The 144,179-nt window shown below is 39.7% G+C and overlaps 1 protein-coding gene, 1 non-coding gene and 1 pseudogene across 5 annotated transcripts; all 3 read left to right on the forward strand.

Moving 5' to 3' along the window:
- The first annotated feature begins 24,049 nt into the window (after nt 1-24,049).
- On the forward strand, nt 24,050-87,348 carry LOC149162339 (uncharacterized). Of its 4 annotated transcripts, none has more exons than XM_089437220.1 (6): nt 24,050-24,177; nt 84,258-84,529; nt 84,659-85,313; nt 85,421-85,620; nt 85,708-85,952; nt 86,046-87,348. In XM_089437220.1, exons 1-6 carry the CDS (start codon nt 24,121-24,123, stop codon nt 86,801-86,803), a joined length of 2,187 nt encoding a protein of 728 aa, XP_089293346.1. In that variant the 5' UTR covers nt 24,050-24,120; the 3' UTR covers nt 86,804-87,348. The 4 variants fall into 4 exon arrangements, with proteins under 4 accessions (XP_089293346.1, XP_089293349.1, XP_089293347.1 ...); XM_089437223.1 differs by lacking the exon at nt 24,050-24,177 and adding an exon at nt 75,740-76,275; XM_089437221.1 differs by lacking the exon at nt 24,050-24,177 and adding an exon at nt 75,743-76,466 and having other exon boundaries at nt 86,046-87,347.
- LOC149162340 (small nucleolar RNA snoR137) lies at nt 24,533-24,664 on the forward strand. Its single transcript, XR_016262171.1, has one exon. It is a non-coding gene; the product is annotated as a small nucleolar RNA snoR137 (small nucleolar RNA).
- Nucleotides 37,106-37,525, forward strand: LOC149162341 (large ribosomal subunit protein eL14y pseudogene; annotated as a pseudogene).
- Nucleotides 87,349-144,179: the final 56,831 nt, after the last annotated feature.

The raw sequence follows: 144,179 nt of genomic DNA on the forward strand, positions 1-144,179 counted from the left end.
GAGAAAGCACACATCCCATATCACTATCAACTGTGCTAAACAGACTCTAGATGGAAGAAGCAAACTCTATTTTCTCTCCATTCCTTCTTTTGTTTGAAATCTTCAACTGTAATGTTCACAACTATTTGGTTGATTCTGGTGCAACAACCAACATTATGCCGCTCTCCATTGCTAGAAAGATCAATGCGTAGTGGAGAAAGACATTTGCTCAGATCATCCAACTTGATTGAACATCTGCACCAACCATTAGTGAACTTCGCGACGTGATCATCATACTATCTCATGACGGTCGAGTTCACCAGTGCATAAACATTATTGTTGTGGACATACCGGAAGCGTATGGCTTACTACTCAGCAGATACTGGTCCAGCAAGTTGAACGGATACTTTGCTACAGACTGGTTGCACATGTGGCTTCCGTACAAGGGAAAAAATAATCAAATCCGAGTGTTATCCGAGAGATATATGAGGCACAATGTCACTCCCATCAATGGTGAAAATAAACAGTTTGCCTTTGTATAGCTCATGTTCGATAACTACCTCTTGGAAACAACATTGGGGTGTTATCCTACATGGCCAGCCCCACCCCACCAGACACGCAGTTGGGTCTCCTTCCTTGCCCAACTGATGGAAATGAAACATGTACAGTACATTGTAACCTTAGTAGCAGTAGCAGTAGAATTAGTGTAAGTGCGTCGAACGATCCGTGTACATACGAGTTGTGGACAATGTACTTTGACGTATCAAAGACACATGATGGCGTAGGGGCTAGATGTGTCTTGATCAACCCAAATAACAGGAAGCATCTGATCTCGATTTGCTTGAAGTTCGAGTGCACGAACAATGTTGGTGAATACGAAGCACTCGTGTTGGGCTTGCAAAAATCCAATAGCCTCAATGTGGTCGCACTCAAAGTGGTAGGTGATTCAGAAATAGTGGTATGGAAGGTATGTAACACCATTCACTGTTTATCACCACATCTCAAAAGTTACCAACAAGAGATATGGTGATTGATCTCTAACTTCCAAGCATTCAATATCATTGTTGTACCAAGAACGCATAATACAACTACCAATGCTTTCGCAAACGCAACTTCTCGAGTGTCACCGCTTAGGGATAGATTTATTGTTGAAATTTTGTATAGACCATCTATACTGGATAACATAACTAATTTACACGTGTTTGATGATGATCAATAGATACTGCATTTCATGGCGAACATCGATACCTTCAAGGATGCGGAGATAGACGAAGACGAGCATGAGCAAACTTTGAAAGTTGGGGCAGATATCAAGAAAGGCGACCTCATTCCCAAAGGTGTGGCATCTTTAGAAAAACTCTATGATCTGTAAGAATGTTTTCAGGGGCCGAAGAACAAAAAATCCATAGCTCTACCATGATGCACCAACTAATCAACTTGGGAACATAACAAGATCCAAAGTTCGTCAATCTCGGTACGTGTTGAACGTAGCAGGAGCGACAAGCCTTTGTCTACTTGTTCAAACAATATTGGGATGTGTTCGCATGGACATATGATGATATGAAAACTTATTACACACGAATAATCCAACACATCATTCCAATCAAAGAAGGGGTCAAGCCATATCATCAGAAGTTGAGGAAAGTACACCCATCACTTGAATCCCTCATACAGAAAGAGCTCACCAAGTTGTTGGATGCGCGGATCATATACAGAGTCGTCATTGTAATTGGGTTTCAAACCTTGTTCCTGTACATAAGAAGTTTGGGGAAATCCACTTGTGTGTTGATTTCCGGAACTTGAACTGTGTCTCGGACAAAGACAATTACCCCATGCTGTCTATGGAGCAATTTCTGCAAACACTATCTGGGGCATAAATGTTTTCCTTACTTGACAGGTTCTCACGATATAATCAGGTTCTGGTAGCTGAACTTGATAGACTCAAAACTACCTTATGGACCAAGTGGGGTATGTTCGCATACAGACGAATTTCATTCGAACTCGTGAATGCAGGGGCAACCTTTCAACACGCCATGGACATCGCCTTCCACGGACTCATCGGACAGAGCATAGTGGTGTACCTCGATGATGTGACTGTGTTTTCAAGAAAACGAGAAGACCACATACGCCATCTGAAGAAAATTTTTGAGTGATGCCAGAAATACGGGATTTCCTTGAATCCCAAAAAGAGCATATTTGCAGTGTCTGAGGGGAACCTCCTTGGACACATCATTTCCAAGAGTGGGATCAAGGTTGATCCGGATCAGGTCCGAACTATCACACAGATCCCTCACCCAGCCAACAAGAAAGCAATGCAGTCCTTCTTGGGAAAGATAAACTTCCTCTGGAAGTTCATCTCAGATTATGTGTAGATAGTCAAACCAATGCAAGCCATGATCAAGAAGGATGCAGTTTACAACTGGGGCAAGAGGGAAAAGTACGCATTCACATGTATCAAGCAGGTTATTGTAGAAGCGCCTGCACTCTACAACCCATATTTCAACAAAGACTTCCCATTATACGCCTTCACCTCCGACAACTCACTCGTTGTATTACTCACTCAGAAGGATGAGATGAACGACAAACATCCCATCTCCTTTATGAGCGCAAACATGCAGGGACTTGAACTCAACTATCTCGTCATTGACAAACAAGCATATGCGGTATACAAGGCGGTGAAACACTTCAGACCCTACTTGTTAAAAAACCATTGCATAGTCTATGTGCCTCACCCAGCAATGCGCTCACTGCTTGTACAACAAGAGTTGGGTGAACGGTGTGCGAACTGGATAATAAGCTTGCAAGAATATGATCTTGACATCAGGCCAGTTCACACTGTCAAGGGTCATGGTCTCTAAGACTCGCAGCTGAGGCAGTACACGCATAGGAGGAAGAAGAAGAGCTCGCGGGTTGGGAGCAGGAAATTGAGATGTATGATGTAGTGTGAACACCACCCACTATAAATGGAAACTCTTGGTACGTAGATGTGTGCCAGTACCTTGAGCAGGGCACCATGCCCTTTCACTTTTCCATCAGACAGAAGAGGGCATTGCGTCTAAAAGCTTTATCTTATCAGTTGGTGCATGGAGTGCTTTACAGAAAGCACAACAACGAAATCTTGCTCAGGTGGCTAGAGGCACATGCATCAGAGAAGGTCTTGCAAGATCTGCATGACAAACCAACCGGGGGTCACTTCGCAAGAAATACCACTGCGCACAAATTTATGTGAGCCGGTTTCTATTGGCCCACATTATTCAAGGATGCACACTTTTACGCCCACAAGTGCCTGGTCTGTCATCAATGCGTCGACAGAACGTGAAGGTCAGCAGCCCCACTGCACCCTGTTGCAATGACTAAATCGTTCCAACAATGGGGCCTAGACATCATCGGGGAAATTTTCCGACATTCGTCGAAACAACACTGCTACATTCTTACAACAACTAATTACTTCACGCGGTGTACATAAGCAGTTCCACTCAAGCAAGTGAATGAGCAGGCAATCATCAGCTTCCTCTAGTAAAACGTCATCTCACACTTTGGTATTCCAGTATCACTTGTGTTTGATAATGCAACGTAATTTTCATCTTTAAAGCTTTATGATTTTTCATTACAAAATGGTATTGTGCTGAAAGACTCATCTAACTACTACCCACAAGGAAACAGTTTTGTAAAATCCATGAATAAAAATCTTATCCATATAATAAAAAAGACCGTTTACTCTAAGCAGCATAAATGGCACTCTACTTTGACGAATGCTTTATGGGCTGACTACATAACACCCAAACCCTCTATCAATACCTCACCGTACTTCTTGGTCTATGGTAAAGAGGAGATTCTACCACACAATATCTACTTGCCTGCGCTTCAGTTGTCTCAAGAATCCCAAGGCAAGCCTTGCATGCTAGTTCAAAGTAAGATGGATACACTTCACAAACCGCAGGAAGAAAGGATGAAAGCAAAAGAAAAGTTTACACTCCACTAGAACCGTATCAAGAAATGGTTTGACAAGAAGTTTGCAGGGAAAACTAACTTCGATGTTGGTGACTTAGTCTTCAAATGGGATAAACCCCATGAAGACAAAGGCAATCATACGAAGTTCCAATCCCTGAGGATTGGTCCGTACACAATCCATGAGAAGCTTACACACATTCCATTTTCAATCACTAGATGGGATGATTGGCAACTGATCCAGGTGGATATTGGTGGCCACCTGCCAAGTCCACCTGGAGCCCCACCATTGTCTTTCTCAGCATTTTCAGTTTCCTTAATTGTAGCACAACTTACTATTTTTAGCAGTTTTTCGGGTCCTGAACTTCCGGAGCCGTTTTGAGGCCCTAAACGACGTTTTTTGGGGAATCCGGGGGCAACACCAGTCCACTGTTCCAACAATGATAGTGCTCGGATAGATCTTTCTAATGGGCTATTGTACGCGTCAAACGAAGATCATATGCCAAAGTTACGACCCCGGGAAGTTGATGTACCAACTTACCCCCAAACGGGGCCCACAGTTTGGCGTTTCATCTCCTAGGGTTAGGTTTTGGAATGTTAAGGGTTTTTCCATTGTTTTTCAACAATAAATAGGCCTTCGAGCCTCATTGTAACACAGTTCAGAGGCATGTAGCCATCACATCTCTTCTCAGAGATAAGCTACCATCGCCCTAGCTAGTTTATTGACATTTCTGTTTGTAAGCATATTTCAGTATTTTCCATTAATGAAATGAAGTATTATTTCCGCTGCATCTTTGTGTATATGGTTATCTCTGTAATTTGTTGCGTTCCTGTTTAAATCCGGATCAGTGGTATCAGAGCGGTCTGCTTTTTCTTTGTTTTTCTTTGCATGTCCCCAACAAGGTCGGGATATAAGGAGTTAGGGCTTGAACTGGTTGAACCTTTGCAAGACCAGCCTCGCAAATCCCGACGGCCTCCCATGGCGGACGAGAAGAAAGACGAGGGGGCAGGAGATCCCATCAAAATCTTGCTCGAAGAAGCGCTCGAGCGACAACGGAACGCGATGATGGACAGCTTTGCGCAGATCCTTCAGCGGCTACCCAGAAGCGACGCATCGGCTTCCAGCAGCTCCTCTGGAAACGCCACACCCTTTAAGGTACAAGTTAATTTTGAAATCCCCATATTCGAGGGTCAGATAGACGCCGATGCCGTAGATAAATGGTTAAATCTGCTAGAGGGTTATTTTTCTGTTCATGAATTTTCGAGTCGGGAAAATATTGTTTTTGCTCTTCTCAAAGCAGCCCCCCACGTCAAGGACTGGTGGGAAACCTACTGCGAGCAGAAGGATGAAAGTACTGGCTCACTATTTTCAGCCGCACCCACCTGGGATTCGTTCCGGGATGCCATCAAGGAGCAGTACTACCCTGTCGGAAGCTATGAGGATGAATACATAAAGTGGACCACGCTGCGGCAGGGAAGGGACCAAGACGTGCCGGAGTTCACCAATCTTTTCCATACCCTTCGCACAAAGTTGGGTATCAAGGATTCGGAGCAACATTTGATACTCAAATACCGTGGCTGCCTGCACAAGTACATCCAGGAAGAAATACAGTTCCTAAACATCCCCTCGCTCGGCGCAGCATACCGGTATGCCGTCAAGGTCGAGCAGAAGTTTAAACAAAAGAAGCGAGACTTTGGATCTGCGAATCCAAAGCAGGGGAAAGGTGCCCCTAAACCACAGAACAAAGGACAAAGCCAAGGCGGGACAGCCCAAGACAACCAGCCGAAGCTGCAAGCAAAGAGCAACGCCGCGAAGCCGAGAAAGGACACTGGAAAATGGTGCGAGTTCCATAAGAGCTCCACTCACAACACAAGTGAGTGTCGGGCCAAGCAGTCACTGGTGGCTGAGCTAAAGGTTTCAGAATCAGATGCATGTTCCGACTCTGAGTCAGAACCCGATAAGGGGTATGAAAAAGGGAAGCAGATCATTGATGCGGATCCCAGCGCCACTGTTGCTACCGCAAAGATCCAAAAAATGAACCCGAAGATCCAGAGGAGGAGGAGCGTCTCTTCCACTCCCAGATGTGGGTAAAGGGCTCCCCGATACAGTTCATTGTTGATAGCGGGAGTCAAAAGAACCTCATTTCGGCAGAGGTCGTGAAGCGGTTGGGCTTACCGACCACAGCACATCCACAACCATACACCATTGGGTGGCTTCACCAAGGGCGAGATCTTCGCGTGAGCCAGCAGTGTCGCCTTCCATACAACATCAAGCCCTTCACGGATGAGGTATTGTGTGACATTGCTCCCCTTGAAGTTTGTGATGTATTACTAGGACAACCATACTTGTGGAAGCGACATGCTGTGTATGAATCAAGGCCCCGTGCTGTTATTATTACATTGGGAAATAAGTTGTTCAGGATACCAGAGGTAGCACCACCTGCCGCCATCTCTTTGATTACTGCAAAACAATGCAGTAAGATCATTTCCAAAACCAGGAAATTTGTTTTCCTGATGATACGCCCTCAAGGGAAGAAGAAGACAGTGGCCGCGGCCTCCAAACGGGGTCCCTCTGCACGGCAGCTACAGATGGACAAGATTGTGGAGGAGTACGAAGACATCTTCACCTCCCCGGCAGGGGTTCCTCTGCACTGTCAAGTCAAGCACTCCATCGATCTGACCCCAGGTGCGCTGCTACCCAATGGACCAATTTATCGGCGCTCCGTTCTGGAGAACAATGAAATCAAGAGGCAGATTCAGGAGCTCCTGCAGAAAGGTCACATCCGTCCGAGTTCTTCACCCTGTGGGAGCCCGATAGTGTTGGTACAGAAGAAGGATGGGACGTGGAGACTCTGTATTGACTATCGGGCGCTGAACAAGATCACTGTCCGTAATAGGTACCCGATCCCGCGGATTGATGACCTCCTAGACCAACTAAAGGGGGCGAAATATTTCAGCAAGATCGATCTGAAGTCAGGATATCACCAGGTACCAATTGAACCCTCAGATGTGTGGAAGACTGCCTTCAAATCCAAGGAGGGCCTCTTCGAATGGTTGGTCATGCCTTTCGGATTGACGAATGCTCCTGCAACCTTTATGAGGCTAATGGATGACATCTTGCGGCCATTCACCAACTCCTTTGTAGTAGTATACTTGGATGACATTCTGATCTTCAGCCAGAGTTGGGAAGAGCACCTCCACCACATCCGACAGGTTCTCCAAACACTGCGGCAACACAAGCTATGTGCCAATTTGGAGAAATGCACTTTTGGCATGACCGAGGTTCAGTATCTGGGATACATCATTGATGAACAGGGGGTCATGTCGATCCAGCCAAGGTCCAAGTCATTCGGGATTGGCCCTCTCCAACCACTCTAACAGAGCTCCGCAGCTTTCTAGGTCTTGCCAACTTCTACCGTAGGTTTGTGTTGGGATTTTCTCATATTTCTTGGCCCTTGAGTCAAGTCACCAAGGGCGGGGCGAAAGCAAAATTCTTTTGGTCTGAATCTCAACAGAAGGCATTCAGGGAGTTGAAGGATCGCCTCTGCACGGCACCAGTGCTCGCGTTACCAGATTTACAACAACCATTTGAGGTCGAGACAGATGCCTCTGACTATGCTATTGGGGCAGTCCTTACTCAACATGGACATCCAGTGGCATATCACAGTGAAACACTTTCAGACACAGTCCGGAAGTACCCCACTTATGATAAAGAGATGTATTCCATTGTACAGGCCTGCCGACAATGGAAGCATTACATTTTGGGGAAGGAAACGGTCATCCACACAGACCACCGACCTCTGCAGTTCATACAGACCCAAGGGAAATTGCAGAATGATCGCCATCAGAAGTGGTCTACATACCTGCAACAGTTTCACTTGAATATCAAGTATAAAAAGGGCAGCACCAATAATGTTGCAGATTGCCTCAGTCGACCACCGATCATGGCGCTAACCACCGTGCTCAACTCTTGCGGGCACGAGACTTCTGATTGGCCACTTCTCTACAAAAGCGACCCAGAATTCGGCCACACATACCAGACACTCTTGGAGGGTCGGCAGGTTGCAGATTTTCACCTCCAGGATGCCCTATTATGCCACCTCGGTCACCTCTGTGTTCCTTCAAGCGAGCGTGCCAAGATGATTTGGGAAGCACACTACAGTCGGGCTGCTGGGCATTTCGGGGTCGAGAAAACAGTGGCAGTACTGCAAAACTATTTCTTTTGGCCGAATCTTCGACAGGATGTTGGGAAGTACATCCGATCATGTACTGCCTGTGCCATTGCCAAACCGACCATTAAGAAGCAAGGCCTCTATACCCCGTTGCCTACCCCTAGTCGACCTTGGGAATCCATCTCCATGGATTACATGTCAGGCCTTCCTTCCACTAAGCATGGAAATGACTGTGTTTTTGTGGTCGTCGACAGGTTCTCAAAGATGGCCATTATGATGGCCTGCAAGAAGAATATCACAGCAGAAGCCACTGCTAAACTCTTCTTTGAACGAGTGTGGGTGCACTTTGGGATCCCACAGTCTATCATCTCAGATCGGGACAGTCGGTTTCTCAGCACCTTTTGGTCCAGTCTCTGGTCAATGCTGGACACCAAACTCACGAAGTCCACAGCCTTCCATCCTCAAACTGATGGCCAGACAGAGGTTGTCAATAGGATGATTGTTCACATTCTGCGCATGTATAACTCAGAGCATCCACGCACATGGGACGAGAGCCTCCCCTACGTTCAGCACAGCTACAACCGAGCTCTTCACAGCTCCACTGGCCATAGCCCTTTTCAGGTGGGTTTGGGATTCCAGCCACTATGCCCCATTGATGTGGCCATGCCACTTGCAGCTACTCACATGAATTCAGCTCATGTCCAGTCCGAAACAGATAAGGCCACCAGCTTCATTGAGCGCATCCAACATATTCGCCAGCAGGTCCATGACATTCTTGAGAAATCAAATGCCAAGTACAAGCAGCGACATGATCAACATCGGGTGCCACACAAGTTTCAGGTGTGCGACAAAGTCTGGTTGCATTTGCAAAAGGAACGCCTTACTGGAGCCTATCGGAAATTGAGACCACTCCGATATGGTCCTTACACCATTACTAAGGCTATGGGAGACAATGCATTTGAGCTCAGCATTCCCCCATTCCTTGGCCTGCACCCAGTATTTAATGTGGACCGCCTTCGGCCATACTTTCCACCATTGCTAGACACATCTGACATTGCAGAACAGCTCAAACCCACAGAATTAAATCCAGATTGCATGGAACAAGCTGCAACTGATCGGATCATGGACACACAGATCAAGAACACTCGCCAACAGAATATCCAACTGTATCGAGTTGTCAAAGCGGGCCAACTCCTTCAGCAGGGCAAGTGGCTCACCAGGGAACAAGTTCAGCAGAAGTTTCCTCATCTCATGGAGGAGCTCAACGCAATGGGGACCATTGCTTCCTAAGGGGGGAGGAATGATCCAGGTGGATATTGGTGGCCACCTGCCAAGTCCACCTGGACCCCCACCATTGTCTTTCTCAGCATTTTCAGTTTCCTTAATTGTAGCACAACTTACTATTTTTAGCAGTTTTTCGGGTCCTGAACTTCTGGAGCCGTTTTGAGGCCCTAAACGACGTTTTTTGGGGAATCCGGGGGCAACACGAGTCCATGGAATGGACTGGTGTTGCCCGTTCCAACAATGATAGTGCTCGGATAGATCTTTCTAATGAGCTATTGTACGCGTCAAACGGAGATCATATGCCAAATTTACGACCCCGGGAAGTTGATGTACCAACTTACCCCCAAATGGGGCCCACAGTTTGGCGTTTCATCTCCTAGGGTTAGGTTTTGGAATGTTAAGGGTTTTTCCATTGTTTTTCAACAATAAATAGGCCTTCGAGCCTCATTGTAACACAGTTCAGAGGCATGTAGCCATCACATCTCTTCTCAGAGATAAGCTACCATCGCCCTAGCTAGTTTATTGACATTTCTGTTTGTAAGCATATTTCAGTATTTTCCATTAATGAAATGAAGTATTATTTCCGCTACATCTTTGTGTATATGGTTATCTCTGTAATTTGTTGCGTTCCTGTTTAAATCCGGATCAGCAACCTTCCCGTCAACAACCAAGATCTCAAACATTATTTTCAGTGGGTTGGGCCGTGCCCCGCGCCATGTACATAGTCTGCTTACTGCTTGTGGTTTTTGTTTAGTTTGCTTTGCTTACTATTTTTGTTTCATTTTGTTTTGTTTGCTTGGTACCTTGCTATTTTTGTTTTCCGGAAATAAGTGTTGCCCTCTACTGAGTTCTGTGTTTTCAATGAGTATGTGGCTGAGATATGAAGAGACTTGCGACATTGCAACACTTGGCCAGTCTTGTGTTTGTCTCCTCTGTGCTTGGTTGTAACCTTCGGTTAATGAAGTCTTGACGAAGAATACGAACCATCTGCAAGGAAAGCTTGGGTCCAACAATGAACCTGTGTCCACACTGGGAAACCCCATGCTTGCACTCAGTGTTTTGCTTTGTGTGATCAAGCTCATCCAAATAGTAGAAACGGAGAAGGGGAAAATCTAAATGAACAAACCTATGTCAGAGGTCTTACATTCTTCTTTGAAGGAACAACCTCTTCTGCTCTCAATAAGTTGGGATCCCTCTTCTTCCCCAAAAACAAATAAGTGCCTATGCACACTCCTCTTTAAAAAATACAAAGGTGAAAGAAGAGAAAGGCTTCCTGCGCAGAGAGGTGAAGCATGCAACTCCACCGTGGTAATGACCAGGCTTGCTGGTAGTGGAGAAATGTGTGTTCCTACGTGACTCCATTGAGGTACTATCCAGGCCTGCTGGCAATGGAGCAACACCAGAGATGAAAACTTATAATTTGAATTTTGTTAACTCGCGAGCCGAACTACCCTTCCCGATTTCAAAACATTGTGATCAAGCTGAAACTTTTGTTGTGTTCGACTAAGTTGGCAAAAGGTGAACCATGTCTGCCCATCGGGTAGGTGGGAAATCCAAAGTAACCCGCACAACGATTCAATACTCCCTAAAAGACCAAGGCCCTGTGTTGTTAATGAACCAAAACAGAGAAGTTGGAATTCTACTTGTGTCTTTCCAAGTGTTGTGGCGACTGCGACACTCTCCAAAATTTTGGCTTACATCCAATTTCGAAACCTCCCTTAAGTTTTTACTTAATGTTTGCAAGCACTTAGGCTCATCCCGTGGGCTCATGTGAGTCTTTGCACCCTCTTTGCTTGACCGTTCAACGGACAAATTTTTGCATGTTGGTCACAATGTCATGCTTGCAACCATGTTCTTGTCGTGCACAAATTCTATGCTTCATGTGTGCATGTTGTGTTTGTTATGTAAACATCCATCGCACTCACACATGAAGTTGTATGCACTGTCGCACAAGCGTTGTCGTGGTAGTTCAACGATCTATCACAAACGTCGCACTTATCACTCGCACCGTTGGTCAATCATGTAGAACATATGTTGTCTTGATGGTCTGAGACGTCTTGTCGTCAAGTTATGTTGAGTGTGTGTTCGCAAGGTTGCATATGCACAAATTCACTCGCTCACACACTTAGTCATTTTTGTTGAAGTTCCGACGACCAGACCACCCTCTAACAACCGAACCTCCACCTTGCAATCGACTCGACCGAAGGTCACAAGAACATCGCAGAAGTGTCTAAGAAGCCATTTCAATCTGCGATGCCCACAAGTTGATCAACCAGCCCTCCTACTAGTCAACTAGAGAGTTTGACCGGTCAGTGACCCTGAGACTCACTCCCCTAAAAGATTGCGCAGGAGTTGTAGACCTTGCTTGTTCCACTAACTGAGAAAACTGCGCAAACAGGCCGGACGGATACTAATTGTCCATCCATGTCTCCCCTCAAGAATTGCAAAGTTTTTCCCACAAGTCACCCAGACAACTAACCGGCTGCTCACCCAGAAAATTGCGTAGATTTCTGAGCCAACCCATCAACAGCCCAATGCCCCAATCAGCTTAGAAACTGCGTAGAGGTGTCTAGCAAGTCAGCCTCCTAGCAATTGCGAAATTTTTGCTGCCAGCTCCCTCTAGGAATTGCGCAGTTTTTGCTACCAATCCATCGTGTAGCCCGTTGCCATCTCCCCCCAGGAATTGTGCAGTTTTTTTTGTCAAGCCTCCTGAAGCTCGTAGCCAGCGCCCTCTAGGAATTGCACAGTTTTTGCTGCAAAGGTCCTCTACTGCCTAAATTGCTTTCCTCCAGAAATTACATAGATCTTCCCTCCAACTGACTCAGATCCCGCGAACAATCACTGCTTATCTAGATTGTCTTTCTTAGTCTCCGAGTGACCTCTACGCAATTTTCACCAGCAATGCCCAAAGCTCGCATCCTAGCTTGAAACTTGCCTTGCGCATTTTCGTAGCCTTTTCCTCTCTCCTGGTCACCTGCATCCGAAAGCGAACGAACATACATCATGGTAGACTAGGAGGTTTATGGATTTGATGTCATCTCGTCACGAGTGATTGTAGATACAGGTACATGAATAGACATGACGTGACGACAAATGGGATGAATAAGGAGAGTACATGCAAAAGGATGTGTTCGCGAACGGACGAACAAACGATGCATGCAAGGATATGTGTTCGTGAATATACGACCATGCGAAGATGTGTTCGCGAACATACGAACAAATGAACATGCAAGGATGTGTTCACTAATGGACGAATGAACAAACATGCGAGGAGATATTTTTGTGAATGGACAAACATGTCAAGCATGCCAAAGTACAAGTGAGGAGCAACACGCACATGCAACATCAAGCGAACCTAATGATCATCGAGGACTCCGCACACCTTACCATGCAGAGTGAAGTTGTGATACACCAAGAGGACATCCATCACTCAGCAACACTACAACTCGACATGCACACCAACAACACCATGAACATACCAGCACTATCATGTCGAGTCGTGTCATGAGTCAGGTCAGCCACATCACTACTGTGGGCCATACTGCTGTCAGTCAATGTAATGTAACGTGGAAGTCCAAGAGACCCATTTGTAATATGAAGAGTCATGTAATCTGAAAAGTCATGAAAGTCAAATAGTCACGAGGGAAGTCGAACAATCACAAGGGCCAGTTTCACCCTTGGCTATAAATACCCCCTCATTTGTACATGCAAAGGACTTTTTCACCTTGGCTCCTCCCACATAGCCTTAAGAACATATAATCTTTTCTTTGAGGAGCGAGTAGTGGCTCCAACGCCTCGCCCACACGGTTAGTGATGTATGGTGTATCAATGTGTCTTGGAACTTTTGCTTAATTCAGAAGCCTGCTCATAGGCCAGCACGTTTTGACACGTGTTGTAAATGTTTGTAAGAAATAATCTTAAACACTTGTAATATATGTTGCCTTAACCTGTGTTAAACAATTAAACTCATTCAATTGTTCTAATACATATATTTATGAAAATGTGTTGTATAAGTTGTTAATGTTGTCCTGCCCATGTTGGTTACCTCCCTAGACATCAGACAAAACCTTTCACGTAAACTTGCTATAACAACTATCGCACTCGCGCAGACTGCCCCGCTGGGTGTTGTATGTGCTATCTTCCTTTGTGTGTTGTGACTGTCGCATCCATGTGGATTACTCTTCCGAATGTTGTGCATGTCCTGTTGTGTTGTGTGTCTCGGACAGAGTTAACACTTCCCCCTTCCGATTGGAGACTCACTCCCACCCTCTCTCTCTGTTGTGAAAGAACCTTGACACAAGTAACACTAGAACTCACTAGGCACGTGAACCTCATTGTTCGAATACAAAGCAGACCACTTTCTCACGCTGACAAGCAAGAGCTAAGGCAAACATTTAAGATAATGGCAACCATGCCATCATACCAGATGGGACTCCTACACGAAAAGGTGTGAGGTCTAGTTGGGACTTCATACTGGAGAGATCCCCTGAATGTTGGCAGGTCCAACACCGTCAACACAAACATATTGTATATATCCAGATTCTTTGATTAATGCAATACCGATAGGAGGGGGTTTTGAGCAGTGCTTTTCCCCTAGATAAATATTTGTGTATGTGCGTTGAGTTTTGATTCATGTTTATGATTTATGTTCTTGATCATGAATTGCTTTTTGAAGATGCGTATAGTAGATCTGAATCTCAGTTTTCAATCTACATAAAAATTTCTATTAAAATAATGAAAAATATGGCATTCCCAATGTCTAGAACCCCAATAAAATGCACATGCATTGTATTTAGTGTCGAGTACGACACCCTCTCATTAGTTTTATTAACTAGGTTTAAATGCGATGATACTGAGCATTTTTTCTTCCTAGAAAAAATATTGTATTTGCATTCATGAAATGAAAAAATAAATACATTATGCACCTGCACTATGCACTTGCACTAGTCATGCATTCCTTGGGATATACCTTGTTCCCACATGAGACAGAAATCTATCCAAATAATAAGGTCGAAAGGTCAAATATGAAACAAGGCATGTAAGCCCGCCAACAAACCCCATAAGGGTTAAGCAGAAACCAGGAAAAACACTCCACGAGGTGCAAAATTCACATATGAAATCTGGGCACAGGCCACCCATAAGCCTAAACAAAAACATGCCTGGAGTGGACCTCCAAAAAAGACTAGTAGCCAAACAAAAAACCCCAAATAAACCAAGCAAGGAGCAACACGCGAGTATTCGATGACGAGTGCAGCACCACGACATGAAAGAGGCATGAAACAGGACGCCAAGGAGGTTACTCGGCCCCTAAACTCTCCATACGCAACCGAGCACCACCAACCGCCACCAAAACCCTTCAACAAATCCACACTTGAGAGAAATAGGGTAACGTTGAGCAACGAATCATCAATGAAAACAATAAGCAAGGAGAAACGATAGCCTTGAACCAAGCGATGCTGCAAAGAGGAAGAGGGTTTTGCGGCAGCTAGGGTTCCATCCATCAGATCCCCTCAAAGATGAACCCTAAGAAAAAACCAGGCAACGAAAGGAGCAGGAAAACACCATAGCGAAAAAAAGGCGGGCCACAGAAAAACCAACACTGAACATTTTAATGGATCGCATGACTAATTACAAGGCAAATTGTATGGAGTATCGAGTGGAAGGGTTATTGTTAAAGTGAGCGCTAGTTGTGGCCCAAAAGGAACACGAGTCGTTAATCTAGTGAATCTTCGATCATCAGATCATTTCGAGTGGAAAAAGGGATGTTAATGTCCACGCTTGTTCAAACCCAAATAAATCCTCGCCATTAGATTCATAGCTCGATGACCATGCGCTAATTGCGACCTGACTTAATATTTTTTATCGGATTAATGTTGGAAAAAATGTTAGATGGCTTCAGGCATAGAAGGAGGGGTTGATGAAAGATTTTCCATGTTATTCGAAAACACATAAAGTTGCCACTTAACACAACTTAATAACCCCAATTAAGCAAATAACAAAGGGTTACACGTATGGTTACTTCAATTTAGGCTATTAATTCTACATAGTCCACTGATTAATTTGTGATTTAATAATTAGATCAAAGGCATGGGATTTCCTAACATAAGCTAAAATTTAGTCCTTAGGACAAATTTATCCCAAAGGGAATATAAATTAAAAAAATTTAAGACTTCATAATAGCAAAGTAGTATCACACACGCACCTCGTAATAGTTTTTGGGTTGGAAGCTAAATGTTGTAAGCATGGGTATAATGAAGCATCAATGTAGCTATAACATGCGACTAATAAGTAGGATGTTGATGAATTAATAATTATGGAAAACAAACCCCCAACTTTTGTTTTTTTCTGAGAGAGAGTTTACCACAAGAGTAACAAGAAAAGAAGAAAAAGGAGAAATCAAAGACGTATCAATACCTTCCTTTATTACCTATGTCAAGCCCACTTCTGCCACTTCGAGAACCACCATCTCGTGATTAATAGAATCCATTATTTACAATGATGATGCCCCAACTAGTCCTTCGCTCTAAGCATGTTCATGATCTTCAGTTGGTTGTACTTGTCCCCTTGAGTCTGATAAATTTAAGAAAGATTATTTGATTTATTCATCCTAAAATCATGCACATTCTTATACAAAGGGAGCTCATAATATTTGACTAGATGACCATATTTGTGACATCTCATACACCTGAAAGGGACCCCTTTGTAGTCAAGAATCTTCCATCTTTCCTCACCTTCTCCAATGTCCATCATTTCTGCTAGCCCTTCATGAAGATATTCACAGTAATTATAGCCATAGACCTATCCCTAAAATGTTCATAAGAAGAGTTATGATTCAAATATGTACCAAGAGAAATAACTAGATCTTTGAAAATCAATTTGTCCTAGTAATTTGATGGAAGGCTAGGCAAATGGACCCAAAAAGGGACTACATCCATCCTTTCCCTAGTCACATAAAAAATAAGGGTCCAGAATTTAAAGAGAACCGAGGTAGATTTAATTTTCCAAACCTTTTGAGATGTCCACAAAGCTTCAACATGATCCTACAAATTGAGTTGAATCCAACCTTTGGAAAGCATTATAATATCGAGGGGTGATTTTATATTAGGATTCAATTCTTTTTTCATCCAAGCTCAAATATTGCTGGTATTGAACTTCTATCCTCGAGCTCGACCCACTAGGGAATTTCCCACCAACTCTACAACATTTTTCATCATAATGTCTTCCCCCAACACCAACTTCAGCTTCATCCTATTAGTTTTTTTCTTCATGCAACCTCGTTGAGAAAACTACTAGAGGTTGGTTGAAGGACCTCTACAAGAGAGTACACTCATTCGTAAGTCAAAAAAAGAACTAGTTGAGTGAGGAAGACCTTGAGCCATAAAACCCCCAAATTGAAATAGAAGACTTGGGGTTGGAGAACCCTTTGAAAAAATATTGGCTCCAATGTACGTTTTTTTGTTGATGATTATGAGTGGGATTAAACTCTTCAATATAATACTTCTTCTTTTTCCCTAGGTCCTTCTCCCAAGTACGTTTGTGGAACTTATCCATAACAAAAGTTTTTATCTCTTTACTATTTGTGAGACAGATGCTCAAGCAAATACCCCATATACTAAACCATTTGTTATTTTGTTGCACCCAACATTAAACACAACGTTTGGCCATTTTCCCTCTTCCATTTGCTCATTTTTTTAAAATACCTTATGGCTCACACCATAGCAATTGTTTCAATAGGAACAACCCTTGTTTCACTTAACAAGATAACATAAGGAACTACACTTTTAATCTTAAAATTGTTTGTAAACAAACACTTCTGAATTTTCTCAATTTGTTTCCATTGCATCTTAGATGTACCGCTGACCCACAGTTCATAACTGTAGAGAGTCACCATAATCACTAAAAGCCCAAAAAGAGTTAGAGTGGTTTTCGAGTCCTATAACTTCGCCTCTCTACACCTTTTTTGAAAAGCATAAAATGCTTTCCAACCTCCCAAAGTTCTTTTCTTTCTACAACCATCCCAACTTAGATTTATGTTGAAGTCAATTTCGAGGTATTTGTAATCTGCAACTTCTTCTAGAATGTTGCCTTCAAAGTAGAACTTATGCTAGTTATGCTTTCTTTTGTTAGAGAAAACCACTACTTTCATTTTGCTAATATTGACTTGCATCCCCACCCTTCTACAAAAATGCTCAAGGGAAAGTAAGTGCTCTTGCAAACCAAGAGTAGATTTAGCAACGAATAAGGTCCTTTGCCTACAAAAGAAGCCTTATAACGAACTTGCCCAAATGGATATTGTCACCCCCTTGTGAATTTAACCACTCTTCAAGCTTGTCGATATATAAACAAAATAGGGTAGGAGACACCGATATCGGTTCTAAAACTTTTAGAAATGCCTACTGAAGTTCTAATTTTGACTCTTCTCCTCTTCATACAACCTATGCACAACTACTCTCAAAAGCTTGGGAACCCCGAGTTCCTCCATTATGTGCCAAAACTTATCCCTAGGAACCATGTCAAACACTTGTTTGAAATCAACAAAGCAACAAAAGGCTTCTTCCTTTTTCGCCCAAATTTTTTCAATGACATGCCTTAAAGTTTTACCATGATCAACTCTGGGATGTTTAAGTCTAAAACGTGCTTGCCCTTTAGAATGTTTATCTCTTTCTTCTGCCCACTTGCTGATTTTATTTTCTAACATGCTTCCAAATAACTTTGCAAAGAAGGGGTTTATCAATATGGTCCTATAATTGGAGGGATTATTTACGTTACCACTCTTGAAAATTGCTAGACTAGTTGTCCAATCTGTGGGGAACCCTTGTTGTATGATGTTGTTGAAAAATTTTGTGATGTGAGGTGCATGAAGTTTTTAAAGCCCCACTTTAGATACTATGCTTGGAGTTCAACTAAGTCTTTTGCTTTTCCAACACCCAACTTCCATCTCTACCTCTTTCACCATGAAAAGTTTTGTATCAATATTGACCATGTAAAATATATTAAAAAAATTGTTTTGATGTTTATCAATATTTATTAACCATTTAGTTTAAATAATTATACTATTACTAATATTATTAATAGTTTAAAAATCATAACCTATACATAATATTTAATTTATAATTAGTATTTATAAAATTATAATAATATTTATGTAGTAGCTTAGATTCATCTTAACTTTAGATCTACCAAGTCAAAGAGAGACCAAATCTCTCAGGTGCAAACCTTTTTTAGATTGAAAAAAAAGATATGATCTCTCCCACACATATCTTGAAATTAAAATAAATCTAAGTTAATTTAATTATTAACCTTTAGAGTTTAAAAATACCATAAATTTTTGTATTTTTTTTTCTTACCCATCAAAATATTATTATTTTCATTTTAATTTTATTTTAACTAAATTAACCCATTAAATATTACAACATCTATCTCTATCATAATGGAGAGGGCTTCTCAAGGCAATTAAATTAAAGATTTATTTCCACATAAATCCAGTCCAACCCACCCCACTACATTAACATACCCAAACCACTCTCCCTCCCTACCTCATCATTCTTCGTAAACCCTAAAGCTCCAAACCCCAAGCAAGCATTACGAACCTCCTTTCTCCAACCCTACTTTTGAAACCCTAATTTCAACAATGATTTAATCTATTTGCGAGTAAAGGTCTCTATTTGATCGAAGGAGAGTTCTGTTGTCAAACTAAATCGTTTCATACGGAAAGAGATCAGTGTTAATGTTCAACTAAATCCCCACATAGGGAGACATGAAAACTAAGTGGCCACTCATTTTTCTCAATCTGAGTATTTACCGCCTCTGAGATAATTAAAATGTAGTTGAAATTTTCAGGGCATTTATGAGTAGAGCAGTGTAGTGAGCAATATGAGCAGAGTAGTGCGGGCAACAGTGAGAGCAGCGAGCAGTGAATAGTGAGCAGGGAGTTTTTATGTAGCAGAAGTATCGAGTAGCGAGCAAGCGACAACAAATACATTCAAACATGACAAAGTAACCAGAAATTTCAGAACATGTGGAGACAAATGATTTAGGACAAGTGAAAATTGCCTCGTCCGCCAAAGCTGGGAAGTGGGTTTGGGTCAATGCCAAACAATATCGAGGCATTTTAAAATGAAGAATAGCCCGTCTAAAATGGGAGCAAACAAGGAAGAAACAGAGTAAAAAGAAAAGTAATCGAGCCCTTCACAAAAAGCACTCAAACAAGTCTCCTCCACAAGCATGTGGCAACAAGAAATCCAAGGGAAAAGTCATTGATGATTCTGCCTTATATAGTCCCACATCCACACCTCTCACCTGGTCATCTGATCTTTATGTGAAAGAATTTTTAAATGCAAAACAAAGGTTGGAGGTTTTAGAAGCTAAAGGGCAGGAAAGAGATCATAAAATTCATATAGTAACGGCTGAGAACAAGGCGTTAGCAGAAAGCAATAAAATTTTAAAAGAATAAGTGACATTGCTACAGGAAGCTCTCCTGATAGGGAAGACAGAATGGCAACACATGAAGGCGGATGTGCAAAACATAAATAAATATGTAGTGGAAAGTATAGAGGTGGTGAATGTGAAATCATCCCAGGATAACGGGAAAATGATTGCCCAAATAAACAACCATGAAGAGAACGCAAGAGCAGAAACGAAAGAAGATTCCACCAAAGTTTCCAAAACTTGGGCTCCATTTATTAGCAATTTTGCTAATAAGGAAAGAGAAACAAATATTCAGGTTGACAACATGCAAGATAGTGAAGGCAAGGAAAGACAAAATATGGCAACAAACATAGTTATTAAAGGGGTGAAAGACTATGGGAAAAATGAATGTACTCTTGACCTTGCAAGAGACTTCTTGAAAGATAAGTTGTTATGGCAAGGAAAAATATGCCAAGCATGGAGGGTTTGTAAGTTTAACGGGGAGAGAGTTAGGCCCATAAAATTCATTATGCCTAGCTTGTGTGATAAATATATTATTTTAAGCAAGAAACATTTCTTGAGGGGTTCTCAGTTTTTTCCTAGAATAAGATTTAACAGTGAAACAACAAGAGGAAAGAAGGGAGGAAATTTTAAAGGTTAGAGAAGCAAGAGATGAAGGAAAGAGAGCATGGATTTATAAAGACAAAGTTGTGATAGCGCAATTTAGACCTTCTTTTAGAACAGAGCAGCAAGATGTTAATAAAGAAGAGGCAACAAACTCTTCAACAATAAATCAGAAAGCAAGGTCGGTATAGGAAAACAGGGACAAAGACTCAAATGTGAGTCTTGCATGTCAAAATAAATGGCAATCAAGTCATACCCAGGTTTCCTTAAGATTAGTTTGTTGGAATTGCAGAGGTTACCCATGGAGACGAGGACCTGGGTTAGGGCCTATTGCAGAAAATAGAGACATAATTTGCCTCATAGAAACACATGAGCATGAAAGGTGCAAGACACCTTTGTTTGAAGGATACTGGGAGATGGCAGTGTGGAACAAGGCAACAGATAATAGCAAAGGGCACGAGGGTATCATGGTTTTAGTAAGGGAGAAAGAAGGTCGTCTCATTCAGTTAGAAAAAGAAGACTCAAATAAGCAATTCATTTGGTTTAAAATATCAGAAAACGGAAACCACATCAGAATTGCAGCATGATATTTTGCGCCACAGGTTTAAAAAATCTACAAAGGTAGAGGGTTTGACCACAAAGATTCATTTGCAACTTTAAAAGTGGATATTGCAACATATTCGCAACTAGGTGAAGTCCTTATAGTGGGGGATTTCAATGCTAGGACTGCAAGTGAACAAGCTAGCATTCTTTGTTGTAAAGATGATTGTGACCCTATTTGGCTTACAAAAGAAAGTAATCATCAGTGGGAAAGAATTTTAGGGGACAGGGGCTGCAATATCTTTGGTGAACAATTGCTTACTCTATGTGGGGCCTTTGATTTAGTCATTTGTAATGGTTTGACTAGATGGGCAAAGTTCGGTAATTTCACTTGCAATACTTACAATGGAGCAAGTGTGGTAGATTATGTAATTTGCTCGCATGGTTTGTGTGAGAAAATGGAAGAAGTTTTGGTTGGAGATCAGCTGTGGGATTTGAAATTAGATCACAAGCCAAATTATTTATGTTTCTCTTGGATTGGAAAGAAACAATTACAGTAAAAATTTCAGCATGTCCAACAAAATCTCCCACTGGGCAGAATTCTTTCGACCCTAGAAAATTGTAATACCTTCAAAATGATGCTAGAGAGGCTCTTTGAGAAGGAGAAAATTACAATTCATAGCCTTGATAGTCATGAATTAACACATTTAATTCAATGCGCACTTGCAAAATGCAAAAGAACAAAAATTAAGAAGTCTGAAACAAATTGCTTTCCAGTTAATGTTTGGTTTGACGAGGAATGCAAAAAGGCAAGGAAAATGTGAAAAGAGTTAAACAAGGATAACATAAAACTCAAATCTTACAAGCATTTATTAAGCAAGAAAAAAGCTGATTTCATGGTTTCAAGGGGGAAAGAACTAATCTTCCTTGGGAAAAATAATCCCAAGTTATTTTGGAAGGAGCTCCAACCGAAAAAGATACAAATTGGAAATAATATTACAACTTCTAAATGGTTTGACTATGCAAGACAACTCTATGAGCAGGTTCCCAAGGTTGACCCTCCCCCCTTCGTCAACACTGATACTGAACTTTTCATGGTACAAGAGGTAGAGATGGGTATCAAGAAGTTGGGTGTTGGAAAAGCAAAAGACTTAGCTGAACTCGAAGCAGAATATCTAAAGTGGGGCTCAAAGATTCTTGCATCTCACATTACAAAAATCTTCAACAACAACATACAACAAGAGCTCCCCACAGATTGGACAACTAGCTTGGCAATACCTCTTTTCAAGAGCGGTGACGTCAATAATCCCTCCGATTATGGGACCATCATGATAAACCCTTTGTTTGCAAAGCTATTTGGAAGCATGCTAGAAAACAAAATTAGCAAGTGGGCAAAAGAAAGAGATAAGCGTGCTAAACGACAAGCAGGTTTTAGATCTAAGCATCCCATAGTTGATCATTGCATAACTTTAAGGCGCACCATTGAAAAAGTTGGAGAGAAAAAGAAAGAAGTCTTTTGTTGCTTTGTTGATTTCATAAAAGCGTTTGACTTGGTTCCTAAGGATAAACTTTGGCAGAGAATGGAGGAACTTGGGGTTCCTAAACATTTGCAAGCAGCAGTGCATAGGCTGTATGAAGGGGTGAAAGTCAAAATTAGAACTTCAGCAGACATTTTTGAAAGTTTTAGAAGCGATATCGGGGTCAAGCAAGGTTGTCCACTGTCTCCTACCCTTTTTGGTTTATATATCGACAAGCTTCAAGAGTGGTTAAATTCGCAAGGGGGTGATGGTATCTATTTGTGCAAGTTTGCTATAAGGCTTCTTTTATATGTAGATGATCTTATTCTGATTGTTAAATCGACTCTAGGTTTGCAAGAGCACTTAGTATCCCTTGAGCATTTTTGTAAAAGTTTGAGGATGCAAGTCAGTGTCAGCAAAACGAAAGTAGTGGTCTTATCTAACAAAAGAAAACATAACCAACATAAGTTCTACTTTGAAGGCAACATTTTGGAATAAGTTGTGGATTACAAATCCCTCAGAATTGACTTCAACAAAAATCTAAGCTGGAATGGTTGTAGAAAGAAAAGAACTTTGGGGGGTTGGAAAGCATTTTATGCTTTTCAAAATAAACGTAGAGAGACAAAGTTATGGCACTAGAAGACCACTCAAACTCTTTTTGGGCTTCTTGTGATTCCGATGATTCTCTATGGTTGTGAATTGTGGGCTAGCAGTGCCTCTGACATGCAGTGGAGACAAATTGAGAAAATTCAAAAGCGTTTGATTACAAACAAATTTAAAATTGAAAGTGCAGTTCCTTATGATATCTTGTTAAGTGAAACATGCACTGCTCCTATTGAAGCAATTGCTATGGTGCGAGTCATAAGGTATTTAAAAAAAATTGAGCAAATGGAAGATGGTAGATGGCCTAAGGTTGTATTTAATGATAGATTGTGCAAGAGCAAAAAAACATGGATGCAACAAAATAATGAAAGGTTTAGTAAATGGGGTATTTGCTTGAACGCGTGTCCCATAAACAACAAAGAGATAAAAACTTTTGTTATGGAAAAGTTCCACAAACGTACTTGGGATAAGGAGCTAGGAAGAAAGAAAAAATTACTATATTGAAGTGTTTAATCCCACTCATAATTATCAACCAAAAGCATACTTAGAGGCCAATATCTCTTGGAGAGCCAAAATTCTTATTGCCCAGTTAAAGACTAATTCTCATCAACTCCGTTGTGAAAAAAGGCCAAAGAAAGTGTGGGAAGAAAGGGTATGCATTTTTTGTTCTTACAGAAAAGTGGGAACAGAAAAACATTTCATTTTAAATTGTGAAGCCTTCAAAGACAACAGGGAAAGTTATGCAGATATCCTGACAGCTAGCTCTTGGGATAATCTATTTAGCGAAGGGTTTGTCGAGAAGCTTGGAGCATTCATTTTAAAGCTTCATAGAAAAAAGCAAAATACATCACGGAGATGAAGAAGCAATCTGTCCCATAAGCTATCTTTAACTTAAAATAAATTCTTTCTTTCTTCAAGCATTTCAAGCCTTTTACTCTAACCCTACTTCCAGCCTTTTACTCTAACCCTACTTCCGAAACCCTAAATTCAACCGCGTTTTAATCTGCTCGTTGCTATTTTATAGCAAAATTGGAAGCGTGGTTATTATGTGGGCTCGGTCTCTGGAGGCATTCTTGTGCGGAGTATATTTTTGTGGACTGAAGGTTCGATCTTCTTTACTACAAACTATTATAGTTCTTGTTCGTTTACTGCAGGTTGTCAACGATTAATAAATTACTGCACTGTTTAAGCTCTTCGGAAAATATCGGTATATTTTTCTGGCAACCTTGTAAGTAGGGTTTGAAGTTGCTTTTCATAGGCGTTGCATTCCTGACTTTCATTTGAAGGGATGTGTCAAGAAAAGCATAAATGGAGTTTGCAGGCATCGATAAATTTTAACTGAGTGCATTCATTAAGCGGAGCATTCAGTAAACGTTTTCTTGCTTACATTCACAGAGGATTCTTTGGGTTACTTGGTTTCCTGTTGGTTTACTTGGTTAGTCTATATGTTATACTGTTGTTGCTTCTCAGTTGTGTGCTTCCTAATACATGGAAGACGTACTCAGTAAGAAGCATAAATTAAATGTCCAGTCTGATAACAGCCCGGTGTGGTATATTATGCATCGGGTTCACCTGTCTCCTGGTAAATTTATATCAGCGGAATCATCTGTCTCCCGGGGAATTTCATGACATTGTCTTCTTGTTGGTTTTCAGCTTAAGGTTGTGAAGGTTTGGGTTTTATGTAGTTGATTTTAGTGCTATGATTTTTATGTTAGGGTTATGGTCAAACGAGGATTATATATACCAAAAATTTTCTTTCATCCCTCTTCTCAGGGAAACCAGATCCCTATGAATATAGTTGGTGATACCTAATTCATAGTCGGTGAGAACTCGTTTAAGGTACCAAAATGTCTCGGGGAAACCACATCCCTATGAATATAGCTGGTGAGACCTGGTTCATAGTCGGTGAGACCTCGTTTAAGAGTGTACCAAAATGGTTGGCTTGTCGTCTATATTGTGATTGTCAATTTTTTCTGCCAAATCTGTCTTTCTGATTGATTGATAGTCCAGTTGATTGATAGTCCAGGATAACCCTCCTGTACTGTAATATTCAAATTACAAATGATCTTGGCTTGTAATATTCAAATGAATCTGGCCTATAATATTCAAATGATACATTATGTTGGTTTTGTGTCATGATTGATGATTGGTGAAGTGATGGGCTGCTTGTTCTTGGTCACGGTCACTTCACTGGGGGATAAGGTCCTTCATAGCCAGATCTTGCCAATGAGTTTGAATGAATTCTCGAATGTCTCACTCGAATCAAAGTCAAGTCAAGGGAATGTGCCATTATGCCAGCCCAAAATTGGCTACCTTGTCAGCGCCAATTTGTTGCCATTGTTCCCAAAAATGTTGCCATTTGCCCCAAAAATGGGAGAAGAGGGAGCTGTGTTTTTTGTAAGGAGTTTTGCATTGCTACTTTGGAGATTTGCGTTAGATTTTGTGGAAGATATTGATAATGGCCATGAAATCTCTTTCATTAACATGTTTGGGTAATTATTTGTAGTTTCAACTAAAAGACCCTGCCCTAGTGCTCAGATTCCTTTAAGATTTTAAGATTATTAATGGAGGTATATGGCACTCACATAAGCATGTAAAATCCAATGTAAAATCCACTCATTGGCTTGGCTAGGTTTTCCTTTAGAGGTCTCACTGAAGCGAAGTTCTCTGAAGTCCTTCAAAGGGGGACCAGAAGATAGGGCTGGAAGGGAAGAAATTGGGGATAGAGGGAGGACCAGCGGACAGGGCCGGAAGGGAAGAAATTGGGTATAGAGGGAGTTTACCGAAGGAAGGGTTAGGGTTAGGGTTAATGCTTGTATTCTTTTCTTTGATATTTTATTGTATTTTTTTTTGACATTTTAAGATTACAAAAGGGCGTTTTGATTTTGAAAGTATAATTGTAGTTATGGCATGATTTTTTTATTCACTCCTATCCTCTTAGGAGTTAAGGGTAGGGTTTCTAATATTTAAATTGGACTTATTTACTCTCATTGGAATTGGTTTTCAGCTTATTAAATTTTAAAGATCTTTTACAGAGAGATTCTTGTAAATCGTGTTGCCCCATTTCATTCATATGGATCTTCACACATTAAAATTCTATATATTTAGAGTTTTTTTTGGGTTCTTTTTTCTTATTTTTAATATTCCTAATAACAGTAGAATTTGGTCTTCACAAAATTATTTTACCAATTTTTTTTTAGGTTTTTTTCAACAATGATGGCCTATTTCAAAATTCCTTCAATTTTACAGGATGAATTTCTAACAATTTAGAATACTATATGAAATCCTTAAAAATTGGAATTCTTTTTTAAAAAATATTGTCGTAATTTGATAGTTAGCATTATGAATTTCTAAAAATTTGGAATACTATATGAAATCTTTAAAAATTTGAATTCCTTTTTATAAAATATTGTCATAATTTGATAGTTAGCATTTAGAATTTTGATGATTAGTAAAATTTGCTCAGGTTTTTACGATACGTCATAGTTCATATTTTCCTTGTAATTATTAATTTTATATTAATAATCTCTGTAACACGGACTAAATCTACTGCTCAAGTTTTAAGTTTTTTAATACTTTCACTGTGTCACTTTTAAATTTATTCCTCAGTTTAAGTTTTACAGATCTCTTGTACCAATATAAATTAACTTGGTCAAACTCGTGTAAATGTGTTACATTGATTATAGTTTTACATATTGTTTACAGGGAGTGGTGTAAACTGGTCGATGGTATCTAGTTTTACAGATCTCTTGTACCAATATAAATGAACTTGGTCAAACTCATGTAAATGTGTTACATTGATCATAGTTTTACATATTGTTCACAGGGATTGGTGTAAACTGGTCTACAGATGGTATTTTATCTTTTTTTTCAGAGGAAAAAAATCTGTATAGATTATATTGAGATCATATAAAACTTTTGATAGATACATGGATCGAAAATTCAGTCGATCAAAAAGACTCATCGAATAGGTTCTTCCACCGAGGAGCCATAAAATAGTATAATTGTTCAACAAAAAGCAAGCGGCGATGGATCATCAGAAATGAACATATAGCCGGCATGAACAAAAAGAAAAGGGGCAGAGAGGAGCTGCCCGAATCAAAATAGAGAAGAAAGATACGCATGAGCATAAATAGTGACCATCACCAGATGAAGAAAACCTTAGACAGGAGGCATGGAACCTGTGATCAATTGAAGCGAACAAAGTTCCTTCTAAGAATTAATTATTCCAGAAAACTAGGAATATAAAGATATCCATGAGGGATATAAATATTATATTAAATAAAATGAATAAGAATGAGTATGATAATGAACTACAATGAGAACTAGAGGCTTGCTTATATACCAAGCAAGTGTCTCTTCATGAAGAGTCATGTCCTATTAGACATGCCTCTTCAACTTAATTACTAGCTTAATTAACTATTATTTATGATTATTGTCTTTTACATTATATTTATATATTTTATTTGTTACATTGCCTTCTTCCTCAAAAAGCTTTGTCCTCAAAGCTTGTCGATGAAAAAGGCTTGATCTCTTTTTCTGCTTCGAAAGTCTTTCTGTCTTGGAACAGTCAACTTCGTCGATACAAGCTGATATGATCTTCTTAGTGACAAACAAAATTGTCGCACTGAGAAGGGATCAACCCATCCCAGATTAATCTTCTGTATAGTATTCTGATCACTGGAATTTTGTAACGACTTGTTAGTGTAAGACTGGATGGATGTTACGTAATTATTCTCTGAAACATTAATTTGTTGTCTTTGGTTTGAATGGTCCTGATACGTAGCTTGGTTGATTTGTCTACTCTCGTGATTCGGATGCCGATATAAAGTTTTTAGATTTTCTTTTGGTGAAGATGTTGTTGAATTGGTTATGGAACATTCACTTGGGATGTCCATTGTCTGAACTGCAACATCTAAGCGTGTCGTTTCTTCAACTGATTTGTCTTCTTGAGTTGTCATATTCACTGGATCGGTATTCGTTCCCTTATTTTCAACTTGAATTGTTGCAACTGGAGATTTTGATACTTCTTCTTGAGTGACTTGTTCCAACTTATCTTTTAATGCTTTCTTATCCTCCTTAAGTTTCTTAATTTGATTGAGCAGACTTTGATTATGGTTTCTCAGACGTAAAAGTTCTTTGGTTTTTGATTCATCAACTTTATTTTCAGTGTTTTGAATTTTAAAATTTTTATCTTTTAGATCTCTGATTTGTTCTAATAAATTTTTATTGAGGTTCTTTAAACGCAAAGTTTCCTCTTCTTGTTCTGATAAGTGCTCCTTGAGTTCCTTCTTTGATGCTTTAGCTTTCTTGACTTGTTCGAGTAGCTTTTCTTGGTGATCTCTTAGGCGCGAAATTTCTGTCTCAGCTGCAAATGACTTCTTCAAGCTCTTTTTGCTTCTTTGATATAGTTTTTTCGTTATCTTGAAATATCAAATCTGAGATATCCTTAAAGTCTTCTAATGAATATTTTACTGATTTTGATTTACTTGTTATGTCTCGAAACATGACCATCTTCCCTTTATAAGGAAACGTCAAAACTTGTTTCTTTATGTTTAACATGAATGTACCCAAATCCTTAAACCAGGGTTGACTAAGTATGATGTCAGTGTTTCTATCCATCCTTGCAACATGAAATTGAGATATGTAGTCATAATGACCTATTGTCACTTGTAGATCACTAATTTTATACTTGTTTTGGTCAAAAATATTTTTCTTTACACTAATGCTTAGCTCTGGAATTAATAGTTGATTTGCCAAGTTGATGTTGATATAATTTTTATCATTGCTTGGGTTGATGGCGACATTAACTTCTCTTCCTTGGATATTTCCTTTTAATGTAATTACTCTATGATCTAAACTGAAAGACCATTATAGGAAAACCTTTCTTCCTTCATCATTTTAACTTTGTATGGAAATTTTTTTATTTTTATTTTTTTAATAACTTATTTATCTCCCTTTATATATATATATATATATATATATTTCAAATATTCTCTTTTTCTTCTTTTTTTGTTCACTCTATTAATGAAATTTTATATAACAATAATTTGTTTTTTAATATATATAATTATAAATTATATATATTATATAATTTTAATTTATATATATTATAAAATTATAATTATATAAAACTATATATACTTTTTTGAGACCCACTTTTCCTTTTATATGTAACTATATAAGGCTTATATAGTATTTTTTTTATAATTATAATAATTTTTTTTTTTTCGAAAATTTTGATGAGTCGTGACTAATTTGGATGAGACGTGACTGTGACTTTTAGTACGGTCACAATCTTTAGATTTGAACGATTAAAATTATTTAGATCACACATTTTTTCTCCAATGGTTATCAAAATATCTTTCACTTTTAAAATACCATGGGCAATTACCATGGGTTTTTTTCTAAAACCTCGGTTAATGTTCTCCACGTAAAATGTAAAACTTACTTACTGGTTTCTAAAACCACGGGCAATTACCATTGGTTTCTAAAATACCATGGGCAATTGTTTCTAAAACCTCGGTTAATGTTCTCCATGTAAAATGTAAAACTTACCACTGGTTTCTAAAACCACAGGCAATTACCATTGGTTTCTAAAACCACAGGAAATTACCATTGGTTTCTAAAACCACGGGCTTCTCCACGTAATTTTTTTTTAAATATACTTGAAAAGATTCTCGCTTATCTTTATTATGCACTTTTATCAATAATGTAAAACCCTTTATATATAGGAGTAGTCTTTAACGCGACTTTTTGAAAGCTTTTTCGGCGATTTTTTTCGGTGAAAATCCGGCAGTAATTTATTGGAATCCAAGTTTGATAGCTAATTTCTGCACAATGAAACCGTCCCAGGGGTTTTTCAGGGTGCTGAATCCGAATATGCAGTTAAAAAACCATTTTAACTGCAACAAATCATGATTTCATCTCAATTTCTTCCGCCAGATTCCGTCACCGGAATCTCAAAAAGTCGCATTATAGACAACTCCTTATATATATGTGTGTATTTTTTTTTCAATTTTTTTGTTTGTTTGTTCAGAGTATATTATTTCCTTTCCTCTTTTCTTTTTATATACCCTTCTTATTTATTCTTTATTATTATTTTTTAAATAATGGCCAAAGACCTAAAAAATGGAGAATCTCCCAATATGTAGCGAAACACTTCAATTATGACAGCAACGAAGTTGATGATAGGGTTGATAGCCAAAGGCCTGGTGATCAGCCAACGTGGCTCTGATACCACATGAAGCGAACAAAGTTCCTTCTAAGAATTAATTATTCCAGAAAACTAGGAATATAAAGATATCCATAAGGGATATAAATATTATATTAAATAAAATGAATAAGAATGAGTATGATAATGAACTACAATGAGAACGAGAGGCTTGCTTATATACCAAGCAAGTGTCTCTTCATGAAGAGTCATGTCCTATTAGACATGCCTCTTCAACTTAATTACTAGCTTAATTAACTATTATTTATGATTATTGTCTTTTACATTATATTTATATTATTTATATATTTTATTTGTTACATCAGTGAGATGATGGACTCCAGCGGAAGATGGGAGTCCCGAAAAACTCGGCAGCAACGCCACTTCCAGATATGCCAGACGGTAAGGAGGAATAAGGCGTGCCACGATGGTCGTTGAGAGGACCACCAGTTGAAAGCTTCCTGAATCGAGGAGAAAAAAAGGATGGGAAATCCATAGATGGAGGACAGCTCGATCCAGATAGCAGAGGAGACTGCGCAGTGGAAGAACATGTGGATGTTCGTTTCCAGCTCAGAACGGCAGAAGTTGCATCGACTCGGACCGTGCCACCCTTTCGCTTGTAGAACGTCCCAGGCAAGGTTCCTGTTGTAGAATAGGAGCCAACCAAAAAGGATGGATTTTAGAGGGCAAATGGCTTTCCAGAATTTGAGAGGAAATAGTGAAGGGGATGGCGGGATGTGAGATGAAAGGGCGGAGTAAAGTCGTCGGACAGTGATGGGGTGGATGGAAGAGTCCGGGGACCAGATGAGATCGTCTTTGGTTCCAAGTTGAAGGATGTTCTGGCGAGAAAAAGAGAGGGTGGCGGAAGACCAAAGGGGACGGAGGGGAGGAGGGATATGAAGTTGAAGGTCCGATTTCCAGATGGGCTTCAGTGAGGACCATGAATCAATGAGCTTGGACCAGGTGAAAATACCCCTAGAGTGAAAGAAGGTGAGGAGAGCCGGGGGGATCTGAGATTCTAAGTCATGTAAGGTAGGGTCAAGAGCAATAAAAACAGATGAACCAGTAAAAAAAGTCCATTTTAGATTACTCATGAAGAACCGTTGATTCTTACGGAAGCAGCACCAGATGGGAGATCCGTGACGGATCCCGAGAGATGACCTTCTGAGCCAGTGTTCTAAGTTCCGTCCTTTTAAATACTTCTGTTTGATTAGAGCAGACCATGGGCTGTTCCCGAAAAAACCCCTGTGCATGGATTTGCAGATGAGCGCGTTGCCAAATCGCCTCATATTTATGAGACCCCAGCCCCCATTCTTCTTGGAGATAGTGATAATGTCCATTCTTGCAAGATGTATTTTCGATTGAAAAGAATGGCCGCCCCAAAGGAAATTAGCAGCAATTGACTGCATGATTTTGATGACTTTGGCAGGGAGGACGAAAAGATGACCCCAATATATTGCTAGTTGGGAGAGAACCGCTTGAACGAGAACGAATCTGCCTGCAAGGGATAAAAGCCTCAGTTCCCATTTGGAGATTTTGTTGTAGAACCTGTCAATGAGCCACAACCAATCTGCGAATTTGTTATTTTTGACTTTGAGGCGGAATCCGAGATATGTAAGGCCGTCTGAAAGGAGAGCGAGGTTGATGCCGAAACGACCCGCTATCCAGAGAGCTGTAGCTAGGTTGGAATTATTATGGTAAAGCTTTGTTTTCTCATTATTGATCAAGAGGCCTGTAGCTGCTCGAAACTTCTGAAAGATGATATATAAGCATGCCCAAGAAGACTTACAAAGCATTGCAAAGATTAGAATGTCATCAACAAAAAAGTTGTGAGAGAGAGAGATATCCTTACAGATCTTAACTGGCTTACATCTTCCTTGGGCGACAGCAAGATTGATATGCGAACTAAGAGAGTTCATTACCAAAATAAAGAGGAGAGGGGACAGTGGGCATCCCTGTCGGAGCCCTCTTTCGGCTTGGAAGAAAGTCGATGGGATTCCGTTGATAATGACAGAGTAATGAACAGATTCAACGCATGCCATGATCCAGCTGCATGCACGCGGCGAGAGGCCAATTTTTGCAAGTAGAACTCTGATGAAGCTCCAACTAACGCAGTCAAAAGCCTTTGTAAGATCAATTTTGAGGGCGGCCGCATCGATGTTCCTCGAAGAGATGGCGAAAAGGCCTTCTTGAGGAAGGGCGACAGCATCGAGGATAAGCCTGTCTTTTAGGAAAGCATGTTGCTGTTGAGTAATAAAGGAGCTGAGAGTTTTTTTCATGCGCTCAACAATAATCTTGGAAATGATTTTGTAAAGAGCATTGCACAAGGCAATGGGCCTGTAATCCCCGAATGATGTGGGATTTTCTTTTTTTGGAATTAATGCAATGTAGGTGGCCGATAGAGCGTTGTTGATGCTCCCAGCTTGGCAAGTGGCATTGACCATATTGAGGAGGTCATTTTTGAGGAGATCATAAAAATGAGAGTAGAATTCCACCGGAATACCATCAGGCCCCGGACTCTTGTCTTTCTTAAAGCCTTTTATAATGCTGGAAAGTTCCCCGTCAGTTATAGGCCTAAGGAAGACTTCATTTGCGGCATCGTCAAACATGGTCGGTAGGTGGTTGACCGCCCACATCATGTCATAGATGTCGTTTTGTTGACGCTTGTATTGGGCACTGAAGAAGGAAGTGGCCGCAGCGGAGATATCAGCCTGTGTGAAGAGGGGGTTGCCATTGTTATCATCCATACTCCATATCGAGTTCCTTGTTCTGCGAGCACTGGCAAAGTTGTGGAAAAACTTTGTGTTTCTGTCGCCCTGTTTGAGCCAAAGAGCTCGACTTTTCAACCTCCATGTTGCCTCCTCTTTTAGGAGCAAAGCTTGTTTCCTTTTTTCCAGGGACCAAAGGAGAACCTTTTTGTCAATGGTGAGGCCATGCAGATGGATGGTTGACGAGATCAAATTTATTTCGTGGGTGATGTTGCTGAGTTCCCGAGAGTCTGATTGCTTCTTCTTGATCTGCCAAGACTTTACTCCCTCCCTGAGCTTGTTGATTTTTTCGCGAAAAGTGAGGAAGGGTGCCTCTTCTGAGAGTGATATGTCCCCAGGTGGAATTGACGAAGGCCTCAAAGGATTCATCCTGTAGATATACAGAGTTAAACTTGAACGAGTAGCCCATTCTTCGTTGATCGCTGACCCAAGCCAGAAAGATGGGCTTGTGATCAGATGTGTTGGCGTCTCCTGTTTTGGCAATGGGCATCCCCCATTCTTCAATGATGGTTGACGACAGCAGGAAGCGATCAATTCGCTTTGCAATGAAGGCGCGACCCAGTCTGCCATTGTCCCATGTGGGGGTCAAGGGAACTGGAATGATGTCGACCAGATCTCTATTTAGGAGCTCTCCACGCATTTTGACAGCCAGACTGTCCATGGAAGAGCATTGACCCCAGCATTCTTGTGAGCTGAGCGTGAAGTTCAAATCTCCTGCAATGATCAGAGAGTTTATATCAAGGATACCTGAGAGGAGAAGAGAATCCCAGAAGGGAAGTCTGTTCTTATATGGCGCATATACATTGAGCAGGTTGATAGGGCGGGGCCTTCCACGAATGGTCGCCGAGATAAGAATGCCAGCTTGACACTTATATGCTTTAGCTTTGACCATAAGAGGGTTCCATAGAGATACGAGGCCCCTCGACAGTCCATCAGCGCTGATCGCAGACATGTGCCAGGAGGGGAACATTCTTCTGAAGAAGGCCAGGGCAGTCGAGCTGGAATGCATGGTTTCCTGAACAAAAATGATATGAGGACTAGCCGATAGGAATGTCGCTTTCAGAGCCAAGAATTTGGGGGCCGTTCCTAAACCCCGAATGTTATATGAAACAAGGAAGGTCATTTGGAAGGCTGACCAGCCTGGCTTGCTCTAAGGGGCTGTGGGAAAGGAGATTCGAGGACCGGGACGTCAATGAGAGGGAAGTTTATGACACCCAAGTCGGTGGCAATCGACCGGCCTCTGAAGTGCCTGCTACCTCCTCTAGTCTTTTTCCTGACAGTGATATTCTTGGCGGAATCGGGGCTGATGGAGGGGAAGGAGGGTTTATGGATGGTGAGCGGTTCAAGAATGGAAGGCTGACGGTTTAGAAGAAGATCGATATCGCTGTCAGGTTCATTGAGCGGGGAGGAGGCAGGGGAGTTGAAAGGGGTCGGAGAAGGATGTTGTTCTTTGCTTTTGGGAGATGGAGAGGATGAGGAGATTTGAATGGGATGAGAGCCAACAACGAAATCTGCTGCATTCATAGGAGGCGGGGAAGGAACCGTGTTCTCTTCTGGCTGTTCCGGAATGGGGGGGCATGTAAAGTCCGCCATATTCATAAGGGGGGGGGACAGCGGGGGACTTTTGAACTCAGCGAGGTTGGGCGAATCAACGCTGTTGGGCAAGAGTTGATCGCCAAGATGATCAGAGGACTTGAAAGAGAAATGCCGCCCCGAGAGACTGTCGCTATCGGAGATAGATTGTGGTTCCTTTGCCTTTGTGGATCGGAGGGCCTCTGTCGCCTATATTTGCAATCATTAAGAAGATGTCCTGTGCGGTGGCAAGATGAGCATCTGAAGGGGATGCCCCAAAAGTCGATTCTTTGACAAATACGGGAGCCCTCCCATATGATCTCCAATTGCTCGGGATAGCCACCCTTGTAAGGCCTCTCAATGAGGATCCAGGCAATTCGCTTGTCTTTCTCCCCGCGAATCCATGGGTCAACATAGATGAATTTTCCAATCGCGTTGCCAATTGATGCGAGAGTATCCTGCGTCCATAGCTCGAGCGGAACGTTAGGGAGCTTTAACCATATCAAGCTATGAGATGGTGTATTTTTAAGAGGGTCAAAGCCCAAGTACCACCGAGAAAGCGAGAGGAAGCTCCTCCCCGATACCCAAGGCTTGTCTAAGACCATTTCCAAGTCAGCCTGCTTTTGAAAATGGAAAGAATACCATTCTTTCATCATGCGGGAGATGATGGGAGTATAGCCGATGATAGGAGTCCATGTTTTAGAGATCCATGCTCTCATATCCGCCTCGTCCAATTCTGGGAAGTACCATTTCCCGACAAGTGCATACTTATGTAAACTGTCAATGTGCTCGGCCAGTGAAGGCCCAGAGACCGTAACTGCCTTAGGGGGAGGAACCGTCTTAACTGGAGCTTTGTTTTTGTTCCGGCGGGACAATTGACTATGAGACGCGAAGAGAGGAGGGTCCCTGTGCCGAGAAGGGAGGGAAACCGACAACGTGTCATGCCAACTAGGATTCCCGCTGGCAGCAAAGATGGCCTCTTCTGTTTCAATGGCCGCAGCCAGGAGAGCCCTTGTACCCGGGGAGTCACTGTCCACAGCCATCCCGAGACAGATGTGAAATCCCAAAAGAGGGTCCCCGTACGACCCAGACTTAATTAGGAACCGTCGAAAATGTTACCGACGGAGAAAGATGCCTGGATAGAAGGCAGAAAGTAGAAGGAAAGAGCTGAAAGAAGTACGACGTCCCAGTTGTTGACCAGATCCCAACAAAAGAGAAGGACAGGATGCTGACAAAGAAGAGTCTAGAGAAAGGATATGGAGGCGAGGGTGACGATGAGAGGCCGCCAAAACCCCAATTCCCATGCAAGGTGGTGAGCAGTGGAGGCTGTTGTTGTAGAGAGGAAGGTGAGTAGTAATTAAGGATAGCCGGAAAGTTGGGAATTTGAAAAAGAGACCGGAATAGCAACCGGAAAGATCATGGCCTTCCCAGAGAGAGCCTTATGCTTCCGAACGACTGTTACAGTCGATACAGCAGCAGCAGCACTGAAAAACAAACCACCATTTCCCAATTCGGAGTCTGAAATCTTGACAGGGACGATAAATGTAGAAAGAGGCTCTAATTCTCTTGATTAGAGCGCATAGCATATTGTCTATTGTCCCGACTGAAGAAGAGCAGGGATAGACAATAAACTTAAAAACCCCGGGGAATAACCCCCCCCCCCCCCCCCCCCCCCCAGAGCAGTGAAAGAATTCTAAGACCCACAAAACCACAATGAGACCCAGGAAAGATTAAGGAACCATGACGGGCCAGGCAGGAAGCCCGACTTGTAAAAACTATTGCAGAAACAACTATAAACATGAAAGAAGCCAGGACCCAGATAAAATTAAGCAACCCTTCCGAGAGAGACCAAAAGAGCCTTTGCCCGTCATTTAAAACAATTACAGAGACGACAAACAATCAGACCGAAACTAGAAACGATGAAAGGCAAGCAGAAAGAGACATACCTGGAGCCGCGCAAAAGACGCCGGAAGCAGGAAGTCGAGCCATGAGCGAACCGAGAGCGAAACAAGAGGCGTGAGCCTCCAGCCCGCAGGACCGGAGGAGAGAAAACCGAAATGAGAGAGCCGAGTCTGTGTTAAATAGAGGACGAAAAGAACGTGCTTGAGCCACGTCTCGCCGGGAGGAGGAGAAAACGTGTCGCAGTTCAGGTAGGGTAGGGACTAGGGAGTCGAGTGTCTTGCCATGCATGGGTCGGCAAGGAGCGCCAATGCATGGGCTGGCATTTGTAACGTGGAAAAATAAGGTTGCTGGGGCGGCTGTCGAAGATTATTGGCTGCTGGTCGGTGAACGCTGGCCACTGCTCGAAGTTAATGGCAGCTGGTAGATGATCGTTGGTCGATGGTCGCCATGGCTAATGGTAGCTTCCCGCCCGGCGCGCGCGCTCCCTCCCATCTTGGCTGGGTATTTTAACCAACTATCTGTTTATATTATTACATATTCTGATTACCCTATCTGTTTTTATGCAAATCGGGTATCATGCCTTTCAGGCGGGAGCTATGTCGAAATTGGACGTGTTGCTCTCGTAAACTATGGCCCCGACTATGGGAAGCTTGTGGTGATTGTGGATGTTGTAGACCAGAACCGGGCCTTGTTTGATGGACCCAAGATGGTGAGAACTCGGATGGACTTTAAGAGGCTTTCACTAACTGATAGATTGATAATCCCAGAGTGCCAAAGAAAAAAGTTTTGAATGAGGCAATGGAGGTTGCAGATGTCCAAAAGAGGTGGCTAAATGATTTTGAGAGATTCAAAGTGATTCTGGCTATAAGATCAAGAGAGGAGCAGTAATCAAGCGTGAACTCTCCAAGTTGAAAAATCAAAACACTGCCTGAGAATGAGAAAGCTGTATTGAATACATTGCTTCGAGACTGTTGCGTAGAAGGGAAGGATAGCTGATGTGACCTTTCTTGGAAATTTCATTTTTGTCTATTCATATAATTTACTGAACACATTGCTTCGAGACTGTTGCGTAGAAGGGAAGGATAGCTGATGTGACCTTTCTTGGAAATTTCATTTTTGTCTATTCATATAATTTACTGAACACATTGCTACGAGACTGTTGCGTAAAAGGGAAGGATAGCTGATGTGACCTGTTTTGGAAATTTCATTTTTGTCTATCCATATATATTTTTTAGTCTAGGAGATTTAATTATATTTGCTCTTTCGGTCAAATATAATGATTCTTCCTGGTCATTGGAAATTGCTTCTTCCTTTAAATTACGGTTGGCAAATTCAAAATATTTGAGTCTTATTAGTCCCTCCTTACGGCAGCGAAGGGACTATTAGCGTTCGATCCATAGTTGACTCGCTATTAATTTACGCATTGACCGTCAATTTGTACAGGTTAATTACTCTCTAACCAAAGTTTATGCTAGGCACTTTCTCTGCAAGAAAATTTTAACCAAAGTTTTCAATTTACCCTCTTATTGCCTGCATCACTTGCCATGATGTTATTTTAGTGTGGGCAACTTAATTTATCCAAAGTTTTCTCAAAACAAAGTTATTCATACCAAGTTTCAAAATTAGCGTGTGGACGTTGTATAAACCCAGCGCCGACAACTTAATTTATCCTAAGTTTTTGCAAAACAAAGTTATTCATACCAAGTTTCAAAATTGGCGTGTGGACGTTGCATAAACCCAACGCCCTTACACTTGTCACCGTTCGCTGACATGATTGTCCACAACTGTCAACATCTCTTCATTCGCGCATGTTAGCAAAAGTTTCAAGTGTTTCAGGAAAGACCATAGTTATTGCAGAAGCTCTAATAGAAAGAAAATCGTGTAGCACAAGCAGTGGCAATAGGAGTTCCAACACTTGGGAGGGTGCAAGTAGTATCTGGTAACCTGTCGTGTTGGTATAACTTAGGCTTTTGGAAACTGAATTCTCATCTGCTCGTGTTTTGAATTGGAAGTGTTTCTTACCTCTGTTTTCAATTCATATATGTTTAGACCATACACATATCACCATCTAAGTTACAAAAAGAAAGATTAGCTTAGAATTTACCTGGCTGCACTCTATGCCCAGTTTCTGTGACTTCTATATGTTTGTTTTTTTTGTTTTTTTTTTTTAATTAATTTATTTATTTTTAATTTATTTTCGGATTCAGGCATAAATATGAATTCCTCATGGCTCGTATTTGCTCTATTTCATTCATTTATGACTGTTATTTAGGAATTCTTGATTGCTCCTAGATATAGGTTAGTCACCTTCCCTTTGTTAAGCTGAATGTGAGATTCTTAGTTGCCTTTCATTTCATCCTTTTAGCTTGAATGATTGTTTCATGTGTAACTATCCTGCTCTATATTCCTTTTGTGACCAAGAAAACACACTAGCAGCCCAACTCCATGACTCCATGCCCAATGGTTTGAACCTCTCACACGATGCATGCCTCCCTATTTGAAAACATCAATCATCCAACCAAAACTTAAACAAAATCCAAAGAAGTCCATAACTACCCTAAAATCAACCCAAAAACAAAGTTAAATCAGAAAGAGATCCCTCTCTGATTGCAGGTAGGCTAGGACCTGCAGTCCAAAAATTGGTTTGTGGTTACCTTGGTTGTATCCCTTAAGGAGCCAAGGGATAACCTGAGTGATAACATCATTGGCGACTCCACTGGGGAAACTTATTCAGAAAATTCCAAAAACAAGTTAGAAGCTGGCTCGTAAGAAGAAAACCCATAATATCAGGTCAAACCTAGACCCAAATCCACCAACTATTTTTGAAAATCCCAATTTAATCTCTAGAAACCTCAACAAGCAAAAACAAGGAGAGCTTGCTGATTCCAGTCCTAAAATAGTTCAGCCAAGTTGTTTTCCAACCCCAGTTAAAGTTTTGTTTCGTTCAAATCCCACTTCCCCTTGTTCATCATCCACCTCTCCAAGCACCTCTTCCACACCTCCATTCACTATGCAGACTACCGCAACCACCACTGTTATTATAGTTGTCCCAGCGATTTCAGTCGTTCCACTTATCCCAGTAAATATTGCTAACAGATATGCACCTTTACAGTTACCTGCAAATCCAGGGGTGATGCCTCAGTTTTATCAAACTAAAATCACATATTTTGATGCTACTGGTTCTGGCACAGCCCTACAACATACCAAGAAAATGCAGGACTTTTTTGAGAGTTATGAAATAGATGATGATAGTGTAAGAATGAAAATATTTGTCCAAACAGGAGATGTAAGGTCTTGGTTTAGAGCACTTGCTGCAAATTCCATAGCTGACCCAGAGGGCCTTTACCAAGCATTTCTTAACAGATGGGAGAAGAAGAAGGACCCTCTGCACATATTATCCGAGTATGACACTATCAAAAGAGGCCCTCAAGAAGCTGTCTTAGACTATTGTGCCAGGTTCAACAATGTTTACAATGTTATTCCACAAAACCTTAGATCTCCACCTGATCTTGCTTTATACAAATTTCCTGATGGATTTGATTCAGACATGGCTTATCAGTTAAGGGAAAGAGCCCCTCAAACCTTAGCAGACATGCAGAATGTAACTGTTAGCGTGGAGGCAAATCTGATTGCCAAGCGAAATAGAGCAAGAGCTGAGAGAAGAACCACTTTCAAAGATGAACCTTCAGCTTTTGAGCAAAAATTGGACACAATCATCAAAGGTATGGACAACTTTGAAAATAGAATGGGAACTATTGAAAGAAAAGCCTCATGGGAAGGATAGCAAAACAACCCTATCAGAAATCCAAACTTTAGATAAAATCAGAACCCCAACGTTGGAAGGGCAAGTCCTATGATATAAGACCTCCTTTTCATGAAAATTATGTTGAATCATCCACATCTAGCGAGCAGGTAGAGGACACTCACATAAACTTAATGGGTCTGAAAAGTGAACAATAAGTATTCCTAACCCAAGAAAACCGAGATGCCTATGATATAGGTCAATTTATACTAACTCTGGAGTCATTTGACTTCAAACAAGGCTATGATTTAGCTGTCTATGAGGTCCACAAACAGTATAAACTGAGAACTAGAACAATTGATGTGCCCGAGGCCATCAAACAGAATGAATCAAAGCAGCTCAAGAAGATCAAAGAAAAGGCCGCCCTCATAGAAACTGCTGATAAAACAGTCCCAAATCCAAAAGAAGTGACCATAGAGGATATCACAAATGTTCAACGTTCTGAGAATCAGCCTTTTGTATCTTTTCCCTCAAAGGAAAACATAAACAACACTCCTGAAAGCCTTTCCAAATCAGAAATAGTTCAAGAAATCAATGAAGAACAAGAGCGAATCGCTGATACTCCCATGGAAAAAGGGAAGCCTGCCTATCACAACACTAAAACCCAATCAGAGAAAACATTTGATTTAGAGGCAGAAATAGGTAAACTTAAGATATCCATCCCTCTATCTGAACTTGCTAAGCATGATGTATATAGGCAACAAATCCAAAGATCACTTCAAATGCCAGAGACCAAGGATGATGTTAATGTCTTAGATAATCAACCTGAATTACTTTTTGGTCCTGAAGTCAATGGTAAATCAGGACATGGAGCTGTTCTACCCTTTTATGTCAGTTTGCACATTCATGATAAAGTGTTGCACAATGCTATGTTTGATTCAGGTGCTTCACACAATCTGATGCCCAGAGCTGTAATGGAGAAGCTAAACCTTGATGTCACTAGACCCTACAAAGACTTGTTCTCATTTGATTCTAGTCAGGTCAAGTGTTTAGGCTTAATCAAAGACCTTTGTGTGTCTTTAGTCCAATTTCCCAACAAAACGATCCTAATGGACGTGGTGGTTGCTGACATTCCACCAAAGTACGACATGCTCTTATCAAGATCTTGGGGAGCAAAACTCCAAGGATCTCTCCAGCTAGACCTCTCCTATGCCACTATTTCAGTCTTTGGACAACCAAAGAGACTGTACAGAGAAACACTGATGAAGTATGTGGTAAGTAGTGAGGAAAAACCCCAAAACTTTCCCATTTACTCAGTCCATTCTGATATGGATTCCTTTATATTTTTTATGTTAATGGAAAAAACCTGTGAGCAATTTATGAAACCAACATTTCGGACTAGCTAGGTGAGTCCATCATCAAGGCAATGAGATCTGAATTTTGAGAAGAGAGAGTCGAGAAAATTATGAAGCTATTAATAGATGAATAGAACAAGAAACTTGCATAAATCAAGAATCGGTTGCCCAGACCCATGAAACTGTTAGTACAACCAACATACAAGAAGAACCACATGAATCACAAAACCAAGGTCCACCTAATCCTAAAATGACTGAAACTCTTAATACGAACCACAAGCAAGAAATCACATGGTATTTAGAGTTTGATGGTTCTGTTAACAAGCTAGGAGAAGGGGTAGGAATATGGATTCACAATACACATAACAACCATGCAGAGGGTCATGCTTACAGATTAAACTTCAAATGTACCAATAACATGGCACAGTATGAGGCTCTCTTATTAGGCCTTAAATTGCTCAAAGCTCTAGGAGCTGCAAAAGTGTCCATTCTAGGTGACTCCGATTTGATCATTCAACAGATGAAAGGTAACTTTGTTACTAATGACAATAGGCTGAGAGCTTATAGGTCTGCTGCCACAGAAATACTAAATTCCTTCACCGAATCCAAGCTTGCCAAAATTTCTAGAAGCCATAACATACATGCTCACAGCCTAGCCACTTTTGCTAGTACATGCAAGCTTCCCTTTGAGCCAAATCACCATTTCACTGCTGAGATAAAACATAGGCCTGCTGTCCCAAATAATGTTAAAGATTGGCAAGTGTTCGAAAATGATACCCAGATTAACAATTTCCTCACTCTTGAGCATGAGTTTTCAAATATTAACATTGACATGGATGCTATGACGGATGAACAACAACAAACAAATGAAAATCAGCAGGTTGTAACAGCTGTAACAGCCAAACAAATGCTAAACCCAACTGTTTTTGACAATGCAAACATAGAAGAGCTGAAACAAATGCATTTGGAGGAAATAGCCAAAACAGAGGTCGAGATCATTGATCTAAAGGATAACTTTCTCCCTGCTGGCCTCACTCCATTAGAAGATATGTTTGATGCAAATGATGTTCCCAAAAAGCCAAAAATGTATCCCTTAAACGCTGCGATAGAAGAACACAACATTGGGACAACAGAGAAGCCCAAAATGATCAAGCTATCTCAATCCTTGCCACTCGATCAATAGCCCAAATATGTTGATTTGTTCAAAGAATTCCAAGATGTGTTTGCTTGGAGTTATGAGGACTTGAAGTCCTATGACACCTCAGTGATCCAACACACCATTCCCTTAAAACCAAACCAAAAGCCCTTCAAACAAAAACTAAGGAGAATCAATCCTGTGCTTCTCCCTTTAATTGAGAAGGAAGTAAAGAGAATGTTTGAGGCTGGCATAATAGCACCCATCAGATTTTCTGAATGGGTATCCAATCTTGTTCCCACCAGAAAGAAAACAGGTGAGATTAGACTTTGTGTAGATTTGAGAAACTTAAACCAAGTCTCCCTAAAAGACCACTACCCATTGCCAAAAATGGACCACATCCTACAAAGAGTAGTGGGGTCATCTAGAATCTCTTTGCTAGATGGCTTTTCAGGTTTCAACCAAATACTTGTTCACTCGGATGACCAAGACAAGACAACCTTTACAACACCGTGGGGAACATTTAAGTATGTGAAGATGCCTTTCGGCCTAAAGAATGCAGGTGCTACCTTTCAAAGGGCAATGGACATTGCCTTTGCCAAGGAAATCCATGATTTCCTGGTTGTCTATCTTGATGACCTCACCCCTTTCTCCAAATCTGATCAAGAGCACCTAAAACATTTGAGACAAGTGTTCCTAACATGTAGGAAATATGGCATTTCCTTGAACCCCAAGAAATTTCTCTTTGGCCTTGAAGAAGGCAAATTATTAGGGCATATCATTTCAAAATAGGGGATTAGAATTGATCATCAAAGAATTCAAGCCATCCTTCAAATCCCATATCCAAGAAACATAAAAGAGTTGCAAGCATTCCTTGGAAAGATCAATTTTCTTAGGAGATTTATCCCAAACTTAGCTGAACTAATAAGAATGCTAAGCAACATGTTAAAAAAGGATGCCAAGGTAAAATGGTCTCTTGAAACCAAACAAGCCTTTGAGAGTATCAAAGCTGCCTTAACAAAAGCCCCTGTCCTCACTAGTCCACAATTTGAAAAAGATTTTATCATTTTTTCTTTTGTATCTGATCACACCATAGCTGCTATCCTTTTACAAAAGGATGATGAAGGAAATGAAAATCCAATTGCATTTTTTAGCCGAGCCCTTAGGGATGCCCCTTTGAAGTACCAAATCATGGAGAAGCAGGCCTATGCCCTTGTGAAAGCAATCAAAGATTTCCGAGTTTACATTTTATATTCACATGTGATTGCCTATGTCCCAAATGCTGTTGTAAAAGACATATTAACCCAAGAGGGATTAGAAGACAAAAGAGGCAAGTGGATTGCTAATATCTTTGAGTATGACATTGAGATAAAGCCAACCAAGCTCATAAAGGGACAATGTTTAGCCAAACTGATGTCCGAAACAAATTTTCAAGCCCTAGACATTAACCAACTAGACAATGAACAAGAACTGGCGACTCCACAGATCAGTGAAACCTTCTTGCAATCCTCATGGTATGCTGATATTTGTTTTGTATTGTTAAACTTGTTTGCTCCCCCAGGATTGTCCAGAACCAAGAAAAGATTTTTAAAAATGAAGGCTTTAAAGTTCTGTGTCTTAGATGGTGCATTATTTTGGAAAAATCATGAAGGCATATTGCTTAATTGTTTAACCATGAATGAAACTAACAATGTCATGAAAGAATTCCATGCAGGGGACTATGGAGGACATCTATATTGGAAGTCCACTGCTAATAAAATTTTAATGGCTGATTTCTATTGGCCCTCTTTGTTTGCAGATGTAAAGAAGTTTGTTGTTTCATGCCACAAATGCCAAATCTTTGAGGGCAAAAGAAAGCTGCTGCCCTTGCCCCTTAAGCCCATCTCAACCGAAAAGCCTTTTCAACAATGGGGTCTTGACTTCATTGGAGAAATACATCCCTCTTCCTCAGGCCAACACGAATGGATTCTAACAGCCACAAACTATTTCACCAAGTGGATTGAGGCCATCCCATGTAGGCAAGCTAATGACACCACCGTTATCCAATTCCTTGAATGCAACATCCTTTCTAGATTTGGCTGCCCTGAGAAGATCATCACTGACAACGCTACTGCCTTCAAATCCAAAAATATGATCAATTTTTGCCATAAATTTCATATCACCTTAGGCCACTCTACAACCTATTACCCTCAAGGTAATGGCTTGGCCGAATCATCCAACAAGAACCTGATTAATATTATCAAGAAGATCTTAGAAGAAAACAAGAACTGGCATAAAAAGCTCAGAAATGCCCTTTGGGCAGACAAACTTTCAACAAAGAGATCCATTGGGATGAGCCCTTATGAGCTGGTGTATGGCATGGAGGCCAGGTTTCCATCTTCTTTGGGCATTTCCATTATGAAGCTGTTACAAGAGATTCAGGCAGAACCAAATGATATTCAACGAAGAATAAATCAGACCATTCATCTTCAGCAAACCAGAGAGCAAGTGTATGACAGAGCTCAAATTGTGCAAGAGAGGCTGAAGAAAGCATTTGACAAAAGGACCAAGGCTGAGGATTTCTGCATTGGTGACAAAGTTCTAAGGTGGGACTCACGAAGAGAAGACAAGGGAAAGCATGCAAAATTTGATTTTCTATGGAAAGGTCCATTTGTTATCAACGTTGTGCAAGGCAATAACACGTATTTTCTCAAATCTATAGATGACAACACAGTGGAAGACGACCCTGTAAATGGCAAAATGTTGAAACATTATCGAGATTTCTTTTAAGGGATACAATGCCCCTATGTATATATTTGTATATTAGTGTTTGTATATATGTCATCGCTTTCCTTTTTATGTTTGTATAAGCAATCCGTTTGCTTGGAACCAAGCAACGAAGTTATGGAGGCAGAGCAAGGTAGTCCTCTATTTTAACGATTAGTCACAGCATCATTCTTAGGAGAACATCGTAGCAAAGTTTATAAGGCACAGCCCATGCAAATCATCCATTTCAAAGGCTCTGTCTTTGCATTGGTTTCAGCATAAGTGCGCAGCGCAGTTTTGAGTGAAAGGAGCAATAGAACGCAGCACCCAGCTCTCTGTTCTTGTGAAATTGATGTCAAAAAGAATTATCCATATTCGACCCCTGTCTTCAAATAAAGTGCAGAAGGATGCTCAGGACCAATTAAGATGTATTTAAAGCACTCAGTGTTAAAAAGAGGCAGCGTTGTATTATACGGCGATTCATGTTTAAAGGAGGCCGCGTTCAGAGTACAAGCTTAAATCAGGGGGAAGCCAATTAGAGAAAATGCTCCTTTTTATCCATGTTTTGAAGCGGTTTCAAAAGGAAAGGAACAAGCAGTTTTCAACTATACAAAGACAAAGCAGCGCTGTTATATCAAATCAAATTCAGTTAGAAGTGCTACAATCAAGCTTCCCACTTCAGTCAATAGTATCAAAACAGAGGAGCGTTTTAGGTTTCATATCAGCACCCTTGGTCAAAGCAAAAATAAGGGAAATACATCAGTTTTGATCCATGTTTTGAGACTATTTCAAAGGGCAGTGCTCAGGCAACATTGTACATAACATTAAGCACACATAAGAAAGCAGGCGACGCTATATAGTTCACAGTAATTTAGTTGAGGAGAGTGTTGTTAGGATCTCAAAATTCTAGTCTTTTAGCAGCCAACAAAGAATTGTTTTCAGTTCCACAGCAACAATAGAAGATCAAGGCAGTCTGACTTGCTGTTCTTGGCTTTTCACAAGGAAAAGCCATCCCCAAGTGGAGGCACTGTTAGCCTCCTGTTGCAACAGGTATTCATCTTTCATGATCGACATTTTTACATGTCAAATATGTCATACTTTGCATATTGCAAGGTTCCATATTTCCATAAAGAGGCCAAAGAAGAGGCTATGAAAGTGTGCCAGTGTAAATGCCACTGCGGTATTCCAATTTTGATGAAGTTATTCCATTTTTGAAGAATTTTTTAGTTAAAGGAAAGCCAAACAGCTTAATCTTGGCTTCCCCTAGGTTTCAATTGCTTGTTTTAGAACATAGAAAATAGATATCTGTCCAAACAGATTAAGCTTGGCAGATCAATAGCTAGGTAGAGAAATAAAGGAGCCCAACTGCTTAATCTGGGCCCTTGGAAGATATAAGGGTACATTTAGATAGGAGGGCAGTCAAAAGAAAAGAAGATAATCAGGGTCTGCATGTCTAAGTGCGCCCAAACCAAAAAGAAGAAAAAATGTTAGGTAAGTAGGCTGGGTAAGTAGTTTTTGAGGTCGCAGAATGAATAAGTGTGATCAATTTTGTATCTCAAAGTGTTATTTTACTTCAGATCACAAGTGCAAGGCAATTTTCACTTGGAGCAGCTCAAGCGAGGCATGGCTAACTCCCCATTTTTCTTGTTCCCCAAATCATTCACTAACCTCCCCAAAGAGGTCAAGATCTGCTTGATATCTCTTAAGTTTCATCATTTGTCATATCATTGCCTAAGTAAAGATCTGCTTTGCTTAAGGAAGCTTATATTTTTTATACAAGTCCGGTTTCACCTTTAAAGCCTAAGATTCCTATCCTTAACGCTTTCTACACAAAATTCATATTAACTCTTAACTCTATTAGGTAAATCCCTCATTATTTCCTTTTCCCATACTAAAAAATATAGTAAAAATCCCCATTATTTACATATCCCCTCCTCTGGTTGAAATATAACCATAAATATGCTTGGGAATTACTAAGTTTGCCTGAAACTTAAGTAAGAACCCTCAGTTTTGCTTCTTAAACTCCCTCAAAGTGTCTTTGGACTCCTTCCAAGGCATGAAATCCCTCTTTTTTGGTTATCGGACCCCTTCCGAGGCCTCAAGAACCCTTCCAAAGCTTTAAAAAGCCTTTTCCGATCACATTAACCCTCCTCCGATGAGTTTTCCTCCCCTCCGACGCGATATCGTTGTCGAAGGTCGCAACATTCATTCATCGGCCCCCTTTTATAACTCCCTGATATCATTCTGCCAATCGCGATATCGCGATCGGCAGTCGCAAGGTTTTTGTACCTGTATATGTATCCCCCCTCTCATTCGCTGACGCGATATTGCTATCGCACCTGAAAGCATATCGCATCGTGATCCACTCATTTCCGCAATATTTCCCATTTTCGCACAGCCGCATGCCTTATCGCTTTGTCCGATATCGGTGATCGCTCCCATCGCCTCGCACATATAAAAGCCATCACCCCCTGTCCCCGCCGATTGCCGATCGCCGATTTAATCCCTGCCGTACTGCCACGTCACCCTGCCACGTCACTGTCGTACTGGGACCCACTGCTGGCGTCATACTGACGTCATCACTGAAAGAAGGAGCGAAGGGCGCAAATCGTAGCAAAAGGATAACCGGAATGAAAAACTGAGGGAGTTTTCGATGTGCGATTTCGCGCATCACTAAGAAAAAATAACCAAAATGGAAGGCTTCATATCGCTCGGCTACCAGCAGGCCCGAAAATTCGCAGTTTTGATAGGATTTCTTCATTTATGTTCGTATTCAAATCAGCCAGCGCCGGTAGCATTCCAGAGGCCACAGAAATCATTTGCAGCAGCCATTTTTGCCTTGAAAGGGCAGAAAAGGGGCGATTTGACAGTTTCAAGCATATCAGGTCAAGAGAAAGTGGCTCGATTCAAGTGTTAAAGAGTATCAGAGGAAAGATAAAGCCCAAATTCAATCAAAGAGTATCAGTGAAGTGGCAAAGTGTATCAGGTCGGCAATACCAAAGCAGGTGAACATTAAAGGCCCCCAAGCAAAGTCAAAGAAAGCGGTGAAGCCATTTAAAGGCTCTCAGATCACAGTTAATGCACATCAAAACCACTCAAGAGCAGGGGATCAAAGCCCAAAGCACAGTTATGGCTAAATGAACAGCACAGAGCCATAAGGACACCATATTAACTCATTTTGATACAGCTGCCTCCAGCGCAGCTCAAAGATATTTTCTTGCATTAATTTCAGGGCAAGATTAGGTTAAAGAACGCATTTCCCTCAGACCTGTTTAAGGTCTGCTGTAATAGATATTTCTAGATATTTTCCCTATATAAACCACCCTAATTCATTGTTTAAAGGGTTGGTTGGTTGATAATCTTCATTCTGGACTCGCACTGTATGTTTGAGAATTTCCATAATCAAAGACTGCTGAAAAGCTTGGAGGATGGACTGTCTGTTGTGTTATTAATGGCTGAAGAGTGAAATATAGAATTCTTGCGCTGCTACATGGCCCAATAAGTGTTTCTTACCTCTGTTTTCAATTCATATATGTTTAGACCATACACATATCACCATCTAAGTTACAGAAAGAAAGATTAGCTTAGAATTTGCCTGGCTGCACTCTATGCTCAGTTTCTATGACTTCTATATGTTTTCTTCTGATTTAGGCATAAATATGAATTCCTCATGGCTCGCATTTGCTCTATTTCATTCATGTATGATTGTTATTTAGGAATTCTTGACTGCTCCTAGATATAGGTCACTCACCTTCCCTCTGTTAAGCTGAATAAGAGATTCTTAGTTGCCTTTCATTCTTTAGCCTTCATTTCATCCTTTTAGCTTGAATGATTGTTTCATGTGTAGCTATCTTGCTCTATATTCCTCTTCTGACCAAGAAAACGCATCAGCAACCCAACTCCATGACTCCATGCCCAATGGTTTGAACCTCTCACACGATGCATGCCTCCCTACTTGAAAACATCAATCATCCCACCAAAACTTAAACAAAATCCAAAGAAGTCCATAACTAGCCTAAAATCAACCCAAAAACAAAGTTAAATCAGAAAGAGAGAGCTCTCTCTCATTGCAGGTAGGCTAGGACATGCATTGCAAAGATTGGTTTATGGTTACTTCGGCCGTATCCCTTAAGGAGCCAAGGGACAACCTGAGTGATAACAAGAACAAATGGCAAGCTGTGAAGAAATGGTAAGCTGTCAAAAGCAGCATCGTTACCATACTAATCTAATAAAATAGATTGCAAACATTCAAACATTTAATCTTTGATATTTAATAACTTGGAAAAACATTGGACGACAAGAATCACAATAGTTTTGTGGACAAACGTGGCCATTTAAATACTCCCTTACACTGTAATTTACGTCAGTTCCGAACCACGTGTTGAATATAAGAAACTTGTGAATCTTATCTTCAAATAAAATGGTGTTCATAAAGGAATTTAAACATATTTCGAAAAACTAACACTGTAATTTCTATAATTTGCAGGATCACAGTGTAATTCACGTCAGTTTCGAACCGCGCGGAATATAAGAAACTTGTGAATCTTATCTTCAAATAAAATGGTGTTCATAAAGGAATTTAAACGTATTTCGAAAAACTAACGTTGTAATTTCTATAATTTGCAGGCATTGAATTACTTTGCTATTTTAATTATATTTTAATTATTTTACTATTTTAATTATATTTTTATTACGTGCAGTGATTACCGTTTGTTCCATTGTATATTTGGGTTTTTAATTAATGCGATCTAGTTCTTGAAACAAAAATTGTTAGTAATGTAAAATAATTTACCCGACGTCTTTCTCTTGCTTCGAGAGAGAGGCAATAGGTTGTAATTCTTGGTTAAATCTGATGCGAAGTTGTTCTCACTGTAAATTTGTGTTTCCAAAGCTCTCGGCTATTTTTTGCCCACAAAATGTCGGATTCAGCCACAGATTTCCACTTGCTGGAGACTGATACGCTCCTAGCCTAGCTCGCAATGTCCAACAGTGACAACACTAGAGCAAATACATCGACGCAAAGCCATTCGAATGGATCACCACGAAAGTCTTCCATTATTCCTCCAAATACTTCCTTATGGCCTCAAGATTTAATACCTTCAAACTTGTATATATATTCAGTCGATAATTCAGCGTGCTGCCATATATACACTACCATAAATATGCATATCTATTATTCAGACCTCTGCTACTATGAGCTGTAAGAACACCTTCAGAGGAGCTTTCAAACACCCCAGTATACCGTACATTGAACCCCAGCCTCTCCTCTTTTTCTTCTATATCCAGAGAGAATTCATTAGTTTTCTCCGCTGTCTGATATAGATGGAACCAGACAGCTTTGAACAAGTTGCCAAGTTGCGTAGTGTCATATCAATGTAATGAGGCCCACGTATACTTTGGTGAATTTATATTCTCACAAGTGGCAACATAAGTTGGCCCTACATTAACACTTTTATCTTCCTATTCCCTATCAACCACTTTAGCAATCCCTTGCAAATTGCTTCACACCAGCCTTTCCACATCATTTCAACCATGCCTTGAATATCTTTACTTCTTTAAGCGTATTCTTTTTATATTTCATTTCTTGACAAATGAACTAACACATGACTTACCTACCACGAATATATATATATATATATATATATATATATATATATATATATATATAGATATATGAATTACATAAAATGTGCTGTCGCTCACCGCAATCGTCTTGTCAGGTTTATCCTTCACCATGGATTGCAAACTTGGAATTGGTCAAACAAATATGGAAGTGTAATTCATACAAGTGTAATTCATGCACGCGGGTCCGTTCGAACCGTGTTGGGATGTATTTCACTATGCACGAGTGGTTGACAGAGTTGTGCACCTATGCGGATTGTGGCGAGTTTCTCAACCCCGACAGGGACTACCGCTACGCCAGTGGCTCTCTTGTTTATATTAAGTTGCATTGTAATTCTGGGATCTAAGTTCCCTTATTACAATGTGCATTTATGATTCCTTTCAAGTATTTTAGCTCATAATTTGATCATTACATAGGCATCAGCGACAAAATTGAAACCTCGAGTAATAAGAAGACTTCCACAGCTGTCACCATTTTTGTGTTTGCCTTTTTTGCTTTTGTTTGTTTGTCTTAAACGTCAATACAATCCCTTGTCACTTTTCATTGTTCTCGTTTAATTCGGTTTCAACAGAGTTGTATACAATTAATCTAGGTTAGACGCAAGTTCTTTATCAACGATTGCTAGTTTCTCAAGGACTGTTCTTATAGTAGATGCAAATGTGCACCTAGGTCGAAGTCTACAAATTGGTCCTTACTTTTAGATTGGTCTTTAGAGTGACCTGTTTATGACCGTATACGAAATAACAGTGGCATTATCACATCTCTTGTTGAAGATGATGCCTTTGTTAAGATGATTACATGCCTAGTTGTTGTCTCCATTGGTAGTTTTGATGCTTATGTTTGAATTGAAATTACATAGTTTTAAGTAGGTTTCACCGTTAATGTTCTTGTTGTCGCTTTTTCTAGACAATATTTTCTAGCACTTGTAGCAGCAGTGCTTTAGGGGATAAGAAAAGCTTCCTAGAGATAGCCTTTGGGTTGATTATATCCTCTTTGTCAACCTCCTGGTGGGCCTCCTCTTTTTGTGCAGCTTCCCATAACCGACACTGTTGTGGTTTTGCATCCCTCGACTCTCCATTGAAGTCATACACATCACAAGAAGGAGAATCATCAATTTATGTTGAATAAGGATCTTGAGGGTCTGTTTGCATCTCGATGTTGTCTCTTTCTCCGCTTTCTTGACCATTGGGCGATGTTTCTCGATGCGAGTAGATGTCTTCTTGGAATATAGTCTCATACATCTTCGTTAGGATCATTAACCTCAAAAAAATATTTTCAATATTATAATGTGCACAACAATCTTAAAACAAAGTAGCGACTAGACAATATTTTTTGCAATAATGATTGAATGCTAAGTGAAAGCTCTTTAAAGAAGATATGTTGCCATGAGGTATTGTTTTGAACCAAACTTTAGCATCTCCCTTTAAAGAATGCATGAACAATTTCATTTTCACATCTTCAAAACTAATACCCTGTTGTTCTGGTCTTCTATTCTAGCCGTGTTTCCACTGAATTTAGGCAAATAGTTCTCCCATTATAGATATGAAAGGACTTGATTAGAATAACCAACAATAGAAGAAAAATCCAGTGGGGCAAATTTGTTGGCGAAGAAATTCATTCAGGAGCCCATTTTGAAAAGCCCTCTAAGTGAGTGATCTCAAGTTTGAATGTAGTGGAAGTTTTTTGTTGAGGTTGCTTGAAAGCTAGGATGACCAAACAAAGATATAGACAATGGAGTTGCTAGGATGTTTACCATAAAATTGAAACACTGGAGTACCCAAGGTGAGAGATCTTTAACCCACACTTCTCTACCTCACCTAAAAGAGGGAATGTAAAGATTTGTGGTACCCAGGGAAAAATATTCTAATCTGTTTTCCAACAACGATGGCATAAAGATGTTGCTTTTTTTAGCAAGTGTAGCAACAATGCTTCAGGGGATAAAAAAAGCCTCCTAGAGATAGACTTTGGGTTGATTATAGACCAGTGCCTAGGCATCTCAGGTAGTGCTAGTAGATTTATCTTGAGAGCTTGCAACACTAACCATTTTTTGTCACGAGAGCTTGCAACACTAATAGTTTTTTGTCACGGATAGTTTGAATAGGGTTGGTTCATAATTGCTCATGAAAGAACAATGTAAGAATTAACATGTGTGCAGAATTCATAATGACATTAACCTTGGAGGGATACATTTTCAACTCACCTCCTCCAACAACATGGCCCAAGTCAACTAAATAAGTTTTTCCAAACTCACACTTTGACATCTTTAAATGCAATTGTTCTTTCTTTAAGACATCAAGTACTTTTCTCACATGCATTACATGTTCATCATGAGATTTACTGAAAATTAAGAATTCATCTAAGTAAACTATAACAAACTCATCAAAAAATGGCATCAACACATCATTCATCACGCGCATGAAGGTAGCAGGAGCATTACGTAAATCAAAAGGCATAACTAGCTATTCAAACAAACCTTGTTTTGTCTTGAATGTTGTCTTCCAAATGTCTCCTTCAACAATTCTAATTCGATGGTAGCCACTCCTTAAGTCCAACTTAGTAAAATACTTTGCATCTTTCAATTGATCAAGTAAATCATCTATTCTAGGTATGCATGTGAGAAAAGTACCTTTTTTTTTTTTTAATAAGGCTAATTCTATTATAATACAAAAAGGTCAAAAATTACATAGGAGTTACAAAAGGGCCATGGCTCAGAAATCCTGCCCAGAAATTGTTCATTTACCCAGTTTGCATCTTCCAAAATTGAACACCGTCAAAATTGAATTACTGTCTTCTGTTGTATCTACTGCCTCTAAGACTCGAAACCATGACTCTAAACGGTGCATAACAGGGACCCGTAGACATACAGACATATAAACCCAAACGGCCGACACATAGACAGACAGACCCATGCTGTCGAACTGATACATAGACACAGAAAACAAAGACAAAATATAGCTCTTACGGCCTAGGTTGCCGAGAGCAAACTTCTTGTCTTGCTCATTCATCGTCCGTGGTGTAGGGCGCTTCCTCAATTTGGCACCCAAAATGTAGAGAGTCATCAGAATCAGAGAGAGGGATCATCACGCTGGAAGGCCGTCCCTGAACAGGCGCGCTTGGACCTGCAAGAGCTGGTGGACAAGCTATGGGGGAGCTTTCCCTGTCAGGCTCGCTTGGACCTGCAAGAGCTGAAGGACCGGCTAAGGGGGAGCTTTCCCTGACAGGGCGTTGCAGGTCGATAATAGGCCCTGTCCCATGAACAGGAGGAGGAAAATCCAGCGTGGCTTCTGCCGGTTCTCTAAGAATATCACAATGCTCAACCGTTACAGAGATAATAAAAGTGGAATTAGCGAGAGCGCAGGGAACCCGATACCTGACCATAGGATGCTCGTCATGCCCACAATCCATTCTTCGTTCGCTTTCCATTCCTCTGCCGCGCCCAGCTCTATTGCCATGGAAATGTTGCGGCTCAGAAGTGACTTCGACGGAGGAGGAAGGAGAAGTGGGGGCAGGCCGCTGGATGGTGGCCCGTCCGCGAGAGCCTCCGCGCCTACTGCACATTCTCTGTCGCTCACCCCGCATTTCTGAATTCCGAAAATGAACTCGCGTGCCGGAACCTGGTGAGGAGGACTTAATCGGGACGAGGGTAGCCAAATTGAGCTCACGACGCCGATTTCTCTGGCGTATGGCAGTCCCTGAGTAGGCTGCAGAGCATGGATGCTCTTGTTCCCTTCCCCACTCCGCCGAGTGATGCACCAGTGAAGCAGCAGTATGCCAGACGAATGCAGTGGTATGCACAAATGCCAGAGGAGTTCCGGGTATATTAATCTCCATCGCGCAGTTAACCAGGCAGTGCAGTATGGACGACATGACCAGCATTAATGCCGGCATTAGTTCTACAGCATGCGAGCCTCCTTTATCTACCGCGGGGTACTGCATGTCACTAATGGGCTGACACCTGCCCATGTGACACCCCATCTGTCCGCTACGCTTATTAGACACCCGCATCCGGGAATGTGAGAAAAGTACTTGATGTCTTAAAGAAAGAACAATTGCATTTAAAGATTCTCTACCGTAATCTTGTTCAATGCACGAAAGTCCACACACATGCGTTGTGTTCCATCCTTCTTTGGCACCAGAACAATAGGTGACCCACATGGTGAAGAACTTGGCCTAGATGATCCTTTTATCCAACAACTCTTGAATTTTCTTTTTAATTTTTGCACTTTCCATCACTGACATCTTGTACATGCCAATGTTAGGAAGAGGACTATCTTGCTATAAATGTATCTCATGTTGGATTCCTCTCTTGGGAGGCAATCCTTTTGGTTATTGGAATATCTCATCATATTGGTTAACAACATCAACCAATTAAGATTTCAATCTTGAGTCACAACCTTGAAAAGCTTCATTATTGATATCATTCTTGGGTTTGATCATTAGAAGCACAAAATTCTAGCTATAATTCAATAGTCTTTTCATCTGCCCCACATTAACGAGTGCATGGTTTAGTTTTTTGCTATGGGCTCTTACAATGTATTCTACTCCATCTTTGAACAAATGGTATTTGTTTTCATGTCTATGGAAGATAACTTTTCTGTCATAGAGATACGGGCTGCCCAAAACGATACCACATGTCTAATGGCACAACATCAAGTTCTACTTCATCTATGAAATTTGCAGTAATGGCAAATTTCAATTTACATTTTCTAGTTACTTGCAATTGTGCATTGTCACACACCCATCCTCATGGATATGGCTTATGATGTGGAATGGTTTCCAAGTTTAAACTTTAGACAATGTTTTCAGAGATGAGATTGTCTTGAGAGGCACTATAAAAAGTATCAATTTTTCTATGTTTTGAGATTACCCTTATGTAAAAAATTTCTATCATTTTCTTTTTATTTGGAGTTTCATTGTGTAAAATTGAACCACTAGTGCTAGCAATGGATGACTGTAATTTTAGTTTCATCATCTGAATCAGACCCCAAATCTTGTTGAGTGGTTGCATATGTCTTTGTTTTCCCTTGTTGCTGAATTTATTTGGTTTCATCTCATGATGAAGCTTCCAACAATGAGCTTCATTGTGACCCTTTTTGGAACAATCTTTGCAGGTTAATTTCTTTCCTTCCTTCTTAAGGAATGCATTTTTATTTCCTTTCCCTTTGAAACCTTTTCTTTTCTTTTACCCTTAAATGGCTTTTTACTACCCTCTTTTGGAGTATTTTTCCCTCTTGCCTCAAGATGAGTGGCTTGCACACACACCTCATCTAGATTATTAGGATTAAACATAAGGATAGTATGACTAACGTAATTGTGTAAACCCCCTATATACTTCAACAACGTGTCTTATGATTGAAAATCTACACATAACATTAGAGACCTTCTAAATTCTTAGGTGTAATCTTGCACATTTTGGCCTTTAAGTTGTCTAAAGTTTTGCCAATTCATGATGGATTTCTGCATATATGCTAGAGGGTAAAACTGCTTTTTAATTGCAACAATGAAATCAGACTAAGAAATTGAGATCTTACCATGTTTTTTTATTTCTTCTTGTGTCTTGGATTCCCACCATACTAATGTTGCACCCTCCAGCCTCAAGGGAGTTAGCTGAATCTTTATGTCATCATGTTGAAGGTTTTGAATTTTGCAATAGACCTCCAACTGACGAACCCAATTGTCAAGTTTCTTTGCATTCACTTCACCATTATACATGGGCAGTTCAAATATAACTTCAAGTTTTAATAGGGGTGTTTTACCAGTTCCTTTTGAGGTATGTTGAGGAGTATGAATAAGATTTGTATTAGTGGAAGAGGGTGAAGATGCCTTTGATGATGAAGATGAAGAAGATGGTGGAGAGGGTGGAGGCTTACCTCCATTTCCATTACCTCCTCCTCTTGAAGAACTTTCTCCTTTTGGAGGCTTAGAGCTTTCACCCTGCAGTCTGGTATTTCTCTCTTCATAGAGGACTTTCACCATCTCTGTCATGTCAAAGAAAGCCTTCCTAAAAACTTTCTCATCTTCTGTCATGTTTTTAGGCTCTCTTTCATGTGACTTACTCACTGAATCTTCAACTGCAATTTGAGGAAGCACTGGTGGTGGATATTGTGGCAATCTTGCACTCCTCTTCCTTGACCCAACTTCATGAATTTCAACCAACTTCCCTTCTCCTCTCTTGAGCTTCAACCTTGTAAGCATCACATTTACTTGCAAACTGTTAAATCCTTCTTGCACAAAGAAAACCAAGAGCTTTGATACCAAATTGATTTGAATGGGAAAATTAGTTTTTTTTTTTGTGCTAAATTCCTCTTCAGAATATCTAAAAATTGCTTAAGGATTCATGAAGTTAATTGCAAGTTTAAACATGGTTTTTTTGAGTGTTTTTATGTAAATTTCATGTACAAATTAACATAACCAAATCACTGAACAACAACATATAACATGCATGAACATCACCAAAATAGTATCACAACAATACATGATGAAGAAGTTCACCCCGCCTGGGCTACGTCTTCTTGTTCCAACTTCCAAGGGCTTGGCCTTCGCTATTATGTTCAAAAGTGTAATACATCAGTTTACAATGCTCAAATGGCTCTGAAACCTGTTCCAATAGCTCTGAAATGCCCAAAAATGCCTATCTAGCCTCTTTATGCTCCTGCTTTGGTAAAAAATTGAAGAAGTGATGACTTCCCCAAGTCTTTTTGCTAATCACACTGCAATTTCCCCAAAATTTGGCACCACCCTACAATTTAGCCCGGATTTTCGCTAAATAGGCGCCATTTCCGTTGATTTCAAGGTGAATTTGTCAGATGCTTTAAATGTCCTCTAATGCCTAAAATCCATAGTTTTCGGGCCACATGAGGGCCATGTGCCTGGGGCTAAGGCCAACGGCTCGCCTCCGTTGTTCGGGCCTTCGTTCCGCTCCACTGGTGGACATATGGACGACGCATCCAAGGGCTGGCCCTTTCCCCAAAGTGCGCACGACATTAACTTCAAGTAAAAGTCGCAACCATAGTCTATTAAGAACTATCGGTGTGGCACATTGGTAGAAGGTGTGGTCTTGATGCTTGGAGGTCGCAAGTTCAACCCCCGCTGCTGTTGCTTGGACCTTAAACAATTTTTTGGTGGCCCTTGGTTGCCACGTGGCGGCCTTTGGCAAGGCCACGTGGCGGCCTCTGGCAAGGCCACGTGGCAGCCTGTGGTTGGCCACCTTCTAACCAATTGAATTTGTCCAAAATTGAACCAATCACATCGTGCCACTTTAGCACCACACCATTCACCAGAGTTGCACAGTCACCCTGCCACATAGGCATTCCTAGTCAAGGCTATGTCAGCAATACAGACTACTAACTGGGTTGTCTGCATTTTTTTTTTAAATTCGCCTATTTAGGAAAACGAACAGAACATGATTCTGGGAGCATATGGTGTCTGTTTTGCGCGAAACGAGTTATGTCAAATTCAAGATGATGATCACTACACAGTAGTTCAAGTTCCACACCAATTCGAAAAATTTAAATTTTTATCTATTTTTTGAGCACCTGACCAATGCCATTACTCAATGGACCAATCTATTGACACTCTGTTATGGAGAATGATGAGATAAGGAGGAAGATTCAAGAGTTGTTGCAGAAAGGGCACATCAGGCCAAGTTCATCACCCTGTGGGAGCCCAATCGTGTTAGTACAGAAGAAGAATGGAACCTTGAGGCTGTGTATTGACTATTGGGAACTGAATAAGATCACAGTTTGGAATAGGTATACAATACCACATATTGATAACCTTCTCGACCAGCTCAAAGGTGCCAAATATTTTAGTGAGATTGACTTGAAGTCTGGTTATCACCATGTACCAATTTAACCCTTCAATGTGTGGAAGACACCCTCAAATCCAAGGAGGGCCTTTTCGAATGGTTAGGTATTCCTTTCGGGTTGATGAATGTCCCCACAACCTTCATGCAGTTAATGGATGACATCTTGCAGCCCTTCACCAACTCGTTCATGGTAGTATACCTGGACGACATCTTGATCTTCAGCCGGAGTTGAGAAGAGCGCATACACCATATCCAACAGATCCTCCAAACCCTACGACAAAACAAATTATGTGTGCCAATTTTGAGAAATGCACTTCTGGGATGATTGAGGTTCAATATTTGGGCTATATCATTGATGAGCGGGGTTTGCATGTGGACCTAGCCAAGATACAAGTTATTCGAGATTGGTTAGCCCTAATCACTCTAATAGAGCTCCACAACTTTCTGGGCCTTTCCAATTTCTAACACAAGTTCGTGTTGGGATTCTCTCATATCCCTTGGCTCTTGAATCAAGTCACCAAGGGCAGAGTGAAAGCAAACTTATTTTGGTATATCCCAACAGAAGGTGTTTGTTGAGTTGGAGCATTGCCTCTGCTCATGTTACCAGCCCTGCAACAACCATTTGAAGCCTCTGACTATGCTATTAGTGTTGTTCTTACCCAATAAGGGCATCTGGTGGCATATCACTTATGACAAAGAGATGTATTCCATTGTACATGCTTGCCGACAATGGAAGCATTACGTTCTGGACGGTCATCCACATAGACCACCGACCCCTGCAGTTCGTACAGACACAAGGAAAGTTGCAATACGATCGCCATAAAAAATGGTCCACATACATGCAACAATTCCATTTGAACATCAAGTACAAGAATGGAAACACCAACAATGTTGCAAACTGTCTCAGTCGACCACCAATTATGGCACTGACCACTGTGCTCGACTCTTGTGGACACGAGACGTCTGGGTGGTCATATCTTTACAAGTGCAATCGAGAATTTGGCAATCGATAATTTGACTAGGTTTTACAGGATCATGGTTAGCACATTATCTGGAGAGGTTGGTCTTGGTCTTGGAGGGTTCTAAAGTTAGTCTTAAGGTCTTCGAATTCGTCAATTGAAGAATCTATAAGGAAGAGGAGATTTGTGGGTTTTCCTCTCATGTGGAGAGGTTTTGGCCCCGACTTGACTTGCAGCGCATATTATGTGTTCTTGTTCTTCTTCTTTTGGTAGTTGTTTGATGATTCACAAATATAATAATAAGTAACAAAGCTAATAAGTAAAAGAACATCACAAGAAGATATCAAGTAAAGAGAAATAATCATAATCATTGCCCTATTGAATTCTCAACAGATAGGAGGGGTAAAGCTAGTAAGAATGCTAGAAACAGGCAACTTGACTATTTTGGCAATCAAAGGCAGTGGCCCATTGGTTGCCATATTCAATCTTTTGGCCTTTTCTTTTTACACCTATAAACACTTAATTTTTTTACAATGCACATGAAGAATTTATAGTTATGAGGAATAGGATGGTAGTAGGGGTTAAGACTAACTAGATATCTACCAAACTCAAGGGCATATGTCATGTATTATATGTGTTTTTCTATGACGTTATATCAAATTTCATATTTCTTGAGGAAAGAAAGTCCTAGATGATCCCCCAAGCAATCCAATCATTGTTGTTCATAACAAAATACTCAGGGACTATGGTACATAGGTCAACGGTAAGTGAACCCAATAATCCTTTTCGGGTATTACACATCACATTATATCAATGAATTTTTTATGTGTTTGTTCCAAATAAAGCATGTCTACTACCATCAATTGTGTTGGTGAGGCCAATAGTGCTATTCCTACAAAGTTGTAGTAGGATCTTGTTGCAATGTAGCATGTGTCCATTTGGAAAACAAAACCTACATTACTTACCAACGACAATAACAAAAATAATATTTTAATTTCAATTTAGTTCAAATTGGTAAATGGGAGCTTCCAATTACGAGTTAAGAGATATTTCTACAATCAATCATAACTATCATGGCATGAATTGGATGTAGTCATATAATCTCAAATTCTGTATTTAAATATATCTTGATACACCCAAGGGAGTTGTAATCTTCCTCTACTCTCATTCCTTTTCACCAATATGAGATATTACAAATTTGGACCTTGAATCTAGCCACACAACCAAGCGATAAAATGCCAAATAGCAACAATGCCATGATGACATGAATCAATTTATGTACTTGAATAATAAAAAAGAAGAGAAACTGACTCATAGCTAATTTTTATGTTTTTTTTTGTAAACCAATTTTTATCTTTGCTATACTTTGAGCCTTCACCACCAAATTGAGATACAATAGTACAATATTTTAATATGTACATGATCTCTCTCCCAATTCCGATTTTCCAGGCATTCAAATATGCTTGGAAATCCCACCTATTTCACATATATGTAATTAAGCACTATAGCCAACTTGGAATGGATTCCATTTCTTTGCTATATAGAGAGGCTTTCTCTTATATTTTGATCAAGCATTTTCTTTCCTTTGGATGGCTTTTTGGTATTAATTATTTTTATCATTCTTCTCAGATTGTGATCTAAAGCAAATTCACCTAACTACTTCATGGCCATCAATAACCAACTCTGAATTGTAATCTTCTCACCGTATGGTGACATTTTGTTATACAAGAATATGGTTCTTTCCCATAAACCTATCCAGTATGAGTTATATAGGATTAAACTATTATCATACTCCCACATTAGTGGATCAAAATGAACAATGAGTCAAACACTAAGCCCATAATAGATAAGAAGATATAAAAAATAGGAATTTTTAGAAGTATAATTGAGAAGAATATACTACTGTTCTATTGGCTCCAACTACAGACACAACCACTAATGCTAGATAATAGGATAAGTAGGGTGTAAACTTGGTTGAACATGGATACACACTTTGTAATGATTTATGCAGTGGTTCAAGACTACTCTCAAAGTAGTTGTAATTCTTGTCGTGTAGATGCTTCCTAAAGAAATCCAAGAGTTCAAGTCATCAAGTTACATTGTTGGATGTAGAAGAGTTATTGATTGTAGAAAGAATCATAAAACTGTAGTAGGTATACCAAAACAATACTCATGCAATTTTTGACAAGATAACCTGCATTGAAAATAACTTTCCAACCGTAATTTTTTGTAATACCAAATAAAATATAAACCCATTACTTAATTGTAAAAACACTTGCTTAGTGGCATAAGCCATAGCCTCTAGTTTGCACTTGCATGTATACACTACACAACTATAATTTAGACAAGTCAAACAAAAAGCCACACTTTGAATTTCTATAATACCCCTCTATGGTCATGTAAATATTCTTTATTTAGAATGAACTATTTTTAGTATGATGGCTAGAAAGCCATAGTAAACTTAAATTGAAATACAACATGGTGATGTATTAAATAAAATTGAATAAAAAAGATAAACTGGATGATTTATTGGGAAAGAAATTGAGTCAATGAGATCCTTACCCAAAATTCGGAAAGGACAAACTTCCCTTAAATACTCCTAAAAAGCCCTAGGAGTGGATTAATGTGATTTGATATAATTGGGAGGAAAAAATCTATTAAATCACTTAGTGTGGAAAAAAAACTGAGAAAGAGTGAATAAAGCGCTGCAGGAGAAAAAGGCGGGCTTTGACAAAAAAGGGAAGATACTTTTTTGAAGAAAAAAGAAGAGGAAAAGCCTAGGCCATGGGGCTGGCAGACCCTAGAAAGCGGGACACCACTAAGGAAAGTCTGCTAGAGAAGCAAGACATAAAAATGCCTTGGCTAGAATCACAATAGTTTTGTTGATTATAGAAGGAAGGAGATCTCAGCTCGGGGGAGAACTCGTGGTGAAGGTTCATGGTTGTGTGGTCAATTGTTCATCCCAAGGTGTTCCAGTTGGTATTACGGTTAGAGTTGTGTTTTTTGGTTATCTAGAGAATTATGTATGTCATTTATCAACTTGAAATATGTTTTTTGAATCTTTGATCGGAGAATCCACAGTAAGAGAATTTTTACACCAACGTTTCAAATCCCAAATGGGATCCATCATCAGGGTTAAGAGAAAGATGATAAAAGAAGAGCAAGATGGAAGAAATAAATACTCATGAGGGAATGAATATTAAAGGAACAACACAGGTCGACAAGAAAGATTTATAATGAAACTTAAATTTAATTTTAATTTTTATAAATTAATATCATTTATTTAATATCTATAAAACATAATCTTTAAATAACCTAAAGTCTATATTAATATTAATATCTATAAAACCTAATATATATATTAATATTAATATCATAAAACCTAAAATCTATATAACATTAATATTTATATAACCTAAAGTCTATATAACTTAATATTTATAAAACTTAATCTCTATATAACTTAATATTTATATAACCTAAAATCTATATTAATATTAATATCTATAAAACTTAATATATATAATAGTATTAATATCTATAAAACCTAATCTCTTTTCTAATATCTATATCAATATCTATATAAATTAATATTAATATAACCTAAATTCTATATTAAATTCTAAATTAAAATCTAAACTATATTAAAACCTACATTAATGTCTAAATTATATTAAAATCCATGATTGTAATTATATTAATAACTAGAGCTTTAATAGAATATAAATAACCTAATAACAAAATTAATATTAAAATCAAAACTATGCTAATATCTATAATAATATTTATATTAATATGTAAACTTATATTAATATCTATATTAATAACTATCTTAATGTCTAAGCTAAATAGGATCTAAAATAATTTCTATATAAATTAGTTTAGTATAGTTTAATATAAAACCTTATTATATTATAAATAATTAATATTTGTAAATAATTAATCTAATAATTTATATATTAATTGATCAATATGTAGAAAATTAAAATACTAAAGGGTTCTGATGGAAATAATACTATTAATGAAACAAAAAATAACTGACTAATCATAATAGAAACGGGAAAGGAAGGGAAAAACTGACCTGATCGACAACTTACCTGGGGTTGGGTTGACGTTTCTTGATTTCACTGATCAGGGGAAGCCAGCTTCCGCTAATCTCCAAACCGCTGTCTCTGTTCAGATTACAAGGATGCTTCAAGATTTCGAGGGCTTCTCTGATTTTCCGTCTATGATGCTGCTCTTCTCTTGCGATAATTGATGCGTTTTCTAAGCAGATGTGGTGTTTAGTCTTCGAGGAGTGCTCTGCCAAGGCTGAGGTACGAGATCTTCCATCCCTGATGTCAGCGTCGTGTTCTTTCAGTCTTGTCTGGAGGGAGCGACCAGTTTCACCTATGTAGCTTTTTCCACACGAACAATCTATTTTATAGACTCCTTTAAGCTGCTACTTGTCAATATCATCCTTAACAGATTTTAAACTTTGTCTTATGGTACCGGGAGCTGAGAATTGAGTTATAATGTTTTTCTTTCTTAGGATTTTTGCCATTTTATCTGTGACTCCATGGATATAAGGTAGAAAAACCTTACCACCTTGAAATATGTTTGTTAATTTTTAATGTTTGGTTGGCACGATGGTTATACTACTTAGTATTATCTAAGAATTATGACGAATGGTGAATGCTATGGCTATGCTAAATATAAATGTTGGTTACGATTTTGGATTAACACATTTGATAGATTATCTAGAAGATGATGAGAGTTTTGACTCTTTTTATGCAAAAGACCAAAGTATATAAGAATGATTTCTATTTATTTTCAAGACTATTAGTCAGTTCAGTTATTTGCAAAATAATTATAGGACGTATATAGCCATGCTTTATCAGTAATGTATTTCTTTATTTATGTTGGCAATGAGGTTGTCGAATAACCAAAGAGTAAGGGTAATTTAATGTGGACCAGTGTAGGATAATTGTTTCCTCAATCTGTGAGTAAGGAAAAAAATGAGATTTAAATTATAATTTTTTATCCTATAAGTTGTAAACTTCATAATGTATGAAGGTTGGATCCCATGATGCTGCATTCCATATATCATGAAGCGTATATATATATATATATATATATATATATATATATATATATATATATATATATATATATATGACTGAGTCTAGTTGACTGTGTTCCATACTGCATAGCATCCCATGATTGCTGCATTCCATATATCAGAATGCCCAACGTATCATGACTGTCCAGTGTTTCAACTGTGTGGTATATCTGCATTGATTTGCGTAGAGGTTTCATGACACAACATTCTGCTTGTGTGTTAATAAATGACTTGACTTCCCAGCGTATCATGATCTGCGTGGTATATCTGACTGCCCAACGTAGTGTGGTATATCTGGGTTGATCTGTGTGGAGGTTTCATGACCCAACGTTCTGCTTGTGTGTTAGGTCTTTGATGATGTGTATATATATGTGGTTCCATATTCATATGACTGCATATAACCATTCCTCATATGACTGCGTATAACATGGTTCCATATTGCGTATATAACATGAACAACATTGGATATATAACATGAATAACGTTTAATATATGAACATCGTATGATATATAACATGAACAACGTTGGATATATAACATGAACAACGTATAGATATATAACATTATGTCTTGCGTTTTCTTCATAACTGCGCTTTATGTCTTGCGTTTACTTATATCCCTACGCCTTTATTCGTAGATGAATACATCTCCATTGCTTGCTAATTCATGACTGCATTCTCCATTAGGGCACTCCTTTTAAATCTCTTCTCCATCAAACCCAAAACAGGATGAAGAGAGATCACGAGAGAGTGAGTGTGTCGAATGACTTAAAGTCTTCTTCTATTTATACTAAAACGTGGAGGTTGAATGGACATGACGTTTGGGCTTCTTGAGCCTACATAAAATGCTGGTCGGCTAGATAATAAATCCATAATCAAAATAAATTCATATCTCCATAAATACTTATCTGAATCGGATGATCTTTAGATCAATCCTACACCTCTCGACGAGAGGGATCCAATAAAAATATCAGCTGTCATAAATGAGCTGACCCACATGGAGTTTGGCCCTAGTTGCCAATTTAACACTCCCTCTCAACTAGGGAGAACTCCATCCGTTGATCCATAAGTCCGACTGTACTATCTCTGCCATCAGTGCCTTGCACTGCTCTACCCAGCTCTGCTTGCTCTGCTTTGCTCTGCTCAACTCTGCTGGGTCTGCTCAACTCTGCTCAGTTCTGCTGGCTTTGCTCTGATCCGCTGGCTCTGCTTTTCTCTGCTCAGCTCTGTTGGATCTGCTTCGCTCCGCTCAACTCTGTTGGCTCTGCTATGCTCAACTTATCTCTGCTGAACTATGAAGAAGAAGAATTGATCGAGAATGTCTCATACCATTCTCTATTGACCCAAAGTTAGTCTCAGAGTGCGTACCACTGGTCCCAGACTAGTGTCAACCGACCCGAAGTTAACATCATAGTAAGTATCACTCCTACCACTGGTCCCAGACCAGTGTCGAAGTCTCAGAGAGTGTACCACTGGTCCCAGACCAGTCTCAACCGACCCGAAGTCAGCGCCATAGTATGTACCACTCTCACTGGTCCCAAACCAGTACTGCACTGACACGAAGTCCGTCTCAGAGTATGTACCACTGGTCCCAGACCAGTCTCAACTGACCCGAAGTCAGTGTCATAGTATGGTACAACTACCACTGGTCCCAAACCAGTATCACAGTCTCAGAGAGTGTACCACTGGTCCCAGACCAGTATCGCAATCTCAGAGAGTGTACCACTAGTCCCAGACCAGTCTCAACCGACTCGAAGTCAACGTCATAGTATGTACCACTCTCACTGGTCCTAGACCAGTACTGCATTGACACGAAGTCAGTCTCAGAGTATGTACCACTGGTCCTAGACCAGTCTCAATCGACCCGAAGTCAGTGTCATAGTATGGTACAACTCCTACCACTGGTCCCAGACCAATATCATTGATCCCAGATCAATGGAGGTCATCCTAGCGTAGGGAGTACGATAGATACAACAATGCGTCCATCGGTACTACTATGGTCCCTAACTTCATTTCCTTGCTCATTGATCAGATGAGAGGTACTTCCCATGAGTCCCAGACTGCATGGGTAGGATGCCTCGACAGGAGAACTAATCAATCCTGTCCTCACAGGAGAACACATCAATCCTGCTACAATCGCCATGGAGAACACATCAATCCAGGCCACCATGGAGAACACATCCATCCAGGCCTCACAGTAGAACATATCAATCCTGCGACAATCGCCATGGAGAACACATCAATCCAGGCCTCACAGGAGAACACATCAATCCTGCTACAATCGTCATGGAGAACACATCAATCCAGGCCTCACATAAGAACACATCAATCCTGCTACACAGGAAAGCGAATCATCCTGTTCCACAAGAGAGCGAATCATCTTGTTCCAGTGCGCACCACCAGGGGAGGGTGAGTCACCCTGTGGTCGTATGTTGCTCCAGTAAGAACCGCAAGCCCCCCAGAGCTCCCAGAGCTCAATGTATGCAACATGCAAGACCCTTTTACAAAGGTCTCTCGACGACTCCAAGTCGTTCGGGAAAATCACATATTTGATCTTTCCCCCGTGGCTTTAGCGACCTGTACATCATCTTAGTGCAATGGAGCATCCTTGCTCATCGGATTACCATATCCCAGATAAGGTAGTATCTGATGTCTATCTGCTGTAGCAATCGTCGAATGCAGGATTCTTCAATAATCGAATCCCACCTCTGGTTGTCACAAAGAATCACAGTGGTATTCATCATGTGTACTCACTGAAGAGTTTCCACAACCAAGCAACTTCATACGAGGTCATACTCGTAGATATGTATCTGGTCTTAGCAGTGCTTATAACAGCCGACTTCTGCTTCCTACTTAGAAGCAGAATCCAAAGAGGAACAACACTAAGAAGTGATCCAGTGATCCTCCACACTGCCTGCCCAATCAGCATGCGAATAATCATGCAGTTTCATATTTCCGGCAGTGTATTTGAATCCATGAGAGATTGTGCCCTTAAGACATCTCAGAAGATTCTTGGCAACAATCCAGTGAGGTTCAACCAAATATGAGCTCCCTGTGCTAACATATGTTCGGAATCCAACTCCCTCTTACTTATGCAAATGAGAGGGTCTGCAACCATCAGAAATAGTTTGTCCACATAAGGTGTCGGTATGAGAATTCTATCATCCACAACCTCGGGATAATGGTTTGTATCGATCCTTAGTGAATCTCAGCTTCATCAAACAACTATCAGTCCTCTCATACTACGCCCGGGGTGTTTTTCTTCAAGCCATAGAGGGGTTTCTTCCACCTGTATACATGAGATTCCCGTTCATGAATCTCAAACTCCACGAGTTGTTTCAAACCTGTGGATCTGCTACAAGAGGGGAATGGTCCCCTTGTAAGATTTTCCTTTGGTACATCTTAGACATGTACTTTCATGCTCTTTTTGAATTTAGGCTTTCCTATCACTATCTGACTCATAGATCTCTGGTGCTATGTGTCAATGGTCCCCAATGGACTTCTAGTAACTTAATACAACCCTGAACTCAAAAGCATCCTTGAAAATTCTATTTTCAAACACGTACCTTTCCATCGACGAATGCCACCTTAAAACCTTCGACTTCCATTCCCTTTTCAAGATAGGTGGCATTGGCTCCAAGTGTAATCCCATGATTGTTTCCATCTCTACCAAATTAGAGAGTGCACCCTTCTATCCGATGAAGTGCCTTGAAGCACTACAATCAATATGCCAGATTCCCAAAGAATCTGAAGGAGAGGGCCAATACAAAATAACACTTCTCTATCTTATCAGAAACAATATTTGATTCTTCTTACCTGGGGTTCCTTGCTTCCTTGAAGAGTCGGCCGTGTCTTTGATGACCTGCATCTCTGTCATTCAGACACTCCTTCACATAAGGGCCGAACTCATAACCAAGACATCTACCTTTCCTTCCACCCTTAGATCCGAACTTCCCAATGAAGTGATCTTAAGGTATGCCATCAGAAGTTCTATTGTGCCATTATGATAATATGCTCCGCTTCGACTTCACCCTAAGTGAATTATGAGGAACCCATTGATCCTTCTGTCTTGTCCCGACTGTCTTTGGTGATTGCTCTTTCACTCTTGCTTGGGCATTGTCTTTACCTCAGCTCTGATACCATGTTAACTTTAGGTATGTTCGATGCTAGAGAAATATATTTAAATTTTCACAGTTAGCAATCACATCAACGTTAAGATAAACTGTAGATTGAACATAAATATAAATCACAGAAGACATGCCGAGACAAGAGGACACAAGATGTGGCGCTAGCCAGGGACAAACCCCATAATGTGTGGGGAAACCCTTGATCAATTCTTCTTTTATGTTCTTCAAAGTTCAGCAGAGAAAGTGAGAGAGATAGTACATTTACATCAGAATTCAATACTTTGACTTATCTAGATTTGAGCATAGATCATCTCCTACAACGATGATACATGAGATCAGTTGAAGACATTCTGCTTCAACTGATTCTCCTAGGTGACGACTTCACTTATCCATTTCGTTCATCTGCTGCACCTTACCGTGCAGCACCATCATGCTGCTCATGATTGTTGTGCTACCCATACATCAAGTTGTCCATGACCTCATACTTCACGCTGCCCATGTGTCGTGCTGCTTCATGATTTCATCATACTGTCCATACTTATGATTACATTTATCATGATACTGTCCATGCTCCATGTATCATACATCATGCTGCTCATAAGGCTGCCTATCATGATGCTCATAATGCTGCCCATGCTATCCTTCTGTTCCTTCATAATGGAGTTCATACAATTATCAGCCTTAGCTGCTTGTTATGGCTTGCAGCCTAGTAAAGCAGCTAGGCTATCCTCCACGTAGTCCATTATTTGCTTATCACTGTCAATATGACCAACGTTCTTCATAACCATGTTGGATCCCATGATGCTGTGTTCCATATATCATGAAGCGTATATATATCTGACTGAGTCTAGTTCACTGTGTTCCATACAGCGTAGCGTCCCATGATTGCTGCGTTCCATATATCAGAATGCCCAACGTATCATGATTGTCCAGTGTTTCAACTGCGTGGTATATCTGCATTGATCTGCGTAGAGGTTTCATGACCCAACGTTCTGCCTGCGTGTTAATAAATGACTTGACTTCCCAGCGTATCATGATCTGCGGGTATATCTGACTGCCCAGCGTAGCGTGGTATATCTGGGTTGATCTGCGTGGAGGTTTCATGACCCAACGTTCTGCCTGCGTGTTAGGTCTTTGATGATGCGTATATATATGTGGTTCCATATTCATATGACTGCGTATAACCATTCCTCATATGATTGCGTATAACATGGTTCCATATTGTGTATATAACATGATTCCATATAACATGAATAGCATTGGATATATAACATGAACAACGCTTAATATATGAACAACGTATGATATATAACATGGATAGCGTTGGATATATAACATGAACAACGTATAGATATATAACATTATGTCTTGCGTTTTCTTCATAACTGCACTTTATGTCCTGCGTTTACTTATATCCCTGCGCCTTTATTCGTAGATGAATACATCTCCATTTCCTGCTAATTCATGACTGCATTCTCCATTAGGGCACTCCTTTTAGATCTCTTCTCCATCAAACCCAAAACAGGATGAAGAGAGATCACGAGAGAGTGAGTGTGTTGAATGACTTAAATTCTTCTTCTATTTATACTAAAACATGGAGGTTGATTGGACATGACGTTTGGGCTTCTTGAGCCTACATAAGATGCTGGTCGGCTAGATAATAAATCCATAATCAAAATAAATTCATATCTCCATATACTTATCGGAATCGGATGATCTTTAGATCAATCCTACACCTCTCAACGAGAGGATCCAATAAAAATATCAGTTGTCATAAATGAGCTGACCCACATGGAGTTTGGCCCTAGTTGTCAATTTAACATATATAGATAGATAGTATCACCGTAATTATAATAGGTGCAATTTACTATCATCACATTAAGTGAATGTATGGAAGTGGTGATTAAAGGCAAATTAATATATATATCTATATCTATATCTATATATATATATATATATATATATATATATCTATATCTATATATATATATATATATATAATTGAGGGACATGACAATTTCGACATAAGGGATACACTCAGATATGAAGAACTATAGCTTAATTAGACTTGTTCACCTCAAGTCCAGACCTAACTCAGAATCAAGCAACTCATTAAATGCAAATTAAGAAACTGTGGCACGCCCCAGATCCGGGTGCTCGAGGAAGGATCGATGCGACTTCCCAGATCCACCAACGGTGGTCACCACCTGGTGCTACTCCTCCAACATCTGGCAACCACAGCTCATAAATCCACATGTTGACACCTGTAATCCCCATACGAGGCTCTCCTTCCCGCTCACTCCGGCAATAAAAAGACAAGATCGATGGTTATTCCCTCTTCCAGGCATCACTCTCCCGCGGTTATTCTCCCTAAGGCTTCCTCTGTCTCCTTCAGCTTTGGTTCTGCGACGTTGCCATTATTCCACTTAATGATGAATTGCGGTATAGGAAAAGGTTGACGTCCTGGCAGAGGTAGGGGCCATGGACGTCTCCCCACCACCTTTGATAATGCCACTGATGCAGTTATGTTCAATTATGCCATTTATGAGTCCATCAAGAGAGAGGTCCTCACCATGGAGGCTGAGACTCGTAGAGGTTGTCTGACACTCTGGGTCCTCAAGAACCTCCTTGCTCATCAGCTTTAAGGAGAGAGTTCCAGAGAAAAAGAAAGCCTTTGGTTGGATTGTTGAGCTCTCTACCTACCAAAGTCACTCCTCCTCGTCCCTCAAGCACCTGGCTAGAGACCTCAAAATTGACTTTCCTCCCAATATCTCGTCCCCCTCCTCTCTTGCTCCCTCTCCCTCACACTCCCCTCTTGTTGGCTCCTCATCCCCGCTTGTCACTAACGCTACAGTGGCGCCTCCCCCACCCATCCACGCTCCTGTCCCTTTGGCAGCTGATGCCCCTCCCCTCTCTCCTCTCCGTCCCAATTCCCATTGCTGTTACATCTTGGCGGAACTTCTTGCGGACTCCGACAATGTGCAGGCCCATGATAGTGCTTAGGTTTAGTGTGGCTCCAATGTGGCGACCATGTGGTTCCAATGCAACAAATTATAGCTTTCTAGCTTCAAGACAACTCTCAGGTCAATATTCTTAGTCTAGTTTCACTTGGTGGTAATCAACCAACAATGGCTATTATGGTCTGGTTTGTGCATATGTGGCACAAAGCCCGAGGCTCACTGAGGTTTTTTTGCCTCCCCATCAGGTTTGGTTAAATATTGCTTGCTACAAGGATGTTAAGTCTTATACTCATTATTTTGATGAATGTTAGCTTATTGGTAAGACTCTTGAGCTCTATTTTCCCCTTCTAGGGGCAAAGACTTCCAACTCTTATCGTTGGTTTCCTCATACAGAGGCATAGTATGCTTTCATGGATGTAAACTATGTACATTTTTGCCTACTAATATAATGTAAATATGTTTGCTTAAAAAATCGTGGCACGACCAAAATGGAAGCCAAGCCAAGGGGGAGCTAGTATGATGATGCTCATGTTCTAGCTTCTCATATGTGTTTCCAAAAGGGTCCAATATTGGGTGCATAAATGAGAACATTACAAAACCATAATCCATAATAGAAAGATGCAAACAAGATTGAATATTGTATGTCCTTTTTGCTTGCCCACTGAATTGATTGAATATTGTATGTCCTTTTTGCTTGCCCACTGAATTTGATAGTGTCAACCATCTTATAGCTTAACTTACGATATATCTAACTAAAATGACAAATATCTACTAGAAAATGAGGGGGATATTTGATAGGTTAAATACAAAACTAATTCATAATTCTTCGTAGGATGAACCTAATCCATAAATTGATGCTCACAACAAGGTTAGAAAATGTTAAAGCCATATTAGAAATCAAAAAAGGTGGATGGGATAAATATATATTCTTCCTAGGAATTGATAAACTAGATATTCATAAATTATACAATGCAACAAATGAAAAAAGGCTTTTGGAGCCAAAAAAATACAACATGATCTAAGTCCTCTTAAACTCTGTTACGAGCAATGTTAAAGGCAATCTCAAAAAAGGAACCCTAGAAAGAGGAATGAAAATGCTTGTCCCTATTCTCTAAGATTGCAGGCTACTTTTAGTATACATTTGGAGACTAAGTAAGGTAGCACTGCATTCCTATGCACATAAGCATGACAATTAGAGCACACAAACTCACCAATTATGAATAGGACCTTGATGTCTTCATGACCATATTACTGATAGAATATATTGATTCTTTCTGAGAATCTACCAGTTTGGTAAGTCCGAGTCTTCCAATAAATGATGTAAATTGCAACCACAATACCAATGCTCATACCCAATAACCCAAATGCAAAATAGATTGTGCTTTGTGGTATTTCAAGACTTGTTAGTCTTTATCTCTTTTTGAGACTTCTAGGGTGACCCTGTTGCACGTATTCACTCCCCCAATGCAGAAGGAACAAGATCAAGTAAGTGTTGACATAGTGGGTTGCCAGTTTAGATAAGTAGTTATAGTGGTAGTTGTGGAGGGGGTGATAGTCCCAATAGAGGTGCATGAGATGGTTTGGCAGTGGTGGAGGCACTCACAAGGGTTTTAGTGGCAGTTGCATAGACAAGCTATTACAATGGTTGTTGTGGAGGATGCGACAATCCTAATAAAAACGCATGAGATGGTTTTCGCAGTGGTTGAGTCTCAATAAAAATGCAAGAGGTCATTTGACTCAATGGAGTGAGATATTAATTCATGTAAGAATGAAACAATGTGAAGTCTTCATCCATTACATCCAAATAAAGAACAACAAGAGTACAATTCCTATATATATATATATATATATATATATTTTTTTTTTTTAATTTATATTAAATATTATAATTGTGCAAAGAGGTGCTCTAGCCTAGTATATAAAAGATGTTGTAATGTCCAATCATACTATGTTATATAAACATTTTAATTCAATCAAGTTATATATATATATATATATATATATATATTTTTTTTTTTTTATTAATTAAAATATATTGATTTAGAACACGGGTGTGACTACTTACAATTCAATTCCAAACACCAAAAATCCTGAGGCCAGAGTTGGTGATGAGACTTGCTTTCATATTGCTTGTATCCTCCTACACTACAGACGTATAGGTGATGCTTCTAGAGATTTGAACACGTGGGAGACTACTTGCAAATCGATTTCAAACACCAGAACTCCAGAGGTCGAAGTTGGTGATGGGACTTGCTTTCATATTGCTTGTATCCTCCTACCCTATGGACATATGGGTGATGCCTCCAAAGATTTGAACTCGGGTGGGACTACTTGCAAATCGGTTCCAAACACCAAAACAAGACTACTTGCAAATGGATTCCATACACCAAAACTCAAGCCGGAATTGTTGATGGGACTTACTTTCATATTGCTTGTATCCTCCTACCCAACAGGCGTATGGGTGATGCCTCCAGAGAATTGAACACGGGGGGGGGGACTACTTGCAAATCGATTCCAAACACCAAAACGAGACTACTTGCAAATGGATTCCAAACACCAAAACTCAAGCCGGAATTGTCGATGGGACTTGCTTTCGTATTGCTTGCTTGTATCCTCTTACACTATTATTAACAATAAAAAATAAAAAAATAAATTGATTAATGATTAATTATTAATAATTAAACCAACCTATATCAAATCTCAAAAATTACGTCCATATAAAGTTTAGTATCTATTGTTTTTCTAAATTAAACTCTCTCAATAAAAAAGTTTATAAGTCAAACCTTAACTAATTATAAGTCAAATCTCAACTAGTTAAACTCTCTCAATAAAGAAAATTTGGTGTCTTATGAGATAATGTTGAGTGAAAGAGCAACTAGATAATGTTGAGTGAAAGAGCAACTAGATAATGTTGAGTGAAAGAGCAACTCCCATCGAAACAATTACTATGGTGCGACTCATAAGATTTCTAAAAAGAATTGAGCAAATGAGAGTAGGTAGATGGCTTAATGTTATCTTCAATGAAGGCATGAGTGAAAGAAGAAAACATGGATGAAACACAACTACATATGGATGCAAAAATGGAATATCTACCTCAATGCTTGTCCCACAAATAGCAAGGAGCTAAAGGGTTTTGTTAGGGAGAAGTTTGGTAAATGCGGATAGTGAAAAGATTTGGGTAGAAAGAAGAAGTACTACATTGAAGAATTCAACATGACATGTGATCTACAACAAAAAGAGTTCATTGGAACTAGCATTCCGTGGAGGGCAAAGGTTCCTATTGCTCAATTAATAACCAAATTGTCTTTTTGCATGTCTGAGCAGTAGAATTGGAAAAACATTTCATTTAAAAAGTGATGTATTCAAAGACATCAGATAAAGTTATAGGAAGATACTTGCATCAATTTCTTGACATTATCTTTTGGGTAATGAGATGGTTAGAAAGAAAAACAAGTTCATCATGAAACAACAAATAATTGAAAAATTGAGCTAATTCATATGAAAAAAAAACACTAATAATCCCATAAACTATTTTTAATCTCATAAACATCAAAATATCATTTCATTGTTCAACACCAAGAGGTTCATTTTCATAGCTCTCGCCTATAGTTTTGACACGCGGCTCCTCTTCTCTCACCCGAACCGTTGATTGAAAGCTATGCTAAACTGCACCGGCTTCTGGAGCGGGCGATGTTGTGCAACCTTAGTGGACTGAGTGCCACTTCGTTCACCCGAACTGTTTGTACCGATTTCAGAAAAGGGAACCTACCACCACGGTGTATTTAAATTATGGCTTCAGCCTGCTCGATATCGGAGCAGAGTAGCTGTAAACGCAGAGTCTAACCCATGATGGAAGGAGTGGTAAGCGCAGAGTCTGTTTTTTTGCTCATACTCCACAGCAACTTCGCCTGTTGTCCGTGTTTTGATCACCCAGCAGCAATTCAAGAAGCAGTGCAGCGTTGCAGGTTGCCTCTGATCTGAAAAACTATTTTATGTCGGCCTCAACAGCAGTCTCTCTCCACCGCTGTCTCCTATTAAGCCAAATGAAAAAATCCCCTCTTGCTTTATTCAGTTAGCGATTATGACATAGCCAAGGACGAAAATAGTATATGAAGGACATTAAGATTTAAACCCTTGAAGGGTTTTCTGCAATTTTGGCGATGGCTTAGCGAAGCATATGAAGGGATAAATAGGTAAGGTTTAGCATGAAGGAAGGGTCAGGGCTCTTGAGAATGGTCGATACCCACTAAAGCTAGCGCTCGATTTGAGCTTTCATTTCATTTTTACTCACATTAGGTATATTCGTTTCATCAATCTGCCATTCAGGGCGCCACCAAATGCCATATCTGTGACTATTTTGTGCTTTATCCAGGCGCTTTTGGAGGTAATCCTACTGTTATAGTCCCTGTTCTGAATTGCGTTCTTGTCATTTCAATCAATTTCTATTTGTTTATCAGTTGAGTATTTTCCGTTTATAATTTTAGTCGTTGTCTGAACTGGGTTCTTCTTATTTCTGCCATTATTTCTGCCATTGATGGATTGACTATTAGACTCAAACAAATTAGAACGCCGATTTTTCAAATTTAAATTGAGAAGGTTTCTTGCCAGATTGCTCCAGACATTGAACGCTCAACCTGAGAACTGATAGGATGAAGAACAAATGTTGATAAGTTTCAATTTTTTCTTGGGTTGTGTTTCGACACACAAGAGCTGGATCCAAGTTTTTGTTGGCAGAGCCAATGTGGCCAATCTTTTTGATGTCTATAGTAACTGGAAGAACAGCAGCATTATTGCCCCCCTCGTTTTTTTTGAGGTTTTGATATTGGCACACAACTTACTTTTTTCTGAAAGCTGACGCGCATTGCAATGTGTATTCAAATTTCTGGCAAATGTACAATTATTAAGGAGCACAAACTCAGCGTGTGCAAACACATCATGAGTATCGAACAGTTCATCAAACACATCATAAAGAGCACAAACTCAGGGTGTGCAAACACAGCATGAATACAAATACAATAAGAAATGATTGCGTTGTCGTGAAACTCTTCGGGTTACATTTTCTGCAATTTTTGCGATGGCTTAACGAAGTATATGAATAAATAGGTAAGGTTTAGCCAAATAGTTCGCTAAATTAAAGGAAGGGTCAGGGCTCTTGGGTATGGTCAATGCCCACTAAAGCTAGCGCTCGATTTGAGCTATGATTTCATTTCTACTCACATTAGGTATATTCGTTTCATCAATCTGCGATTCAGAGGGTCACCAAATGCCATATCTGTGACTGATCTTGCTTTATCCAGGCGCTTTTGGAGGTAATCCTACACTTACAGTGTCTGTTCTGAATTGGGTTCTTGTCATTTCAATCAATTTCTATTTATCTATCATTTGGGTATTTTCCGTTTATAATTTTAGCCGCTGTCTGAACTGGGTTCTTCTTATTTCTGTTAATTTCTATTTGTCTTTTAACCGGCTTTTCTCTATATATGTTTCGAGTCCCTGTTTTGTACTGTGTTCTTGTCATTTCTATTAATTTTGATTTTCTCTCTACTCATTATCTTATATATATATCAGAACCTGTTGGGTCATTGCCATACTTGGCGAATTCCTTTTTTTTAAAAGTTGGGTTCTCTCTATTTGATGAAATTATGCTTGGGCGCCTTAGGATAAAGTATTCTGAACTCAAAATTTTTCTTTTGGTTGATTCCTTATCTGCATTCGGGGAGCATTCTAAGCATCTTTTGATCTGTAAATAGGTGAAGCGAGGTGAAGGGGAGGCATTTTAGTCTTCTGGCTGAAAACCATTGGGAAGTTCTCGGTGTAGTTCCACCCCCTGTAACTTATTTCCTTTAGGAGCCTGGTGGGAAGTCAGTAGCAGGTTATTGGATTTGAATTCTTAATAGAAAGTAAATGGTTAAGGTTAGTAATTGTCTTGCTTTTAGCATCTATGCTAAGAGTATTTAAACCAAGGTTGCACGAAACGGGGAAACAGGTATGAGTTTCCGAAACGGGAAGTGATACGAAACGTGACCTCCCCAAATTTTGGAAACGGGGAAACACGAATATATATATATATATATATATATATATATATGGACATTTAAGAAATATGTGCAATCATAAAGCATATATGATACATTTTAATTTATTACATTATGATAAAATTGTCAATTGTCAATGCATAAACTATAAGTATCTAAATTTACATCACATTTACTCATGAATAATCACATAATGAAAATAGAAATATCCAAAATCAGCCACGAGAAATTTCTAATTTTTTGTCTCGTGCTTGATTGGGAATCTCCTCGTACATAGTCGAATGACCTTAGTGCTCTTTATTAAATACAAGTTTCATACCCTAGTACCCTACATTCTTTTGATTATTGGGAGTCTCCCCTGCATAGAGTGCTTGGTTCTCTCGATGAAATACAAGTTCCATACCCTAGTACATGATAAAATCCAATGGAAACATTGCAAGCCCCCCAATCCTGAAATCCTGAAAAACAGATAAGTCTGCTGGATTTTGAGTGAGATCTAAAATTCTACTTTCTCCATATGAAATCCAATGAGGGTGAAACCACTTTTAAACATCCTGAGTCATTTCATGATAATGTTAAAAATTTAAGTAAAATGATGAAAATGAAAAATAAAGGAGAATGATGAAAATGAAAAATGAAGGAGAATATCACTTTTACTTTAAGAATTTAACATTACCATGAACTGCATATCAACACTAGGGCAAAAGTTCACTTTTATAACTCTAGTTAGACATCTGGAAGCAACTAGAAGTCACTAGGCTAACGTAAGAATAGATTAGAAAACAAACAAATAAATAAAAAATTAAAAAAAACGCAAGTAAATGCTGAAACGTGGGTCGTACGGCCCTGAAACGCGTTTCAAGCCGGAAACGTGGCCAGTATGGGTTGAAACGCATTTCAGGGCCGTACCAAATGCGTTTCAGTGTTTCGTACTTGTTTCCGTACGAAACGCCCTCCTACCCCATGTTTCCTGCAACATAGATTTAAACACCATCAAATATCAATTTCCCTTCTTGTAATCTTAAATAGGGTCTCATATGGGTACATGACAGTTATTCCCAGTTATATATTTATACCATAGAAATATATCATCCATATGGCCTATAACAGTGTTTATAGGAGCTGACGTCCCAGTTATACGAAAGTGTTTGATGATAAAAAGTTTTGGAGTTGTTATATGGCTGTGGTTTGATCAGCCCTGCCCAGATTTGAAGGGTGGTCCCTTACAACCCTGGCCTTTTTTTTTGTAGCGCCCAAAGAATCATACAGTCTACGCTCAATCTCCTTGGGAGTTGCATGAAGGAAGAGCATCTTTCCAAACTCGTTTCTTATATTACATGAATACTTAATATCAGTGAACTAAATACCTAATGCATACAATTAATGCCTCAGTATTGAATAAAAATAATGCAACCAAGGTAACAAAAATGAGGTAAATTTATGATGGATTTATTCCTGTTTTGTAAAATATTATGTTATCGAAATTTGTTTAAAGTCAAACTATTAACTTGAAACATGCAGAGTTCTGATAGTAAAACTCACTGTCTACTTTAAGATATGTTCAAGATTCTCTGTAGAATTAATTTACAATTTTACATCATTTCATTGTGAAATGTAAAATATTAGTAAACTGGCCTTGTAAAAAACCAATGCAGAAAATATTAAAAGCAAATAGTTGTTCTTCATTTAAAATCTCTCTTTTCGGAGGAAAACAAAGGTGTTCCACATGAGACTGAAGATAAAATCTCTCTTTTCAGAGGAAAACAGAGGTATTCCGCATGAGACTGAAGATTTGTTGGAAGATAGATCTATGCCGTTAAAGTTTGGATTGCATAACCACACAGCAAGACTGGAGGCATCAAATTCGACCTTTTCACTAAAAAATCTGAAGAAAGCACATGTAAAGGTTCCAACCTTTGATGAGGAGGAAATTGCTCTGATAGGTTGCCTATTCAGAAGTGCCCCTTCGCTGCAAACAGTGACGCTTTCGCTGCAAAAAATGATGCCTACTCTGCCAAAATGCTTCCAATACACTCATGGGCAGAGCTTCCTAAAGCAACTTCTAGCTTTGAAAAGACCTTCTGAAGCAAGCGTATATGGCAGAAAACCACGAGGACTACTGCCTGAGATGCCATATGCCGTAATACACGAAGAATCAATTGATTTTTGACGTAAATAAATTTAGATATTGCTAGAATTTCATGGCAAATACATTCTTGCGTTGTGTCCCTCTCAACTATAAATACCAAGATTATGTAAGCAGCACTGCTAATGCTTTTTCATGTTTAGAATCTAGATATTGTTAAAACAAATACAGTCTTGCGTTTTGTCCCTCTCAACAATAAATACCAAGATAATGTAATCACTATTCCTAATGCTTTTTCATGGTATAAAATTGTGTGCATTGTGCACTGAAGAATCCCACCTATATACGAATGATATTCATTACACCCATATATGAATAATATTCATTAGTATGAAAGTGAAGCATTTTTATTTTTGTTATCAAGTATCTTCCACCGAGCATCCCTTATTGCGTTTTATATTCCTTCTCTGTTACACTTTTGACTGATTGCAAGCTTTTAAGCCATTCTCCTTAGTCTTTTGACTTTAAAGTTAGATGATTTGTGTAAGTAATGTAAGATTCACTTTGAAGTTAGATGATTCTCTTGGATTTTTTTTTTTTTACTTTCAAGTTAGATTATTTGTGTGAGTAATGTTAGTTTCACTTTGAAGTTAGATGATTTGTGTAAGTAATGTAATGATCTTACAGGGAAGAAGCGTGGGTGTTTTTATCTCATTTGGCAAAGTCTAGATTTATTTTCCTTTTTAGATATGTAGATTACCTTTTTAGATCTCGCAGGGAGCTGGTTGACAGGAAAAAACTTCACAGAAGCATTTTATGCAACTTGCTTTCCCCTTACACTCTTTTCTAGTGCAATCGATCCAGGTTGGGCATTGGGTACTGCTGCAAGTGCAATGCAAGGCTTGTTAGGAATGCTTGTTGAAGGGGAGGGGCTGATAATGTCAACTAGTGCTTCCTTGAAGCTGCACGTTTTGGGAGCATTGAGAAGGTTTCTTGCCAGATTGCTCCAGACATTGAACGCTCAACTTAAACTCTTTGCTCCAGATATTGAACGCTCAACCTGAGAACTGATAGGATGAAGAACACATGTTGATAAGTTTCAATTTTTCTTTGGGTTGTGTTTCGACACACAAGAGTTGGATCCAAGTTTTTGTTAGCAGAGCCTATGTGGCAAATCTTTTTGATGTCTATAGTAACTGGAAGAACAGCAGCATTATTGCCCCCCCTCGTTTTTTTTGAGGTTTTGATATTGACACACAACTTACTTTTTCTGAAAGCTGACACGCATTGCAATGTGTATTCAAATTTCTGGCAAATGTACAATTATTAAGGAGCACAAACTCAGCGTGTGCAAAAACATCATGAGTATCGAACAGTTCATCAAACACACCATAAGGAGCACAAACTCAGGGTGTGCAAACACAGCATGAATACAAATACAATAAGAAATGATTGGATTGTTGTGAAACTTTTTGGGTCACAGTTTTCTGCAATTTTGGGGATGGTTTAACGAAGTATATGAAGGGATAAATAGGTAAGGTTTAGCCAAATGGTTCGCTAAATTTAAAGGAAGGGTCAGGGCTCTTGGGAATGGTCAATACCCACTAAAGCTAGTGCTCGATTTGAGCTTTGATTTCATTTTTACTCACATTAGGTATATTCGTTTCATCAATCTGCGATTCAGGGCGCCACCAAATGCCATATCTGTGACTGATCTGTGCTTTATCCAGGCGCTTTTGGAGGTAATCCTACTGTTATAGTGTCTGTTCTGAATTGGGTTCTTGTCATTTCAATCAATTTCTATTTATCTATCAGTTGGGTATTTTCCGTTTATAATTTTAGCCGCTGTCTGAACTGGGTTCTTCTTATTTCTGTTAATTTCTATTTGTCTTTTAATCGGCTTTCCTCTATATATGTTTCGAGTTCCTGTTTTGTACTGGGTTCTTGTCATTTCTATTAATTTTGATTTTCTCTCAACTCAATATCTTTTATATATATCAGAACCTGTTGGGTCCTTGCCATACTTGGCGAATTCCTTCTTTTTTTTTTCTTTAATTTGGGTTCTCTCTATTTGATGAAATTATGCTTGGGCACTTTAGGATCAAGTATTCTGAACTCAAAATTTTTCTTTTGGTTGATACCTTATCTGCATTCGAGGAGCATTCTAAGCATCTTTTGATCTGTAAATAGGTGAAGCGAGGTGAAGGGGAGGCATTTTAGTCTTCTGGTTGAAAACCATTGGGAAGTTCTCGGTGTAATTCCACCCCCTATAACTTATTTCCTTGAGGAGCCTGTTGGGAAGTCAGTATTGGGTCTGTGCAGGTTATTGGATTTGAATTCTTAATAGAAAGTAAATGGTTAAGGTTAGTAATTGTCTTGCTTTTAGCATCTATGCTAAGAGTATTTAAACACCATCAAATATCAATTTCCCTTCCTGTAACCTTAAATAGGGTCTCATATGGGTATAGGACAGTTATTCCCAGTTATATATTTATACCATAGGAATATATCATCCATATGGCCTATAACAGTGTTAATAGGAGCTGACATCCCAGTTATACAAAACTATTCAATGTCTGGAGCAATCTGGACCAACTGAGCTAACTATAGGGGCTGAGTTTTGTCTGTCTTCTTGCAATTAGAGGAATTGATTTTACTTCTTCTCACAGTTCTCCACTACTAGTAAGTTTTGTCTCCCCTCATGCAATTAGAGGACTCCATTTTACTTCTTGTCACCATTCTCCAACTCCACTCACATTATTCTGATTTTATAGCCTGAATATTTGATGATGCTATCTGCTATCAATTGCAATCATTAAAGCTTCAACAAACTTGGTGGTTTTGCAGAAAACTGTGACCCAAAGAGTTTCACGACAGCACAATCATTTCTTATTGTGTTTGTATTCATGCTGTGTTTGCACACACTGAGTTTGTGCTCCTTACGATGTGTTTGATGAACTGTTCGATACTCATGATGTGTTTGCACACGCTGAGTTTGTGCTCCTTAATAATTGTACTTTTGCCAGAAATTTGAATACACATTGCAATGCGCGTCAGCTTTCAGAAAAAGTAAGTTGTATCAATATCAAAACCTCAAAAAAAAACGAGGGGGGGCAATAATGCTGCTGTTCTTCCAGTTACTATAGACATCAAAAAGATTTGCCACATAAGCTCTGCTAACAAAAACTTGGATCCAGCTCTTGTGTGTTGAAACACAACCCAAAAAAAAAAAAATGAAACTTATCAACATTTGTTTTTCATCCTATCAGTTCTCACGTTGAGCGTTCAATGTCTGGAGCAAAGAGTTTAAGTTGAGCGTTCAGTGTCTGGAGCAATCTGGACCAACTGAGCTAACTGTAGGGGCTGAGTTTTGTCTGTCTTCTTGCAATTAGAGAAATTGATTTTACTTCTCACAGTTTTCCACTACTAGTAAGTTTTGTCTCTCCTCATGCAATTAGAGGAATCGATTTTACTTCTTGTTACCATTCTCCAACTCCACTCACATTATTCTGATTTTATAGCCTGAATATTTGATGATGCTATCTGCTAGCAATTGCAATCATTAAAGCTTCAACAAACTTGGTGGTTTTGTCCTATTCGGCGATTGGAAATTTGAGTATGAAAGCCAGACAGTTGATGTATCTTAATTCGGATCCTGTTTCCTTTTTTTGCAACGTAAAATTTTAATTTTAAATATATATTTATAAAAAAATTTAAGGGTAGGGTTCTGATTCTCTGATCCTTTTGCCAATTTTGATTGCATCCATGGTTTGTGTAACTTTGGTTTTTATAATAATCTTTAAATTCCTAGTGAAGGCTTTTTAAAATCTTGTGTTAAGTATATCTGATTTGTGCCCCTTTAGGCTGTAGGGTAATGTTGAGATGAACACTTTTGCATACAAGTACGCAGTTTATACTAAAAATGATCTGTTGTTCTATTACCATTGTGATTTATTCTTGGTTTTGCCTTTGTGTAAGAAGTTCATGGTATCTTGTGTGAGTGAGCTTTTACTGGTCTTTGTTCTTCATGTAATGTTTGATATCTTATATGCAGATGGCAAGATGGGATGATATTCTGACACTGCCTGTGCAAGAACCATCCACTATAGAGTTCTCATCATCTGACCTCAATTGGTTTAAGGTGGAGGGTTGGCGTCAAAATGTTGATAATGTTGCTCGCATTCCATTCTCCAGAGTTGAGGACTTTGTGAAGGGAGAGTGTTCCAGTGCTGAATGTCCTACTAGATTTCGTGTTGAAGCAAGACGGAAAAAGGCAGAAGGCAGTTCATATAAGCCAAGAGTTGATGGCTATCTTGAATACATATTGTAAGTTTTTTTTTTTTTTTTTTAATATTTAAATTTCATTGCATCAGTCTACGTTTTTATGCCTAAGATGGAAATATGTTTCATGCCTACGATTTTAATCAGTGCGTATATTTCTTTGTACATGCATAGATATTGGTGCTGTTATGGCCCTGATGACCACAGGAAGGGTGGAACGTCTCGGCCTAGCAGAAAGTGTATTAAACCATCAAAGAAAAAAAGTGCTGGACGACCACATACAAAGAGAGGCTGTTTGTGTCATTTCATTGTGAAACGCTTATATGCTCAGCCATCTGTTGCCCTTATCATATACAACCAACAAAAGCATGTCGATAAGTCTGGTTCTCCTTGCCACGGACCGCTTGATGACAAGGCCATTGGAACACGGTTCATGTATGCTCCCTATATCTCAGAGGAGCTTCGATTACGGATAACATCGATGCTATATGCGGGATTTTCTGTAGAGAGCATAATGCAAAAGCATATGAAAGCTATTGAGAGACATGGTGGTCCTAGTAATCGTGATGATCTCCTCTCTCACAATTATGTACGGAAATTAGAGAGGGATATTAGACGGTCGACATATGAACTGGACTCGGATGATGCAGTGAGTGTTAAAATATGGGTTGAAAATCATCGAAGCAAGGTATTCTATTACCAGGGCTCATCTGATACTGATGCTTTCATTTTGGGAATTCAAACAGAGTGGCAACTACAGCAAATGATTCGTTTTGGAAATAATAATCTATTAGCGGTGGATTCAAGTTTTGGGGTTAAAAAATTTAAGGTTTGTATATGCCTCATTTATTTATTTTTCTTCTAATTTCTTTTTAATAACTTAGGAGGCATGTGAAAGACCCATGGAAAGTATTACCTTGTTTGTTTCCTATGCAGTATCCTGTTTATACTCTTCTTGTCTTTGATTCAAACCAAATTGCAATTCCCATAGCATGGATTATTTCTGCAAGTTTTTCAAGTCATGATGTTCACAAGTGGATGAGAACACTTCATGATAGAGTTTGTGCGAAGGATTCCTTGTGGAGGTTGAATGGCTTTATTGTTGATGACGCATTGACAGAAACTGCTAAAATTAGGTGTGCGTCTTTTGTTTATGATTTGAGTGTATCCATTATTAATAATCAATTGAAATAATCCTTTTGAGATCATAACTTTCTGTTCAGGGATGTGTTTCAGTGTTCGACTCTGTTATGCCTCTGGCATCTTCGGCGTGCATGGCATAGGAATATCATAAAGAAATGCACCAACTCTGAGATGCAGCGGGAGATGTTGAAGCGCCTTGGGCACATTATGTACAGTACATGGAGTGGGTCAAATGTTTTGGATGCTATGGAGGATTTTATGGAAGATTTTATAGACCATAGTGCCTTCTTGGAGTACCTTAAAGCGCAGTGGATGCCAAAAATAGGTATGGAACCTTATTTTCAGGGTTTGACGTATATTAAGGCAATCTCATTTTCCAACTAAAGCTAATGTGCTTTTCTGTGTTTGAACTTTGTAGAGATGTGGGTCACTGCAATGAGGACTCTTCCACTAGCAAGTCAGGAAACATGTGCAGCCATTGAAGCATTCCATTCCAATTTGAAGTCTAAGATGTTTAATGAAGCAGACACAGGTGCATATCAACGGATTGATTGGTTGGTGCACAAACTGACTACTGAGGTGTATTCATATTATTGGTTTGACCACTTCTCAGAGGAAGATGACTTATGTGGATATATGAAAGATGGAGAACTTGCTTCCATTTCATGGCATAGGGCACTACACATTGCTAACAGTGATGTTACTTTGAGTGACAAATATCTTAAGTTTGCTAAGGTGGTTAGCCAAAGTGATCATTCACAGACACATACTGTGTGGAATCCAGGTATAGAGTTTGCTATTTATGATTGCTCATGGTATATGTCGGGAAATCTTTGTAGACATGTTATTAAGGCTGGTATGGTTTGTCACAATTGTCAAGTGGCTAGACCATCAATGGCTATGCAGACGTATGATCAATCTCTACATAGTTTGTTACAGTGTCCACCAAATGGATCAATTGTTCTTGACCATGCTATAGCACTCGCCATTCATATGCAGCAGGATCTCAAGAGACTGTTGGGGCCATCAAACCACAGGGGCACAGACCCTCCACTTACGCTGGTTCCTGGGATGTGGGTTTGCAAGAAGAGTAGAACTAAAGGTAAAGTGAGTACTGCAGAAGGTGACAATAAAGCTATTAGCCACAAAATTGCTTCGGAAAAAAAGGCTGACTGAAGCACATAAGGATAAGATTTGTATGCCCCTCCCCATGCTCCAACTCTCCAACCATCAGGGCCACTTGAGCAGCCAGGTTTCTGTCAGGAGTTTCTTCTTCATGGGCTTGGATGCTACTAGAGATGGGACCCCTTAGTCTTGTGCTCCCCCCAGGATCATACAGCCAGGACCTCTCAACGCTGGCCACTCCACTGAGGATATCATCTGCCAGTGCATTTGCCCCTCACAGATATGGAGCCTGTGTCATGGTTCCCCCAAACGTCCTCAGGAGCCAGATCTAGTTTCAGTACTAGCAGGCCTGGATATTCTCTCCTCTGTTACATGCATTTAGAATCTTGAATTTTCACCTTTTATATTTTCTCTTGGCTAGATATTACCTTTAACTAGAGACTTTGTTCTTTGTCTTTTATGCATTTAGTATTGATCTTGGAATTGGTTTTGCATTCCCACATTGTATTTACGTTGGATATACTATCTCATCTCATATTATTTACTCAACTCTGTATTGCTCTTTTATTTCCATAGTCAAGTTTTCACTAATGCAATCACAATGGCAGCATTCTCTGTATTACTCTTTTATTGTTATGATTTCACATATATATTTTGAAACTTGTAAAGTGTATGTGGGTGTTGAAATCATTCATTGGATAACAAGTGGTGGTAACTTTAGACCATATCTCAGATTTTCTGCACATTTATAATGCATGTATGTGTCACTCAATGTGTTTGTGCATGCATGTGTGGATGTTTGTGCATTCAATATTAATTAATTAAAAGTAACTGATAGAGATTGGCGTTGTTGTATGAACCAATGAATGCCTACAACTTTAGAAGAGTAGCCTTAGTAGGAGAATTGTCTCAGAAATTTCTTGCCTTCATTTGATTATGATACTCGAAGGATCACTCATACCGTCTAATATTTGAAAACGCCTTGTGATATTATTTTCCACTCTTCTATCGTCACACCCACATTTGTCTTCAGCTTGCTGGTGTACATGTGCGTTCTCAACAGAAAATCCAATGATGTGTTTTTAGAGGGATCTACACTCGAAGGGAACATATGGATCACTGTACAAATCGTTGGGATCTGGCCTCTAAATGCTTATTTTGGTATCAATCTTTTAAGATGAATCATGCGACACAGATTATAATGAATTAGGAATATTTTTACTTAATGCTTGTGTATGCTAGTATTTTCTATTTGTACAAGTTGAAATGGAAATGGGAAGTTGGTTGCAGTTATTTTTGCATCTAAAGGTATCAAGTTTCAACTAATTGTACTACAAATGTGAATTTGGACATTTGCGTAATGATTTAGTTTCTGCTCTACTGCTACAACTACATGTACATTTCAAAATATTAGTGTTTTCATGTTTGCGTGCATTTTAGTGTATTGATATGTTGAACTCGTAAAGTCCATCAATTATGCATAGCTAACCAGAACAGGTCTCCTTTTTCTTTCTAATGTTTACGGTTATTCGAAGTCTTCTCAATCAATTTGTTTTACACAATATGTGCCCTTAATTGAATAATTTAATGGCTTGCCATGGCTGAGATCTTGGTAATCCTAGCTTGACCTTTCAAAACTTTTATTGACAATCATGATATGTTTAAGTATTATTTGTTACATAAATGACTTTGGGTGCTTTATGATGTTCATAATTTCTTATATATGTAATCTTATAAGTAACACTTTTTAAACAAACACCAGTTATATGGAACTATTTTAATTGGCAGTTATGGTTCTATTGTTCTCAGGTTGTGACTGAGAATATATAGGATATTTTTCGTCTTTTTGGTGTTCAATTAGTTACTCGATTTTAAAGCTACTTACTGTGAAAAAGAAGAAAGGCTTTTCTGCACAGAATTTTCCTTGACCACATTAGAATGGGTCTCAGAGTTAGAGAATGTCTTCCACTTTTTAAGAGACTTTTGGGCTCTACCAGCTGCTTGGTCGAATAAAGAAAGAGATTTTCTTTTCTTGTGATCTACCAGAAAAGGAAAAAAAAACAATTTATCTGCATTCTTTGATCTGTACAATTTGTTGGTTTGAACTTTGCGCTAAGGTGGCATGTTCTTGTTTTGGTATGCCTGTAGTTTTTTTGTGGAAGCCATGACACATATGCTTTCTGTTTTCATACTTAATCCTTTTGCTTCCAGCTTATGAAATTTTTGTCCTTTTGTTAACTTGTTCTTACCTAGCAAGAGTGTAAGAAATACCTCAGAGATTCCTTATTTACTTGCTCATTGTTTCCAATCATGGTTCAACTGTCCAGTTAAGCCCTTTTGGTCATCCATGGATGATAATATGATTGCTGTCTCTCTTTTTCCCCTGTAGATGTGTTATTTCTCTCTTCATGGTCTGGTGGTGTTTAATGTCTTTGAAGATAAACATAGCTTTGGATCTCTTTCTATATTTTCTATGATGAACAACAGTTGATTGTAAATGTTAAAATTTGTATTCAAATATGTATTTCATCTATATTTTCATGGTTTTGATTCAATATGGCTCATAATCAGGTCATATTGTGATTGGCATGCCACCAATGAAATTGTTAGTGTCACATTCATTCAAGCCCCTCCACATGCTCAGCCGAATGTTGATGTGCCACTTTTGTATAGGGGAGCATATGGCTCGATGTCGTCACATACTATGCTCTTATTAATGGAACGTGCAGGGAAGGCAAGGGAGCTCTTCTATGAAATGCCCAACAAAAACACGTGCCCCAAAGTTGTCACATGTATTGCATTTATTGATGGTCTCTTCAAGGAAAGGCAATGGCAGGAGGCCACCAAAGTGCTTCATGAGATGCTGGATAAGGGGTGCAATCCAAATGAAAAAGCTTTGTTGTTTTTAGATGTTTTTGTGCAAATAGGCCATCAGCATAATGAAGTCTCATACACCACTTAGGGTTTAGCAAGGTGGGTAATTTACAGAAGGTCAGGGATCTTTAAGAGATGTCAAAAAAAGGTTGCAGGATTAACCTAGTTAGCTATAGTACATTAATTGATGGACTTTGCAATGCTTGCAGGATATATGAATGTTAACACATTTTGCTCACCTTGTGTATGGTATTTTCCATCACAAATTAAGACACTATGGATATTAGAGGATGTGCAAATATTTAAATTGATTAATGTTGGCATGTAGTGGGCTTACGCAACTCACAATTAATAATGCATATCCTCCATTTATAACAGAAATTAGAAAATCATCATCTTGCAACTTGCAACTGAAGGATGCAATCAAAGAGCGGCAAAAGATTCACGATTGTAACTGAAATTTGCTCAAAAATTTTCTGTTTTCCCACTCCGGTTTTCAGTTTCACCTTATTTCTCCCATGTAGTTAAATGCCCATTCCCATAGCCATACATTTAACAGACTAAAAAAATAAATATTGCTGAAAACACAAATTCTGGAAATTTTTCAGAGTGCTGGAAATTGCAGAAATAAAAAATCAACAATTAAAACACATTTAAACTCAGTGATTTTTGGTCAACTTGACCCTGGAAAAACCCCCTACAACTCTTGGGGAAAACCAGTTTGAGAGCTCTTCTTTATTTCTGGAAAATGCTTTTTACAGAGAGAAAATTTTTCAGCAAAAAATCAGCAAAACAAAAATTTTTCCAGCAAGCAAAACTTATCTGTTTTCAGCCCAAACGACAATCTGAAAAATGCTGGAAGCGCTGTACGGACCGCACGGATGTACAGACTGTACGGACGTACGGATGTTAGGACCGTACGGACTGTACGGACGGTCGTACGGACTTGTACGGACAACCCTCGGAAAAAGTGCAGAAAATCGCCTCCTCGATATTCGTGCTGAAAATCAAATTTTTCACTATTTTGCTCACTGAATCTGCCTTTTTCTGCTTGTTCTTTGAGCTGTACGGATTTGCTGAAATGCTGCCTTGGTATGTGTGCCAAACTGCTGCCTCTTTCTCCTCCTTGTCCATAAATCTCCTTTGCTCTCTTGCTCTCCTTCTCCCAATCTGGTCATGAAAGAATGAATGATCTTTTCCCCCTTTTCCTCCCTTAACCCAACCCTAAATGACTTTTGGGTGATCCCTAAATCCAATGGCTGAAATAGATTTAGATCAATGGCTGAGATTAAATGCTCATTTAAATCTCACTTTCTATTTTTTAATTCACCCCACTTTAATAAAGACCCACTTAGTCATTTATTTCCAAAGTCACTTTTCCTTTCTAATTTTTCATTGACTTTATAAAGTCACTTTAAAATTAGACTTAGTAACTTTATCACTTAAAGTCACTTTCAAATTAGATTTAACTTTATAAAAATTATAAAGTTACTGTAGGAGAAAAATTAAATTCTTTCGGACACTTTTCCCTAGGCCAAAGATCAAAGCCTTAGGGAACCACCTGTCCTCCGGTACCAAATTTCAACACTCCCTCTTACCGAGGAAGGTGTTCCTCACCACACCCATCTTGTCTCTGAAGTAGACATGCTTGCCCCGTGGTAAGGCTTTGGTAAGAATATCTGCGACCTGCTCATCAGTGGAAATATACTCAAGCTTCACAGCTCCCTTCTGAACATAGTCTCTGATGAAATGATATCTGATCCCGATATGCTTTGACCTGTCATGAAATACTGGATTCTCCGTGAGTTTAATGCAACTCTGATTATCACAGTAAATCACTGAAGGTCTCAAAGGCTGACCAAATAAGCCAAACAACATCTTGCGAAGCCAGATGGCCTCACAACTAGCTAGACTGGCTGCCATATACTCTGCTTCCGCTAAACTCAGTGCTACTGACTGCTGCTTCCGGCTGAACCATGACACTACTGCTGAACCCAACCCAAAACAACACCCTGAAGTGCTCTTCCTATCAGAAGCACAACCTGCCCAATCAGAATCAGTGTATCCTGCCAATCTCACTCCATCTCCCTGCCTGTAGTCCAGACCATAATCCACTGTCCCCTGCAAGTACCGCAAAATGTGTTTTGCAGCCACCCAGTGAACCTTCCTAGGCTCACACATAAACTGACTCATCGTGTTGACTGCAAAACAGATATCTGGTCTAGTGTTGACCAAATACATCAAGGAACCAATCAGCTGCCTGTACAATGTGGGATCCACCAACTCGGAATCCGAAGCATGAAGCTTCTTCCAGTTGGTGATCATCGGTGTCGACATGGGTCTACAATCCTCCATGTGGAATCTGCTAAGGATGTCCACAATATACTTCCCCTGCCGCAGGAAGAAATGCCCCTTCTCCTGCCACACCTCTAAACCCAAAAAGTAATGCATCAAGCCGATGTCCTTCATCTCAAACTCCGCCGCAAGATCTCTCTTGCAGTGCTCTATGAGTCTCTCTGCACCTGTAATGATCAAGTCATCCACATACAACACCAGAATGAGAGGCTCCTCACCAATCACAATAAAGTAAAGGTTCAGATCTGCCTCACTCTTTGTGAAACCCATCCCCTGCAAGTATGCATCTATCCTGGAGTACCAAGCTCTGGGAGCTTGCTTCAGGCCATAAAGGGCCTTCTTCAATCTGCACACATGAGACTCCTTCCCATGCACCTCAAAGCCCTGTGGCTGCTCAATGTACACCTCCTCCTGTATGAAGCCATTGAGAAATGCGGTCTTCACATCCATCTGGTGGATCTTCCAACCCATCTCTGCTGCTATCGATATAATGGAGCGGATCGAAGTATATCGAGCCACGGGAGCGAAGGTCTCCTCATAATCAACGCCCTCTACCTGGGAGAACCCTCTAGCCACAAACCTCGCTTTGAATTTCTCAATGCTGCCATCTGCAGCATGCTTTACCTTGTAAAGCCATCTGGAAGTAACCACGGATTTGCCCTCAGGCCTCGGCACCACCTCCCAAACATCATTCTTCATGATAGAAGAATACTCCTCCTGCATGGCCTCTCTCCAGACCTGCTAGCTAGCTGCCTCCTCATAGCTAGAAGGCTCAGAGTCAAGGATGCTGGTAACCATCGCCATATAACTACAAAACCTCTCAGGTGGTCTACTCTCTCTGACCGGCCTCTTCGGCTCAGCAACAGATGTGGCATCCCTCAAGGTGTCCTGAAGCCACTTGGGCTTCCTCTTCCCTGAGCATGCTTCTCCCATAGGAGAATGAAACTCCTCCTCCTCATCACCATCAGTAGCCTGAACTCCTGACTGTCTGTCTGCTGTCCTCCTGCCTGCACCTGAACCTGTAGAAGTTGAGGTACCGTGTGAACTGTCCATCAGTGGACTCCCTAGTGAACTGCTCTGCATGCTGCCCGGAGCACCACCCCTCTGGCTCGGTGAGCCACTGCTCACTGATGGACCTGACATCCTCATAGATGTACCTCCGGATCCTCCTGATCCCTGCCCACTGGATCCCTGCGACTGACTCAACTGTTGCTGAGGGTCTGGCTGATCCAGATACTCTAACTCCCGTGACCTCCTAAAGGCCCTGTCCTCCTCGAACTTCACATCCCGTCTGACAACAACTCTCCTCTGTGCAGGAATGTAAATCCGAAAGGCCTTTGAGGTCTCACTGTAGCCCACAAAGATACCCTTCTCTGCGGTGGGCTCTAGTTTGGTCCTCTCCTCCTTGGGTATATAGGAGTATGTAATGCATCCAAAGATATGAAGATGACCAAGATCATGCTTCTTCCCAGAGAAAGCCTCCTCAGGAGTCATGTGCCCCATGGCACGATGCGGACTCCTGTTCTGCAAGTAGACAGCTGTGTTGCAGGCCTCTGCCCACAAGAACAATGGCAACCCCTGATCATGTATCATGGCTTTGGCAGCCCCTATGATGGATCTGTTCTTCCTCTCCGCAACCCCGTTCTGCTGGGGGTTGTAAGGAACAGTGAACTCCCTCCTAATGCCTGCCTCCGCACAATAGTCAACAAACTCTCCAAGGGTGTACTCTCCTCCATTGTCCGACCTCAGGGACTTGATCTTCCGACCTGTCTGTGTCTCCACAAGAGCTCTGAACTCCTGAAACCGCTTGAAGACCTCACTCTTGGTCTTCAAGAAATAAATCCAGGTCCTCCTGGAGTGATCATCAATGAATAAAACATAGTACTCATATCCACTCAAGGAAACATGAGACATCCGACCGCTCACATCAGAATGAATCAAATCAAGTATCCCAGTCGCTCTGCTGTCACTGCTGGGAAAAGGGGATTTGGCAAACTTGCCCATCGCACAACCTCTGCAAGTATCATGGTGATCAGTACTGAAATCTGGCACACCTGTAGTGATCTCCCGCAATGTCCTCAAGGCTCCATGAGACATGTGCCCCATCCTGCGGTGCCAAATCTCACACAGCTCAGAACTGCTAGCTCTGCTGTCGGTACTACTACTCAATGCCAAAAGGGGCTGGAATGCAAACTTGTACACCTTTGCATGGCGTACACCTATCACTCTAGCTGAATCAGCTGGAGTGCCCCTGGGATACATCAACACCTGTCCTCCCCTGAACAGTACCTCATATCCTCTGTCCTCCAAAGCTGAGACGGATATGAGGTTCTTCCTCATCCCTGGCACATAAAGAACATCTGACATTTTCAAGGGAGGTCCGGACTCCCTCTGAAATATCAGTGTACCCACCCCGACTGCTCTAACAACTCTGTCATCACCGAGTATTACCTCAATATCAGTGCCACTCTCTGAAAGCTCTGAGAAGTACTCTCGGACTCCTGTCATGTGGCGTGAAGCCCCACTGTCCACATACCAGATACCTGTAGATGCTCCGCTAATCGAGGGAAAAGCATGCTCCCTCTGAACCTGTGTGGCAGGTGATCCTGCACTAGAGGACTCACATGTAGTGAACGCAAACTCCCGGTCAAAACGACCTGCAAAGTCCTCAATCTCAGCTGAAGCTGCCACATCCTGGTTCTTCCCCTTCTTCTTCTTCTTCTCCGGACACACAACTGCATAGTGTCCCATCTTCTGACAATTCCAACACTTCACTTTGGAATAGTCCTTCTGTGAGTTACCCTGTTTACCTTTACCTTTGCCTTTGCCTCCACCACCGCTGGTGGAAGCCTGCTTCTTCCCTTTGCCTTTCTTGCCTCCTGCCACCAGTGCTACGTCCTCATCCTGCTCAACTGGCTTCGCTGCCCCAAGCTGTCCTTTCCTGATCTTTGTCTGAATACAATCATCCCAAAACCTCTCCCATGTGGGAAGGGTCTCACGTGCACAAACCCCATCAGCAAAGTTCAACCATGAACGGGGGAGGCCATTCACTGCAATACGCACCAACTCAGTGGATGGAATGGCCTCTCCAATCGCAGCCAACTCATCTCTCACATTGGTAATCTTTGTGAGATATCCGGCTGCACTATCATTCCCCATCTTAATGTTCTTCAGCTTCTCCTTCAGGATCATCTTCCGGTTCTAATTGGTACTCTGGTAGAGATTGGACAATGCTGTCCACATCTCATGGGCATTGCTCTTTCCTCTCACATGAGGAATGCAATGGTCTTTGATTCCGTCTCTTACCCTTGTTGTTCTTTTTATTATAAGCTGCCAACTGAGTAGCATCAATAGGCATAACAACAGGGTGCTGTGCTGTATGCACCATGATATCCCAGACTTCTGCCTCTTCAAAGATACTCTGCATTCTCTCCTTCCAAACGCTGTAATTTGAATTCCCATCCAACCTATCCTCCACCCTCAATCCCAATGACATCTTGCTGTCCTAAAACTGAAAAATAGCACTGCTGTGATAAAGATAAACCTGCTGTTTATGAAAAATCAGCTTGCTGGAATTTTCTGAGTGAAAAAATCAGCAGCTGTATTTTTTCCTTTTGCTGTCCCAAACTGCCCTTCAGCACTCAAGCTCTGATACCATGCAAAATTTTCTGTTTTCCCACCCCGGTTTTCAGTTTCACCTTATTTCTCCCATGTAGTTAAATGCCCATTCCCATAGCCATACATTTAACAGACTAAAAAAATAAATATTGCTGAAAACACAAATTCTGGAAATTTTTCAGAGTGCTGGAAATTGCAGAAATAAAAAATCAGCAATTAAAACAGCCATTAAAACACATTTAAACTCAGTGATTTTTGGTCAACTTGACCCTGGAAAAACCCCCTACAACTCTTGGGGAAAACCAGTTTGAGAGCTCTTCTTTATTTCTGGAAAATGCCTTTTACAGAGAGAAAATTTTTCAGCAAAAAATCAGCAAAACAGAAATTTTTCCAGCAAGCAAAACTTATATGTTTTCAGCCCAAACGACAATCTGAAAAACGCTGGAAGAGCTGTACGGACTGTACGGAGGTACAGACTGTACGGACGTACGGATGTACGCACCGTACTGACTGTACGGACTGTACGGACGGCCGTACGGACTTGTACGGACAACCCTCAGAAAAGTGTAGAAAATCGCCTCCTCGATATTCGTGCTGAAAATCATTTTTTTCACTATTTTGCTCACTGAATCTGCCTTTTTCTGCTTGTTCTTTGAGCTGTACGGATTTGCTGAAATGCTGCCTTGGTATGTGTGCCAAACTGCTGCCTCTTTCTCCTCCTTGTCCAGAAATCTCCTTTGCTCTCTTGCTCTCCTTCTCCCAATCTGCTCATGAAAGAATGAATGATATTTTCCCCCTTTTCCTCCCTTAACCCAACCCTAAATGACTTTTGGGTGATCCCTAAATCCAATGGCTGAAATAGATTTAGATCAATGGCTGAGATTAAATGCTCATTTAAATCTCACTTTTTATTTTTTAATTCACCCCACTTTAATAAAGACCCACTTAGTCATTTATTTCCAAAGTCACTTTTCCTTTCTAATTTTTCATTGACTTTATAAAGTCACTTTAAAATTAGACTTAGTAACTTTATCACTTAAAGTCACTTTCAAATTAGATTTAACTTTATAAAAATTATAAAGTTACTTTAGGAGAAAAATTAAATTCTTTTGGACACTTTTCCCTAGGCCAAAGATCAAAGCCTTAGGGAACCACCTGTCCTCCGGTACCAAATTTCAACATCCTGCAACTATAAAATGGGCAACAAGCATTTTTTGGGCATCTTTTTCAATTTCCAGAGCAAGTAGGGGAAATGACTGATAATTGAGTTGAGTTGAGCGAGTATAGCAAGGGAGAGGTTGCCTTATGGCTTCCTCCTTCCATTCCCTGTCAGCTATCGTAAATAGTTTTTATAATAATGAAAGGGCAGCTTCTAATTAATGCTCCTTTCTGGAACTTGATTCTTGTCAGGTCTGTGTGAGTTTTGATTTTAGTGTTAATTACAATCAGTGTTTAGAAATGCAAAAACCAGTGCTGTCATAATTAAGCAAACTTATTGGCAATTGGTTATTTGAGGATTTCATCTCAATCTATCATTGAAGAAACCTATAATCAAACTCTCATTTTGTCAATGGTGGCATATTTAAATGTTTCACTTTTTGCATTTGAGCATGAGAATGTAGCAATTTGCCATGTGGGTGCTGCATTATTACATTTCAAAGTGCATGGACCGTACAAGGGTCTACCGAGTCATTTCACCTGTGTCTGTACAAACATTAGTGTGCAGCTATATAGGTAGCCTTTATGCCCTCTATATGTGGAGGCAAATTTTCTGTGAGATGTGACACATGTCAACACTTCGTTCTGTTTACCCCTCATGTCAACCGGGGTACATACAAAGACATACTGTATATTTCATTACCATTGTAAGCCCAGGGTCACAAGTCAAAGGCCTTGTAACAACCATGTGATGCCCTTCTTAGGTGTGTCTTAGACTTGTTTGGTTGCACCATGGTCAGTCACTTTAAGTCAATCTTTGGTTTCTCTCCTATATAGGATTGGAGGGCCTTAGGTGGTTTTACTTGGTGATTTATGGTTTTGTAGGAGCTTGCATTTATAGGGGTGATCACAGGTATATGGGCCAGTTCAACCTGCATCAAGGTGCACCTATGTCTTACTGCATGGTTATGAGTTTATAGACTTTGTAGGTGGCCTTGGCTTTGACGCAATATCCCTTATAGACAGTTCTCATGCATGGAAGTCTCACATAAACAACTTTTCGTAGTTCCCAAGGTAGTTCATGTTTCCCAAAGTGAAGTGCACTTGAAAATCAAAAAGTCAGTTTGGGCTCATATCATTCAGCCTGATGAGAGGATTGCATAGCACACAATTTTTTTCCAAATAGTGAACGCAATGGCAAGTTACAACTGATCAAAGATGGTCAAACAAGTTTCCAAATGACAGAATAGGGTCAACATTGGACAGTTTGGAACATGCATTATGGCATAAGTGATTTATAGAATAAGAGGAACAGTGCCATAATCCTCGGATTCCCTATGGCATTGGAGAACCAACACAGTGGATTGATGACATGGCAGGGGCATTGATGATGTGCCAATGCTAGGCAAGATCAAGAAAAGAGAAGGCATACCCAGTTTAAATCAGGGCAAGTTACAACTAACCCAGGCTTCAGATAGGTCAAAATCTCAAGGCATTGGAGACCTTAGGCATATGGGGCTAAGTCGAGTTTACTATTGAGCAAAAGGGAAAGTGAACTAGCCATTGGAAAGTCAACAAGCCATTAGAAGGGTTAAGTTGCACGTTGGAGGTATCTTAGACTAGGAAGTTAGAAGGACCAACAAACTAGTTGTTATGATGTCAAAACAAGCACCTCAAGGACCAAGTCGAGTTTCCTCCCAAGCAAGTCGAATTGTCAAGGACCAAGTCAGGCTATCACATGGAAGTTGGAGTGGGACATTGGGCTACTATTTGATACTATTCTTCATCTTTGACTATTCTAAGCCATTTCAAAAGGGAACACTGGATTAACTTGGGCATTGTGGATCAATTCAACCCCTTATCAAATTTTGTAATGTAATATTTTATGAATTTACCAAGTCTCCAACATGTGGATGACTAGTAAGAAAATAATTTTCTAGAGGATTCCAACTAGTTGTTATTTAACAGGCTAGCCTCCCCTCTAGCAAGGTTGTTGTTGCCTCGTTAGATAAATGTCATCAATAAAAAACTTTCATTTGCAAATCTGTGTTCATTTTACATTGTGTGGGTTGGTTATTACTATTGTTTCATTTCTTGATTAATTGTTGTATCTAAGTTTTAATCTAATAAATTTTCTAACAAGAGTGAGTACACAAAAGCTAATGGATTGAGCCATATAGGGGTTCGATAGTCACATGGAGGAGGAAAACTAGGGTGAAAGCTCACTTTGTGTTTTTGCTGTTTGCAGGTGGATTGTTCTAAGAAGGGTTGGAAATTTCAACAAGGAGCTTCATTCAGGAGTATAGCTTGTACTCCATCACACACTCAAACCAAAGGTCAGAGAATGCCATGATAGGGGCCACTCCTAAGTCCTAGTTGGGTCTAAACAATGCAAGGATTATTGTCATAGGTGGGGGGTGATTTCTGTTGTAAACCAAGCCCACTTTGGTTGACAAAGTGCCATATCAACTTAAGGAGGCATATGTTTCACAACTTAGCAAGTGAGGTATATTTATTTTGGTACATGGTATAAATTGTAGCAACCACTCTATATAAAAAAACTCAAATTTTTTTACTTTCTATTTTAGATTGGAAATTAACCATAAACTACAACTTTCTAATTAAGTCATCAAAATCAAAATGTATTACATAGGTATTGAGTGTTGAGGACTCATGACTAGGAATGCCAATTGAAAATAGCAAATACAAAACAAGGTAGACGTTAGAAGTCAAAACTGAAGAATCTCATAGGTTGATGGCTGCTACAATGCTACCTATAGCTCAGTCATAAACATGAAAATCAACATCAGTACCACCACTGCTCTCTTCCACACCTCTTCCTCTATATCCAATGTAATCTATACATCTTTTGGTGTGGAGGATGACTCCTCGAGAGTATCACCATCATCAAAAGTGACATGATCTAGCATTGGGTCATTAAGATCGAAGTTGGCCAATGCCAACTCAACACTGTTGTCCAAGCCCATGTTATCAGGAAAGACATCTCACATCTTTGTCTTTCCCTTCAACCACTCTTCCTATAAATAAGACGAAGATTGGTGTGCACATGCACCATTGTCTTTGCCCTGGACTGTTCAAGCTTGCTTTTCAAACTATATAGATTCCCATATGTGCTCCAATTCTTCTAGCAACAAGAGGATGAAGTAACCTGAGAGAGGAGCCTCATGGCCAACTATTGTAGAGGAGGGCATGTTGCCCCATGAGTTTCCCAGCATGAATAGGGCTTCTTAGTCCCTTGTCTCTAATAACATCATACCATGCAAATCGCCAGTGCCATTGGAAAAATCTACAAAGGCATCCTCCACCTCATCAAGGGATGCTCTATCCTGGAATATCCTTCTCAATGCATCTTTCTTCCCCTGTGAAATCTCACCATCCATGTGAGGGAATTTGCATGAAGGTCCACCATTCAACCACTCAATGTTGTAGTATTTTAGATTCAATGAGCGAGCCAAGCAATGCAAAGGTGTGCTTGTCCCACCTGCTGACAAGAATACCCTGTATGGTGGTGAAGAAGGCCTCCGCTGATGTCTCATACTCAGGGCACTCACTTTGAAAAATAATGGTCCTCACAAAATCAATCATGGAATCCCATCCCTCATAAGCCTCTCCTAGGATGGATTGGTATGTATCTGCAAATCGCAACAAAGCATTGATAGGGTTCATGATCTTAATAGTATGATATACCCTCTCCCACCAAGCATCATCTAAAAATGTGTCCTTGACTCTTTTTGAGGTTGTTTGATATGTCTTTCTCCAAAAAGACCAAAACTTTAAAATAACCATGGACCCAAGAGCGGTCTTGACCTCCCTCAACCTCTTCAACATGATGAATGCAAAGGCAATCCGTGTATCTGCAATCTTCAACAATGATAGATGTGTGTACTCTTTGTAGATTGTGAGGGCATTTGTATGATTTTGTACAAAGTTGCGGATATGTCATGCATCCTCAATAAGAGTTACAATCTAAGGTACATAAGAAGCAATAGATTTGAGTGTTGAATTCAAGGAATGAATAATGCAAGGTGTCTAAAATACTTGTGGATATTTAGCTTGCACCATCTTTCCAACAACCTTGCAAACAGGTGCATTGTCTGTAACGATTTGCACAAAAGAATCAACACCTACATTTACAATAACTTTAATGAACAACTCACCCATATATTGTGCATCCTTGTATTTTTCAAGAGCATCCAGTGCTTCAAGAGAAAAGGGATCCACATACTTGTTGCTTGAATAACCTCCAGAACACGCCAATCACCTTTGCCGGTCACTACCACATCAAACCACAAATGATAGTGAGGAAAAACGACCCAAATTGACCTTTTAGCAACTACGCGGGTCCCTTTTTTCCGGACATGTGTCCGCAATTTAAAATTTTTTGTGGGAGCGAATCCAATTCTCTTTGGACATGAATCCTGATTTTTGGACACAGTTGCATCAAATCATACACGTGTCCCTTGAGAATCATGTTTGATTCGCTTGATTCATGACACGTGGGGAAGGGGGGTAGTTTTTGCTCAACTTGATGTGAAACTAAAGAAAAAGCTCAATATAGCCCCAAAGAGGCATGCATAGATTAAAATATTCCAATGGATGGTTGGTTGAAGATTCATTTGGACATTTGATGGTGACATGAGTTCTTTTATTGCTCAAGAAACTTGGTTATGCTTGTACCACCTTTGTTCTTGTTATCGACATTGTAACCTCTTTATTTATATTGATATCGGTGCCTCTAGAGTCTATACTAGCTTTCAGACAATAATGATAACACCAAATAAAAATTATAGAAGAATGTGTTGACGATAATCAACAATAATCCCATGCGCAAATCATTGCGTATTTAAAATTAAAATTTTCCTTAACACTTTATTATACTTGATTATCCACGAAAGGACCTAATAGGTGGGGTCCCTCTTATAAGGAATTATTTGGCCACGATGACACCAAGCTTGTCTCTCTGGCATGGATACTTCATTGAACAATCATTGGATTACATGTAAGGAGTTTGAAGATATGTATATGATGTGGCTATCTAAAATTCAAATGAGATTATATATTGAATGAGGGCCACATTTATATCACCTACATTGTTTGGATATCTTTGTTGTGTTATTTGGTAATGATATGCATATTTGTGTGTTTATTTCAGAAGGGCTTGAATGGTGTTTTGTCTGTGTTAGTGTCAATCTTGTTAGCTTGTCACCTGGATCAAATGTGCTTTTACCATGCTTGTCAAGACTATCAAAATCAATTTTTTTTTATGTCACTAGGTTTACACAACAAAATTTGTTCACTGTTTGGTCAGTTTAGAGATGAGGTCAATTTTTTGGAAATTCACTCATGCTGGTCACCTATCACACTTTTATGGAGGTGTCATAATAAAAGCCTGACAATCATCATCATCATTTCATTTAGTCTCAGGTCATTCATTAGGTCACTAGGGTTTCCAAGGTCTATCATTTTCATGAATAAAACCAGTAGTGAATAGAGCATGACAAAGAGCTCTTGGGAATTGATTTGTGAATTTTCACACATTCATCATGTTCTCGTGTTAAAAAAAGTTCCATAAGGAGCTCTAGCACTCAAGAAAGTAAAAAGCAGCTCAAGTTTTCAATGGTAAAGGTAACCTTGTTTTCATAAGTGAAAAATTAGTTTTTAAAGGATGGTGGGTCCCATTTCTTTTGAAAAAGAAAAATGACTTTCCCTATATGAACTCAAAAGCCCCCAAACTTGTTCATTTACCTCCTATTCACTCTTGAACGCCGAGCTATCTCATTTAAGAGAGCAAAAAAGTCGGTTTCCTAGGCAAAATTGGCAAAAATTTCTAGGCGCTGCGCTTAGGAACAAAGGAACAAAGCACTACGCTCAGAAGAACTGCACTGCGCTTCGACGTGTGCTCATGAATAGAGCACTGCTTTTAGGACAGAGTGCCCAGAAATCACTCAAAACTCTCCCAAATCTCATTTTTTGACTTGCAAGATTAATTTTCTTTACTTCTAAGCCAAGAGACAAGTAAGTACACCTTCATTATCCCTCATTTGCTTTCCAAATTCATCTCATGTCAATGATTCTTCAAATTATGGTTTGTAGTGAAATTTTGCATGGGAAATGATAGGGTGAAAATGGTCATTTTTATTTTTGGTTTCTAAAACATGTAAAATGTTGTCCTACACCTGCATACATGTTTAATAAACCATTTTAACCATTTAACCCACCTCAAAACAAAGTTTTACCACTCAAAAAGCAAAACCCTAGCTCATTCCTAGAGGTTTTTGGGCATGTTTCATTATAAACCCTGTTTTACCTTCTTGCAAATAGATCACTCTTCCACTGTTTCTTCACTCATTTTCATCAGCTTCCAAAGTTCATATCCACATTTTTCAAACCTCCTCTATCACTTTGTCAAAATCCACCTTCACAGCGCTTCATTTCCATTCACACCTCACACTTCATTTTTCGCTCCGTGCTGCTAGGATTTTTTGTCATCATGGAGGCAGAATCTTCACTAGAGAGAAAAAGACATCATAAGGGAGGGAAGATCCTTAGATATGAGCCATCAGACTGCAATGCAATCAATTCCTATCCTTTCATCAAACAGTGCTTCGAGGATGTACATTGCCTAGAGTTTTGCAAAAGAGTGAGCGAGGTGGGGTTTCATGAACAATTCATAGATTGGGTGGCAACTTAGTTGAAAGGTGACACTGCGGTCATCGCTGGTGTTGAGTTCAATTTTTCAGTGGCCTCCATCTCACTTGCAACAGGGTTACCAGACAATGGCGAATATTGGTTTAAAGGAATGAGCCTAGATCTTGAACACCACAAGCCTTTCTTAAAGACGTCGTACAGAGAAACACATGCTCACCTTATGCCTTTCAGATACTTATTGGAGAAATATGCCCCTTTGATGAAGAGTGTCATGAGGTTTACATGTGAAGAGATATTCTCCAGGTTGTATGCTTATCATATTCGTCTCCTGATGCATTTCACTTCTCAAAAGCCACTCAACATGTGTAACTACCTATCCAGGAGCATTTCCAAAATGTTGGAAAAAATACAATTGAAGGACAAAGAGCACTCCCCAAGCTTGTTTCATCACAGTCTAATCAAAACTATTGTCCTTCACCAGCTTGCAGAGAAAGGTATGGGTTGGGAAGCCTTTTTGGAAACAACCATGAAATGGCATGAAGCCAATGTAGCAGTTTAGTTTCCTAGTGTGCCAAAACAACAAACAAAGGTGGGGTCCTCTAACAAATAAATGGAGAAAACTCAACTACCTAATCTTTAGGTGACTAAAGTGTACAAGAGAGGACATAGGCTTGTGTTTTCTTCTCGTGAAGAGAAAGGGGCCAAGCCTTCTTCATCGACAAAGCAGGGACCGACAACAAAAGATAAAGACACAATTGAGCATGAGTTTGAGCTAATTGATTAAGAGGTAGAGGATCAGAATTCAAGCTTGCAACAAACAATCAGAGATAAAGACTATCAAATCAAGGAGCTTGCAATCAATATGGAAAGAGAAAAATATGTCATATCATTCCTTGAACAGGAGAATAGTTAGCTCAAAGCAAAGGAATTGATTATGGAAAAAGAACAAGCTAAGTTATTGCAGCAGGCTGGCAAAGGCAAGGAGATCATAGAATCAAGCGAGCCTGAAGGATCAAAGGGTAAAGGAAAGAGGAAAAGGCCAAGAACAAGGGGCCTAAAGAAGGCATTGCAAGAAGAGCAAGAGCACATTTTGTTGAATGAAGACCTTGACCTAGAGGATAGGATTGCCCTTGAGGTCCATCAAGACAAGGAATATTGGCTCAATAGGGTGAATGAAAACTTGGAGAAGCTCCTTGTGAAGGCAAACAGGGATAGTGAATGAAAACTTGGAGAAGCTCCTTGTGAAGGCAAACAGGGATAATCAGTTTCTCAGACATATGGCTCACCACTACCAAGCTCAAAACATGATTGCCAATGTCAAAGTAAAGCAACTTGAAAACAAGCTCAAGGAAGCCAAAAAAGACCAAAAGGATGAGGGAAACTTGGAGATGCTTGTTGAAGCATCTATGAAGCTTTAACAAACATATTTTTACAGCTTCCATCCAATTTTGAACAAATTCTGAGCACTTCAAGTATTTTGAGAATTTTTGGGCCCAATTCAGAAAATTAGTTGCTCCAGAAGCGCAACGCCTTGGCACTGCACTTTTTCCTCAGGCCTCCATTTGAGGAAAGGTCTACATTTTTGGAAAGATCTTGCCATCTTCTAAAACCCATTTTCTTAGATTTTGCAGAGGTGGCTCAGTTTTGGAGAAAAATGCAAAAAAGTGGCAATAAACTAGCATTCTAGACCCTTTTTTGACAGGGGTTGCGCTCCTGGAGTGACATTGAGAGAATGGATTTTTGAAGGCATTCCCATGGTACAAATTAAAAATTTCAAACTGTTATGGAAACTAGACTTGAAGGGCTAGTTGAGCGTTCTCTCAGTTTTGCATTTTAACCCCGGGAAGGCACCTCAAAATCAACTCAAAGTCAGCGTTGCGCTTCTGCACTTTTCTGTGTTTTAACTTGTAAATTTGACTGTGTAAAATTTCTAGTTTCTGGTTTGACTTAGTCGAAGTCAAACCTCTTTATGTAATGGCACTAGTTTCGAGGCTAGGTGATGTAAACATGAATAAATCTACATCATAGGTTGTTTTTGATGTTTATTAGGCCTCATAAAAGAAGCAAACTCTTAAATAAATTCTCCCTGAAGTGTTTGAGTTTCACCTTCTCACTCTCACCTGTTGGTTGAAAGAATCTTGGAGTCAGTGCCTCCACCAAGGAATTCGAATCTTGAAGGTAGGAAAGTGCTCTAGGAGAGTCTATATGTATCATTTCTCTTCAAGAGAAGAGGGTTGAACTTTTTGTGAATGAAGCTTGCATGTAATCATTTTTTCAGCTAATACAAAGACATGTTGCAGCGATTTTCAAGGAACTCTAGCCCAGTGAGTTCATGGTGCTTGTACTTCATTCTATTTGTTTATTAATGGTTTAAACATATTTATCTACATGATATCTCTTCTCTCTATGGATGCCTAAAAGTGAAATATACAAAATTCTTGTTTTTCAAGCTCTGTTATCTGGTTTTCATAGTTATGTTTATGTTTTCCTAAGCTAATGAAATCATGTTTACTTATGCTCATTAGTTTCTTTGACACTTTCTCCTCTATATTACATTGAAAACATTCAAAATACACCATGGCTTCTGATACCTAGCTCCTCATATTTGCTCCTACACTCCTATAGCCTAGACCTATTTGTGGCTCCAAACCCTAAGTTCAGCAAACCCTAAAACTCAAAATTTTTCACAACAAACAAACAAATACACATATCTAGCCTAAAATTCATTTGCTTTAAAGTCATATCATTGATAAGAGACTTAGAGAGATCCCTCTCATGCTCAGTAGGGCTAGCTACTGAGCTAAAGTGGTTTGAGGTTATCCTTCTCGATTGCCTTTTTAGACTAGGAGATTGTAAGGACTAAGAGTCTGAACCGATGGATATATGGCACATTTGTTCTGATGTTAGTGAGCATTGTATGTGAAAACTTTGGGACTAGTCATATCAAAGACATTGGGTTAAGCTCGCCCTAGTGTAACAACACTGATTATGTGTGGTTATGAGTTTGTATACCATGACAAATTACGTACTTGTGGATCATTACACTGATGGTTGTAGTTTCATAGTATTAACATGTGTTGACATAGTTTAAAAAACTTATATGCACCTTGTGGGGTTCGATTAAAGCATATTATTCTCACACTTGGTGTCAATGTGAAAAAGCATTTTAGTTGGTTTTATCATATGTTAAGATTTGTGGAAGGGTCAAAATTATGTCGAGCCTATGGATGTGACAACATTATTTGGTTATAAGTTTTAATTGGGAATCCATGGCAGTGAATAATGTCTAATTAATAAGATTGGATATTGGTTAGTGAATGTCACCGACGTTTCATCTACTGACCCTCAATTGATTTCATAAACCAGATCCTTGCCATCGGTAAATTTATTTCATTTGCATTGGGAACTATGTGATGTGAAGCGACACAATTTATAATTTATTTGGCATAGTTTTCAAGCCTGTGCATGATCGATCACTGTGGTGGTTAGTAAATGACTTGGCACTATTTTGAAAATTTTTAATTGGTTAAGCCCGCACGTGGGAGCCTTTGAGACCTAAAGGCTTTGGGCAAAGAACCCATCCGAAGGCCATGCACAGGGAGCCCGTTTTAACTCATGCTCAATTTTACTGTCAAATATGCCGATATAATGATATCTATGTTTTGGCATTATTCTCGTTTTGATTTGTTTTCGCCCATACACTTAGGGTTCACACCATTATTTATAACGTAATTTTTTTGTATATATATCACATGTTATTTTGTAGTGCTCACAATATTTTGTTCGTGGGGTCTTTGTCACAAGTATGGTCAAGGTACATGGCCCTTACAGATGGACCATACCGCTAGCTATTCACATTGGTCATCAATGTCTACTAATTATCATTATATTGTTAAGGATTTTGCGTAGACTCTGTTTCAAATAGAATGTCAGGCCTTTTTGTTGTTATTCACAGTAATTACCGAGTTCGGTTATGCATATATATTTTCCCATTTCCCATTTCCTGCTCTATCCTGATAGTTCATACAATGCCTTTGTGAAATAAGAAAATGGTTCACTCAGGAGTTCCTTTCCAAAAACTTTGAACCTTGGGGTAAGTGTTGCTTCCCTCCAATCCCTGGGGAGGGGAGGGGGAGCTTTGAACAGTGGTTACAACAAACATCTTAGGTGAGCCTCAACTATCAGATTGACTAGTTGTCTCTGCTTGGGATGGCTTTGTGGCCCAAAAATGACTACAAAAGATTTAATTTCTTCATTAAATTGCAACAAGGTACATAATACAAAACATGTCAACATGAAAATTCCAGTAAAATATCTCCATGCCCATCCTTGGGATGGATTTGTGGCCCAAAAATGACTACAAAAGATTTAATTGCTTCATTAAATTGCAACAAGGTACATAATACAAAACATGTCAACATGAAAATTCCAGTAAAATATCTCCATGCCCATCCTTAGGATTGCCTTTGATCAAGTGAATGCTTGGACATGATCTTTCTCTTGTGGTACTCGGCTGGTTCCCATCACTTTTGCCTTCACTGCTTGAATTTCCCGTTCTCCGGAGCTGGGAGTGGTTTGACTGTGAATTTAATACCATGGGTACAAAAACAAAGGTCATCTAGGTAATATTTTGTCCTCCATTTGCATGGAGCTCTATGTTGAATCATTAAGTCTTGTCAAGCTTCCTTTAACTTTCAGACCAGGAACCATTGAGCATGGAGTCAAAAATTATAATGCACTTATACAATCAGAAAATCTCCATGGAACTTTATTTGGAAGGGGCCCTTTCCTCATCAAACTAAAATGTAGAAAAGTAAATTCTATCAATTGGAAAATAAATGCTTAGCTAATGAGCTTATTTATATACAACTACTTATATACTGGGCATCAATTCACCTAATATGTGAGTTCATCCCTCCAATGGAACTAGGTCAACATTTGGGTTTTGGACCTAATGCCTTTGTTCTCTAGGAATTCAACAATTAAAACAAGCATGTACCACAAAAAGGCCTTGGACAAATTTTTTGATATGTGCCCCCAACTTTGTAGTTGATGCTCAACTCTTTTAATTTCTTCTTTGAACCTTTTGATGGGGTTGTGTTCTTGAGAATTAATGGTTAACATGTGCATGCACCTCATAAGAAATTTAGGCCAAAGGTTTGACACATACCTTGGAATTGATTTATACTCTTGCAGGCCAAAGAAGATTCCATGTAGTCAACTACTTGATCAGGGAAATGTTGAGAAAAATTTATCACTGTCTACCTTTCTTGGATAGATTCCAAGGAGGAATATTTCTACAACAGGTAACCACAGTTGATTGCTTGGCTCTTCAACTTTGGGCTCCTCTTGAATGAGCTGTTGTTGGTAGTCTTCTCCCCACTTGTTTGTAAGTGGATCCCTTTGACAATCTAAAACCATTTCATCATCCTTTGAATCATATGAGTCATAGATTGGAGAACCTTCATCAACTTTAATATTAGCGTCTTAAACTGGCTCTCCATTTGAAGGATGTGGGTCGTAAATTGGATCCTCTTTGCCAACCTCTTGGTGGGCCTCCTCTTTTTGTGCAACTTCCCATAACTGAGACTTGTGGTTTTTCGTCCCTGGACCCTCCATTGAATTCATACACATCACAAGGAGAATCATCAATTTTTGTTGACTAAGATCTCTGTGGGTTTGTTTGTAGCTCGATGTTGTCTCTTTCTCCGCTTTTTATAACTCAATGTTGTCTCTTTTTTCCGCTTTTTTGATCATTGGGTGATGCTTCTTGATGTGAGTAAGATGTTTTCTTGGAACATAGTCTCAAACATCTTCAGCAGGATCATGAACCTCAAAAATATTTTCAATATTATAATGTGCACAACAATCTTCAAACAAAGCAGCCGATAGACAATATTTTCTGCGATAATGATTGAATGCTAAGTGAAAGCTCTTTAAAGAAGATATCTTTCCACGAGGTATTGTTTTGTACCAAACTTTATCATCTCCCTCTAAAGAATGCATGAACAATTTCATTTTCACATCTACAAAATAATACCTTCTTGTTCCATGCATTTATGAAAATCTTCGAGGGGTTGTTCTGGTCTTCTATTTGTGTTTCCACTTTATCTAGGCAAATAGGTCTACCATTCTAGATATGAAGGGACTTGATTAGGATAACCAACAATAGAATAAAAATCTAGTGGGGCAAATTTGTTGGCCAAGAATTCGATCTAGGAGCCCATTTTGAAAAGCCCTCTAAGTGAGTAATCTCAAGTTCGAATGTAGTGGAAGTTTTCTGTTGAGGTTGCTTGAAAGCTAGGATGATCAAACAACGATATAAACAATGGAGTTGCAAGGATGTTTATCATAAAATTGAAACAGTGGAGTTTCCAAGGTGAGAGATCTTTAACCCAAACTTCCCTTGCTCACCTAACAGAGGGAATGTAAATATTTGTCGTACCCAAGAAAAAATATTCTAATATGTTCCCCAACAATGATGGCACAAAGATGTTGCTTTTTCTAGCACATGTAGCAACAATTCTTTAGGGGATAAGAAAAGCCTCCTGGAGACAAACTTTGGGTTGATTATAGGCCAGTGCTTAGGACATCTCAAGTAGTGCTAGCAGATTTATCTTGAGAGCTCTCAACACTAATAGTTTTTTGTCACTGATAGTATGAAAAGGGTTGGTTCAGAACTGCTCATGAAAGCACAATGTAAGAAATAACATGTGCGCAAAATTACATAGGGAGTAATACTCAAACAATGGTGGCCAAAGCAGATTGAATCTTGCAACAAATCAATTGTTAATGGAGATGCAATAGTAGAAGACAATAGAGAGAAAATCCATCAAAACAAAGCTTAGACTTTAAGAATTTTGTAACTCTAGATTTAGAGGAAAACAACAACAATGAAAGGTTTATGAGATGTCAAGATGCATGGAGCGCCTTTTAAAGACCTTATCACCATATCAATACAAACATTCTTTATCAAAGACTTGACTGAAATGAATATGCATATAATGGAAATATATCTAGCTTCTACTTGCAATTTGAGGAGAATGTCAAACACATGGAAATACTAAGTGAAAAACATACTGTAAATCAAGGAGTTGGAATCACCATAATTATTCCATTGAATTCTTTGATAGAGTGCATACATCAGTGTTCATACAATGCCTTTGTGAAACAAGAAAAGGATCCACTCGCGAGTTTCTTTCGAAAAATTCTAAACTTTGGGGTAAGTGTTGCTTCCCTTTATTTATTTGGGGAAGGGAGCTTTGAATAATGGTTACCACAATTATCTCAGTTGAGCCTCGACTATGAGATCCACTAGCTGTCTCGGCTTGGGATGGCTTTGTGGCCCAAAAATGACTACAAAAAATTTAATTGCTTCATTAAATTTCAAATACAAAACAGGTCAACAATTAGATGAAAATTCCAACCAAATATCTCCATGCCCATCGTTGGGATTGCCTTTGATCAGGGGAATGCTTGTTCATGATCTTCTTCCTGTGGTATGCGGATGGTTCCTATCGCTTCTGCTTTACCACTTGAATCACTCATTCTCCAATGCTGGGAGTGGTTCGATTGTGAGTTTAATGCCATGGTACAAAAATAGAGGTCATTTGGGCAATATTTCATCTTCCCTCTGCATGGAGTTCCATGCTGAATCATTAAGTCCTCTTAAGCTTCCATACATTCATTTACTCTATTTGTGTTGACCTTGATTTCTTGTCACAAGGGGCTTTACAGGGTCAACCCATGTTGATTTTTGAATGCTCCATATCCTTCTTAAATGTCTCAGTTGCCGACCCACCACGTCTTTAAAGCCTTGTATTCCATTATCGGGTAATTATTACATCGAGATTTTATATTAAAAGTTCTTATAGAACGATGCATTTTGATCCACTTTAGCCCCTTTTGATTTGAGCCCCTTCCCCTTTTTTCATATGATCGGGGGCTATGGCCAAGCGCTTAGTCCTTGGGCACTATGGCGTTTGGACGCGTGTTAAACAAAAGCTTGCATATTAGTGAAATCCTTGACCTTTACATTGGACAACCCTTGCAACATTGCTAGCGCCGATTGGGCCCACTTAGAGTATCGCAATCGACACATTGGTGGTTTCCAAGCTGTGCCATTGGTGTGACCTTCAAAAGCTTGCGAATGCCAATTGTCGGATTGCCTGTAACACTTTGCCCTTGGTTTCTTGCCCTTCCTTTGATCATGTGCTAGCCCCATATCAGAGCCCCCAATCGGAGGAGGGAGAAAGGGCCCATCTGCCCTTGGTTTTTTTGCTGATTTCCTTTGTAAATCTACTTTTGGGTTCCCTCTGTGATTTTACATTGTCGACCTTTTTTCTCGACATCTTGATAATGGTCATTTTGCAGATCATTGGGACCTCCGATTGCCGATTTGCGGGATTTCCCTCAAGGCCTTTTCTCCTTGGCTTTCGGTTTTCAAGGGCAACTCCGATTTGTTATGATGCAGGAGCATCTAGCTGATGGGTCATCATGACAGAAGGCTGTTTGGTCTCTGAGAGGACTGAGGAGGAAATTGCAAGTGAACACTGTAGTCGTTTCTTTTATTATTATTTTAATTTCGTAGAGAAACAATATTTAGGAAGGTAGAAGTTGAATTAGACAAACTGTTATAGGTAATTATTTTTTGTTTTTCATGTTAACTTATACAGGTCATAGCGTATAGAAATAAATAGTTTTAGAACTGAAAATAAACTATAAAAATGTAACTAATAGCAGTTAAGAGAAATTGTTTCTAGGAAATTAATGAAAAGGAGACAGAATCCATTGTAACAAATTCGACCTTTTAGAAAGAGAAATATAGTAAAAAAATCTCTGAGCACATAAGTTACATTTTGACATCCCACAGTTGTCTATCTACAGGTTGTTGAATTGCTTGATACAGTGAAAGCAAATTCTCTGGTATCTATTCTACAAAGCATATATACATTGTTCTACTTGTGTTGACTAAACAGGCCGACAAATCAATGGAATCTTGCAAGTATAGACATGGAAGAAACTACAGAGACGAGGCCATATAGTCCCAGAATTATTAAGTCAAGAGAATGAAAGGAGTTCCTGGAAGATACACAAATTTTGAACAGAAAAGACAGAGACCAATAATACAGGTATTTTCTGAAGAAGAAACCCTCTCTTTTTATTCACAAAAGTAACCATAAATCTCTGTTCAATATACATACAGTCTATGCAAAATAACGCTATACAAATCAAATGAGATTGTAATAGTGGACGAGGTTTAGAAACCCTAACTGTAAACAAACCTACAACAACAACCCAGAACAGAAACATTGCAAGTCTAATAGAGTCGGCTATGACAAATCAGACAACCAAAAGTCTCCACAATAGACTAACCTAACCTAAGCCAGCGACAGAGATAAACAAGTGAACAAGGACAACAAGGAGCGACCTTACCTGGGCCTAGCCAGCATGCCATAAAGCCGAAGCCAAGACCTCCAAGACGGAACCACCTGCAACGAGAACACCAACAACAAAAGTATGAGCATTCCGTGACAGAGATAGAAGAAATGAGGAACAAAAAAAAAATACAGAGATATAGGGTTCAGACTTACCAGTGCTGAGACAGAGCACCTAGGTTGCAGCCACCGAGGGTCCCTCTGCTCACGAAGGAGCAAGTGAGTTAGACAAGTGCATAAAAAGGGGAGAGGAATGATGGCATAGAACGGGGTCTTACCTTCGATGTTGAAAAGGAAACCGAAGCCGAAGACCCTAAGACCACAACCTATCAATGAAATAGAGCAAAATGACCAGAGAACTCTGAGAGAAGTTGAATCAAAGAAACCAAGAAAAGAACAGTCGCATTGTCCAGTAAAACAACCAACTTAGCCACATACTCAAAGAAATACATAGTGTTTTCAAATAAGAAAATTTCCTGAACAAAACAGAGTATATAAAGTGCTGAGGTGGAAGAACAATAGAAATTCAGTATCGAGCAAGCATATCTTACCAGACAGTGAAGCCGAACAGGTTCCTAGGTCGAAGACCGAACCAAAGCACAAGAAGCAGCATAAACTTACAGTGAAATCGCACCAGAAGGACTACACAATGAAACCCTCGACCTCTAACAGAATGACGAGAAAATGACCGGGAGATAGGGTTCGCAGGTCACTTACCAAGGCGGGAGTGAGATTATCGAGGAGTGGACACATGTCCAAGAACTAGTGACGCTGGTACAAGTCATAAATACCGGGAGCCAAATATCTAATAAATCATTGTAATCAACCGCCGAATAAATCAATCACACATTTAATCAAACTGTTAATCATTTCAGTTAATTTATATCCCTTCATTAAGGTTGGTGAGTGGAACGAGGGGCTGGACCCATCAAGTGGTATCAGAGTAGGAAATTGAAAGTGCCAGGATAGACATGGAAGTTGGAAGACGAGTACGTGGGAGAGGTGTGCGCAGAGTAGCAGATGAAGGATTCAGAGAAGAAATAAATAAGGATCCTTATTGCTCATTTGGAGGCAGTTGAAGCAGGAAGGAGGAGGGATCTAGAGATAGGAGATTGTTGTGTGTGGAGCATGATTGTTCAAAGGTCTTTGTTTCAGCCGGATGTATACCCCAGGAAGTCTTGTACACCCCTCCATGCGGGGGGGACTTGTCCCCCCCGCGGGGGTTCGGGGGGGCCGATCCCCCCCGGCTGGGGGGTCCGGGGGCAGCGCTCCCGAAGCTAAAAACAAATGTAAAATTGCCTTGTAAAAGTATAGTAATTTCTAGTCAATCTGGGCCGTTCATTAGGCGGATGAACTGACAGTAGAACTTATGTTTAGTTTAGGGTTTTTTGCCCTAGAAGGAAACCCCTCTCTTTGTATGAGGGTATTGTATTTGAGGCTGTGAAATAGATGTGTATTGTGTGAGCGAGAAACAGAGAGGTGAGACTGTGAGAGAAAACAGAGGATATTACAGTGGATTTGCTGTAGGTTGTGTCTCTTCATTTGCTGGATAATAGAATGGAAGGACTGGCTGTTCGAGGTGGACGTAGCCCAAACTGGGTGAACCACATATATCTGTGTCTCTCTTGTTTTGTGCGTTTTCTGTGTTCATATTTCTGCAATATTTTATGTGTTCCATTGCTCTGTAATATATAATTTTCTAACAACTGGTATCAGAGCTGAAGGTCTATTTGGCTGATAAACTCGCAGGAAAGAAGGGTTCCTGGTTCGAGTGGGAGCAATGGTGGAAGATGGTAAGTTTAGGGTCGAGAAATTTAACGGCCAAAACTTCTCACCGTGGAAGATGCAGATGGAAGATTATCTGTATCAGAAAGATCTATACCTACCATTGGGCGGAAAAACAAAGATGCCGACAGGTATGAAAGACGAAGAATGGAACCTTCTCTATAGAAAGGCACTCGGAACAATACGGTTGTGCCTTGCTGCGTCAGTCGCCTTCAACATTTCGAAGGAAACCACGACAGAGGGTTTGATGCAGACGTTGTCGAAACTATATGAAAAACCCTCGGCCTCAAACAAGGTATTTCTTATGAAACGGTTATTTAATATGAATATGTCGGAAGGTGGATATGTTGCAAACCATTTAAATGATTTTAATACAGTTACAAGTCAGTTAAGTTCTGTAGGGGTAAACTTTGATGATGAAGTTAGAGCTTTGTTATTCTTGTGCTCATTACCAGAAAGTTGGAATGGTTTGGTAATGGCCATTAGTAACTCCGTTTCTGGATCTACTACTTTAAAGTTTGATGATGTTGTCGGTGCTATCCTTAGCGAGGAAATGCAACGGAAAAGCTCCGGTGAGACATCGGGAAATGCTTTGAGTGCAGAGTCTAGAGGAAGAAAAATGGAAAGAGGAAAGAGCTCAGGATATCGCAGTAAATCAAGGAAAGGCAGATCCAAGTCTAGATCGGGGATAGTGTGCTGGAAATGTGGAAAGAAAGGACACCTAAAGAAAGACTGTAGATCTCGGAAGGGAAAAGAAGGAGATGCACAACAAGAAAAAAATCATGAAGCAAATGTGATAGGTGAGGTGTTACAAGATGCTATGATTCTTTCTTTCGAAAATATTACTGATTCCTGGGTGGTAGATTTAGGGGCTTCATTCCATGCCACACCTGATAAGAAATACTTTCATGACTATGTTCAAGGAGATTTTGGACAAGTTCGTTTGGGTGATGATAAACCATGTAAAATCGTTGGAATGGGTAAGGTTCTTGTAAAACAGTAGAATGGAAACCAATGGCTATTAAAGGAGGTAAGGCATGTTCCAGATCTAAAGAAAAATCTGATTTCAACAGGGCAGTTAGGCGGTGAAGGTTGTGTGACAACTTTCACAGATAAAGCTTGGAAGGTCACCAAAGGAGCCCTGGTAATAGCAAAAGGAGAAAAGGTTGGTACATCGTATTTATGCAATGATATTTCTAACTCTGTTAATGCTTTAACTTCCAAAGGAGCAGATGAAACATTATGGCATCATAGGCTCGGACACATGAGTGAAAAGGGGATGAAGGTTCTTCACTCAAGGAATTTGTTGCCGGGTTTGAAGAATGTTGATTTGGACTTCTGTGAGAATTGCATTTATGGAAAACAGAAGAGAATCAGATTTCTCAGAGTTGGGAAAGAAAAGAAGAATGAAAAATTAGAGTTTGTGCATACAGATGTATGGGGACCTGCTCAAGTATCATCTCTCGGTGGCTCTCGTTATTATGTTACTTTTATTGATGATGTATTTGATACTTTCTGTTATCACAAAATCAAGCACTGGAAGGCTGCTGACCAGGTAGACTCTGTGTAACTGTTTCAGACCAATCTTTTGACTAAGGCTTAACCTCCTTAGCCTGAGAGGGCTCTCTCAAAAGGTTATTGATTTTGACTATTGATGAGATGGCTAACTCTTGCAAAGTGAATTTAACAAATATGTTGGCTGGAAAGACATTACAAAGACTTCCATTGGGCTTATGGAGTCAATCATCCTTTAGTAAACTATCACACTACTCATACATAGAAGTCAGGGCATGTGATGTTTAAATACTCAAAACACATCTCATAGAAACCTCAACTTACAAATACACACAGGAAATCAGAGCAACAAAGTGAATTCTGAGTGATTGTGTATTTATACAACTGTAAAAACATTAAGGATAAAGCAAAACCACATATCTTGAGCATTGAAACACTGTATGAATCCTGAGAAGACAAGCAGCAAATTGTATTACTGAAACTGAGTTTTTACACAAGCCAAAACAATACTCTGTTTTCTCCAAATATCCAACCCTCATTACATAGATGATTCAGCTATATATAGAAACATAATTCTAACTACTTGGAGCTTCCTCCTCCAGCATGAGGGGAGCTCGATGACTGCCACTAATGACACCTATCTGCTTTGTAACAAACTATTAAATACAATAACTGATAATTGAAATTCTAAAGAGTTCTAATCTGATTATGACTCTAACTCTATCTCCTTCGTAGAATGATTCCTCCTTGCAGCTTTGACACCTGGTTTCCTTTTCGTTTGGCTGAGATGGCTGAGATGAGCAGTTAATGCTCCATGTTGGCTTTGGATACTGAATTCTTTAACTGCTCAGCGATGTTAGGGAATATCCCTTGCTTTCCGGTTCTGGTCCCCCATCACTTCGAATATGCACCAGCATGTCTTTTTAGTCCCTTTAATAACCCAAAAATATAGAACACCGCCATGTTTCTAGATGAATCGGATGCTCCATCGATAGCCAAGTGTGCAAGCCAAAATTCCATGTATGCAATTCATTCAATATCATATGACCGGTAATAAAGTGGCTTTATAACTGAAATTTTTTTAAACCTGAGTTAAACATTTCACCTTTTTGAAGGCACACCTGTCTTGATCAGAATGGCTGGGATGTCTTCATTTGATCTTTACATATCCTTTAGGTGTTTCCTTTGAAAATTTTCAATCATCTTATCAAACTGTTTGTCTGCGTTAAAAAACAACACCTACAGCAGTTTCGTAGCGCGTTACGAAACTGCTGTGTAATTTCAAAAACACAGTCTTGTAATATGCATAATAAATTCTACTGTATTTTTAATGGTCCCTGGTCCTCATCTACTTCTCTTATTTGATAAGAGATATGCGTGATCTGGAAATGAAAGCAATCAGCATCAAGATCTTGTCAGCTCAATACCACTAGGGGTATAATCAGTTATCTGAAATATTTTTGAAGAACCTGAGAGCTGAGATAACTTCAGTATTGGAATGAGTGTTGTGTCTTGAATTTGCTCCAAAAAATTTCACCTTGTTGCAATAATGCAAGAGATTGGTCTTCTGCGGTTATCAAGGCCCTAAATTCATGAGACATATCTACACACAAATAGCTATTTATAAAAACCTTTTGTAAGATACCCTTTTGAGGATCTAGTTCAATGGAAGGAGTTATGCCCCAGATAAAAAATCTTCAAAAACAATCACACTTGATTTCTCAATAAAACTTATTGCATAAATGCGGAGATAAAACAATCCTTTCAACGGTGTCTTCAGTTTCATAAGATCTGCCCTGTTGTGACTTTACAAAAACTGTAAAGTCAATTGTATGGGAGTTTCTCCATATAGAATTCTTTTTATCTTTGCTAATATTTCTGTGTAAGCTGCCTCTTTTCTATCTGTTAAATTGGTTTTCCCATTTCTAGTATGAACAATATCAACCATGCTTTTATCTTCCATGTGGACATCCTCAGATGTGTTCATTTCAACAAAGGTGTCAGGAGAAGCAATGGTACCAATTTCAGGAGCATTTAAGCCATCAGATTCAACAGGTGTTGGTAATGATGACTAACTAGAATTGCAGGCTTTATAAAAAATTCCAACTTAATTAATTCGGTTAAGATGCTCAATTCTTGTCAATCTTCTCAGTCACATTTGGAAGAATCTCAAGCCTTTTTCCAGACATCCGTGGGCTTTCACTGATGGACTTTCCTACATCTTGAGATAGCTTGTGTCTCACATATCCATAGAAAGTGCAACCTAAAAGGGTAATCGCACATCCTACTGCATTTAAGAGGGATATTGGATTGCGAAATATAAGCCATGATACCATAATTTGCAACTGCCACCTTCATATTCCCTGCAACATTGAAAGTAACGGCAGTTGTCGAGTGAATAACATAGAAGATCGAAAAGTTCAGACAGAAGGCAACTATGCCAGAGCCAAATATTATAACTTGGGTTATTTGATGACTGAGTTTTGGACTCTGGTAGTTGATCTCTAACTTTCAGAAGGAAAGCCTGATACTCGTTCTCAAATAGATCAAAAGCTACTTGAAAAGCCATCAAAGCCCCATCCTTATCCTTGGATTCCAACAAGTTTTCCAAAATACTTGCAACACTTCCGGGCTCATCAAACCTTCTGCGTTCAAGTGCAATGCCCACCACCTGCTGAAATTTGCTTTATGATTGATGATCCAATTTTCATCAACTCCATCTTCTCTAAAGTCCAATTAGAGAGCTCCTTCAACACAATTAGCTGCCGCCAATGTCCCATAACTAAAGGAATTCCGAAAACTAAATCTATCCTTATCTTCAGCCTCATTCTTATCCTTTTTTTCTTCTTAAATCGAAGTCGGCTCTCTTGGCGGCGACCAAACAGGACCTCTGAGTAGAAAGCAATTGCGCCTCCAGAGGGGATTCGAACCATCGACTTCTCTGAGCTCCATTTTCAGGTAAATGAAATGCTGGGGTGTATTATGATGACGGTGGAGGTGGTGGCTGTATGTGTCGACAAATTCTCTCAACACAATACAACTTGCGAGTTCCAAGAGTCAACAATTTTTTCAGCCTTCGACAAACGTGCACCGTCTGTTGGAAGCTTGCCTCTAATGCACACAACCCTATGAACAAGAACACTAAGTTTAAAAAACCCTTACCAGTCTTGAGATGAATAAATCCCAAATACAATGAATCTTCTCCAGTGCATCAATTTGTCATCAAACAATTGGAAGCTACAAAGGAAACTCTCGTGACATTAATTTAATGGTACATTTATAATAGAACGGAGATCCCAGTCAGGTAATTTCCCATAGATAGAAGCCTTTCTGATCCTTCAACATTTTGCACAGGAATATGTCTCGAATAAATAGATATAGGAACAGAGGTTTGATGCTCTCTAGAAAGGGAATTCATGTTGTTATCCAGTTCAGATAGCGGCTCATCCGAATCCTGCTGTGCTGTATGGATTTCCCTGCAGGGCAGATTTGCATTTGATTCACCACTACCTTCGAGCATACTGATCTCTGAGTCTGATGGTGGAATATTGGATGTTACCCCCGAGGCATTCTCAGATTTAACTATTTTCATTTTAGCCTTCACACCAACATTATGCAACGATCCTTTCATCTTTTCCAACTTTGAATTCTCAGGAATTTGACCATCTAATGAGTGTCTTTCATTCTTATGAGATGTAAACTCTTGGAAAGCTCCTTTACCATTAACATCTAAGCCTGACTCATTAGTTTGAACTGAAACCGTCTGGCCAAATAGCTTGAGACTTGATGATGAAATGCTTGTACTGGATGATTCCATATTTGTTTCCTGCAAGTTGATGTTATCATGTGTTTGAAGTGGTCCTAGTCTTGCCTTGTATGGAGCAAATGCTGTGTTCTTCCGAGTTTCATCACCTAGATTGGAACCTGCACACAATCTGTCAGGTGCAGATGAAACTGCTGATAGTGTCCTGTTCTCCTCTTCATTTGTTGATGGACCAATTTGACTAGCAGTGCCTGCCTCCCGAGGATAAGCGGTCGGATCTGATAGATGGAGTGTATAGGCTGACAACTGTTGATGGATTTTGATGGATATGACAGCTGTGGAAGAATGGCTATGGATTTGAACAAATCCCCAATTTCGTAGCGCAGCCAGTGCAAAATATGAATTATGCGCTACGAAATCACTTAAAGCATGTTGCGCTGCGAAACTGATAGAAAGGATTTATGTGCCTTTGACAAACAATCGAACTGTTGTGAAAAATTTAAATTTTTTTCCTTGAGTGATAACAGTGGCTCCACTTGGGATAGTGTGCTCCTGTAGTACACTAAGAACTTGTAGCTCCAGTGCTTTATCCATTTATGACAAACAGAACTTTGCTTGACAAACATCCCTCTCCAGCGTTTTGGGCCTTCACCTCAGGCTTAAACTTGATGATTACTGTGGGAAAAAGAAATCTACCACTACTGAAAAATGCTCAGTCAACCTTGAGCTTATTTGTACATTTCTACCTACCTACCCTATCAACTGCAAGCTCCACTTCTAGTTCAGGCAACATGATATTTCCAAAACAGCCAATCAATTGTCTTATCTGATATTGGAGGCTCTTGACTGCATCCGACCTCAGAATAACCATGGTAATGAGATGACCAAATCAACTCATAATATACTTGATCTTCATAATGCAAAAGAAAATGAAAGACCGGAGTGCAAAGCTTGTCTATGTATTCACTTATAGGGTCAAAGAATACATGATTATGTTGATGATCATCATAATATTCCACGTCTTTAGACAACTGATTCTCAACCACACAAGGTTCTTTTGATATGCTATCGAACTGCTTTTCTGAATGCTGCCTACAAACAATATAATTTTCCTCTTTCTTATGATCATCTATGGCTGTAAGCTGCTAAGAAGTTTGACATAAAAACCCAATCTTTTCCTCTGCCTGAGGTTCGTAAAAGCTATCTCCCACTTCTTCTTGCTGTTTGCACTCAATTTCATCCTCATTATGATCTGAAGCCTGACAAATCTGCTGTATCTCTACATCAATATCAAAGGATGAAACCTGGTTTTCACAAGTAAACCCCTGCTGCTCTTCATGCTGCGTTTCATGGGATGTTATACCTTCTCCTTGGTGCTGGAATGCATTGTTATGAAGAGCCTCTAAAATTTCTTCATCCATAAATTCATCATCATCATAACAATCTTCCAAGTACTGAATAAGACTTAAAGAATGCCTACAACAATCTTTAAGCAGCAATAAGGAAGGATAACCTTCTTTATACATCTCACAGAATTCATCATGAAAACTAGCAAGCGAATATATTGAACCATTTTCCAGACTTTTATACCATGACCATGCTTTTCCTTCTAAAGTGGTCATAAACATCTTCATGAGACAATCTTCAGGGAAATGAACCTTAAGACTGCGTACATGCATATGGAATTTAACCAAATGAAGAGCAACATTGTCCTTCTTTTCATCTTTGAATATTGGAAGATCATCTAACCAATTAACCTTTGGCATAGGATTTGGAAAACCAGGGATATTAGACCGATTCATAGGAGCATACCTGGCATTCATTCTTGCAGTGGAATTCATCTTGAAACTTCATCAAGCTACTGATCTTCTGGCAGTGGAGTCACCTTCCAATTTATTATTCGATGTGTGGAGTCGCCAAGGTAGTTTTGCAGCCTCAAAAGATGTCTGAGCTCCTGCTACCTTCAGAAGTTCAACCATTGATTTCGGGAATGAATAATCTTCAGACTCCCGGCAGATGCACCAAAATGTTATCACAAAATCAAGCACTGGAAGGCTGCTGACCAGGTAGACTCTGTGTAACTGTTTCAGACCAATCTTTTGACTAAGGCTTAGCCTCCTTAGCCTGAGAGGGCTCTCTCAAAAGGTTATTGATTTTGACTATTGATGAGATGGCTAACTCTTGCAAAGTGAATTTAACAAATATGTTGGCTGGACAGACATTACAAAGACTTCCATTGGGCTTATGGAGTCAATCATCCTTCAGTAAACTATCACACTACTCATACATAGAAGTCAGGGCATGTGATGTTTAAATACTCAAAACACATCTCATAGAAACCTTAGCTTACAAATACACACAGGAAATCAGAGCAGCAAAGTGAATTCTGAGTGATTGTGTATTTATACAACTGTAAAAACATTAAGGATAAAGCAAAACCACATATCTTGAGCATTGAAACACTGTATGAATCCTGAGAAGACAAGCAACAAATTGTATTACTGAAACTGAGTTTTGACACAAGCCAAAACAATACTCTGTTTTCTCCAAATATCCAACCCTCATTACATAGATGATTCAGCTATATATAGAAACATAATTCTAACTACTTGGAGCTTCCTCCTCCAGCATGAGGGGAGCTCGATGACTGCCACTAATGACACCTATCTGCTTTGTAACAAACTATTAAATACAATAACTGATAATTGAAATTCTAAAGAGTTCTAATCTGATTATGAATCTAACTCTATCTCCTTCGTAGAATGATTCCTCCTTGCAGCTTTGACACCTGGTTTCCTTTTCGTTTGGCTGAGATGGCTGAGATGAGCAGTTAATGCTCCATGTTGGCTTTGGATACTGAAGTCTTTAACTGCTCAGCGATGTTAGGGAATATCCCTTGCTTTCCGGTTCTGGTCCCCCATCACTTCGAATATGCAGCAGCATGTCTTTTTAGTCCCTTTAATAACCCAAACATATAGAACACCGCCATGTTTCCAGATGAATCAGATGCTCCATCGATAGCCAAGTGTGCAAGCCAAAATTCCATGTATGCAATTCATTCAATACCCTATGACCGGTAATAAAGTGGCTTTATAACTGAAATTTTTTTAAACCTGAGTTAATCATTTCACCTTTTTGAAGGCACACCTGTCTTGATCAGAATGGCTGGGATGTCTTCATTTGATCTTTACATATCCTTTAGGTGTTTCTTTTGAAAATTTCCGATCATCTTATCAAACTGTTTGTCTGCGTTAAAAAACAACACCTACAGCAGTTTCGTAGCGCGCTACGAAACTGCTGTGTAATTTCAAAAACACAGTCTTGTAATATGCATAATAAATTCTACTGTATTTTTAATGGTCCCTGGTCCTCATATACTTCTCTTATTTGATAAGAGATATGCGTGATCTGGAAATGAAAGCAATCAGCATCAAGATCTTGTCAGCTCAATACCACTAGGGGCATAATCAGTTATCTGAAATATTTTTGAAGAACCTGAGAGCTGAGATAACTTCAGTATTGGAATGAGTGTTGTGTCTTGAATTTGCTCCAAAAAATTTCACCTTGTTGCAATAATGCAAGAGATTGGTCTTCTGCGGTTATCAAGGCCCTAAATTCATGAGACATATCTACACACAAATAGCTATTTATAAAAACATTTTGTAAGATACCCTTTTGAGGATCTAGTTCAATGGAAGGAGTTATGCCCCAGATAAAAAATCTTCAAAAACAACCACACTTGATTTCTCAATAAAACTTATTGCATAAATGCGGAGATAAAACAATCCTTTCAACGGTGTCTTCAGTTTCATAAGATCTGCCCTGTTGTGACTTTACAAAAACTGTAAAGTCAATTGTATGGGAGTTTATCCATATAGAATTCTTTTTATATTTGCTAATCTTTCTGTTTAAGCTGCCTCTTTTCTGTCTGTTAAATTGGTTTTCCCATTTCTAGTATGAACAATATCAACCATGCTTTTATCTTCCATGTGGACATCCTCAGATGTGTTCATTGCAACAGAGGTGTCAGGAGAAGCAACGGTACCAATTTCAGGAGCATTTAAGCCATCAGATTCAACAGGTGTTGGTAATGATGACTAACTAGAATTGTAGGCTTTATAAAAAATTCCAACTTAATTAATTCGGTTCAGATGCTCAATTCTTGTCAATCTTCTCAGTCACAAGTGGAAGAATCTCAAGTCTTTTTCCAGACATCCGTGGGCTTTCACTGATGGACTTTCCTACATCTTGAGATAGCTTGTGTGTCACATATCCATAGAAAGTGCAACCTAAAAGGGTAATTGCACATCCTACTGCATTTAAAAGGGATATTGGATTGCGAAATATAAGCCATGATACCATAATTTGCAACTGCCACCTTCATATTCCCTGCAACATTGAAATAAACGACAGTTGTCGAGTGAATAACATAGAAGATCGAAAAGTTCAGACAGAAGGCAACTATGCCAGAGCCAAATATTATAACTTGGGTTATTTGATGACTGAGTTTTGGACTCTGGTAGTTGATCTCTAACTTTCAGAAGGAAAGCCTGATACTCGTTCTCAAACAGATCAAAAGCTACTTGAAAAGCCATCAAAGCCCCATCCTTATCCTTGGATTCCAACAAGTTTTCCAAAATACTTGCAACACTTCCGGGCTCATCAAACCTTTTGCGTTCAAGTGCAATGCCCACCGCCTGCTGAAATTTGCTTTATGATTGATGATCCAATTGTCATCAACTCCATCTTCTCTAAAGTCCAAGTAGAGAGCTCCTTCAACACGATTAGCTGCCGCCAATGTCCCATAACTAAAGGAATTCCGAAAACTAAATCTATCCTTATCTTCAGCCTCATTCTTATCCTTTTTTTCTTCTTAAATCGAAGTCGGCTCTCTTGGCGGCGACCAAACAGGACCTCTGAGGAGAAAGCAATTGCGCCTCCGGAGGGGATTCGAACCGTCGACTTCTCTGAGCTCCATTTTCAGGTAAATGAAATGTTGGGGTCTATTATGATGACGGTGGAGGTGGTGGCTGTATGTGTCGACAAATTCTCTCAACATAATACAGCTTGCGAGTTCCAAGAGTCAACGGTTTTTTCAGCCTTCGACAAACGTGCACCGTCTGTTGGAAGCTTGCCTCTAATGCACACAACCCTATGAACAAGAACACTAAATTCAAAAAACCCTTACCAGTCTTGAGATGAATAAATCCCAAATACAATGAATCTTCTCCAGTGCATCAATTTGTCATCAAACAATTGGAAGCTGCAAAGGAAACTCCCGTGACATTAATTTAATGGTACATTTATAATAGAGCGGAGATCCCAGTCAGGTAATTTCCCATAGATAGAAGCCTTTCTGATCCTTCAACATTTTGCACGAGAATATGTCTCGAATAAATAGATATAGGAACAGAGGTTTGATGCTCTCTAGAAAGGGAATTCATGTTGTTATCCAGTTCAGATAGCGGCTCATCTGAATCCTGCTGTGCTGTATGGATTTCCCTGCAGGGAAGATTTGCATTTGATTCACCACTACCTTCGAGCATACTGATCTCTGAGTCTGATGGTGGAATATTGGATGTTACCCCCGAGGCATTCTCAGATTTAACTATTTTCATTTTAGCCTTCACACCAGAATTATGCAACGATCCTTTCATCTTTTCCAACTTTGAATTCTCAGGAATTTGACCATCTAATGAGTGTCTTTCATTCTTATGAGATGTAAACTCTTGGAAAGATCCTTTACCATTAACATCTAAGCCTGACTCATTAGTTTGAACTGAAACCGTCTGGCCAAATAGCTTGAGACTTGATGATGAAATGCTTGTACTGGATGATCCATATTTGTTTCCTGCAAGTTGATGTTATCATGTGTTTGAAGTGGTCCTAGTCTTGCCTTGTATGGAGCAAATGCTGTGTTCTTTCGAGTTTCATCACCTAGATTGGAACCTGCACACAATCTGTCAGGTGCATATGAAACTGCTGATAGTGTCCTGTTCTCCTCTTCATTTGTTGATGGACCAATTTGACTAGCAGTGACTGCCTCCCGAGGATAAGCGGTCGGATCTGATAGATGGAGTGTATAGGCTGACAACTGTTGATGGATTTTGATGGATATGACAGCTGTGGAAGAATGGCTATGGATTTGAACAAATCCCCAATTTCGTAGCGCAGCCAGTGAAAAATATGAATTATGCGCTACGAAATCACTTAAAGCATGTTGCGCTGCGAAACTGATAGAAAGGATTTATGTGCCTTTGACAAACAATCGAACTGTTGTGAAAAATTTAAATTTTTTTCCTTGAGTGATAACACTTTCAAGAAATGGAAAGCTTTGGTTGAGATTGATACATGAAAGAAATTGAAGTGTCTTAGATCAGACAATGGAGGTGAATATTGCAACAAGGAGTTTGATAGGTACTGTTTAGAGCATGGAATTTGCAGAGAGAAGATAGTTCCAAGAACACCACAAGAAAATGGTGTGTCAGAAAGGATGAACAGAACAATCATGGAGCGTGCAAGGTGCATGAGATTGCATGCAGGATTTCCTTTACAGTTTTGGGTAGATGCTGTAGATACTGTTGTTTATCTAATAAACAGAGGGCCTTCAAGTTCCTTGGATGGTGGTGTTCCTGAGGAAGCATGGACAGGTAAAAAGCTAAACTACTCTATTTTAAAGCCTTTTGGTTGTGAGGCCTTTGTCCATATTGATAAAGAAAATAGAACAAAGCTTGAGGCAAAGTCAAAGAAATGTACCTTTATTTGATATGGTGTTAATGATTTTGGTTATCGCTTATATGATTACGAAAATCACAAAATCATTAGGAGCAGAGATGTAATATTCAATGAAAAGGTCTTGTATAAGAATCAGTTGCAGGAAAAGAAACAGGAAAAGGAAAATAAGGAATACACAGTTCTTGATGAAATCACTGAAAAAGGAAAGGTGCCTGGAAATAATAATAATCAACAACCACAACAACAACCACCACAACAACAACAGGCACCCCAAACACCTGAAAGTGGTGTTAGAAGATTTACCAGGATAAGTAGACCCCCTGAACGATAATCTCCTTCATTATATTATTTATTGTTGACTGATTCCGGTGAAGTCGAATGTTATGAAGAAGCAATGCAGGTTGAAAGCAGGAAGAAGTGGGAGGTAGCCATGGAAGAAGAGATGGACTCCTTAATGCATAACCAGACTTGGGATTTAGTCAGGTTGCCTGTAGGAAAAACTACATTGAAGAATAAATGGGTTTACATGCTGAAGGAAGAAGATGGAGGAAAACAGAGGTATAAAGCTAGACTTGTGGTGAAAGGGTTTGCACAGAAGAAAGGTATTGATTTTGATGAAATATTTTCTCCTGTTGTTAAAATGACTTCAATCAGAACCATTTTAAGTCTTGTAGCAGCTGAAGATTTTCATCTTGAGCAGTTAGATGTAAAGACAACCTTTCTCCACGGGGATTTGGAGGAAGAGATATATATGCAGTAGCCACAAGGATATGAGGTGAAAGGGAAGGAGAAACTAGTGTGCAGGTTGAAGAAGAGCTTGTATGGATTAAAACAGGCTCCAAGGCAGTGGTATCTAAAATTTGACAAGTTTATGTCTGAACTAGGTTATACTAGATGTCACTCTGATCATTGTGTTTATTTGAAAAAGAAAAATGATGGCAGCTATATTATATTGTTATTGTATGTAGATGACATGGTTGTTGCAGGATTTAACATGCAAGAAATAAATGTGCTCAAAAGAAAATTGGCAGCTTCATTTGCAATGAAGGATTTGGGAGCTGCAAAACAAATCCTTGGTATGAGAATAACTAGAGACAGGAAAAATCGTAAATTAACATTGTCTCAGAATGAGTACATACAAAAGATGTTGAAAATATTTAACATGCACAATGCAAAACCAGTTAGTACACCTTTTGATAGCCATTTCAAACTTAGCAAGGAAATGTGCCCAAAGACCCAAGAAGACATGGATTATATGTCTAAAGTTCCACATGCATCAACAGTTGGAAGCTTAATGTATGCAATGGTCTGCACAAGGCCTGATATTGCACATGCAGTGGGAGTTGTAAGCAGGTACATGAACAATCCACGAAAGGAACATTGGACGACAGTGAAATGGATTCTCAGATATTTGAAAGGTACCACAAATCAAGCATTATGCTTTGGTGGTTCAAACATCTCCCTACAAGGATATGTTGATGCAGATATGGCAGGTGACAGAGATAACATGAGGAGCACTACAGGATATGTATTTACTATTGGAGGAACAACTGTCAGTTGGGTTTCAAAATCCCAAAGTGTTGTTTCACTTTCAACAACAGAAGCAGAGTATGTTGCTGCTACAGAGGCTAGTAAAGAAATGATTTGGTTACAAAGATTTATGGGTGAATTGGGTAAGGAGCATGATATGGGCACGTTATACAATGATAGTCAAAGTGCCATTCATCTTGCAAAGAACTCAACATTTCATTCCAAGACTAAACACATACAGCTCAAGTACCATTTCATACGATCAGTGTTGGAAGATGGAGAGTTGAAGCTGGAAAATATACACACTAGCAAGAATCCTGCAGATATGCTAACAAAAGTTGTAACTAGGGAGAAACTGAGAACATGCTCAGTTTCAATTGGTCTTCAAGGATGACAATGAAGATGAAAAACAACCAGGTCCAAAGAGGAGTCATTGTCCAGCAAATGAAGCAGCAGTGGAGTTGCTACAATCATTCTCCAAGTTGGAGATTGTTGTGTGTGGAGCATGATTGTTCAAAGGTCTTTGTTTCAGCCGGATGTATACCCCAGGAAGTCTTGTACACCCCTCCATGCGGGGGGGGGGGACTTGTCCCCCCCGCGGGGGTCCGGGGGCCAGCGGTCCCCCGGCAGGGGCTCGGGGGCAGCGCCCCCGAAGTTAAAAACAAATGTAAAATTCCCTTGTAAAAGTATAGTAATTTCTACTCAATTTGGGCCGTTCATTAGGCGGATGATCTGATGGTAGAACTTATGTTTAGTTTAGGGTTTTTTGCCCTAGAAGGCAACCCCTCTCTTTGTACGAGGGTATTGTATTTGAGGCTGTGAAATAGATTTGTATTGTGTGAGCGAGAAACAGAGAGGTGAGACTGTGAGAGAAAACAGAGGATATTACAACGGATTTGCTGTAGGTTGTGTCTCTTCATTTTGCTGGATAATAGAAAGGAAGGAATAGATATTCGGGGTGGACGTAGCCCAAACTGGGTGAACCACGTATATCTGTGTCTCTCTTGTTTTTTGCATTTTCTGTGTTTATATTTCTGCAATATTTTATGTGTTCCATTGCTCTGTAATATATAATTTTCTAACAGAGATGACAGTGAAGAAGAAGCCATAGTTACAACATACGGATCAGATGAGGAAGGGCCAGAGATGAGGTTTTTGAGGTCGGTTTTGTTGGCTAGCAGCAAGCCCAAACCGAAGATCCCAAATTACGATGGCAGCCTGTCCACAGAAGTTCTGTTGGACTGGATTAGCGAATTGGACAAGTATTTTGAATGTGAAGAGGTCAGTGAGGACCGGAGAGTCAAGTTCGCTGCAACAAAGTTGAAAGGACACGCAGCCCTGTGGTGGGACAGTGTCCAAGCAGAGAGAAGAAGGATGAACAAGTTACCAATAAAGAAGTGGCCAAGGATGGTGGCCAAGCTGAAAGGTAGATTTCTGCCTAAGGATTACCAGGTTGCACTGTATTGACAAGTGCAAAATTTGAGACAAAAAGGGATGACAATGAGAGAGTATACGGAAGAATCCTACTGGGTAAACTTAAGAGCTGGTTACACCGAGGACACCCCGAAGAAGACAACAAGATACGTAAATGGTTTGAGACTGGAAATATTGGATGAAATCAACATTCTTTCCCCGAGAATATAGAAGAAGCCTATCAAAGTGCTGTTAAGGCTGAGGAAAAGATTACCAGCGAACAAAATGCTAGGAGAGGATGGGGAACCAGCAGAGGACAAGGACAGTCCTATGCAGAGGACGAACTGCCAGTAATAGCAAAGAGGGTAGCAGCTCCAAGGCTTTAGGAATAGCAGAAAAATGAGACAGCACTAGAGGTGGCAGGCCATATCAGTGAGGAAGAGGGAATGGCCGAGGTAGAGGAGCTAATTATCAGTGCTACAGGTGCCACAAGTGGGAGCACAGATCGTTTGAATTCCCTGAAGCGGAACAAGCTGGCTAGAGAGGAACATTTGTTGCACATCTTGAGGAAGCAGAGGCACCGCCCCAAGAAGCAGAAAATGTACCAGAAACGGGGGAAGCCTTAGTTTTGAACAAAGTGTTGCTGAAACTAGCCAAAGAAACAGCTGAACAGACCCAAAGGAAAGCATTATTGCAGACAGTTTGCAAATCGCACGGGAAATGCTGTAAGTTGATCATCGACAATGGGAGTACAGATAACTTGGTTGCCACCGAGATGGTATAAAAGTTGGGTTTGAAGTGGCTGAAGCACCCCACCCCTTATAAGGTGTGATGGTTGCAGAAAGGCCACCAGCTGTTGGTTGACGAACAATGTGAAGTTGAGTTCCACATTGGCAGGTACAAAGACAAAGATATCTGTGATATTATGTCAATGGACATGTGTCACATACTGTTAGGAAGACCATGGCAGTGTGATCGAAAGGTAGTACACGACGGGAAGATGAACTGCTACAAGTTTGTTAAAGATGGGATCAAGCACACACTTGTGCCCATCAAGGAGGAGGAGACAACAGAGACAAGTGGGACGAAAGCATTACTAATGGGTGGAAAATAGTTTTTGAAACAGATCGAAGAAAGTGAAGTGAACTATGCTGCTGTGAGGAGGGAAAAGATAGTGATGTTGCGCACATAAATGTCTGATTTTCCTGCAGAAATTTAGAAGATGCTGCAGGATTTCAGTGATATTATAGTTGATGATTTGGCAGACAAGTTGCCTCCCAAAAGAAGCATCAGTGATCATATCGACTTTATATCTGCAGCAAGTCTACCAAATAAGGCAGCTTATCGGATGAGTCCCAAAGATAATGAGGGGATTAGAAAACAGGTGCAGGAGTTTCTAGATAAAGGGCTGATAAGGGAGAGTTTTAGCCCTTGTGTAGTACCAACCGTTCTTACTCCCAAGAAAGGAGGAGAACGATGAATGTGCACGGATTCAAGTGCCATGAATAAAATTACCATTAGTTACAGATTTCCACTACCACAGATGGACAATATGATGGAATGCTTGAGTGGGGCAGCATACTTCACGAAGATTGATCTAAAGAGTGGCTATCATCAGATCCGGATCAGGGAAGGAGATGAGTGGAAGACAACCTTCAAGACTAATGAAGGGCTGTATGAGTGGCTAGTCATGCCGTTCGGTTTGAGTAACGCCTAGTACTTTTATGCGACCGACGAACGAAATGCTGAAAGAGTTCATTGGCAAGTTTGTGATAGTGTACCTTGATGACATTAATTTTCAACAAAACTAAGGAGGAACACTTTCGACATGTTCGAAGTACGCTGGAGAAATTGCAGCAGAATAAGCTGCTGATAAATTTGAAAAAATGTACTTTCCTACAAAGAGAACTGGTTTATCTGGGCTTTGTAATTGCAGAAAATGAGTTGAAGATGGACCCAGAAAATATCGCAGCAATCATTAATTGGCCATCCTTGAAAAGCCTGTTTGAGGTACGTAGTTTTCATGGGCTCGCAAGTTTTTATCGCAAATTTATAAGAAATTTCAGTGAAATCTGCGTGCCTATGTTGGACACTATTAAAAAGGCAAGTCAACCTTTTCATTGGACCGAGGCAACAGAGAAAAGCTTTCAGCTCCTAAAGAAGAAAATTACAGAAAGGCCAATTTTAAGGTTACCAGATTTTAATAAGCTTTTCCAGGTTCGCTGCGATGCAAGCGGTACAGCTATTGGAGCTGTACTCAGCCAAGAAGACAAACCTGTTGCATTTTTCAGCGAGAAGTTGAACAAAAGTAGGCAAAAGTATTCATCCTATGACAAGGAATTCTATGCTGTCGTCCAAGCACTGAAGCATTGGAGACACTATCTGCTGGGGAGTGAATTTGTGTTATTTTCTGATAATTCTGCGCTGCAATATGTGATGCAACAACATAAACTGAACCACAAGCATGCCAAGTGGGTCGAATATTTGCAGAGTTTCACCTTTGTGTTGAAACACATTAGCGGATAGGCCAACAAGGTGGCAGATGCGTTGAGTAGAAGAGCCTTGCTCTTACAGGAAAGTATGATACAAGTGCTGGGCTTCGAGAATTTGAAAGACTTATATCAGCCCGATGCGGATTTCAAAGAGGCTTATGAAGCCTGTCAGAATCCCTTGCTGAGGAACAATAGTCCATGGTTGGACTACAATTTGCAGGAGAAGCTATTGTTTAAAGTGGGACAATTTTGTTAAACACACATGGGCAGCAAGAGAATCTGAAGGATAAAACATGAGAATGCATTTTTATTAACAAATGATTTACATTTATAGTACATGTTGTGACCGTTGGGTTCCACATCCCAAGGTCTCTTGGACTCCTTTTGTCTATTCGAATTCCACACTAACCCATTGAGGATTAGGTGTCCAACATTCCCCCCTTTAATTCGAAGGGTTATCTATGAGTCCAAGAAGATAGCTGTAATACAAAATGTGCAAAAATGCATGGCAGCACTAGGCTAAATGTGCTCTTTCAAATGTTGGTATAAAGGGCGGTGGTTTAAGGATGACCACCAACACTAGAATGCTTAGTGCAATTCCCGGAACTCTTCCAATACTGGCAAGAAGCTGAAGTCTTCTGCTAGAGGAAGTGCTCCTATTGTTTTGAAGAGGGAAAACTTCAACCATGAAAGGGAGGTCTCACCCCGCATAAAAGGGAGAACTTCAACCTAAAAAGGGAAGTCTCAACATGTGATGGTTTAATGATGACCAACAACTCTGGAATGCTTAATGAAATTCCTGGAACTCTTCCAAAACTGGAAAGAAGGTGAAGTCTTCTACTAGAGGAAGTGTTCTCAATTTTGTTCCTAGAATTCTTCCAAAACTGGCAAGAAGCTAAAGTCTTCAGCTAGAGGAAGTGTCCCAGATTACCAACTGAAGGCATGCTCAGGGGCATCTTTGTTTCTGGCTACAACTTTGAAACTGGTGTGGTAGGTTGTGGCTTAGGCTCACTTGATGTGGCTTGAAGCTTGTAGATGACCATCATTTCCAATCGTGTCAGATACAAGGTGAGATGATGGAGAAAACTCAACTGCAAGACTGTTCAATATTTTGGAAGAAGTTATGATCTGTGATTGGAATATCTTCTTGGCTGTTGATGCCCATTTCCAAGAAGCGATCCATCCAAGATGAATCCTTGTTGTTGCATGACGTTTGTTTTTGAAGCATTTGTGTGAAGAATGGGTGGTTTTATGACAATGATTACATGGCTGAAGATCAAAACAATGATCTTTCAAATGGCCAACTTGGTCACAGTGTTGGCATTTCACAATATGTTGTTGTTGCTGTTGCTGTGGAAGAGGGGCAGAATCTAGAATAGCTAGTGGTGAACTGTCATGGATGAATCCAACACTCTGAAACTGAATGGGCTTTGAGTAGTCTGGAATATGAAAGGACAAGTCCTTCTCATATCCAAGACCAGTTCTGTGCTTGTTGTGGACAAGTTGTTCCCAAGGCTTGATGATGGGCTTGGGAAGTGCAGAATGAGTTTCTGCATTTGCATGTACAACTGCTACTTTATGAGAGTCTATTTCAATCTTCTGAACATAAATAGGATTAGAATGACTCCTCTGTTTTAATTCTTCTTGCTGTAGCTGAGTTTCGAGCTGAAAAAATCAATTTTCTCTTATGCATTTTGTAGATAGACCTAAATGTCTATGAGAGAAACTTTGCTAACTTCTAATGTATCATGATTGGTAGACAATGTTAGAGTTTTGAGGAGCTCTAATACTTCATTGATTCTGGCCATTTTTTCTTCAATGTCGGATTTACACCTTAAAAACTGATCACAACTACTTCTCAATGCAGAAAAGTAATACCCACTCACAGTACACAACAATATCCTTTATAAATGTGCAACAAATGATCAGTGTGCAACCAACAAGCACCAATTACAATCTATTACATAAAAATAAGATTTTACTCATGATCAGCACTATGTTCTGACAATACAATCGACTAAACTTTTCTCCATAAAAGATTACAATCAACCCACCAAACTCGTTATGTAGCGGTTGAATCAAGGAATCAATGCACTATATTGAGTTTTAAATACAATGCCACACTGGGGCAGCAACAACTGCAAACTTGCTTCGATCCTTCAAACACCACTACACCGATGCTCAATTTCCAATGTATATATGAAACAATGTTAATATATTCAAACCAATCATGAACCAATGCAAACGAATATATCTAGCACGAACTTGGTTATCACAACTCACTAGTGTACATACAATGTTTAGCAAACAATGAACCAACGCAGGTCTATCCAACGCACAATACTTTTTAATTCAGCCTTAAATGGAAACCTTCACGACTTTCAATATAGAACGCACGACCATATGTTCAATGCACATAGATATATGTCATATGCTCAACACACATATACTTTAATCTTCAATAAACTGACAAAGAAACTGATCGACCTTGAATTTATTTGAATAATGGCAGGAGCTTTAAAGCACTTACTACTTCAATGCACAAAGAATAATCACTCCAGAACTCAACATTGCACTCAAGGCAAGCTTCAAGGCTTCAACAAGGGCGTTTTGGTGATAGGAGGTGCTGGTGTAATCTTGGCCGTGGGTTGTCTCACCAAATCCAAAACATCAATGCCATCAAAATAAATACGTATATGGTGGGCATCTTCTGAAAATTACAACTCTTCCACGAAGATCAATTTAACGAAAATGAGCTTACGATTACGAAAACCGAAATGGGAAAAGAAAAGGCCAGGTGCGTGAGACAAAGATGGATTGGATCTGAGAAGAAAACGTTGAAAGATAGGACCTTGGAGAAGCAGATGTACTGTGCAGGGTAGGTGTATTGGATGAAGTACTACTGGTTTATAAAAATACAGGCAACAACCGTCAGAAAAAGCTGTGAGCATATATATATATATATATATAGATATATATATATGGGTATAAGGATAGAGTGAATTGACCTTTTAAAGCTCTTGTGTTTTAGTTGGGAGGACAGTGGAGTGTCTGGTGAGAGACTTGATAGGTGGTGCAAAACGTCCACAACGCAGTGCAATAAATACTACTGAATGTAGCTTTGGATATTTGAAAGATGTTACCAACATTCCCTTTCCTATTTGTCCATAAAATGAATCCAAGTCATTATTGGCTGCTAGCTACTTCTTTCAAACAAGCTCTCATGATGGCTGCAAGCTTTGAACATGCCTCGAGACAAAGTTCCAATACCTCAGATACCCTTGGGAAAATCAGAAAACGCGTTGCTCTTCGGTATTGGGCATTCACTAGAAATTACAGCAATATGGCACACAAATTTATTACACATTTTGTAGAGCCCAACCTACTATTCCTTACGAATGAAGCTGTCCAATTCCAATGAAATGGTTGCAAAGAACCCGACTGTCGCGTCAGATTCAAATGTTGTGAACCTGAATGTATTTACTTCAACCTCCACCACTCCTGCGGTACAACTCCTAGTGCATTTAATCCATTTCTGCTTATTCACGAACATCCACTAGAGCTATGTTTCAATAATATCGGACTAAACCCAGTTGCTGACAGAGTATATGACTGCCAGCTTTGCGGATATGAAGTAGCTAGAATTATGTGTTATCAATGCCGTGATTGTGGCACATATTTTCATATATCATGTGTATATCTCCCTAACAAGATGCAACATCCTTCCTATGGACAGTGTGTGCTTGAATTGCGCCACCCAACTCCACCATCAACCCCCATTTTGACAATTTTCCTCCACTATGGTGGATCAATGATAAGACTTTTACCAATAGAGCAGTAAAATGATGGTCCGAGCGATGGTGGTGCTTCACACTTCCGCTGCGAATACACATGAACTGTAGAGCGCTACCACGTTTCCATTTCCGCAGCACTCCCTCATACTTCAACAGCACACGCAGGCGCGCATTCTTCAGATGTATGCGGGTGGTCAGGATATGGAGAGGCTTAAAACGGTGTATACCACAGCGTATACCACATAGCCTCTAAACACTGTTTCCTCCGGGCATAAGCACAAAATTATGGACAATACCAGTCGCCTGATCTCACATTTAGCAATCCTTCCAACCGGAAATTGCAGGCCCTTGTCGTTGATTCGATTCACTATGGCTTTCGGCGTCAGAGATTCGTTCTTTCCCAAAAATGATGGTTTAAGGATGAGACACTTACCATTTGAGAGGTACGAGATAAATAATTATAATACCAATGGAAAATAGCTAAGAACAGTCAGGGCTTGTTCAACAATTCTGTGGCGTTACAACGACCACGCCAGAGGAAGCCTCCTTCTTTCTTAAAAGCTGGAAAACCGAGAGGGTAGAGAAAACGTTAGGACAGAGGGCTATTACGACCATAAAAAAAAAATTGTGGCAACAATGATTATGGCAGAGATCCCAGAAAGCACAGAGAGGACAATTATGCCCAACCCAGGGAGTGCAGAGGGCGCAGACAATGATTATGGCAGACCCTGAGCAATAAATTATACCATTGTCAGGACATCGGATTATATAAATCAGGATGATATGAGTTACAAAAGTAGGAATACTAAAAATAGGACTTGCTCATAAAAACCATAAGACAAATGGCTCAAAGAAAGTATGCAGGGCAGGAGTACGCCAGATCTGATACCATGTTAAACACACATGGGCAGCAAGAGAATCTAAAGGATAAAACATGAGAATACATTTTTATTAACAAATGATTTACATTTATAGTACATGTTGTGACCGTTGGGTTCCACATCTCAACGTCTCTTGGAGTCCTTTTGTCTATTCGGCTTCCGCACTAACCCATTGAGGATTAGGTGTCCAACAAGTTATGTATTCCTGATTGTTTGATGAGGGAAAATATTATTTGGGAGAAGCACAGTGGAGGTCTAGCCGGAAATTTCCGTATAGACAAAACTTTAGATCAGCTCGGAAACTTCTATTATTGGCCAAGAATGCGAAGGGATGTGCATCGATATGTGAGTAGGTGTAAAGTCTGCCGATTGGCGAAAGGACATAGTCAAAACACCAGACTTTACACACCACTAACTGTTCCAAGTAGACCATGGGACTCAATCAGCATTGACTTTGTCTTGGGACTGCCTAGAACGCAACGAGGTTACGACTCGGTGATGGTGGTGGTAGACAGGTTTTCGAAAATGGTGCATTTCATCCCTTGTCAAAAAACTAGTGATGCCACTCACGTAGCTCAATTGTTTTTCACTGAGATTGTTAGATTACACGACCTACCCAGATCTATTATTTTCTATAGGGACGTAAAATTCATGGGACACTTTTGGCACACCCTATGGAAGAAGTTGGATACACAATTGAACTTCAGCTCTGCATATCATCCGCAGACTGACGGGCAAATGAAAGTGGTGAATAGGAGTTTGGGGAACCTGCTACGGAGCCTGACTGGAGAGAATTCACGGTTATGGGATCGTGCGCTTGCTCAAGCAGAATTCGCTTATAACGATTCACCGAACCGCAGCACCGGACACAGTCCATTTCAGATCCTGTATGGCATGCATCCTCGCGGAGTACATGAGTTGCGGGATCTGGGAAAATTGGAGAAGAGAAGTGCTGATGGAGAAGATTTCGCCAAAGCGATGAATGATCTACACGAGCAAGTGAAATCAAAGTTGCAGGAAAACATTCAGAAATACAAACAACAGGCAGATTTAAAGCGACGAGAAGTGCAATTCAATGTAGGGGATGAAGTCCTTGCACACTTACACAAAGAACGGTTTCCTAAGGGCGCATATAACAAGCTGAAATTTAAGAAGATTGGTCCCTGTAATATTCTACGTAAATTCTTAGCTAATGCTTATGAAATACAACTGCCACTAGATATAGGCATATTGCCTATTTTCAATGTGGCAGACCTGTTCCCATATACTACCAACCTTGAAGATGACAATGTGGTATGGCTAGAACGGGACACCCAAGTTGAAGGCGGTTCTTGGATGAGGAAAATGCCTTCGGCTCAACCCGATGAGATCGAGAAGATTCTCGACACATAGGTGGCCAAGCAAACTTGCAGGAAGGAGTATCTGCGGTATCTTGTCAAGTGGAAGGACCATCCTATCGAGGACAGTTCATGGCTCGACGCGATGCAGATACAGAAGGCAGGTTATTCTGTTGAGGCGCTCATGGAACGGAGCCATGATTTTTTTTATTTACCCCGGGAGCCTGATGCAGAAGCATCTAGCTGACAGGTCATCATGACAGAAGGTTGTTTGGTCTCTGAGAGGACTGAGGAGGAAATTGCAAGTGAACACTGTAGTCATTTCTTTTATTATTATTTTAATTTCGTAGAGAAATAGTATTTAGGAAGGTAGAAGTTGAATTAGACAAAATGTTATAGGTAATTATTTTTTGTTTTTCATGTTAACTTATACAAGTCATAGCGTATAGAAATAAACAGTTTTAGAACTGAAAATAAACTATAAAAATGTAACTAACAGCAGTTAAGAGAAACTGTTTCCATGAAATTAATGAAAAGGAGACAGAATGCATTGTAACAAATTCGACCTTTTAGAAAGAGAAATATAGTAAAAACATCTTTGAGCACACAAGTTATATTTTGACATCCCACAATTGTCTATCTACAGTTTGTTGAATTGCTTGATACAATGAAAGCAAATTCTCTGGTATCTATTCTACAAAGCATATATACATTGTTCTACTTGTATTGACTAAACAGGCCGACAAATCAACAAAATCTTGCAAGTATAGACACGGAAGAAACTACAGAGACGAGGCCGCATAGTCCCAGAATTATTAAATCAAGCGAACGAAAGGAGTTCCTGGAAGATACACAAATTCCGAACAGCAAAGACAAAGACCAATAGTACAGGTATTTTCTGAAGAAGAAACCCTCTCTTTTTATTCACAAAAGTAACCGTAAATCTCTGTTCAATATACATACAGTCTATGCAAAATAACGCTGTACAAATCGAATGAGATTGTAATAGTGGACGGGTTTAGAAACCCTAACTGTAAACAAACCTACAACAACAACCCAGAACAGAAACATTGCAAGTCTAACAGACTCGGCTACATTATATCGGCCAGCCAAAAGTCTTCACAACAGACTACCCTAACCAAAGCCAGCGACAGAGATAAACAAGTGAACAAGATTGACAAGGAGCGACCCTACCCGGGTCTAGCCAGCACGCCATAAAGCCGAAGCCAAGACCTCCAAGACGAAACCACCTGCAACGAGAACACCAACAAAAAAAGTATGAGCATTCCATGACAGAGATAGAAGAAACGAGGAGCAAGTGAGTTAGACAAGTGCGTAAAAAGGGGAGAGGAATGATGGCATAGAACGGGGTCTTACCTTCGCCATTGAAAAGGAAACCGAAGCCGAAGACCCTGAGACCACAACCTGTCAATGAAACAAAGAAAAATGACTAGAGAACTCTAAGAGCGGTTGAATCAAAGAAACTAAGAAAAGAATAGTCGCATTGTCCAGTAAAACAACCAATTGTAGCCACATACTCAGAGAAACACATAGTCTTTTCAAATAAGTGAATTTCCTGAACACAATAGAGTATTTGAAGCGCCGAGGCGGAAGAACAATAGAAATTCAATATCGAGCAAGCATATCTTACCAGACAGTGAAGCCGAACAGGTTCCTAGGTCGAAGACCGAACCAAAGCACAAGCAACAGCGTAAACTTACAGTGAAATCGCACCAGAAGGACTACACAATGAAACCCTCGACCTCTAACAGAATGACGAGAAAATGACCGGGAGATAAGGTTCGCAGGTTACTTACCAAGGCGGAAGTGAGATTATTGAGCCATGGACACGTCCAAGAACTAGCGATGCTGGTACAAGTCATAAATACCGGGAGCCAAATATCTAATAAATCATTGTAATCAACCGCCGAATAAATCAATCACATATTTAATCAAACTCTTAATCATTTCAATTAATTTATATCCCTTCATTAAGGTTGGTGAGTGTAACGAGGGGCTGGACCCATCATGTTATAACTTTTGATTCCAGGGTCCATTTGAGGAAGTTCTATATGTCATTGGAAAGCTAATTCTGAGCTTTACCCATTGAAGGAGGTTCGATCAATCTTTGACTATTCTGTGACCTTGAAGCTGGGTGCAAACTTTTCTACCCAATTGCACTTTTTTTTAACGTGGTGAATCGGTAACTGTCAGGCCTAATCTAAGGGAGGCCCAGGATCAATCCTCATCGCTGCCACTATAACACCAACAATACATCCAACAACCTGTAAGCTAGATATACTAAATTATTATGATTTTGGAAAGAGCTGAGACTCATGCGGGGAGGGAGTATACTCCTTGAGCCGCACACCATAGCAGGCCACTATATTCAATGAGATTTGAACCTTGACCTTACGTGTTTCACCCAACGAACGACCAATTGCACTTTTTTAATAGCTGAAGACAAATTTTGCAGAGGGTGACAACAGTTCCTTTATGGCCTATCTATAAATAATAGACATACAAGTTTTGTGTCATATTGGTGTGATGAGAGGCTCATTCTACAACTTATGGGAGGGAGATGTGTAACTTAACACTAAATAATTTATCATCGAAAGAATCTAAAAAATATGAATGGTACTCCCATTGGCTGCAAACTAATTCTAAACTCTAGAAGTATGATATGATAGATCTGAGGTTGCCATTAGTTTGCAAACCATTTTTGAACTCTAGAATTATGGTATATTTGATGTTTAGATATGATAGATATGAGGTTTAGATGAATTTAGTGTAGAAATATTATCTAGATTCCCATTAGTTGCTAACCATTTCTAAACTCTAGAACTGTGGTAGATCGGAAGTTTAGATAGATCTAGTCTAGAAATATTATGTGATGTTTAGATATGATAGATTTGAGGTTTAGATGAATCTAGTGTAGAAATATTTTCTAGATTCCCATTAGTTGCAAACCATTTCTAAATTCTAGAATTATGGTAGATCTGAAGTTTAGATAGATCTAGTGTAGAAATATTATGTTATGTAAGTTACAGGACATGTCCAAAAAAGGCTTTTGTCTCGAATTTGATGTGTTGGACATCGATATGTGAGAGACATGTCCAAAAAGGGCTTGTATCCTATAGGTTAGACACGAACATAGAGACGTGTCCTATTGATAGGAGATGTGACAAATGTATGGCTGACATGTGTCTTCAATGTGTCCCCTGTAAAAGAGACCTGTGAGGCCTATATTTACTCTTTCTTATAAGCTCTTTTCTCTGAACACGTTGGAGGGGTAGATGTTGATGTTTTGGAGTGCAGATGAGTGTTATTGTGTACTTGACATGGATATGTAAGGGTACATGTCAGCACATGTAATATGTGCAGAATGCGTGGACACATGCCCTCATTGGGTCCTCTATAAAACTTGCTTACGACCTGTGAAAAAACACATTTTTCATTTTTTTGAGCACTTGGATATTGGATCTGTGAAGACACATGTTTGGCATGTAACATGTGTGAAACACATGGACACATGCCATCATTGGGTCCTTTATTCTATGAAATAGGCTATGGTCTGTGAAAAAACACATTTTCGTTTTCTTTTGGAGCTTATTTCACTCCATAGGGTAATTGTGTAAAAAACAATTTTCGTTTTTTGAGCTTATTTCAGTCAACAGAGGGTTATTGTGTAGTGTTGGGGAAGTGGATCTCAGTTTCTAATTACTAAAAAAATTTGAATGTCTACTTAATATCTTAATGTATAATTTTTCAATTTGTTATATGTATGTGTGGAGAGTAATATTTTTGTGTTGTGTCCTTTTTCTTTGAGGTCACTGTGTCTAGTGTGTCCTGTGCCCTCTGTGTATTGTGTCATCATGTCATGTGAGTTGAAATACTATGAGGTAATACGATTGTGGCACACTCAACTTACCATGTGTTGGCATGAGTTTTGTTTTTTCATAGGCGTGTTCTGTCTAATGTGGAAGATGGACTAAGAATCATAGTTGAAATGGTTTGAACAACCTGGTGTGGTGTATTGTGCTTTGGGTTCACTTGTTTCTTGGTGAAGTGATTTCGTTACTGTCTTGTTGATTTAACTTTCACACTAAAAGCACGATAAACCTTGTAGTTGAGTGTATCATGGGTTCCTTATAGGAGGTGTTATCACTGAAAATGTTGTTGTCAAATTTTTTTAGTCTAGCTTAAAGTCAGGGTGTTTTCGCAGCGCCAGAATTCTTTTAACAGTTTCGCAGCGCTAACTGTTTAGTGGTTTCGTAGCGCGCTACAAAACTGGGAAGTTGTCCGAAACCATAATTCACACATATCACTTTTGTCTTCTATGGGTTCTGTGGGAATGTTTGGCGCAACATATCACAGTGCAGGTTATTATCATCAATATACAAATAATACAGCTGTGTTTTTCATCTTCAAGGCTTTCTCTATAATCCCACTATATTGGTCAAAGTTCTGGTATCTAGTGGAGATCAATATCATAGCGTGCCTATTGTACAGAGTTCTGCTTTCTTTCAGAAATCTGCATCAAGTGGGAATCTCACAGGAAATGGCACAAGTATTTAGGACGTGAATCCAACTTTTGGTTACTCAACATCCAATAGGATTTGCAGCAGCAAAAAATTCTTTATATGGGATTATACCTTCTTATTTGGAGGAAGGCTGCAAACATCTTTTAGGGACACGTACTTCATGCCATGAATGCTACTCATTTCAATGATGATAATGATGTGGAGAGACCTGCAAGTCTACAACCAATTCAATGAAGTTGCTTGGGCAATTCATGTGAAGGACCTGATAGCTCTTATTGCTTTTTCTTGCACTCTGTGTCTATTCCTCTGCACACAAAGATTCTCATATCCCCCACTTTACTCCTATATAACAAGAACACCTTAAGTCTTTGAAACCATTCAGGTGTTTGTGATTAATAAAGGGTTACCAAAAAAGGCAGAAAAGAGACTCGAGTGAGTAAAGTAATAGAAAAGCTAGGTAAAAAGAACAGCCAAAAAGCCTAAAGACAGCCTGACAATGTCCTAGATTATGTTACCCCCATTATTGTTTATTATGATTTAAAATACAGGTAGAATGATTGCATACTTTGGAATCTAGATAAAGGCAAAAGGTGTTGAGCGGAAAGGAATAGAAGCGCGTGCTGGCCTCTCTGGCTAGTCAGCTGTGCTCCATTTTGCAACTTTGGCCACCTTTTTATACACCCTCTCTCCATCGCTCTACCCAATGCCAGTATTTGGACAATTCCAGTGTTAATACTATTTTGTATTCCTTGTTCTTCAATATTGTTTTCTTGTGTGGCAGCAGTGTCCTCATTACCTATCAGGAGTATAACATGTCTTCTGTTTTGGCGAAAACTTGTGGAGAAGATGTAAAAGTGATTGCTGTACAACCCAAGTGTTTGGAACTCCCGTTCAAAATCTTTGGAGCAACAATTTCAACACTGATTTCTACAGAAGACAGCGCAGGCAAATATTCAACGAATGTCAAACTCAGCCGTGCTGTAGGAGATGAAGGAGCTTCGTTCGAATATAGTAATGTTGGTGATAATTGTCAGGCGAAAAAACCAAATGTAGGGAGAATGGAAGATGATGAGGGATCATGTGCAGGTGCGAGAATTAAGAGCAACAGCTCTGGTACCAGTGATCGTAAGGTGTCTTCGATGATACCCAAGAAGAAGCCTAATTATAAGGGCAAGGTTCTTCCATGTCCAAGGTGCGATAGTCTGGAGAAAGTGAAGAGAGTTTTTCTGAAGGGAAGGTTGTACAAGCAAAGGTTGCGGTGGTCATAAAGTGGACATAATGCACTTTTAAATAAGAACCGAAATTTCAGGTCGTTGGTTTGGCACCGACATGAGTGATAATACAGATGGCGCTGAAGGAGTTAGGTTTGGTCTTTTGGCTGATTTATATGCGTCCACATAATCGATATCATGATAAATCCGATCCTCATGACCGTGAATGGTGTTAAGGAGCTCGAGTATTTTGTAAAGCTGGGTTGTTTTTTTTTATGAACATGGAGTAAGATGGCGGAGAGTTCAAGTAGCAGAC

Source organism: Pinus tabuliformis, chromosome 5_2 (assembly GCF_031772625.1).
Source record: "Pinus tabuliformis cultivar Carrire ecotype Pingquan chromosome 5_2, CPIR1, whole genome shotgun sequence".
Classification (NCBI taxonomy): domain Eukaryota; kingdom Viridiplantae; phylum Streptophyta; class Pinopsida; order Pinales; family Pinaceae; genus Pinus; species Pinus tabuliformis.

Coding starts and splice junctions, on each gene's coding strand:
- LOC149162339 (XM_089437220.1), top strand. CDS start 24,121: ATGTGGGCTCGGTCTCTGGAGGCATTCTTGTGCGGAGTATATTTTTGT. Junction 85,314..85,420: donor TTGGGGTTAAAAAATTTAAG/GTTTGTATATGC, acceptor TTTCCTATGCAG/TATCCTGTTTATACTCTTCT. Junction 85,953..86,045: donor GCAGTGGATGCCAAAAATAG/GTATGGAACCTT, acceptor TGAACTTTGTAG/AGATGTGGGTCACTGCAATG.